Source organism: Mixophyes fleayi, chromosome 6 (genome assembly GCF_038048845.1).
Source record: "Mixophyes fleayi isolate aMixFle1 chromosome 6, aMixFle1.hap1, whole genome shotgun sequence".
NCBI lineage: Eukaryota > Metazoa > Chordata > Amphibia > Anura > Limnodynastidae > Mixophyes > Mixophyes fleayi.
In genome coordinates this window covers 47,238,187-47,382,365 of record NC_134407.1, presented here as the reverse complement: position 1 = coordinate 47,382,365, position 144,179 = coordinate 47,238,187, and the positions used below count along the sequence as shown (strand labels likewise).

The following is a 144,179-nucleotide window of genomic DNA, read 5'->3' as shown; positions in this document are numbered from 1 at the left end:
TGTCATAGTGTGTGGTAAGGTTGATCCCCAGATATTTAATCTGGTGAGGTTGCCAGTTAAATTTAAAAGTGTCTGTAGGGCACGGGGGAGGGAAATTAAGAGCGAGTTTCTTCCGGTTTCATCCCCGGCCTCGACTGCCGCACCTCTCCACCTTGTCTGGGTTCAGCCTTCGGCCTGCGCTGCTCCAGCTTCTTCTCAGCGCTCCTCCCGCAGACGACCGCCCTCCACTCCGCTCCAGTGTTTCCCCGGCTGTCTTCCTGGTTCTTCCTGCTGCTGGCCGCGTGGCCTACTTCCGGTTTCACCCCCGGCCTCAAGTGCCGCACCTCTCCACCTCGCTCCAGTGTTCCCCGGACCGACCCGCTCTGAGGCCTCCTCCTGATGGACTCCGTTGCCTCCGCCGGCCTCCTCGCCTCCGCTGCCTCTCCACTCTGCAGTTACCCTCCGGTTTTGACTTGAGCAGGATTCCATCAACTACTCACCCATCTAAGCCCTCACCAGCACCCTGAAGCTACAAGCAACTTCCCTTGGCGAGTAACTCAAGGTTATGTTACCTCCTTCCACGCCCGGGTCTGTCTCCATCGCTGCCTCCGCTGCCCACGGTCCCTCCATCCATGCCCTGGACTATCTCCGATGCCACCTCTGACGTCCACGGATGCTGCCCCTCCTTCGATGTCTCCTGGCTCTCCTCTAACTTTCACCCATGCTCTCCAGGTAACGTCTACGGACTACACTATTGTTTCTCTGGATCACACCTCTGACATTTTCCCTGACTGTTCCCTGGAATCTCGAACTCTTCCCCTGGCTTGGCTTGCCACTCTGAACAGCTCCTAGCCACATTTAGGCACCCATTGTTTACTGCCATTTATTGCCTGTTACCTATTGCCAATTGCTTCTATAGCCTGTTTTATTGCCTCTATTTTTATTTTCCTGTTACCATCTGTTATTCATTCTCTCCATTCTCACTGTTTTTGTCTCTATTATCTACTGTTACTCCATTATTTTGTCTCACTGGTTTTGTCTCTATTATCCACTGTTACGCCATTTTATTGTCTCCATTACTCACTGTTTTCACTCCATCACTCACTGTTTTCCTCCTGCCTTGTTTTCCACTTGCCACACCTTTTCTCCCTTCCACCTCTAGCCTCATTAACTGACTCCCTCTCTACCCTCATTCTCTTCGTGTCCTTTGTCTCCCCGTCACCTGCTACCTGTTCCTCTGCCCTCCTGGCATCCTCCCATAGCCCTCTCTCTGTCTCCCTTGCTCATCTCTGCATCCCCCCCTTTCCGCGCCTCTCTCTCCCCCCCACTATGCCGCCCTGTCCTAACGCCATTCCCATTCTCTCCCGCTGCCCCACCTCACCATCTTGCCCCCGCTCTCCCCAGCGCTCTGCCAACCTTGCCAACCTCATCCCTATCTCTCCTCTTTCCTCCTTCCCCCTCTCCTGTGCCCTCTGGAATGCTCGATCTGTCCGCAACAAACTCACCGCTATCCACGACCTCTTCTTGTCTAACTCTTTTAACCTTCTTGCCATTACGGAAACCTGGCTCTCTGACTCTGACACCGCCTCCCCCGCCGCCCTCTCCTATGGTGGCCTCTCCTTCACCCACTCCACCAGACCTGGCGCCCGCCCAGGCGGCGGTGTGGGCTTCCTCCTCTCCTCCGCCTGTACTTTCCGTGTCATCCCCCCTGAACCCTCCCTTACCTTCTCCTCTTTTGAATCCCACTCTATCCGTCTCTTCTACCCCATCCACCTCAGAGTCACCGTCATCTACCGCCCCCCTGGTCCCACCTCCCTCTTCATCGACAACTTTGCCGCCTGGCTTCCTCACCACCTCTCCTCTGACCTCCCCTCCATCATCCTCGGCGACTTTAACTTCCCCATCGACAACCCCTCTGACCCTGCGTCCATTAAGCTGCTCACCCTCTCCTCCTCTCTTGGCCTCACACAATGGACCTCTTCCTCTACCCACTGCCTTGGTCACTCCCTTGACCTAGTCTTCTCCTACCTCTGTAATCTCTCTGATTTCTCCATCTCTCCCTTTCCTCTATCCGACCACCACCTCCTCTCTTTCTCTCTCTCCTCCCCTCCCGCTCCCCACCCCACGCCCCCCACTCCTGCTCAGTCCAGGCGCAACCTTGACGCCCTCGATCCGGCCACCCTGTCTGCTACTCTCGATACTCTCCTTTCCCCCCTTTCCTCCCAGGCCTGCCCCAACCTGGCGGTCTCCCTCTACAACCACGCTCTCACCTCCGCTCTTGACGCCATCGCCCCGGCCCACTCTGTCAACCCCCGTCGCTCCAAACCCCAACCCTGGCACTCCAAATTCACCCGCTTCCTCCAAAAATGCTCCCGCACGGCTGAACGATACTGGAGAAAATCCCGCTCCCTGGCTGATTTTCTCCATTTTAAGTTCATCCTCTCTTCCTATAGCTCCGCCCTCTCTCTAGCCAAACAATCTTTCTTTAAATCCCTCATCTCCTCCCAGTCCTCCAACCCCCGCCGCCTCTTCGCCACCTTCAACACCCTCCTGTCCCCACCCGCCCCTTCTCTCCCCTCCTCCCTTACCGCCACCGACTTTGCCTCCTTCTTCTCCTCGAAAATTGAGGCCATCCGACTCGAAATCACCTCCTCCCATCTTCCGCCCCCCCCCACACTTCCTCCCTCCCCCACCCGCCACCGCCCCCTCTTCTCCTTTCGCCCCACTACGGGCGAAGAAGTACACTCTCTTATTTCATCCTCCCCTCCGTCCTCCTGTCCCCTGGACCCCATCCCCTCCCACCTACTCCGCTCCCTCTCCCCCGCCACCTGCTCCCACCTCGCCCACCTCTTTAATCTCTCCCTCTCCGCCGGCATCTTCCCCTCCTCCTTCAAACACGCCCTTGTATCCCCCATTCTTAAGAAACCTAACCTTGACCCCACCTCTTTCTCTAACTATCGCCCCATCTCTCTTCTCCCCTTTGCCTCCAAACTACTTGAGAGGCTCGTCTGCAGCCGCCTCTCCACCTACCTCTCTGACCACTCCCTCCTTGACCCCCTTCAATCTGGCTTCCGCCCCCTCCACTCCACTGAAACTGCCCTGGCCACAGTCACTAATGATCTCCTCTCCGCGAAAGCCAGGGGCCACTTCTCCCTTCTCATTCTCTTGGATCTCTCAGCGGCCTTCGACACCGTTGACCACCCGCTCCTGCTCCTCACCCTTCAATCCTTTGGCCTCTCCGGCCCGGTCCTGTCATGGTTCACCTCCTACCTTGCTGACCGTTCCTTCTCTGTCTCCACCTCTGGATCCCTCTCCCCCCCCCTCTTCCCTTCCAGTAGGGGTCCCCCAAGGCTCTGTTCTCGGACCCCTACTCTTCTCTCTTTACACCTCTTCCCTGGGGAAACTCATCAGCTCTTTTGGTCTCCAGTACCACCTTTATGCCGATGACACCCAACTCTACCTTTCCTCTCCCGATCTCTCTTCCTCCCTCCTCTCCAGGGTGTCTGCCTGCCTCTCTGCCATCTCCTCCTGGATGTCCTCCAGATTCCTTAAACTTAATCTCGCTAAAACCGAACTTATTGTTTTTCCTCCTGCTCATTCCCCCTCCCCTTCCGATCTTTCTATCTCTGTCCTCAACTCCTCTATTTCCCCTGTTCCTCAACTTCGCTGCCTCGGTGTCATCCTTGACTCCTCTCTCTCCTTTGCTCCTCACATTCTCTCTCTCGCCAAATCCTGCCGCTTCCAGCTGCGGAATATCGCACGCATTCGGCCCTTCCTCTCCCAAGAGGCCACTAAGGCTCTTGTCCACGCTCTTATCATCTCCCGCTTGGACTACTGCAACCTCCTCCTTACCGGCCTCCCCCGCGCTCATCTCGCTCCCCTTCGCTCTGTACTGAATGCAGCCGCTCGGCTCATTTTCCTTTCTCGCCGCTCCTCTTCTGTCTCCCCCCTATACCAATCCCTTCACTGGCTCCCCTTCCCCTACAGAATAGTGTTCAAGCTCCTTACACTTACCTTCAAGGCTCTCTCCAACTCCACTGCTCCCTACATCTCCAACCTTATTTCCATCCACGCTCCATCCCGCCCTCTGCGTTCGGCTAATGACCGTCGCCTCACCTCCCCCCTGGTCACCTCCTCCCATGCTCGCATCCAAGACTTCTCCCGCGCTGCCCCCCTTCACTGGAACCAGCTCCCCCGCTCCATCAGAACATCCCCCAACTTGTCCAGCTTCAAACGGGCCTTAAAAACCCACCTCTTCCTCAAAGCCTTCCAGTCCCCCACCTAACCGACCTCCTTCCAGCCTCCCACCTACCGCCGTCCCTATCCTGCCCTCCTCCTGCCTCCCTCCTCTTAATTCTCCTCTCCCCCCTCTCCCTCTCTCCGTTCTCCCCCTTTCCTCCTCCCACCCTTGTGTCTCTGTCCGTCCTACCCTCCCCTTAGATTGTACGCTCCTTTGAGCAGGGCCTCCTCTCCTCCTGTTCTCCACCACCTTAACTCTGCTCTCCAGCTCCTTGTCTCTTCCGTGGGGTCCTCCTGCCCCTCTAGCTTCACCGCAGGGGGCTCTCACCTTTCATCTAGCTGTACTTTGAGCTTCTGAGTTACTGTGCTTTTTGTTAACTGTACCGTGCTGTCTCACCCTGTATCGCGTCTCTGTATGTCCCTGTACGGCGCCACGGATACCTAGTGGCGCCTTATAAATAAAAATTAATAATAATAATAATAAGCGAGGGCTTCAGTTTTGTCTGAGTTTATTTTATAATTTGAAAGCAAGCTATAGTCTCTAATTTCAGATAGTAGGGATGGAATCGAAATATAGGGGTTTGTTAGAGTGAGCAGGACATTGTTCGCGTAGAGAGTGATTTGGATGATTTTGTGCCAGAGGAAATACCTGCGATATTTTGGCTGTTTCTAGATCTAGCTGGTAGGAGTTCCACCAATAGAATGAAGAGGAGAGGAGATAGTGGACAGGACTGCCTTGTACCATTACGAATTGGGAACGGGGAGGAAGAACAACCATTGGCAAGGACCATAGCCGAGGGGTTGTAGTACAATGAAGCTATACCCTTGAGGAAGAGGCCGCAAATACCAGCAGAGTTAAGGACTTCATGCATAAAGGGCAAAGAAATTAGATCAAATGCTTTCTCAGCATCAAGGGCCACCACCAGAGCAGGGGTCTACAGCTTATTAAAAGCATAGATTAGGTCAATTGCTTTTCTGGTGTTATCTGCTGCCTGGCGATTTAGAATAAATCCCACTTGGTCTGGATGGACCAACGAGGGAATAACACGCGCCGGTTTATTAGCTAGTATTTTAGCAAACAGTTTGAGGTCCACATTTAATAAGGAAATGGGTCCGCACCTCGCACATTGACTGAGGTCTTTCCCTTCTTTTGGAATGACCACTATGCTCACTCTGGTGGTGGCCCCATCAAATTTCTTACCCAGAAGAACAGTATTATAGAGATCCAGAAGCATGGGAGACAGAGCAGTGCACTTTTTTTTTTTTATAATATATCGCGGTGAAGCCGTCCGGACCCAGGGCAGATGTATTTATAAGAAATTTAATAGTGCATTTTAATTTCTTGGAAGTTATTTCTGTATTTAGAAAAGTTAGTTGCGTGTCCGATAAAGAAGGTAACTGGAATGATTCTAGAAAACGTCTAATTCTATTAAGTAGGTCTTTAGGTGGGGGGATGTCGGTCCGAAGGCTATACAATTTAGAGTAAAATTCACTGAAGCAGTCAGCAATTTTTTGAGGGTCATATATCCTGTTAGAGGCTGCGTCATGTATTGAGACTATTCTGATGCGCGTACTTTTAGAGTGCAAACGGTGGGCTAGCAGGGAGTCCGCTTTATCACCCTTTTCATAGCACTTCTGGCAGAGCCATTATAGTGTATTAGCAGCTTTAGGAGACAGAATTTAATGTAACTCACCTTTAAGGGTTAAGATTTTCAGATAGGTCTTACGTTTTGGGAAACGATGATGTTTCTCTGTGAGACTAGTTAACGAGGGTTCCAGTTCACAAATTCAACTTAATTGTGGGTTTTTTGCGGCCGAGGACATACTAATAAGGAGCTTGCGGATAGTGGCCTTGTGGGCCTTCCAGACAAAAGAATACAAAACATCCGGGGAAGCATTTAATTCCCAGAACTCCGCGATTGCCTACATGATTTTTGGTTTGTCCTCTTTTTAGATAATAAATTGTCCTGCAGATGCCAAGAGTGGCGAGGGGGGGAGATAACACCAACATCCAAATGCAATGAGATCGCTAAGTGATCAGACCAGGGTATAGGTAAAATGTCAGAGGAGCATAATAGGAGGGTGGTCGGCCTATGGCAATACATGCGTGAGTATTTTGAGGGACAGAGAAATGAGTATAGGCACATGACAACGAGTTTAAGACCCGCCACGTGTCATAGAGTTCATGAGGCTTAAGTAAAGAGGCAAGCTGACGTGACTCTCTAGGTGGGCATGTGGAAGGAGGAGGAACTTATGAGCAATCTAATTTCACATCTAGTACAGTGTTAAAATCTCCACCAAGAATAATGGGACCCCTGGCAGACTGAAGAAGTTTAGTGAAAAAATCAGTGAAGAAGGGACCTTGACCCACATTTGGAGCATACATTAAAGCAATCGTGACAGGGGTTTGGGACAGTGATCCAATTATGATCATATACCTGCCCTGGTCATCAAGAACCGTGGAGTTTACATTGAAAGGAACCGAGTGGTGAATTAGAATTGCCGTATCACAGGTCTTTCAGGGGGACATAGAATAAAAGGCTTGAGGGAAGGTCCTGTTTAAACATGGGTAAAGTGAATTCTTGCAATAAGACTATATGAGCGTTCAGTCGCTTAAAATATTGAAGCACCATGGTATGCTTCTGCAGGACGTTGAGCCCATTCACATTCAGTGATACAACCTTAATAGTCATGTCGGCAGATGAGGTGGGAGGCGGAGCATGAAATGTAAGAGAACTCGGTGAGAGAAGAAGAAAATGTGAGGGGTTAGAAATGGAGATGTTAGTACTGGGGAGAAATTTAGGTGGGAAGGCGTCTGGGGGGCAGAAGGCCACCCTCCAGAACGCCAAAGTCAGTAGGACACATCCTGTGTGTCAGATGGGTTTGCGGGGGAAGTGGGTAACAACCAGTGTTGGTGTAGGATAAGTGTAAATACACTAGTTATAAAAGGAGAGGGGAAATGTTGAACCTCAGGGTGGGGGACACACCAGGGAACGAGCCAACAAAGGAGCGGCGCTGTACCCAGCAGGTGGGACCACGGTATGATACACTTACAGTGAATTTTGCAGTCGACCCAATCAGGAAAAGGAGACCATGGGACGTCCCCCAGGCACCAACGGGGCCCTCATTCACAATTGAAAACATCGAAAAATTGAACAATGCAAAATTTAAAGTTAGAGAATCTAAAACTCACAGCAAAATCAACCATTTGTGTAATAAAGATAAACAATTGGAGGGTAGACAATGGGACCCGAGTCAAGCAGAGAGCAGACGCTCACTCAGTGTCTTAAATAAGAATATTCTAACTGAAGGCTGTCACAGTGGGAACAGGCAAGCAAAATCTTTGGAAATTACTGTGACGGAGTCTCTCGGCGTAGAATCTTCCAGAAGAACCAGGGAAAGGAATGCTTCAATAATTGTAATGGATGGATATTTCAGCAGGGCCTGCAACGGAAGAAGTAGAACACACAACAAAACAGACTGAAAAAAGTCTCTGAGACTTAATCTGCCCGACAAGGGGCCCATTCCTGAGTTCAGGCCTTAGATCATGCAGGAGCGGGAGCTCTCTACGTAAGGCGTTAGGGGTTGATGTAGCAGGAGGAACCAGGGGAACTCCCAGACTCTCCAGTGCAGAAAGGCCTTCATCGTAGGTCTTTATTCTGTACGTGATGTCATAATGGGTGACTTGCAAGTAGAATAGAAACCCCATCGATACCAAATGCGTAATATATTAACCCCGTTTCTTAGCTTCCGCAGGGTGGAATAAGCTAGGTCTTGGAAAACTTGAAGATTGTGGCCCGAGTAAGGGATCACTGGGGTGTTGCGCGTTGAAGAGATGAATTGTTCCATGACTTTATAATAATGGAATCTCACAATAACATCTTGAGGGGGTTGATCCGCAGTTGGTTTAGTACGGAGGTCTCTATGAGCATGGTCCAGTTGGAAGTCTGAAATAGGAGAGTCCAGAAGGCACTGACGGAATAGGCCCTTGAGATACTTAGGTAGGGCATCAGCATCAATCAGCTCGGGAATGTTCTTAAAATGGACATTGCTGCGTCTTGAATGGTTTTCAATGTCCTCAATGTGATCATATACATCAGTCAGGGACTGATGCATCTCTGTTAATTGCTTTTCAACGGACTGTGGGTAGCTGCAGACCTCGTCAACCTGCGACTTCAGCTTTGATATCCTGGGTGACCGCTCTCATCTCTCTCTGTATGGTGGTCTGAATTAAACTCAGTAACTCCAGAGTGGAGCAGACCACCCCAATGGATTGAGAGTCTTCCAGATGTAATTCTGGGGAGGTAGAGACTCCAGAAGCTGAAGAATCTGCGTTGGGCTTCCCTCTGCGAGAAAACATTGTAGGTTGAACAGGTTTTTTCTGTCTGTGAAACATGATGAGAATGTGTAGCAGTCTATAGTAGGAAGAGTAAAATTTATGTCAAGGAGAATTAGGAGCAGCAGGCTGGTGCGATGCCCCAGAGGCACAAACAACGTTACAATTTTATGCTATCAGGAGAGGCTTGTGTGGTATGCAGAGGAACGGGTATCAATGTCTGGCGTTTTGAAAGTCAGACGATTGGATGTTAAAAGTTTTCTGCAGTTGGGTTAGTATCTGATATGAAAAACCAAAGTTCAGAGTGACACTCAGTCGTGAACCTATATCAATATGCAAGTGGTATTTGGAAAATGCAATATTACAAAAAGACACTAGATGGTGTCAGAGTACACAGAGAAAAAAGAGCCAAGGAAGCTTTAGTATAGTCAATGAGAGTACCAGGTATCTTGGAATAGAGGGGAAGCACTCGCATCTCTTACTGAGCCACCAAGTTACATTAGGAGATCAGCTCAGACTGTCAGCAGGTGAGATATAAAAAACCAGGCTAGACTTCAGATAGGGTAAAGGGTCTAAGTAAAATCCCTCACTGAGTGGATGTTGTTCTGTCTCAGACCGATGAGGAACTTTCCGGCTTGCCTAGACAGAGTATTGCAGACGGCAGCATTTACACAAATGAATACGGCCAGTGGCTGGATCCTCTGTCTGGCAGGCATACATATATTATGTAGTACAAAGACTATACCATGTCAGTCATCACTGTCACTTGGCACTTACACCTACCCTGTAACTGCTGCAAGTGATACGGCTAAAAGAGAAACACAGAACTTGAATCGGACGCATCTGTGTCTGCATGCACTCGGTGTGTGCTTACTGAACATTGTCTATATTAATTTGTTGCTTCCTTCCCCGTTCCGCCTCTCAAGTTGTAAGCAGTCGTAAGTGTAGTTTGTGTAAAAACATGAATTGCATGGATTGTAAGGTGTAGCCCCGGCACAAATGTATTTAATTAGTCAAAGCACAATTTACTAACAAAGCACAATTAACTATGTAATAATGAAATACAAAAATAAGTGATCACTCCAATAAAAACAATCAACTACTTCAAATGGATATGCAGGAGTATGTCACCCATAATGGTTAAAGTTGAAAAAGCAATGCTGCTAATTTGCAGCTAAAAGTGCATACCATAAATCAAATGTCTAAAACCCATGAGGTAATCCTAATTGACAAATTCACAATCCGATAGTAGAGATCAGGGCTGATATACAATAGTAGGACATGGAGAGCAAACAAAACCGATAAGAGGAGGATGGGTGGATGAAGCAATTAGTCATATAGGATATCGGCAGCTGGCGACAGTCTGGGAAGTAAACTTATCCCTGTTATTGAATGACTTTCCCGATTCCAAACCTCAATCCTTCCCTGTTCTGTAGGCTCCACGAGAATCTTCTCCTAACGTCTGAATGATGGCTCTATCCTGACATCAGGCTACTGGAGTTCCCGACCGAGTGGAATGACTGATGCGTCTGTTGCGCATGCGCATGCGATATCCGGAAATGTCCGTCAGCGATAATGTGAGTTTGAGATATAAATAAATTCAAAGATGAACATGAATAATTGTAATATTCAAAGCGTTTCGCCCTAATTGGGCTTCCTTAGGGATAGTATAGGTTGTAAAAGGTATAGGGGTCTTGCTGGTCCGTATCTAAATATATAGGTGTCCAATCCGCCTTTCCTTTTCTGTAATTGGTAGCTTCTTTTGATAGTTAATGATATAAGCTGAATGGTAAGACTGTTCTGTGATGGACGGGACAGGGGCCCGCCTCCCAATGTATAATTGGTCAAATAAACTGAATAATAAAGTTGTCTCTTAGTGTATAACTAAATAAATTATAAGTAAGCAGTTAATAAAACAGTGTAAATACAAACACATAATGAGAAAAAATACAGTGTGCTCCTTACAAGCACAGCTAGCAATGGTATTCCAAAAAGGAGGACAAAATACCAGTATGAGTCATTACATTTTCCAATCGTTTGATTATCAAAACAGTACTGTAAGCATCATAGAAAGGTATTCAAATCAAAATTTATGTTGAGACCACCTGGTGCAAGGGTTTTAAGGGTGTATATATACCTGGCTTCTTCTTGTGAGATTAGTCTAATTTAGTCACCCCCTCGCCATGGTCTCACCACTCTTTGGATGCCCATGAACTTCAACAGGGTGGGATCGTGATCATGATATTTTGAAAAATGTTCTGGGATGCTGTGTGCCTTAAACTGGTTCTTGATATTCCTTTTATGTTCTGCAATCCTAACTGACAATTTTCTAATAGTCCTCCCTATACTGTTTATCGCATGGGCATTCCAAAAGATAGATTATTCCCACAGTATTGCAGGTCATTCTTTCCTTGATTTCAAATCTTTCCCCAGTGACAGATTAAGATTAAATATCAACTTTAAATTTCAGTGTACAAATAAGCTATCAAGTATTTGTGTGCTACATGAAAAAACAGTCAGCATTTAACTTATGTGCAAAACAGAAAACTAGTTTGCACTCCTTGCATTGTAACATGGCTTTGTCCAGGAAACTGAAATAAAATACCTCTTCATTTAAGATCCTTAATGAATCAGGCCCCTATTTATCAAATGTGAGTACTATTATTTTAATGTTGGGGCTGGAGGAAGGCCTAATTATTAAACGTGGGTGCTATTGATTTAATGCCAGGGCTGGTTGGAGTTTTGTAAATTTCATATACCCATTTTTTTTTTCCAAATAGGGCCTCTAGCATTCCAGGATACAGACAAGCAGCAACTAAACACACCAGCAGCCACAGGTGGTGAAAGTGCAAGAACAAATATAAGAGAGCAGCACAGTCTGTCAACTGCCCTGAATCTGGTGGGGCAGTCCCGAATTTGGGTGACTGTTTCGCTTAGTCAGGATTTGGTCCGACTGCAAGGACAGTTGGCAGGTATGTCTTGCTTCACACGATACTGCACGTGAAGGCAGAGCTTCGTGCACCTAACAGTAGTGCACACAATATTGCCTGTGTATTTGTCTAAAATGATAACCATGTTACATCACAGCCCCCCTACCCTGTCTAAAGTACCCCTGTTCCCCCCCCCCCCGCCTTAATCCAGCTCTGGGCCAGGGTGTCAGATTGACACCCAGTGCTCTGCTCAAGCCCTTTTGCTGGCAAAAACATCAAAGGGCTTTTTGCACATTTATAAATCAGCCCCTGTGTTCAGTACTGTAATAGAACAATATTATATAATCTATTGCTATAATATGATATAAATATATACCCAATTATAATCAGCCAGGTATGTAAACAAAAAGGTGCTGTAGGGGGAAGGAACATATAAAATAAAATGCAATATAAAGTGAAGTTTGTTTTTTGTTGCATTATTTATTTTCATTATTTAAGATTTATCATTTGTAATAATAAAGTACTGCTTTAGCAACACAATTTTTTTTTCTTTTAAACATCATGGTTTTATGCATTTTCCCGGTGCTCCAGGCAGGGAAGTGGTGGCAAATTTTAGCCCGGGGGTCAAGACTTGATTCAGCAGCCTATTAGGAACACTTTAAAAGAAAAAAATGTAGTTGGCCCATGGACCCAACCCAAGGTAGCTCATTATTGGACCGGTCCAGAGGGCTGATGCCCCCCTGCCCCCCAGCCCAGCCTGCCCCTGGCTCCCGGTGCTTCGCAGAATAAGGGAAATAATCACAGAGTGGGCAGAAGACGAACCATGACGCATAGGTTTGTGCTGATGCTTCATGTTGCACTGCACCAGCAATGCCACATCAGTGTGCAACAATATCATGCATGGATCCCACAGCAGGTGAGCCTGTGTGCTTTAAATACCAGTGAAATAAATTTGGATCTGCGCTTCCTCACCTAGCTGTGTATTGCTGCCATAGGGAGCGTGACGGGGCTCGTCCCAATCCCCAATAGGAAAAAGTAATACAAAGAATAACTCCCAGGCGCAGGTGCAATTGTATGAAATGAAATGGGAAAGGAAGAGTATTTCTGTTAGACCAAAAAGTAGCTCAAAAAATATCAATATTTAATAATGCCACAAATAGTATTCAAGCATTGACAAGTATAACCAGTGCACTGGATAACGATAAATTCATAAATTGTTCAATAAGAAACTCAAATAAAAAAATAAATAAACCAGAAATCTTCTATAAACGGAGGTGTAAACAGGTGGCAATAAACACCACTCGCAATCATACAATGTATAAATCCAAATAGTATGAATAAATCGATGCTCCATGCATAGGGCTGACTTATAGTCCCAGTCTAGCCCTGGTTCTGGGCCACGTTTTTACCTCCTGCCCAGGCTCCTGGAAATTGAATTGTGCTCTGCTGGAACGGGAGGATGTGCTGGAGGAGCTGAGGAATGCCTACATGCAAAATCATAGGGAACAAAAAACGTGGTCTCTCCCCAATTTGAGTGGCGTTCAAATTGCATGTGTTGTTTTTTTAAACGCAATTTACGTTGAGATTGCCCTTCTTAATGAATCACGCCCATTATTTAGACAAACATGTTGCTTTGTTGCTACTGCAACACTGTATGTCTAATACAGATAACCTGGGCAAATCTATATTTAACAGTCATTGTTCTTTTATTGATTGTATTGATGATTATAGAAGAGCCACGCATTTTTACTTTGCCTCTGTGCTAATTTATGCCTGATTGCCTCATAGGAGTCATTGGCACTCCCAGGGAATTTGCTGCCTGGCTTTGTATTTGAATTTGGAGAGATGCATCACATACCGCCAGAACATTGATGCAATGGAAGTGTTTCCAATTCTGAGAAATGTATTAATTTCTTCTCAATGGTATCAGAGCTACATGAGTTCCATTTACTGCCCCTATGATGTGTGGAAAATAAAGATGTTCACTGACCCCCATGTTCTGGTTTTGGTTTTGGATCTGGATTAACTTTGTGTTTTGGTTTTGGTTTGGGCAAAACCGCACCTGTGTGTTTTGGTTTTGGTTTTGGATCTGTATTTTTTTTAAAAATTGCTAAAATATGCTAAAATCACATAATTTTGCTCTTTTTTTGTTTCTATATTATTATTAACCTCAATAACACTAATTTCCAGTCATTTGCAGTCAATTTTGACCACCTCACAGGTCACAAAATTATTTTCATACACGTTTGGATAAATACTACAGCGACCTGGCTGGATGCTAAGTGACAGAGCAATGACTCTAACACACGGCAGTTCCTAGCACATCTAGGAAACATTGCCACAAAACAGTGTCAGTATAGAAAAGTGGTGCAAGATGGAATTGTCCTTGGATCATGAAATCAGTTATGGTTCATTTGATCGCTTCACCCGTTCCTTGGATAACTGCGGTAATTCCACAGCTAATACATGGACAGAGTGAAGCAGGCGGTCATGTACAAGGAGACCCTGAAAGGTGGGAAAGGGATCCCGGATATCCCCACCATGCTGCAAGCCTTATTTGTCTGCAAATGCATCCACAGAACTCTTATTGAAAAGAACATTTGCTCTGCTGGGAAGTCCATGTCTCGCTTTTTCCTCCTGCCTCTTTGGAGAACCTTTGGTTTGGACAAGTGGGACAGCTCCTTCCCTTGCAACTGGACTACACCTTGGTTTACCTGGATGTTGGACAATTTGTGAGGGAGCACCATCTGGAGGGACTTACACCAGACTTGTGGAAGACAAAAACTGTCCACAAGCTCATCAGAGCTAAAGACATTATGGAGTCTGTTCCAGGGCTCCCTGCTGCAACAAAAAAACACGTGTGGGAGAATGTGGCCTCCAAGAGTGTCACACTCTGGCCCCGCAGACGTTGTTACCTTCCCCCTGTAAGCAGTGATCATGGTGTCCTGACTTCACTCTCGGATCAACATTCACCATCTAGTCTCTTGTTCTGCGCATGTGCAACCAATTACCCTCTCTTATGACCTCCTACCTGTTCCCATTGGTCCTAGCATTTTGGAGCACTATTTAAACCTCCCATTTCCTTCTGTCTGATGCCTGTTCTTCGAGTTACTCACTCTCAGTAAGGATCTGGTTTCCTTCGGTCTGACTCACCGACTGTTGCTCTGTACGAACATCCTCGGATCAGCTGAGTTCCTCTCCACTGCTGCCTCTAATAGAACTGCTTGCTGCGCCTGTATTCACCAGCCGTGCTCTGAGTTACCATCTACAGACCAGCTAAATTCTACTCTACCGCTGCTTCTATTTGAACTACCGCTGTACCAGTAACTCACCCCCTGTTGCTCTGAATCACCATCTACGGATCAGCTAAGTTCTACTCCACTACTGCTTCTATTTTGAACTTCCGCTTTACCAGTAGTTCACCTGCTGTTGCACTGAGTTACCATCTACGGATCAGCTAAGTTCTACTCCATTACTGCCTCTGTTTGTACTGCCGCTGTATCAGTGATTCACCTGCTGTTGCTCTGAGTTACCATCTACGTCTGAGCTATTCTATTCAGCTATTGCTTCCATTCGCACTATCCCTGAACCAGTGACTCTCCTGCTGTTGCTGTAAGTTATCACTTACAGATTAGCTACTCCGTTGATATTTTCTCCGCTATACTACCATTGCCTTGGATTCCTATGAGACTGGCTCCCTCGCCACTACTTTCAGTGCCTCTCTGACTTGTTGCCACCGCTCCGCTGTATCAAGCTCCACCAGTTACTCTGCCAACACTCATTCAGGGAACCGCGACCTGCAGGATAGGAGCAAAGAAATCCATACCCTCTTGCGAGGGTCACTGGCAAAAACCACCTACCCGTTAGACTCCGTGCCCCTGAATGAGCTCTATCATCTGGCAGGTACAAGGGATCCACTAAATATCCAATGGATTTGTGACAAAGAGGCTGACTAATAGACACAAAGACATTGCATGGATGGATGGCTATCCAGGGGGTCTGCCTCTCAGGACAATCATGCACTCCCGGAAACTGTGCTGATATGCCCACTGCCCCTTCTGCATCACCAGAAGGGAAACAGCACAACGTATCTTTTGGGACTGCCCCACTGCACAGGCACTGTTGGATGCCTTGGAACATGAACTTAAGGACAATGTGCTGAGAACTTGCCTTTCATACCATTCGGTATTTTATGGATTATATCCTGGGATCCACATCATTGGGGCAATCCAGGTGGCCTGGCGCCTTATGAACTGCTTTAAGGACGCTATTTGGCTTGCCAGGAATCGCCTCATCTTGAAAAGGGAGATGACATCCAGGACTGTCGCAGGCTGATCCACAGCCTACTAAGAGACTAAAACATCATTGACAGTCCTGAGAAAGAGGAAGATGATTCATTTTCTGTCTCCCTCTTCTCCTTCTCCCCCTATGTGTCTGTTTATTCAATAAAATTTTGGGATTGTGTCTTCCCCTCCCTTACCCCATCCAACCCATTCCCCCATCACTGTTTGAAGTTTTGTTGAATGTCTTGCCTTAATTTATGCACCATTTCCTATATTTGTGTCTGTCTCAATAAAGCTTCGGCTTCTGTGTACTGCTGTGAATCCATTTTGATAACACAGTACAATGTGACTGCAGATTTAGACCAAGACTGCCAGCCCTATTATTTCTATTTCAGCAATGACAATTAGCAAATTAGCAATGGAGCTCTCCTCCTTGTGTGTTACCTATATAACACAGTACAATGTGACTGCAGATTTACACCAAGCCTGCCAGCCCTAGTATTTGTATTTCAGCAATGACAATTAGCAATGAGCTCTCCTCTTTGTGTGTTACCTATATAACACTGTACATTATGGGGCTGCAGATTTAGAAGACCAAGCCTGCCAAACCTATTATTAATTATATTTCAACAATGACAATTAGCAATGGAGCAATAGAGCTCTCCTGAATGTCACTGTAGACTTTGAAGAACACTGCTACCCCCTCCTCTTTCTATTCTACCAATGACGCTGCCCAACTGCTCTACAGACTGTGCTACCCCTTCTGTGTACCTCTGTGAAATGGTGCTGGATCGTCGTGAAGGGCGGTACTTATAGAATCTAAAACTAGTGAGATCCGACCATGTAACAATGACGTTTGACTCGTTTTCAATTCCGAAAGTGCTCGATAGTACCGAGCTGGGATCTGCTAAGTTCGGGTGTGTTCTGTTCTCAGGGAACCGAGCCTGAGCATCTCTAGTGAAAAATCAGCAAGTTGTTGAAACTGCTGCTTTATGGGCACAAGGGATTCCTCATCTAATGGGAAATTAATAAACTGTGCTGTGCAACAGGAATGCCTGCAGTACCCGTTTGAGTACCTGACTGAAATCAGTCTGGGACATTTCTGCAAAGACGCACAATTTAGTCAGTGTTGGTATTACTATGCGGATGCCAATCATAGGCTCTAGGTCAGCATGCACAATGTGCAGAGTGTCCATGATGACATGAGGTGGTAGGCAAATGTAACGTATCACCTCTGCATCTGGCATCTCATAGAGGGTTACACGTGACCTGTAGACACACACCCTGGATGACTTTGCTTGCCATTGTTTTTATATGAATGTTAATGAACTTCCACAAAAATGATTAGTAGGCAATAAATGAAGATGGGTAACACCATTTGAAAGACGGGACTTCCTACCCACTGCTTTCTAAATGTCATTGATAGGGTGATAGAGGTCCTAAAAGAGCCTCCCTCTATCCCTCGCATTTACCATAGGCTTTAATAGAATGTGTACATGCTAGCACACGTTGTGATGTCAGCTCAACCACTCAAGAGGTTAAAATAAATCAGTATAATCTTTTTATAGCAATGCAGATACAGACCACAGTTTCTAGTTTAACTGTGTTATACTGATAAACAACATGAGAACATTGTTACCAGGGCAACTTGCACTATGTAATGTATCACAGAATGTTACACAATATTTAGGCCTCTGCACCATCTTGGCCTTGTTTTCTAGGCCTATGCATCAACTTGGCTTACACATCATCTATTACCATTGCTATCTAGGCTAAGCTGCAACCTCTCACTGAAAGCCTCCTCCAACCCCAATACTCTTAAACCCTCCTGATTCAGCAACTCATCCAGAATCTACTCTTCGATCAACTACTATCTTCTACCCAAGGATTAAACTAAAAGGAATGAGAGTGTCTTAGTGCCCCATTAGTACATACCTTTATTTCACTGACTGTTTCCCCTTTCTAGCCACACTGGTCCATACTGCAAGGTAAGCGGCTATGTCTTTCACCATACACTTACGTTTCTGCAGCTGTATTCTGAGTTGCACATATCTTAATGCGCAGCTTACAATCTAACATATAGATGTATGCAATGCAAACATGTGCCATCAACTCAAAAAACATGTGCAAACTGTACCCACGCACACTGTGACAAATTTTGGCAAGTCACCTTTTTACATTGCACAACTGGCCTTACATCCAACCCTAAGGTTTATATTTACTAAACAGCGGGTTTGAAAAAGTGGAGATGTTGCCTACAGCAACCAATAAGAATCTAGCAGTCATTTTGTAGAATGCACTAAATTCATGATAACTAGAATCTGCTTGGTTACTATAGGCAAAATCTCAACTTTTTCAAACCCGCTGTTTAGGAAATATACCCCTAAATGACACCTATTGTGCGCAATTGTGTGTTAAAATCGGGACTACTCAGAGAAAGGCATGAAATACCTAAACAAATCTCCCAAATGTACTCAATATAAACAGCAAACATAGTAACAAAATATTTTATTTTATCGATCATGCCAAAACCGTAAAGACAGTGTATGAAAATAAATAGTTGAACAATATAAGTTAAAATCATTAACTGATTGATTACCTTCATTATATAATGAACATATAGAAAGGAATAACATTTTATAACAGTGCTAGTGCCAAATTAATAAAAATAATAAATGTCCACACGCATATAATAGATATATCATTGTAACTGAGTATTATTGCTTCCACAGGAAAAGGTAATCTCTGATGTGAAAAAGAATGGAATAACAAGATGATGTCAACTATGTAAACGTTTATATAAGGTTAAACTTTGAGAATGCTGCAAAACGTGTTTGATGTAAGTAGAAGAAACGTTTTCATTGCAAATAGCTTAATTTGGTTAACAAAATGTTTAAAGTGCTTACAAATAGTAACATATTTATATTGCTACAATTTTGAATATACTAATGTTTCTGGATATATTTAACATTTTGCCAATATGTATTTATTCTGCCTTGCTTATGGAGGTACAATCATTTCTGTAGCACAGTCAATTGTAGATGTAATAACTGACTATGAATTATGCATTGCATAGCCATAATAGGGGAAAGTTTGTGAAGAATCAACACTCAATAGAAAAAGAAGGATATCTTGATCTAGATTAAATAAAGTTTTAACTTATAGGCTCAGCAGAATCAGGGGCGGACCCAGACATTTGCCCTACCCGGGGCGATTTTAGGGGGGGGGGGGATTTAGGCCCCGCCCCCTTTCTGTGTTCTAAGGCTGCCGGCGGCTGCACACTGTGCAGGTCCGTTCAGCAGTGAAAGTGTGCTGTCCCGCTGCTCTGATACTGTCACTGCTGAACGGACCTGCACAGTGTGCAGCTGTCGGCAGCAAGCCCCTGGTAGGGGGGGGGGGGGGGCGATCGGGGCGATCGCCCCCCCCTGGATCCACCACTGAGCAGAATGTATTAATTATTCCTCATTATCCGGCTCAAGTTGAAGAGCTTGGTAATAGTTGTCAGTTTCTGCTATGTTCTTTTCATCATGTTGATGAATAAAGTCCAGCAAATCATTCCCAGTATTATCTGATGGATTTTTGGAGATCATTTCTTCAGCAAGAATCTTACATTGTTTTATGGCATATCCTCTGAATACTGTTGGGCATTTTATTTTTATAACTGCTTTGCAATGCCTTATTGCTTCAGGTTCCCAATTCCTTCTATATAGTTCATGGTTTGCCCAATTCAAGTGAAGCTCCTGTTTCTGTTCCTGTGTAACATTGTCCATGTGGAGAACTTTGTGATATATTTCCTCTGCCTTTTCATATTGGTTTGCTCTCCCGTACATGCTGGCTAGTGCAATGTATGCAATCACAAATGTTTTTTTATACTCCACAGCCTTTTCCAAATGAACCGTGGCACAGGAAACTGCTTCAATAATTTCCTGCGTGTAGGTCCTCGTGGACTGAAACTGTAACTTTGCTTTTCGTGCACTATCCTTTAGGGCCAGAATCTTTTTTTTGTAACATAGGGCAAGCTGGTGATTAAGATGACTAGAAGTAGGGTTTAAACGTACTGCTTCATTGAGGACAATAATTGCTTCATCAGTCATTCCTGCTCTCCTGTAAAATTTGGCAACATAGCGAAGTAAATATGGAAATTCTGGTGTTGCTCGTAGAGCTTCCTCTATAAGTAGTAATCCTTCCTTGGAATTATTAAAATCTTGATATTTCAAACCAAGGAGAACCTTGATCACTGTATCTTGTGGGTTTAATTCTGCAGCACGTTTCAAAAGCAGAAAAGATTCGTCAAGTGGTTTCTTTAAGCAGTTGTAGCCTTCGAGTCGAAACACAGCAATGGCATAGCTTGAATTCAGCTCTGGGTTTTCTGGATCTAGTCCTAAAGCTCTTTGAAAACAATCTTTAGCTCTTTCACTGTGTCTTCCATTGAATGCTAACAGCGAAAATCCCTGCTCACTATATATCTCAAACAGCAGAATATTCTGTCTCTGGGAAGACTCAAGATTTTTACAGGTTTCTTGTGCCTTTTTAACATAAGTATAACCTTTTATAAAATGGTTCATGTGGTAGAACATCCAGGCATAATTACCATATATTATGGCCCTTCTAGCATCTGTGGTGTCTGACTGAATTTCTTGGATCTGTTCTTCAGCTTTTTGTAAATAGGCAATGGCTTCCTCATAGTCACCTCTCAGATGATTCGTGTAAGCCAGGAGATTGTACAACCTGTATTTACGCTCAGGATTTAAAAATTGAATCTGGTCATACAGCTTAATTTCCATTATGCCAATGTCCACTTCCTCCTCAAGCAGATTCCATGTAAAATGGCACTGTATCTTCAACAAACGACTCTTTAACGAATTCTTTAATATGTCACTAAGGAAAAAAATAAGAAAACAAGATGTTACCATATACCTAGCTTGAATGATTTTCTCTTTTTTTGAAAGCAGTGTATAAATACAGCTAAATATGCCAATAGGACATTTCCAAGATTCAGACCTTCTCACCCTGAAAGTGTTTCCCCAATTGAAAGTGTTTCCCCAATTTTATGTGTTATTGTCTTGTGCTACCTAGGTTCCCTTTTATGGGTCTCACTGGTTCCTGTAGAGCGGGTGAGCGATACCTGGGATTCCAGTCCGGGTCATTGTCCTTGCCTAACTGACTGGGAAAAACTTGAGAAGAGAAATTCAAAGAGGAAAGGGAGGTGATACTTGAGTGAAATAAGTGTTGTCAGGTGTCTCCTTTTCAAGTGCAATTGTGCAGTACAGAATTTTAGGGCAGTCTAGATTGTCTTTCCAATGGAAAAATTCTAGTGACATTGGGGTGTGTGTTTAAAGAGGCAGAAGCAGGTTGAGTGGCCTGAATTAGAGTGTGGTCTACAGTAATGTAAATGCGGAAAGTTTGGAGGTACGCGCATTGCTATGCTGTCTGCCTGCTTTTTATAAATAATAGAGTGTGAGAGGCTAGATTTTATGTAAAGTAATAATCTATGTCTAAAAATAAAAATGGACTATTTGCTAATATGATAAAAAAATAAAAAATCATGAAATACCCACATTGCCCATAGATTGTGGGCTTGCTGGCAGGGTCCTCGTATCTCTCTGTCTGTCTGTATTACCCAGTATTGTTTTTTACTGTGTTTGTTCTCAATTGAAAAGTGCTACAGAATTTTCTGGCGCTATATATATAAATGATGATGATGACTGCCCACACTGGGAGCTTGATTCATCAAGGCATGTATCTGCCAATTTTGAGTGTTGCATACACAAAATCACTCTGCGCATGCCCAGAACTGGGACAAAATGTCTATGAACACAGCCCTGTCTGGCGTGTCTTCATACGCAAAGGACACTTACTACAGCCTATGAGTCTGAAGAGTAAACAGGGCAGGGAAGGGGCATTTTGCTCTAGCCGCTATACATGTGACTACAGCCATGTCTATATCAAGCTGTACGCACATCAAAGTTACTTACGTTTATGCTATATCTCTTGCACCATCTATAGAGCTAGTCTAAGTCCTGAGTCATTTTTAAATTTTATATAAATGTAAAGTTTTAAGTAAATGAACAAAAGCACTAGAGACTTGAGTTTTGAATTTCAGAAAAAAGTGTATAAATAAATTCACACAAAACACATGTGAAGCAAACGGAACATAGCTTATTTTTCTATTCTGGTGTTTCTTGCCCCCTTGTTTCACATTGGGCTAGATGTTGAACTTGGCTTCTGGTTACCCATGATGTGGTAGGCAACAGTGTGGAAGAAGTCAAGGTCATTGGGGCACCAGAGAGTGATGCTGTGACAGACAACATAGGGGCACAAGTGGATGGGGGGTGTTGTAGATGTGGCTGGAGGGTGTGCAGGAGGGGCTTGAGAGAAAGAGGTGGCTAGGGGTGGGCAGACATGATTTGAAAATAAGAGGCTGGTAGTAATAAATTATGTTGTTGCAAAAATGGGTTTGGGCCAAAAGAATGCATTTGAGTTGGAGAGGGTAGTGGGGCAGCATTGCAAAAGTGGGGGAAATGGAGCTTGATGATGTAGTAGAGGGTCTTGTGTGGACAATGGACAGGAGTGAGGTATTGTACTAATGGAGAAGGAGCCACGGCATTGACTTGTGTTATGTCATCCCAAGCATGAGATTTCACGAGGGGGGGGGGGGAGCTGTCGGGTGGTGAAGTGCAGCCTTTCCACCACCAGCTGGACCAATACCTCCACCTGCTGTTATGTAAAATTGGCCTGCCCCTGCTTCAAGCCTGAAACAGAGGAGTCTGAGTCCTGACTCAGCCCTGGTTGTCTGAGTTCAGACATGGTTCTAAAGAAAAGTAAATAAACAGACATTAGTAACAGTACTTTAATTCCCTACAGAGTGACTCACATAGGGCCTGCTAATCACCAATAGAACAGAATCAAGGGCAGACTGTAGAACAACAGATGTCCAGATGTCTCAAAAACTTCCAAAGATATTACAGCAATGCAGAAGCTCAGATCTCCGCTGAGACCCTAAATCACAAAATGGCAGGGATGAATAATTTCCTCTCCAGCTGTTATATAGAGCATGCAGGTGTGTTCTACTGTGATATCCTGTGTATGAATGGCTAGGCCTTGTCACACCCCTAATTGCCTGGATACGGTTGATGACAGAGAATAATGTCACCTGAGTCAGACATCTTGCATATAGTATTGAAGGGATCCACAAGTGATGTGCCTACGTTCATATGAGCACTGAGAACCTATCAGTACATAGCATGTTGAAAAGTTTTATTCACTTGCAAACATAAAGGTTGCCACGTTTGCTCGTGCTGAGCTGCAGGTACTAACCACAGCTATGGATAAACTATACCAACTTGGTCGGTACATTATAAAGGAGGATAAATTGAGGACATACATGGCCGTTCGTTGGCGCCTATGGTTGCAGGTTAACTGCAGGCGTACTGTTGTACAACTGCGGTGGAGGTGGAGCGACCTGCGGAGGAGACATCCCGAATTCCTTGCAGACTTGAGAGCAGAGATTCGTAGACATAAGTTCTCTATTAATCGCAATTGTTTTTATTTTACAAACACTAGCATAACTGTTAGGAATATTACAATGCAATGTGGCTGATAATAACCTTCTCTGGAAAAAGTACAAGGCCTGCTATATAATAGTGATATTTCTGATTCACTATGTGAATAACAGGTCAAGTCCATCTGTAAGTGGTGTAGTGGTGTGTTTCTTTGGCCACCTATTGACTATGCATGATATTGGATATTTAACAACGCAACCTAACATTATCTGGTTGTCTCTATGTAAGTGTGAGACAGAGAAAACCTTTAGAAATCAGCTAATGTGTTCTACTTAATCCAACAGAACGCTTCACCGTGCTACGGAAGTTACATCTATGGTGGCGAAGTAGTGGAGTGAGGGCGGAGCCTGTCTAAGAGGCCGAGGAGGAGCAGGAAGTCTGGAGGAGCAGGAGGCCAAGGAGGCCATTGATTTGGAGGAGGGTCTGTTAAAGAATGCAAGTATCTTGATGTGATAATGTTGGATATTTTTTGGGGTTGGGGGGACAGCATTAAAGTGTATTCATCAGACAGCCTTGATTTCACACATGATTTACCCTAGACCAAGGCAACATTGCCATTCCACAGGTGTCTGACATGATGGTCCTAATAAGTGTTTGTTGTCAATCAACTCCCCCCCACCACCACAACAAATATATTTCTGCATGTGCCTCCAAAAAGTATTACTCCTCTGGCTATTACTGTGTTTAGCATAACATGAAGCTGAGCAATGTATCGCTTCAGAACTCTGCTGAGCCCAGCAAAACAAAGTACACCCATACAAGTAATATATGTTGTCATATTGACCTAAGCTTGCAAATCTACTTTAAAAAAAAAAAAAATAACAGCTCAAGAAGACAGCCACATTTTGGCTCCCCTACACCAGTTTCCAGCCCCATGAACCTGCTTTGCAGTCCCCTCATCCGGTTTCCAGCCACCCTGACCCACTTTCAAGCTCCCTTCACCCGGTTTCCAGCCCACCTGACCCAGTTGGCAAACCACCATCCCTACTTTCCATCCCCCCTGCACATTTGTCCCATTTCACTGAATTTTAACTCACAGACATTTTTAAACATAAAGAAGTTGAGGGTAGCAGGGCAAAAAAAATTATGACATCATCCCTATTTCTGTAATGAGCGAGGTACAGTTTGTGGGGGATAATCATTTACTTATCACACACTACTATGGGATCAAAGCCATTAAGCCATTATCAATATATGGGATACATTGCAGGAATCAATTAAAACCAAAATCCAGGTAGATGATGCAAAATCAGCTCCTAAGAGCTCCACTGCAAAGCATCAATGGGCCTATTTATAACAAGCAGGCAATCCAAATGCCTAGCATACTCAAACGTTCGTGTTCATTGTAGTCGGTAGCGGAACACAGACTTCCACAGTCAGACGCAGTGGTGCGCCACGCCAACCTTTACGTTGCGTAAACGGCTTTACTACCAAATTCACCTAGCAACATACCTTGAGATCTGTGCCTTGATAAATTCAGAAGTGCGCAAAGCCTAAATATGTGCGTACAATATTGAACGCAGGTTGCGCTCAGAATGCGTGCCTTGATGAATCAGGCCCTGTGTGTGGTTTCGAAAATAAATATTCTACCATTGCTTGCAATTGATAGTGCAGCATTTAAACAGAATACGCAAGTTACCAAATTAGAATACAAACATGGCGCTGGTAGTTAGGGTCGATGTAAACTTCAACTACTGCAACTTGTTTAAAAATAATAAAATATACATTTAGTTTGTTAGGCGCTTTGAAAATAATCACACAGTAATCTATTGATTTTTAAAGAAGGAAATATCTGTTCCATGTTTATCTCAAAAGCAGATTTAAATTTGCCTTCTTTGCACAATTTTAGCGTAAGTGAAAATTCTCATGAACTACATTCTGTGGTAACTGAGATACAATTACCACGTCATCATTACCTTGTGCAAGAATGTCTGACAGCGCATATTGTTTCAGAATACATACAGTGCCACCCTACCCTTACCATGGATCATATTATCCATGTATATATAGTATTTATATACTCCTGGAACTATAAATTACATGATGACTCCAACTGGTTAAAAAAATAATTAATTTAAAAATCTGATCTGTAATTCTCTGCTGCAGACAGGAATAAAAGAGAGGAGAAAGAGGATTATTGAAGGAAGGACAGGATATAGATACTGTATTAATTTTTATGTAGTATTTAAAACGCTGATGAAAAGACTATTTAATTCTATTTGCAAACCGTTTATTGAATACATCCCTTTTATATTTAGCAATCTTTATGTACATTTTGACAGCTTAAAATAAAATAACACTTAATTTTAGGAGCTCTGCAATAAATTAATAAAAAATATGTTTCTGCAAATGCGTAATGGTCAATAAAATTAGCAATCATTTGTATATTTCATCTTTAGATTCTCGTCTATAAGCTATTTCTTGTACAAATTGGATATAGGTCTTTATAAGTGAAGCAATAACTGAGCTAGGAGCATTTACAGTATATGATATAAAAACTAGCACAAGATATGCCAAAATAGATCAGGAGGACACATTTATTTACCTCATGCTGTTTGCTGCTCTGTGACTACTCTCTGTGAATGCCTCTAAGAGTCTGCTATGGCAGCATTGTTGGAACCATTATTAATATCGAGAGGTCATGTGACATTGTTTGTGTTAAGTCAGAAGAGGGAATGGGGAAACGAAACTGAGAAAACTGAGCAAATTCATTTCAGAAATGAAAGGGAATCAGTATTAGTTTTCAAGGTCAATTGTTTCCTTTAATGTTCAGAATGCAATATTAGAATTGTGATTCTGTTGTTACCCAAGGTGATATTATAAATAAGCATTATTAGAATTAGATAAATTGCAATGCTAATGTCATTATTTAGATTTTTTTCATTACTGAGATCATACTTGCCAACTCTCCCTGAATGTCAGGGAGACTCCCTGAAATAGTGGTGATCTCCCTCACTCCCTGAAGAGTCTGGCATTCTCCCTGATGCTGAGCCAGTACAAGACGTGGTTGGCTTCGCCATCTGTGGCATGATGACACAGTTCAGGAATTGTGTCCTATGTCCATGTATTGATGCCTGTGGAGGTGGCCATTTTCATGGAGACCAAGATTTAATCAAAGACTGACAGGTAAGACAACAGGAGTTCAGTAATGGAGACAGAAATGTACAAGACACTTCAGTCTCTAGAGATTCATTAGCTGCTTTTCTTTAACGCATAGTTGCCTACTCTCCCGGAATTTCCGGGAAACTCCCGAATTTCTGGGAGACCTCCCGACCTGCCGGGAGAGCAGGGCAACCTCCCAGTTCTCGCCCCCACAATTAGTAAGTGGCGGGGCTTAATGATGAAAATATCGCGTTATCTTAGCCAAATGATGCGACTTATCAAGCCCCACCCCCACACGCCCACCTCCCCCGGGATCTCCCTGAAGCCAACGAGGAAAAGTTGGCAAGTATGACTGAGATGTGTTTTAATAAAATAAGCTCTACAAGAGATATGATTACTTATGTTTTCAAGGTTAGCTGATGCAAGGTGATTTTCCGCAGATCTCTTAGGGAACTTTCATAAAATTCTTAGCACAAAACCTCTAGGGGACACTTTGTAAAAGGGGAACTGAGATTTTGGAGGGTGCAATAAATCTACTTTCATCATTGAGACTGCAACTGTCACAATGCTCCAAGATAATAAAAGAGTACAATACAGATATTGGGACATTTATGACAGAGTACGATTTCATGGGCAGAACGGGGAGGGGAATGGGCCCAGCCATAGACAATGTTTGGTATGGGTGTACCAAGCTCGAGGACACGCAGCAACGTCCGATTCAAGCTTTGGGCATCTCTAAGGTGCGTGTTTCTCTGTAGTATCACTTGCACCAGCTGCAGGTCAGGTGTAAGTGCTGATTGATAGCGATGACGGTCGTGTATGCATGGTAGAACATGTGTTTGCAAACAAGAGCAATTGTAATAATGCATTTTATGTACAGTAGACATTAATAATATCATGGTAAATGTATTTTATGGGGGGGAAAAAATGAAAAAAAAGCCCTTTAATTTTTTCCCAATAATTACTATATTAGTAACAGATGACAATAACTGAATACTTTTTTTTCTGTGCATTCTTCTGGGACTATATTGCACATATATATTGTATGTAACCTTCCTCAAAACAGCAGGTGTTATATAAGCAGAGCGTACCTAGACCCGTATGTAATAACAGACGTTTCTTCCCACTCTTAGTATAGTATAGTATAGGTAGCCCCCCAATAGTATAGTATAGGTAGCCCCCCTTAGTATAGTATAGTATAGGTTGCCCCCCTTAGTATAGTATAGTATAGGTTGCCCCCCTTAGTATAGTATAGTATAGGTAGCCCCCCTTAGTATAGTATAGTATAGGTAGCTCCCCTTAGTATAGTATAGGTAGCCCCCCTTAGTATAGTATAGTATAGTAGAGGTTGCCCCTCTTAGTATAGTATAGTATAGGTTGCCCCCCTTAGTATAGTATAGTATAGGTTGCCCCCCTTAGTATAGTATAGTATAGGTAGCCCCCCTTAGTATAGTATAGTATAGGTAGCTCCCCTTAGTATAGTATAGGTAGCCCCCCTTAGTATAGTATAGTATAGGTTGCCCCCCTTAGTATAGCATAGTATAGGTAGTCCCCCTTAGTATAGTATAGGACCCCCCCTTAGTATAGTATACTAAGCCCCACTCACTTACCTTCAGTTGCTCTGAGCAGCGTCTCTTCTCACATCAGGCAGACAGGAAGTGAAGTCAGACTTCCTGTCTGCTGAACAGCACCGTGGGAGCCTAGCAATTGGCTGCCTGATGCTGCCCACTGAACACCAATATTTTAGATTGCTTTCCTGTACGTGCCTCCCCCCGCCGCATCTAAACGCGCCCCCCGGGAAAATCTGAGGTGGCCTCCAGGTGGCCTTGTTAGGCCATCGGCCTACCGGGAAACTTCCCTGTAAGGTCTATTGCCAATCCGCCCCTGGTTCTAAACTGTTCCCAGATGTTAAAGTATTTAAAGCTCAAATCTTCTTAAAACGCATTTCTCTACCTTTAATGCCCAAGCACGTCTACTTTCTCATGAAGTGCACCCAGTTCTCTGTAAGGCCCATCCTCTTCAAAGTCCAAAAATCTGGGCTGTCTGCTGAAATCTAGACTGTTTATGCGGATGGGTATAATGAATGTGAATGTGAATGTTGAGAGCACAAAATGCATTAAACTCTTAATGAGGCTTTAAATGTATTGCGTACATTTTCTTTTCAAATAGATTAGAATGTTCTACACATCTTCTTTCGTTTCTTTTCTTTTTTTTTATTAAATATTTTGATGGTTCTGCTTTTTTTTTTTTAAAGTTTTATTTTGTCAGGTCAAAGTAACAACAAGAGACGATTGACAAGGTGAATACAGTTATAACAAATAAGCAAGAAGTAAACAAATCAGTGATCAACATCGAACTTACAAAACACTAAGTCAAAACAAACCTTAAAATGTAGTATTAACGAATGACCCGAAGTTTTTGTTGAAAGAGGAAGGAAAGAAAGAGAGGGTATAGAGAAAGAAAGGAGCGAAAAAGAAGGTAGAAAAGGAAGAAAAGTAAGAGGTGACTAGATCCATTGTGGAAATGGAGAAGTCCAAAAAAGAAGTGAGGTATTAGAACTGGGTTAAGTAAAGGGTGGGCACGCCTGAAAGAAGGCTAGCCATGGATGTTCCGAATGATGCTGGTCATATACTCCATCCGTTGAGTCTGCCAGACTCTACCAATTATAGACTGCATGGAGGGAGGGGATTGCATACGCCAATCTGCCGCTAATTGGCAAGTAGCTGCCGACACAATGTGCCTAATCAGTTGGTTCTGATGTCGGGATGCCGAGGGAGCCCCCAGAGGGAGTAGAAAGAATTTGGGCTCTAGGGGAATGTCCACCTGAAGAATTGCATTAATCAGGCTTCTAATCTCAACCCAGAAGCCGGATAATTTTGGACACGACCACCATATGTGGAGGAATGTGCCTTCTTGGGAGCACCCTCGCCAACATCGATCAGATGAATCATGGAAAATTTTGCTAAGACGCGAAGGGACATAGTACCATCGGTATAACACTTTGTAGACGTTCTCCTTGATTCTAACGCAGATGGAACTAGAGCATTTTCATATATCTCAGACCATTCCTCCTCTGAGAGCTCCTCACCAAGGTCCCGCTCCCAAGCCAGTTCATGAGAGGCCCTAGAAGTTGAAGAGGAGGGAGCAAGTTCGTAGTAGAGCGTTGAAATTAGCCCTTTGGTTGAGGATTGGCGTAAACAGAGGGCTTCAAATGTGGAGAGAGGTCGGGATAGAAGACGATCTTTAACATTGATGGTTCTGCTTTAATTGAACATTCAAACATGAATTAAAGATCAAAATAAACAGAACTAATAAACATATATTAAATTAATATAAATATTTTTTCCCCAATATATCTGGTCTGTTTACATGGTACAGCTCTAGAGATGCCGACAAATTGTAAATGTTTTCAATGGATGCTGCAATGTACACCCTTTCTAAACACATCTCTGTCAACCTTTTAAGGGTAAAGCCTCTTTTATCACTACTATTCCTTGTTCTTATTCATTCTAAGTTGTTCCTGTTTTGGGGCGAATATGTAAATTAACTGGGCAAGTAAATCCACAAATGATTAAGCGAGACATTATTTCCCACTAAGTTAAAATTACTAATACTGAATGTAATGTACACATTTACTGTTATGGTGCAATTTGATATAATGTCCTACCAGATTAATTTAATTTAATTTAAATGTGTACAGTTCCCTAGGTGCATCCTGATAAGTGTTATTTGCACACATATCGAACTGATATTCAATCATGAGATGCAGAATTTTTAAAAACAGAAAGTTGTGTGAGCTTCAAAATGTAAGTTGCACTTTCATTTGTTATTTACACGTCCTACCTATATTACAGGAATTAGGTGTGGTTAGCAAGCTGCAGGAACTGCTCGCAGCTCGGTAGGGTATTACGAGTGGAACGCAACTGGGGTTGCTTGCCACTCGTAATACCCTACCAAGCTGCGGCACACTCCTACTCCTACACTTCTTAAACAGACTTTGCGTCCGACTCTAAATGAGGTCCTCAGTGTTCAGTGTCTCTGGGTGAGGGCAATTTATTTCCCCAAGAATTTTCTTTTTATAGATTATAAAAAATATTATATAATCATTGCTACAATGTAAAACCATATTTACATATATCGATTTAGGAGCTAATCCAGCTAAAGGGTGGTAATACCCACCTGGAAAACTTTTTCCTGCTGCAGAGAGAAAAATGTAAAATGCACAACCTAATGTAGAGTTGTGATGGGCTGCGGCTGTGAAGATACATGTGTAGGTCTGCTCTGCTCTACTATACAAGACACTGCAGGATATGTCTAATACATATGTGGAATATAAAATCACAAAAGAACACAAAGTAAAAAATAAACTAATTAAATAATGTCACATGTTAATAATATAGGCATTAATGATAAAACATTAAAAAATAAAAAAAGGTTTATTTTGTTTTTTCCTCCACATAAAATATATTTATTAGTATGTCATAAATGTCTATTGTACATAAAATAAATTTTTACAGCTGCTCCTGATTGCAAAACACATCATAATAGCATGCATACACCCCACATCACTAATAATTAGTACTTTTCAGATGCAAAAGCTTGAATCTGATGCTACTGTGTGCATTCGAGATTGCCATTCCCTTACTGTACACTGACTACGGGCAAACACCCTTTCCCAGTCCTGTTTCCTTCCTTAAATCATAGGCTGTAGTAAGTGTCCTTTGCGCTTGAAGATGATTTTCTTTGGTGTATGGTCCGGTTCTGGGCAATTTTAGAGTGATTTTGCAGATTGTACGAACAAAATCGCAGTTTATGAATCAGGCCCAATATGTGTACAACATGCAAGAGCATGTGGTATTTACCATGTTTTCCAAACATTTACATGTGTACCCCTTGCAGTGCAACATGGATTCTAAACTGCAAATTATGAATCCAGACAAAATGTGCACCTACCTCCAATTCAAGCCCATAACGTGATTTCCACATACAGGGACTCATTTAGATTTAGTAGTAAATCCAGATAGAAGGTGCTATTTTGCAATTTGGCAACACCATATTGCACTGTAGTGGGCGGTGTGGTTGCACTGCAGTAGGGGAAAATTAAATAGCACAGATTTAGAGATAGAAAGCAGTTTCGGCCTAACTCAGCTCTAAATTGCAGTGTAAAAATAAAGCTGCACAGTATTTGTGTGCTACATTGCAAAAGCAGGCAGCACGGTGGCTTAGTGGTTAGCACTTCTGCCTCACAACACTGGGTTCATGAGTTCAATTCCCTACCATAGCCTTATCTGTGAGGAGTTTGTATGTTCTCCCTGTGTTTACGTGGGTTTCCTCTGGGTGCTCCGGTTTCCTCCCACACTCCAAAAACATACTGATAGGTCAATTGACTGCTAACAAATTGACCCTAGTCTGTGTGCGTTAGGGAATTTAGACTGTAAGATCCAATGGGGCAGGGACTGTTGTGAATGAGTTCTCTGTAGAGCGCTGCTGATTTAGTGGCGCTATATATATAAATGGTGATGATGATATAAAAATATTGCATTTTCAACCCTTGTGTTGTTTGTGTAGATGCAAAATTGCATCATTTAGCTTGATTAGCTCCAAGCATTAAATGAGTCCCATTATATTATTTTATAATCTTTTAATATTTTATAACATAAATTTCAGATCACAGAGATCATTCAGATATTCCTCATTGTGAAGATCATATATTAAGGCTTTTTCATAAGATTCAATTGCTTCTGAGGTTTTCCCATTTTTCTTATAGATAAATCCAAGCAAACCATATCCCAGGGCATCACTAGGGTCACTCTGAATCTTCCTTTCTGCTAGGCTTTTTAATGCATTCTCACAGCTTTTTCTGTATTGGCTAGGTTTAGCTATCTGGAAACCTTTTTTATACTGTTTTATAGCTTCACTTTCGGATTTCTTGATATGTTCTTGAAAATGCCCATAATCTAAGTGAATCTGCTGTAGCTCTACATCTGTAATATTGGTGAATGTCAAAATCATTTTAAACGTATCTTCTGCTTTTTGGTATTCCGCTGCTTTACTGTACATATTTGCTAAGTTTTGTCCATACATAAAGCATTTCTCGTATTCTAGCGCTTTTTCAAAGTGAAATATGACTTTTTCAATTACTTCCTTTCTTATATTCTTCTTATTCATCTTTTGTTTGTAGCATAGTCCTATTTGGTGATGTAGAAATGCAGAAGTTGGCATAAGGTCTACTGCAGTTTTCAGGACACGCAGAGCTTCATCCACCAGCTTAGCCTTTCTATAAAACTTGGCAACATAGCGAAGAACGTAAGGAAGGTTTGGAGCTTGTTCTAGAGCTTCTTCAACATATTTTCTGCCCTCATCAGCTCTTTTTAGGTCCTGTAGCTTCAATGCAAGAAGTGCCTTCAGCACGGCATCATTTGGATCTAGCTCTATAGCACGTTTCAACAACGGTAATGACCTACATTGTGCAGCAGGCCACTTTTTGCCTTTGAATGTTTCCAATCGATAAACTGCTGTTGCGTAACCAGTGTTCCACTCAGGATCTTCTGGGTCTAGCTCAAGAGCCTTCTCAAAACATTCTTTAGCTTTTTTGTAATATGGCCTACAAAATGTTAACAATGACCACCCTTGTTCCCCATAAATATCAGCTATGTCTTGTCTGTCATCTAACAACAGTTGTAATCCACTATTAATTTGTTCTATTTTGTCTATGTAGTTCTGAGAATCTTCATATCGTTTTAAGTGATAGTGCACCCAGGCGTAGTTACCAAATGTCACAAGAAACGAGACAGGTATCCCATTTGGATTATTCTCTTTAATCTTTTCTTCAGCATCCTCTAAGTTGGAAACAGCTTTTGCATAGTCCCCTTTAAGGTGCATTACATAGGCCAGTAGATTGTACACCATGTATTTGTTTTTGGTGGCCAGAAATGTCAGCTGGTTGTACAATCTTTCTTCTAGTCCATCAATATCAGCGTCTTTTTCCAGAAGCCCCCAGGTGAAATGACATTTTAGCTGTAACAGGCGTGATTTCAAGGCAATCTCTGGTTGCTCACTATAATAAGAAAACAAGAGAAGTGGTTTGTATTAGTAAATTGCTAAACTCAACCATGCCAGCAAATATAAATTACTTATCTAATATTGCTCGATAATAATAATAATAATAATAATAATAATAATAATAATAATTAATCCTTAATTTTCAAAATTTTTGCTATGCAACATTTTAGGAGAATAAATTATGTTGTGTGTTCAGCACTCTACTTATATCGAGGATGCAGTTGAAAAGAGTTGAAAGAATATCCAAAACCTTCTGTTTGGAAGTTCCTAAGTGAAGCGCTTTTAGCTTAAAAAATACTGTCCAAAAGAAGATCAGGTGGAGAAGCAGCAAAATGACATCTGGATACAAACACAAATAGTAACAGAACACCTATTAATGCAGATGTGTATTCCAGCCTGTCAAAGCTTCAAAAAAGGAACTTAGTGATAATTTGACCAGGTTAGAAATCAGAGGTACAAGGGCTAGGAAGGTTTCTGTGTTGCTTACCATAGAGATGTGTACTTCATTGGAGGACTTTGTCAAATCATGTGACAAACGTGGTGTATCAAAATACAACCCCTATGTTGTTGCAAGACCTGGAGCAACAATCTCTATCAGAGAGTCTGACTGTCATCTTACCCTAACTAAACTGAAGAAGCATGTAGCCACACTGTGCAAAACAATGAACTTAACAGCATGGCAAGATCAATTTGCCAAGTTTATGAGACATGAGATTAAAGTACAGAGAGAACACTACATACTGTATGAAAACACTTTACAGCTAGCCAAAATCAGCCAATTGCTACAATCCATGGAAAGGGGAACTGATGAATACAAGGAAAAACTTCTCGAAGAGTTGGATCTTTCTACAGAACATAATTTAATTTCCTAGTGTTCAACCAGACTTCTCCTGCAGATAGATTGGAATGCAATTAAATATAGATATTATGGCCTGATTATCTTCAGAAATCTCTGCCTGTATCTTGTATGAAATTGCTCTGCGCATATTTAGAAACTGACTGTACACCAAAGAACACAATTGTATGCAATTCATGTCTGAATGCAAATGACAGATAATACTGCCTATAACTTGAAGGTCGAAATGGGGGAGGGAAGGGGCGGATGAACGTAGGGTTTACCGAGGGCATGCCCCCGCAAATGCGGCTGGTTCAAGCTTTGCGCATCTTGTACGTACGTGTTTTTTAGCTGTATGACTTGCATCAGCTACAGGGCAGGTGTAAGTGCCGACAGAAAGTGATGACACGTATGTGTGCCACCAGGGCTGGCTGGCAGAGTTTAGCCCGGGGGGCAAGCACATAACACTGGCCCATAAGTAGCAGCCCATCCTTAAAGGGTAGTTTATTTACTAAACTGCGGGTTTGAAAAAGTGGATATGTTGCCTATAGCAACCAATCAGATTCTAGCTCTCATTTTGTAGAATGTACTAAACAAATGATAACAAGAATCTAATTGGTTGCTATAGGCAACATCACCACTTTTTCAAACCCGCAGTTTAGTAAATATAGCCCCTGCTCTCTCCTACCTGTTCTTGTCACTTTCACCACCTGTGGCTGCTGGTGTTTTTAGATCAGTTGCTGCTTGTCTGGATCCTGGAATGTTGAGGGTCCAATTTGGTAAAAAAAAAAATGGGTACATGAAATTTAGAAAACTCCAACCAGCCCCGGTGTTAAATCAAAATAGCACCCATGTTTTATAATTAGGTCTCCCTCCAGCCAAAATATTAAAATAATAGTATTCCCTTTTGATGAATAAATCTATTTCCCTCCAACTAGCCCCGACATTAAATAGCATAAACATTTAATAAATAAACCTATTTCCCTCCCTCTAAACAACCCATCAATAAATTAAATAGCATTTACGTTTAATAAATATAAAAATTTCCCACAACAATCCCAGGCATTAAATAATTCATAATCACATTTAATAAAATAGACCTAATTTTCCCCAAACAGCCCCACAATCAATTAATAGCTCCCAAACCACCCCAGCATTAAAGTAAAGGTCCAATCACTCCATCTTAAATTCATAGGCCCCAGTATTAAATTAAATTAATTTGCCCCACCATCACCCCACACATAAAACAGCACAATAATTACCCCCCACCTGCATTCCACAGCTAAATTAAGACCCCCTCCCTCACACACACACACTATATTCATTTACTGGCTCCCTCACACACACATTAATTTAGTATACTGGCCCCCTCTCACACACTACATTCATTTAGTGCCCCCCCCCCACACACACTACATTCATTTAGTGACCCTCACACACACTACATTCATTTAGTGACCCTCACACACACACTACATTCATATACTGACACACGCGCACATTTAGTATACTGACACACACATTAATTTAGTATACTTATACTATACTACTTACCTAGCTCCATCCGCCCGCACGCTGTGTAGTCTCTTTACACATTTTTTTAAATCACATATTTTTAATGATTATAGTATTATGAGTTGATAAATTCTTTCATAAACTTTTTTGTTGTTGCATGCGCTCCGATGGGACTTGATATTGCACATAGGTAAGAGTGTATCCCGGAGGGGAGATCTCCAAAGTTGGCAAGTGTGTTTTTAACCCTCTCCTCACTTCCCTTCCCTGTCCTCCCCATTGGCATTGCTGCATAAAGGGTTTAACATTGCTGCATAAAGGGGTTATCTTTGCTGATATTGAGGAACATTGCTGATATGGGTACATATATATGAGGACTATATGGAGGTTATATATTTAGACTGTGATGTATTAGGTTATATATGGAGCATATAGTTTGCAAGGGTTGCATATGTGGAGGAATATAGAAGAATATTGTTACATATGTGGAGTAATATAGGCGTTTGTGCTTTGTGAAATAGCATATGGAGTAATGATAGTGGTTTGTGGTATGGAGTTTGTTAGATAGCATATGGAATTATAATAATGTACTGATTGTAATTAGAGTAATTATAGTGGTACTGTGAGTTTGTGTTTGGAGCATATAGACTATGGAGTTTGTGAGATAGCATATAGAGTTTGTGGCTGTGCAGAATGAGAGTTGTATTTGGAATTGTAATTGAATATGGGATACATACACATATATGCACATACATGGTTAAAGTACTTATACACATATACAAAACAAATAAAGGAAACATGATGATTTATTGTACCATCTGTGACACTTTTTTTTATATTTTATATAAGATTGTTATTTAAGAATATGTTAAAAAGAATATATATAACATCTCAAACGTAAATACACCCATGTGTAATCTTTCCTGATATTATATATAGTCTATCTTTATATAATTCCTGTGATATATAGTGTCAGAGCCGTAACTTAGAATTCTAGCGCCTGGGGCGAAAAAGACAAATGCCGCCCCCCTAGCCCTCAATTTTAACCAAATGAACCTAAAATATTCCTAAATTGCGCCCCCCTTCAGCGTTGCGCCCTGGGCGGTCGCCCCTGTCGCACAGCCCTAATTACGGCCCTGTATATTGTATATGGCTATATATTGATACTGTATGAATGCATAGAAGTGTCTGGAAGTAGATTATATGTATTGTGTGTAAGATTGTAAGTCCCACATCTAGGATACTTGCTATAATTTGTATGTGAAAAGTATATAGTGATACATACAACTAACACAAATAGTTAATTCAATGAATAGTATTTCTTGGGTACACTGGAAATTATTTTTGCGAGTGGTTAGTTAATGAGATAAGGTATTAACTGGTCATTAATATATTTGCCTGGCTATTAGCCTCTCTGTGACATTAGCATGTCCTTTTACACTGAATAACTTGCATCTGTAGTGCTAGACAGTCAATCACTAGAAGTGCCTGTTTTCAATGTAATTCTTTATTGCTTCCAGACAAATGACATATGTGCATTTAAAAGTAGCTAAATAAAAAAAATTCTAAAATATTATTAATACTCATAATCTGGGAAATTGTGAACACGATTGTTTATATTTAGCATACCTCATTCTGTCAAGTTCTCTGTCACCCCAATCTCAGCTCTGTAGTTTGATAGCGTGCAGCTTCTATTCGTTATGAAACTGAACTGCTTTCTATTGCATTGCTTTTATAGTTTTTTTATGGATAGCATTAAAGTAAGGATTACAGGAAGAATCGAAACTCAGGGAACATGACCAGTGAAACAAACACTATAAAGGTGGAGTAAAGAATGAAAGAGAAACAATAGGGGAGGAGTAAAGACAGAAACGAAATTCAGGGAACATGACCAGTGAAACAGAAACAATAAAGGAGGAGTAAAGAATGAAACAAAACTCAGGGATCATGACAAGCAAAAACAGACACAATAGGGGAGGAGTAAAGACAGAAACAAAATCCAGGGAATATGACCAGAGAAACAGGAACAGTGTGAGAGTTCTTTAAAACTAAGTGGTCTGTTTTCTCTGGTGTATGGCCATTGCATCAATCTACACAATGTATCGATTGGTTACATGGTGGTTCCCAAACTGTGCAGCTGCTCCCTGTAGTGCTGTGTCAATCTCACAGGGGTGCCCCGACCAGGGCTGATGATAAGCATGGCGGGAGGACTACTTGGTAATTATTTTGGCTTAGGGGTGCCTTGAAAAAATTACGGAGACTCTAAGGGTGCATTGAATTGAGAAAATTTGGGAACCACTGGGTTAACACATAAAAAATCTGAGATTTCTCCTGCCTTAACCTACTTTGTGCTGTTTAACGAAGTCTCCATAAACATCTATGATGTCTGCGAATCAACTCAATTTAACAAGCAATGGAAAAGTTAACTTTTAGTCGCTTGTCTTTAAAAGCTAACTAGCAATACAAAATTATAGCTTTCAGCGCCGATGTAGGAAAACATGCTGTCGACAGTCCGATTGTTCAGTATGTCGACATCATTAAAATGGTGACATTGTGAGTGTCAACAGTTGCTAAAGTCGACATTCGAACGGCAATGGCACAGACAGCCAGCGGCTCGCTGGCACACCACAGCACACTACACATAATAATAAAATGTTAATACATTAAAACAAAAAAAGCAAAATCGGTGGGACAAAAAGTGTGGAATCCCCCCGATATTGTAAATACTAGCTCTAGCTTCACTAGCTGGGGCTGCTGGTACTATAGCAGGGGAACCTGCAGCGTGGGGGCCCCCTGCTATGATGACATCCATCCTCAGGCTGGTCTGCATGGGGCTGTATTTCCTAGGGAGATGGGATCAGCAGAAAAAAACAGACTGCCCCCTAGGGGTATCCAGCACCGTGCTGAAAGCACTAGGGCTTTTCCCACACCCCTGGGCGGTGGATGTGGCGTAATAAAAATGTATTTGTTAGTGAAAGACACCATTTTTGCTTGATGAACTACAGGTCCCAGCAAGTCCAGGCTGCCATTAACAGTTTAGGCATGCTGGTGCTTGTAATAACCTCTAACCCCTCGAATAACTAGACCTTGAAGATATACATTTTGTTGAATACTAAGTGGTTATAGGTATACATTGTTATGTCTGCTTCCCACTCTGTACTCCTCTTAGTTTTCCCTTATTTATTTCTGTACCCTCCCACTCCTAAATATTCAAATTCTAATAAAAACTATTGATGTTAAAAGAATAGAGCTAGTGACAAGGATAGGACTAGGACAGGGCTAGGGTTAGGGATATTATTGTCATCCTAATAAATAATACTGTCTACATTTCAATTGTCTAACTCGGCGGTTCCCAAACTGTGCGCCGCGGCTCCCAGGGATGCCGCGGCGCTGTCACTGGGGTGCCGCCGGCCAGACATAGAAAAAAGAAAGAAAACAGGAACTTACCAATCCGCCGGGCGCCGGGACCTAGCAGACTCCCCTCTCCCGCAGCTGTCACTGAATATCGACGTCAGTGACAAGCTGCGGGAGAGAGGAGGCTGCTGGGTCCCGGCGCCCGACGGATTGGTAAGTTCCTGTTTTCTTTCTTTTTTCTATGGCTGGCGCCTTGCACAGGGCAGAGTGAGGGGGACAGATGGCAGAGGAGGGGGACAGATGGCAGAGTGAGGGGGACATATGGCAGAGTGAGGGGGACAGATGGCAGAGGAGGGGGACAGAGGGCAGAGGAGGGGGACAGAGAGCAGAGGAGGGGGACAGAGGGCAGAGGAGGGGGGCAGAGGGCAGAGGAGGGGGACAGAGGGCAGAGGAGGGGGACAGAGGAGGGGACAGCGTGACAGAGGGCAGAGGAGGGGACAGCGTGAGAGAGGGCAGAGGGGGCAACGTGAGAGAGGGCAGTGTGCCTGGATGCAGAGGGGGCAGTGTGCCTGGATGCAGAGGGGGCAGTGTGCCTGGATGCAGAGGGGGCAGAGTGTCTGAATGCAGAGGGGCATTTTTGCATACAACTAAATAAGTATTTCTGTCGTGACCTAAATACTTATTACAATTTTTTGACCCAACTACTTCTAAAACAGAACTGCTCAGTAATTATTTTGGAGGGGTGCCTTGAAAAAATTTGGAGACTCTAAGGGTGCTGCGAACTGAAAAAGTTTGGGAACCACTGGTCTAACTAATACATACTGTTGATGTCATTAATGTTGATTGTTTTCAAACCCTGACTTTAGGGTGCCTACCATATTATGTTGATCATGTAACTGTCGAACATATGTACGAACGTCTATCATCATCTGTTAAATGTCTACTGACGCTGCTGCTGTTCGTAAAATGATATTGCCACTGCTGTCCCTCTCTAATGTGTCACACATGCTGCCTAACAGTCACCTACATGATGTATCTTCTTTTTTAAAATTAAAATGTAATTGATGAGGACATCTATGATGAGAATGATGATGAGGGTGATGATATTGTCATTTGTCACCATTGCAAAAGATGACCACTGTTATCCAAATGCCCATACATTAGTAAATTGTTAAAATCCTTATCTCTTCTTATCTTGAAATCTCCGTTACTGGACACTGGTTTTACTGTATATTGTGTTCCTGATTTCAGATCCTGGGTTTAAGTGATTTTGCTTCCAGTGTGCATTAAGTCCCTGCTCTGTTCCTGGCATACACTGCAATCTCCACTGGCACATGCAGAGTTGTCTTGCGTTCCTGACTTATTCTGTATTAAGTCCAACATGCGCATTCTCCAGCTTCCAGTAAGCACCCTTACCTGTGGCCTGCATCACTTTCAGTTGCCCGCCTGCATCAACTGCAATTGTTTATGGTAATTTCATTCTCTGTCTCTACTATGACTTTTCGCCCCTGGTCCTCACTTTTCTGGGCCTTTCGACCATCCCTGATTTCTCATTTCTAAGATCCATGTATATGGGAACGCTTTTCCTTGTCCGTGGCACACTGTTAAAAGACAGTTCTGTTTCTATAGCACACTCCAATCCTGAGATTCCGCTCTGGCCTGAGGACATCCCAACCACTGCAATATTAATTCCTGTAGGTCTAGCTATTAGGACCCCCTGTACTTCTACATACAGGAGCAACATGATTACAATAAAAGCTAACTGTATAAAAACAGTTGCAATATGAAATAAAGCATCCACAATAATACATATATTATGGGACACATATATTGCTCCAAACATACGCAGCAAATGACATGCATGAGCGAGTGCATCTCAAGATGCATCCAGCAGTACATCACTAGTGTATTCATCAGATTTATGCCAGGAGTAAATTTATGCATCACAATAATGATAGCATAGAGATGTACCTTGACCGTGTTAGTAGTAAAGTTGCATTACTCACCATATACACACCGGAGAATAGTGTCCAGACAGTTATTAATAAATCAAAAGCAGCTATCTAATGCTGCTAATCATTATCATATTCATTGCATCTCTTTGAATCAGCACCCGCAAAGATGTGCCTCGTGTTATGAGTATATGCGTCTGTGTGCAGGTCTACCTCAGTCGCAAATACGTGAGCACACCATTACTGTATTTGATCTAGACTGATCCGCCCCCTCCTTTTCCTGTTCTGCTTTTCCAGTATTCCTGAAGAAATACAGCACCTTTGCAGGAAAAATGCTCAGGATAAAGTTCATAGATGACAGACATTTTGCATTCACTAAAAACCATAGCCCTCCCAACCCTTACCTCATAATATGTTTCTTTTGTCAAAAATTTAAATAACTTATATATACATCAAAAGAAAAACACATAGCCCTGTGTCTGCAGGGACTGAGAACATACACTGACTACAGTGTTAATTCAGAAGATGATCAAGTGTAGCTCTAAAACGGAATAGCCTCAGGAAATAAAATATAGGTACTTATGTACACAATAAGTAAGTCACTACAACAAGTGGTGGTCAAGACACAGGTGGTAACAAAACAACTGGAAGTGATATCCAGGACACAGTAAAACTAAGCTAAGACTAACACTACAGAGCTAATAACATATTTTGGCATTTACCAATTGTAATAGCGTAAATTGGGCATTAAGATGATTGAATTGATTAATGTTGCAGCTGAGTTATTGTATGCTAACCAACAATTAACAAGTAAAACCATTGACCTTGATTATCATTTTGCTTAATGATCACACTAAGGTGACCAAATATAATTAGCTTGATGTAGCTCACAGTAACTATGTGTCCTAAAATGGGATAAACTCTGAAAAGGAGAGACTAAATTACTCTGCTGTGTTTTGGTTGTTTCTAAATTCTTGTGCTCTACCTATGATATTTTTATGTATAGATAGATTCAGTTGTATGTTCTCAGCTGCAGAAGAGAGTGCCCATTATCAATTTATGGCACAGGTTGTAAATGTGAAATTTCTTAGAATCTCTTTTTAAGCTTTTATCAATATCCATCAATAATATCCAACAACAGACCTCTCGCATTCATTGTGGTTCTGTGATATCACAGGATATCTCAACCGTGAGACAGGAGACTGAGCAGCTTGGATACGTATGAGTGAAGGGAAAAATATCATATTTTGTCAAATATCATACTTTCATTCATGTCTTACATGTCTTATATGTAAATGAAATTAAACTTATGATCTGATATGGAGGTAATATCATCTTTGTAGGACATTCTGGTAAGTAGTTAGGCAATGATAAAGAATCCATGACTAGAAATGTGTTTTGAAAATTCATAAATGTTCCTTTGCAGTTACACAGGGTTTTTGGTACTGACTGCATAGGTGGCATAGGTGCTGGACAGTGACACACATATAGAGCTACATTTGTAAATCATACATTGTTTACTATTTATACACATAGTATATATATATATATATATATATATATATATATATATATATATATATATATATATATATATATATATATATATATATATATATATTCTGCCTTGGGACAAAGTTAATTTTTTTTGCATAGCTACCATATCCACAGAATGGAAATTCTTCTTTTTATGTTCCCAGCAAGTAGCATCTATTCACAAAATGCTGTGTAGATAAAAACAATTTGTATTGTGTGAGAGTTGTAAATGTAAGATTAAAAAAAATGTGGATATATGTATACATTTAGTTGTTGAAATGTGGAAATCTACAGTATATCTATAAAAAACACAGACATAGTTCCAAATCTGTATATTTATATATCAATAATGTTTGTGAGGGAATAAAACCAATATGTTCATATACTCTTCAACCTCAACAATCCCTTGCACAATGTTGAGTGTATATTTTGTTTGTAGTTTCAGCTTCAAGAATTTGAAAGACTTTGAAATGTATATCACAGTAGGTGTGGTTCAAATGTTTGTAATGTAGTTCATAGATATTGCCTTGAAAATGGGTACTAGGTACTTAAAGCAGAAATCACACATAGAAGTACAGTGCCATTAGAAAAGCACCATATGCTGTCCAAAGCATTACCTTTTTCACATTACACCATGGAAATTGAAATAAATGAAATGCATCCTTTACCAGCTGTATTTACACATTATAACACTCAGTTGTATTTACACATTATAACACTCTATATCAGAGTGAAAAAAACACTTACAAAAATTCTTAAAAATTAATATAATTCATTACTAAAATACCTGGTTTAGATAAGTGATCACACCCTTAGAGTAACCATTATGAACTTGCTCAGGTACAACCAATGATCTTCCAGATTACACAACAGGCTAATTGGCCACCACTTGACATCCATTGTGGTGGTTTTTATTTCTTCAGAACAAAAGTGACTGTTCCTTGAGGATTCCACTGCTAGTAGTACATGGTAATGCAAAGAAATCACCATGGCAGCAAAGATGCTTTTAAAAGTTGTGTAAAGGCACAAGTTAGGAGAAGGATACAAAAGGATTTCAAAGGCTTTTACTTTATCTCTTTCAAAGCATTATTGGAAAGTTAAAAGCATAATGCACCACCAACACCTTGCTTCGATCCGATCCTTCAATCCGGATGACAGAACCAGGAGGATATTGATCAGAGAAGCTACCAAGAGGCCAATGGCAACTTTGAAGGTCTTACACTTACAAGTCTTTATGGCTGAGATTGGCTGATGTCATGTGACAGCTATTTTACAAGTTTTACACAAAGCTGCCCTATATGACAGGATGACAAGAAAGAAGCCTCTTCTGAAAAAGTCTTGTTCACGCATTGCAAAAAAACAGTTGTAAGATTCTGATGCTATTATGCAATTGTATGTTCAGATGAGACCAAGATAGAAAGTTTTGGACTGAACTCTGATCACTATGTTTGGCGCAGACCAAACACAGCACACTACCTAAAACACACCATACCTACTATGAAGCATGGTGGTGGCAACATTATGTTGTAGGGGTGTTTTTCTTCATCTGGGTTTATATATACCAACATAAAAACAATGCAGTGGCTTAAGGATAGGAAGGTGACTGTCCTTGACTGGCCAAGTCAGATCCCTGACCTAAATCTAATCCGAAAATCTGTAGATGGACTTGAAGAGACCAGTCCATCAACGTTCACCATGAAATTGACTGAATTTGAACAATTCTGCAAAGGAAGAATGGGCAAATGTTCCCCAAACTAGGTGCACAAAGCTGGTAGAGACATATCCAAACAGACTGATGGCTGTAATTACAGCAAAAGGTGGCTCTACAAAGTAAACAAAAAATCAAAACAAGCACAAATAGATCCTATCTAATAAATACCACCATAGATTTAAAATATATAATAAAATTTATTTGTACAACCATTAATACATATATAAAGCAAAAAACATTTTTAAAAAAGAAAATATCAAAACATACTCCACCAAACCATTAATCCGGACTAATTTTGGTCATTAATTTTGTTTCCCTATAGTGCACATATAGGGGAAAAAAGACTATGGAATTTAATGGATACAATTGTGTCTTGTACTGTGGGCTAATCCAGTGATCTCTTATTATCAAAAATTCCGGATTATGCAATGAATTATTGTCTGTGAGACCTTTATACTTTTTTTCCCTATATGTGCACTATAGGTGACCTCAGCGAAATTTTAGATCAATTATTAGTCTGGATTAATGGTTTGGTATTTTCTTTCTAATTTTTTGCTTTATAAATATATTAATGGTTGTACAAATTAATTTTATTATATATTTTATATCTATGGTGGTATTTACTAGATAGGATCTATTTGCGCTTGCTTTTGTTTTTTTTATTTTCTTTCATTATAATTTAAGTTGATGCAAAACAACTTGTATAAATAAGCAGCAATTTTTTCCTAAGTATATTAATTGTTATTTGAATCAGTTTTGTATCTATACTATAAAAGTTATAGACTGCTATAGTCAGCGCCAGGTTTTTCTGCCCATTTGGGTTTAGAATTGTAGGGCTCTACAACATATTAAATCAGTGGACTGATCAAATTTCCAACTCTCTTATTCTAGTTTGTCATTTGTTATTAATTTTCAAAACTGTTGCCTTTGTTTATTAGTTGAGTGTTTTAAGGTGAAATGTGAAAAAAAGCTGTAAAAAGTTTGATTTCAATTATATAAATTTCCATGGTGTAATGAGGCAAAAGGTAATGATATCAAAACAGTATGATGAATTTCTATATGCATTGTACCTTTTAAGCATGCAAATCATTATCTTCCTTTTCAAAATCCCTCTGCAGGACAGACAAGTGTGGCTGCCATTCAAATGAACAGAACTGGATGCAGAGTTGTATGGAACTTCTCTGTAAATTATTGCTCAAAAATTTGCAACAAAAATATAATACTTTCAGTCCATATGCTAAATCGCGTGCATCTCAAGACATGTCCAGCTCTGCTTCTGTTGCATATAGTTTTATGGAAGGCATAACTTATATCCACATACCCATACACAATAGCAGGTAGTAAATGCAATAAAACTTTGTATATATTTGTTTTCATGGCGAAACACGCATTAGCTTTTAGGCTTCATATAATACAGTAGCTATAACCTACAGTGGATATAACCATCCTTCCATGAAATTTTTTTTTTTTTTTTTTTAAGTATGCACACAAAATCCTATATGCACAAGCACTGAACAAAGCACCCAGCAGCTTCAGAGAGGAATTCATAATCAGCCAATTACAAGCTGTTAGTTAGTGGTGGTGATAGTCATCAATGTGTATTTACTACCATCAAGTCTCTTCATGCACAAGCAGGTGCAAAAGGTAATTCGCGCAACTCTGCATAGATGTAGGTACATCCAGGTTTGTTTGTGGTGTGTGCAGAATGAAGAAATAAGCCAATGAATATGGTAAGTATTACCAAGTTTCTTTCTTTAGCCTGCCACAGTCATTTATGTTAAAAAATAAACACACCTATTTTTTTTTTGTTATGGAATTGTTGCTTTAACGAATAAAGATATTAAGTGATGAGTAAAAACAAAATATGTGCAAATTCAAACAGCAAAATATGAAAAACAATGCTGTCCCTAGCTACAATTAGGGATGAGCGCACTCGGATTTTTGAAATCCGAGCCCACCCGAACGTTGCGGATCCGAGTCGGATCTGAGACAGATCCGGGTATTGGCGCCAAATTCAAAAGTGAAACTGAGGCTCTGACTCATAATCCCGTTGTCGGATCTCGCGATACTCGGATCCTATAAATTCCCCGCTAGTCGCCGCCATCTTCACTCGGGCATTGATCAGGGTAGAGGGAGGGTGTGTTAGGTGGTCCTCTGTGCTGTTTAGTTCTGTGCTGTTTAGTTCTGTGCTGTTTAGTTCTGTGCTGTTTAGTTCTGTGCTGTTTAGTTCTGTGCTGTTTAGTGCTGTGCTGTTTAGTGCTGTGCTGTGCTGTGCTGTGCTGTGCTGTGCTGTGCTGTGCTGTGTTCTGCAGTATCAGTCCAGTGGTGCTGTGTGCTGTGCTCTGTCCTTCTGAGGTCAGTGGTGCTGCTGGGTCCTGTGCTGTGTCCTGTTCAGTCCAGTGGTGCTGTGTCCTGTGCTCTGTGCTTCTAAGGGCATAGTTATTTCCCCAATATTCCCCTGTGTTTAAAAAAATAAAAAAAAGTTTTTTTAAAAAATACCAAAAACTACTTTAATATTTTTTAATTACCACAAAATTTTCACAACCAATCCTGCAGTATAAGCCCATTGGTACTGCAATATTACCAAGTTCACACATTCAGCAGTAAAAGTCCAGTGGTACTGCAATATTACAAAGTTTACACATTCTGCAGTATCAGTCCAGTGGTGCTGTGTCCTGTGCTCTGTCCTGCTGAGTTCCGTAGCGCTGCTGGATCCTGTGCCGTGTCCTGTTCAGTCCAGTGGTGCTGTGTCCTGTGCTCTGTGCTTCTAAGGGCATAGTTTTTTCCCCATTATTCCCAAGTTTTTAAAAAATAAAAAAAAAGTAAAAAATAATAAAAAAATTTTAAAAAAAAAAATATATAATAATTATAACCAAATTTGCAAAACCAATCCAGCATTATAAGTCCATTGGTACTGCAATATTACCAAGTTCACACATTCTGCAGTATCAGTCCAGTGGTGCTGTGTCCTGTGCTCTGTCCTGCTGAGTTCCGTAGTGCTGCTGGGTCCTGTGCCGTGTCCTGTTCAGTCCAGTGGTGCTGTGTCCTGTGCTCTGTGCTTCTAAGGGCATAGTTATTTCCCCACTATTCCCAAGTTTTTTAAAAATAAAAAAAAAGTAAAAAAAAATAAAAAATTAAAAAAAATAAATAAATATAATAATTATAACCAAATTTGCAAAACCAATCCAGCATTATAAGTCCATTGGTACTGCAATATTACCAAGTTCACACATTCTGCAGTATCAGTCCAGTGGTGCTGTGTCCTGTGCTCTGTCCTGCTGAGTTCCGTAGTGCTGCTGGGTCCTGTGCCGTGTCCTGTTCAGTCCAGTGGTGCTGTGTCCTGTGCTCTGTGCTTCTAAGGGCATAGTTATTTCCCCACTATTCCCAAGTTTTTTAAAAATAAGAAAAAAGTAAAAAAAAAAAAAAAATAAAAAAAAAAAAAAATATATAATAATTATAACCAAATTTGCAAAACCAATCCAGCAGTATAAGTCCATTGGTACTGCAATATTACCAAGTTCACACATTCTGCAGTATCTTGTGCTACATATAATGGAGACCAAAAATTTGGAGGATAAAGTAGGGAAAGATCAAGACCCACTTCCTCCTAATGCTGAAGCTGCTGCCACTAGTCATGACATAGACGATGAAATGCCATCAACGTCGTCTTCCAAGCCCGATGCCCAATCTCGTAGTACCGGGCATGTAAAATCCAAAAAGCCCAAGTTAAGAAAAAGTAGCAAAAAGAGAAACTTAAAATCATCTGAGGAGAAACGTAAAGTTGCCAATATGCCATTTACGACACGGAGTGGCAAGGAACGGCTTAGGCCCTGGCCCGTGTTCATGACTAGTGGTTCAGCTTCACCCACGGATCTTAGCCCTCCTCCTCCTCCCCCCCCCTACAAAAAATTGAAGAGAGTTATGCTGTCAGCAACAAAACAGCAAACAACTCTGCCTTCTAAAGAGAAATTATCACAAATCCCCAAGGCGAGTCCAAGGGTGTTGGTGGTTGTCAAGCCTGACCTTCCCATCACTGTACGGGAAGAGGTGGCTCGGGAGGAGGCTATTGATGATGTAGCTGGCGCTGTGGAGGAACTTGATGATGAGGATGGTGATGTGGTTATTGTAAATGAGGCACCAGGGGGGGAAACAGCTGATGTCCATGGGATGAAAAAGCCCATCGTCATGCCTGGTCAGAAGACCAAAAAATGCACCTCTTCGGTCTGGAGTTATTTTTATCCAAATCCAGACAACCAATGTATGGCAATATGTAGCTTATGTAAAGCTCAAATAAGCAGGGGTAAGGATCTTGCCCACCTAGGAACATCCTCCCTTATACGTCACCTGAATAACCTTCATAGTTCAGTGGTTAGTTCAGGAACTGGGGCTAGGACCCTCATCGGTACAGGGACACCTAAATCCCGTGGTCCAGTTGGATACACACCAGCAACACCCTCCTCGTCAACTTCCTCCACAATCTCCATCAGATTCAGTCCTGCAGCCCAAGTCAGCAGCCAGACTGAGTCCTCCTCAATACGGGATTCATCCGAGGAATCCTGCAGCGGTACGCCTACTACTGCCACTGCTGCTGTTGCTGCTGTTAGTCGGTCATCTTCCCAGAGGGGAAGTCGTAAGACCGCTAAGTCTTTCACCAAACAATTGACCGTCCAACAGTCGTTTGCCATGACCACCAAATACGATAGTAGTCACCCTATTGCAAAGCGTATAACTGCGGCTGTAACTGCAATGTTGGTGTTAGACGTGCGCCCGGTGTCCGCCATCAGTGGAGTGGGATTTAGAGGGTTGATGGAGGTATTGTGTCCCCGGTACCAAATCCCCTCGAGATTCCACTTCACTAGGCAGGCGATACCAAAAATGTACAGAGAAGTACGATCAAGTGTCCTCAGTGCTCTTAAAAATGCGGTTGTACCCACTGTCCACTTAACCACGGACATGTGGACAAGTGGTTCTGGGCAAACGAAGGACTATATGACTGTGACAGCCCACTGGGTTGATGCATCCCCTTCCGCAGCAACAGCAACAGCTGCATCAGTAGCAGCATCTACAAAATGGCTGCTCATGCAAAGGCAGGCAACATTGTGCATTACAGGCTTTAATAAGAGGCACAACGCTGACAACATATTAGAGAAAATGAGGGAAATTATCTCCCAGTGGCTTACCCCACTTAGACTCTCATGGGGATTTGTGGTGTCAGACAATGTCAGTAACATTGTGCGGGCATTAAATATGGGCAATTTCCAGCACGTCCCATGTTTTGCCCACACCATTAATTTGGTGGTGCAGCATTACCTCAAGAGTGACAGGGGTGTGCAGGAGATGCTTGCGGTGGCCCGCAAAATTGCTGGACACTTTCGGCATTCAGCCAGTGCCTACCGCAGACTAGAGGCACATCAAAAAAGCTTGAACCTGCCCTGCCATCACCTCAAACAAGAGGTTGTGACGCGCTGGAACTCCACCCTCTATATGCTGCAGAGGATGGAGGAGCAGCAAAAGGCCATTCAGGCCTACACAGCCACCTACGACATAGGCAAAGGAGTGGGGATGCGCCTGAGTCAAGCGCAGTGGAGACTGATTTCCGTGTTGTGCAAGGTTCTGCAGCCATTTGAACTTGCCACACGAGAAGTCAGTTCCGACACTGCCAGCTTGAGTCAGGTCATTCCCCTGATCAGGCTGTTGCAGAAGCAGCTGGAGAAAGTGAGGGAGGAGCTGGTAAGCCATTGCGATTACAGCAAGCATGTAGCTCTTGTGGATGTAGCCCTTCGTACGCTTTGCCAGGATCCGAGGGTGGTCACTCTTTTAAAGTCAGAGGAATACATTCTGGCCACCGTGCTCGATCCTCGGTTTAAAGCGTATGTTGTGTCTCTGTTTCCGGCGGACACAAGTCTACAGCGGTGCAAAGACCTGCTGGTCAGGAGATTGTCCTCTGAAGAGGACCGTGACATGCCAACAGCTCCACCCTCATTTTCTTCCACATCTATGGCTGCGAGGAAAAAGCTCAGTTTTCCCAAAAGAGGCACTGGCGGGGATGCTGATAACATCTGGTCCGGACTGAAGGACCTGCCAACCATTGCAGACATGTCTACTCTCGCTGCATTGGATGCTGTGACAATAGAAAAAATTGTGGATGATTACTTTGCTGACACCATCCAAGTAGACATGTCAGACAGTCCATATTGTTACTGGCAGGAAAAAAAGGCAGTTTGGAAGCCCCTGTACAAACTGGCTCTATTTTACCTGAGTTGTCCCCCCTCCAGTGTGTACTCGGAAAGAGTTTTTAGTGCAGCGGGGAACCTGGTCAGTGAGCGGCGAAGGAGGTTGCTTCCTCACAACGTTGAAAAAATGATGTTTATAAAAATGAATAATCAATTCCTCAATGAAGTACAGCACTGCCCTCCAGATACTACAGAGGGACCTGTGGTTGTGGAGTCCAGCGGGGACGAATTGATAATGTGTGATGAGGAGGAAGTACACACTGTAGGGGGAGAGGAATCAGAGGTTGAGGATGAGGACGACATCTTGCCTCAGTAGAGCCTGTTTAGTCTGTACAGGGAGAGATGAATAGCTTTTTTGGTGTGGGGGCCCAAACAAACCAATCATTTCAGTCAAAGTTGTTTGGTAGGCCCTGTCGCTGAAATGATTTGTGTGTTAAAGTGTGCATGTCCTATTTCAACAGCAGACCTCTCAACTGCAGCTCATCCCTCCTCTGCGGGGATAATGTCTCCTGTGCTCTGACACGTCACTCTGTGTACTCTCAGCCTCAGGATCTGACACTACAGCTACCATGCCTCTTGTAGCAGCCCTCACTCCAGGGCCTCTTCCATGTGCAGTGTCCCCCTCTCTCTTGGGTTCACTATAGTGGCATGGAGTTCTCCCCCTCATCCAGGGCACACATTCCTTGCCCTGGCTCAGTCACCACGCTCAGACTTCCAGGCAATGCTGGGGGAGCCTGGGAGCTTCCACCCCAGGTCCCCAGCTACAACTCTCCTCTCCTGTGTCTTCTCTCTCTTTCTGACACTTTAAAGATCGTGCCTTTAAATGAAAAAGTCAGTCTTCATTGCACGACTATGTGCAAGTGCAACAGGGACATTTTTTTGGGTTTACAAAGTCAAACAATAACACTACGACCCTGTCTGTCTGGGGTCTGTCAATGACGAATTGTCTGGAGCATGTTTGGAGGAGGTATTGTGGCCCCGGTATCAAATTGGGTACCGGGGCCACCCCACTATGCAGTCCAGATACTTGTTTGGTGGAATTCCGACACGTGGAGGGTTTTTAAATTATATTGTGGCCTCGGTACCAAATTGTGTACCGGGGCCACCACACTACGCAGTCAAGATAGATAGATGCGTATTGCGTATCATAGATAAAGTACATTCAGTGGTGTGGGGCAAATTGAAAAATATTCCAAATGCACTGACATTATCAAAAACAAGAGGTTGTCACACGCTAAAACTCCAACATGTATATGATGGAGAGGATGGAGGAGCAGCCGTATGTGTAGTGTAATGCAGATCTGTTGAAGGTTTTTTATATATTTTATTGTGGTGCCCAGTGCCCACTCCTCTACGCAGTCCAGATACATTTATTGGTGCGAATCATAAAAGTTCAGGGTTTTTAATATATATTGTGGTGACCCACTCCTCTACGCAGTCCAGGTACATTTATTGGTGCGAATCATAAAAGTTCAGGGTTTTTAATATATATTGTGGTGACCCACTCCTCTACGCAGTCCAGGTACATTTATTGGTGCGAATCATAAAAGTTCAGGGTTTTTAATAGATATTGTGGTGACCCACTCCTCTACGCAGTCCAGGTACATTTATTGGTGCGAATCATAAAAGTTCAGGGTTTTTAATATATATTGTGGTGACCCACTCCTCTATGCAGTCCAGGTACAATTATTGGTGCGAATCATAAAAGTTCAGGGTTTTTAATAGATATTGTGGTGACCCACTCCTCTACGCAGTCCAGGTACATTTATTGGTGCGAATCATAAAAGTTCAGGGTTTTTAATATATATTGTGGTGACCCACTCCTCTACGCAGTCCAGGTACAATTATTGGTGCGAATCATAAAAGTTCAGGGTTTTTAAGATATTGTGGTGAGCCACTCCTCTACGCAGTCCAGGTACATTTATTGGTGCGAATCATAAAAGTTCAGGGTTTTTAATAGATATTGTGGTGACCCACTCCTCTACGCAGTCCAGGTACATTTATTGGTGCGAATCATAAAAGTTCAGGGTTTTTAATATATATTGTGGTGACCCACTCCTCTACGCAGTCCAGGTACAATTATTGGTGCGAATCATAAAAGTTCAGGGTTTTTAATAGATATTGTGGTGACCCACTCCTCTACGCAGTCCAGGTACATTTATTGGTGCGAATCATAAAAGTTCAGGGTTTTTAATAGATATTGTGGTGACCCACTCCTCTACGCAGTCCAGGTACATTTATTGGTGCGAATCATAAAAGTTCAGGGTTTTTAATATATATTGTGGTGACCCACTCCTCTACGCAGTCCAGGTACATTTATTGGTGCGAATCATAAAAGTTCAGGGTTTTTAATATATATTGTGGTGACCCACTCCTCTACGCAGTCCAGGTACATTTATTGGTGCGAATCATAAAAGTTCAGGGTTTTTAATATATATTGTGGTGACCCACTCCTCTACGCAGTCCAGGTACATTTATTGGTGCGAATCATAAAAGTTCAGGGTTTTTAATAGATATTGTGGTGACCCACTCCTCTACGCAGTCCAGGTACATTTATTGGTGCGAATCATAAAAGTTCAGGGTTTTTAATATATATTGTGGTGACCCACTCCTCTACGCAGTCCAGGTACAATTATTGGTGCGAATCATAAAAGTTCAGGGTTTTTAATAGATATTGTGGTGACCCACTCCTCTACGCAGTCCAGGTACATTTATTGGTGCGAATCATAAAAGTTCAGGGTTTTTAATATATATTGTGGTGACCCACTCCTCTACGCAGTCCAGGTACAATTATTGGTGCGAATCATAAAAGTTCAGGGTTTTTAAGATATTGTGGTGAGCCACTCCTCTACGCAGTCCAGGTACATTTATTGGTGCGAATCATAAAAGTTCAGGGTTTTTAATAGATATTGTGGTGACCCACTCCTCTACGCAGTCCAGGTACATTTATTGGTGCGAATCATAAAAGTTCAGGGTTTTTAATATATATTGTGGTGACCCACTCCTCTACGCAGTCCAGGTACAATTATTGGTGCGAATCATAAAAGTTCAGGGTTTTTAATAGATATTGTGGTGACCCACTCCTCTACGCAGTCCAGGTACATTTATTGGTGCGAATCATAAAAGTTCAGGGTTTTTAATAGATATTGTGGTGACCCACTCCTCTACGCAGTCCAGGTACATTTATTGGTGCGAATCATAAAAGTTCAGGGTTTTTAATATATATTGTGGTGACCCACTCCTCTACGCAGTCCAGGTACAATTATTGGTGCGAATCATAAAAGTTCAGGGTTTTTAAGATATTGTGGTGAGCCACTCCTCTACGCAGTCCAGGTACATTTATTGGTGCGAATCATAAAAGTTCAGGGTTTTTAATAGATATTGTGGTGACCCACTCCTCTACGCAGTCCAGGTACAATTATTGGTGCGAATCATAAAAGTTCAGGGTTTTTAATAGATATTGTGGTGACCCACTCCTCTACGCAGTCCAGAAAGATACCTTGTTGCAACGTTTTGGACTAATAACTATATTGTGAGGTGTTCAGAATACACTGTAAATTAGTGGAAATGCTTGTTATTGAATGTTATTGAGGTTAATAATAGCCTAGGAGTGAAAATAAGCCCAAAAACTTGATTTTTAAACTTTTTATGTTTTTTTCAAAACAAATCCGAATCCAATACCTTAAATCCGAACCGAGAGCTTTCGTCAAGTGTTTTGCGAGACAAATCCGAACCTCAAAAATAACGAAAATCCGGATCCAAAACACAAAACACGAGACCTCAAAAGTCGCCGGTGCACATCCCTAGCTACAATCACACTGTCCCCTTTGCCTGTGCTTTCCCCTCATTGACACACCGAGCATAAGCACATTTTAAAGCATCAAAGGTTCTCCTACACCAATAGCTAGTTTGTATTATATGTTAGGCAATGTGGCCTAAGGCACAAGACAGAGGGCGGCAAGGTTTTGCTCCTGATTTCCCCATAGAATGGTTTGGGTTAGGTCTTCTCTACTCTGCATCATATCTGAACCTCCTTCCCCAACCATGTTCTGTTTTTATGTGTGATTTGTATTTATTTATTTCAACTGTCTGGCACAGCGCAAATAATCAGTGATGAAGATAATGATGTGTTCAGATATGGAAATATTTTAAATATTTTATCTAAAATGCATGGGGAATGCATGTGTTTTAAACACAATCAGAGCAGCCAGGCAGCACACTGTCACTGCCGAGCGGACCTGCACATACTGTGCAGCCGCCGGCAGCCTTAGATATCGGAAAGGGGGCGGGGCCTAAATCGCCCCCCCCTATATCGCCCGGGGTATAGAAAATTCCTAGATCCGCCCCTGACATAGTTTCACTAGCAAGGATTTTGTGCTGTGCCCCCACTGTCTGACACTTTGTAGCAGTCACAGTTGGTGATCATGTTTAATATCCTCACCAAATATCAGCAATCATTTTCTGTTATATTTTTTTTTCAGAACTCTAAAGAACGAGTTTCCAGGTAATAGATCTCATCATATACCTTATGTCAGGTAAACTTTAATTCTGATTTTTTGGTGTATTAGGTTGCAAGTATTAGAGTTATGAAATGTACTGAGGACTGTTTGCACTGCAAAGTCTCAGGTAACTAGAAAAATCAATGTTGCTGCTCATAAAAAAATAAAGTTTGGGGATATGGCACAAAATACACTTCCTGCAAAGTTACATTTAGTAATAGTGAATATAATGATTCACTAAGGAATATAAGCCCTGTTGCATGCATTATTTTGCAAGTAGTATTTTGCGTGAAATTGCCCTGCGCATGCTCAGAAACGGACTTTACGCCAGTGCATGCAAGTACATTCAATTCATCTTCAAACGCAAATGACATTTATGTCAGCCGGCGATTTGAAGGGTGGATTGGTGGAGGGAAGGGGCGTGTGCACGTAAGCAATGTACAGTAGGGGAGAGCCAAGGTCAAGTATAAGCGCAGATTAATAGTGGTGATGGTCATGTATGTATGCTAGAACATGTGTTTGCAATTAAGAGCAACTGTAAAAATTCATTTTATGTACAGTAGACATTAATAACATAATAAATAATAACAATAAAAAAAATACAAAAAAATAACAGGTGTTAATGTACTCATTTGTTTCTGTGCATTCCGATATTACACATATGCATTGTGTGTATCCTGCAGTGTGTTGTATTTATCTGCATACTACAAGTGCCATATAGGCAGAATATACTTAAATCCGTATACAAAAAAAAGTTTATTCAGATCCGCTTTTACTTGAATACGGATGTGTCAGGTACTTGAGGCCTAGCCCTGGTAACAAGACCTGAGAATCTCTGCTCCTGTTTTCAGCTGGCTGGAGAGGAAAGTAGACACACACACAGTTGGTGATGAATTCAGCTCTAAGGGACAGCCCCTAGACCGGCTTTATTTATACATAACATACTGTGTCCGTGATCATACAATTGCTAAAAGAGCCGTAATTTAATCATGCATGTTACATGGATTGAATACATGATGGAAAAATACAGTTACCTCAGAGTTTGAAGTAAAACATTTTAGCCAGGCATTGTCTCATGTCTCATCCTGTTGTTCGGCTTTGAGGCGCTGGGCAATTCTTCTGTTACTTCTGCTGACATTAAGTTTTTCACATAGCTGTAATCTGAGCTTACTAATGTAAGGAAAACTTTCTTTACCTTTGTATAGCAGTATTTTATTTTTAATAACCAATATCATGGATTTCCCAACCTCACAGATGTACGAGCGTACCTTTTCCATCCGTTCACTTTACATTCCTTGTTGAATCAGGACCGATATTAGTATGGTGTAATTTGATGAATATCTACATTTCCTTAAATAGTACACGTTTAAACTCATAACATATCTTTTTAAAGTGGTAGGACATTATGTGCATTAAATATGTCAGTATATATTACATTGGAATACTAGTGTGTCCCACTGATGTCCAGTTCCCTAATTGCATCCTGATAAATGTTGCTATGGTGATGGATTTCCAACCCTTTTAAGATGAAACTCAGAGTACATACAAGATCATAGATTTTAAATATAGATGGCCTTAGGCATGGTGATTTGTGGATCTAGAAAATGTTATTTCCAGCAATCTTAATCATATTGAATACTTTATTGATGTATAGTAAAATAATACATTATATCAGTACAATAACTGTATTAATGGCACAACTATGATCAAAACATATGTAATTAATAATGTCAATATACAATAATAATGTATCATCTATGTGATAAAATTTTATAAAACTTAACAACATAGTAAAGCATATATTGAATGTCTGAGCCTTGTTGTTTCAAGTTTGTGCAAATGTCAAACTAATATTCAAACATGAGGGCCAGAATTTACAATAAACAATGTTGTGTGAGTTTGAAAAATGTTAGTTGCCCTTTCATTTATTTACAGGTCCTACCTATATTACCATTGTAGTATATGAGCTTTCAGTGTCCTGTGTCGCTGGGTGAAGGCTATTTATTTCCCCAAGAATGTCTTTCATAAATAATGTAAATAATATAAGTTATATACTGCAGTATTATAAGACTACATTTACATATTAACATTAGAAACTAATCCAGCTTCTGTGTGCGTATGTAAAACAACCTTTGACTTTCTAGATGTTGTAAAACTACAAAACCCAGAGTGCTTTGCCAGCCAATAGCTGGCAGGGTATGCTGGGAGTTGTATGCAAAAGCACACAGTAGTTACCGTTTTTAAATATTTATATTTGTACCCTTTGCAGAGAAACATGGTTTGCTCAACTGCAAATTATGAACCTAGGTAAAAGTTTGGACCCAGGGCCGGCGCCACCATTAATCAGCCTTAGGTTGGCAAGGGGGTATGTGAGAGGAAAGCAGTTTGGCAGGGGGGCATTTTAAAGAAATGATGGGCAAAAAACTGGCTAGGGTGCTTAGGGCAGCTGTGTGTGTTTTGGAGATAAGTTGGTGGGCAGGGGGTCATGTGAGTAAAGCTGGTGTTATGCGGCTAACATATGTGGCACAAGCTGATGGGCAAGGGGTGACATATGTGAAAATAGCTAGTGGGCAGATGGGCATGTGTGAGAGAAGTTGGTGGGCAGCGGGGTACATGTCAGTCTTTAACAGGTGCATGACGTGAAGTTTTCTTTTTTTGTTTGTTTTGTTCTGAAGTCTAACATTTAGAGCCTCCCCTCTAGATATCCTGTGTTTGCTCCTGGGCAGCAGTGAAGCCTGGACAGCATTCTGCATCAGACATCAGTGCTGCGTCAGACATCTGGACTGCATCCTAGCCAGCCAAGAGGAGGTAAGAGTTAATATTTTTATTTTAGAAATGTCATGTGTGTTAGGGAGGGGGGGGAATTAGATTTTTTTTTTGGGGGGGGGGGGGGCTTCAAGCTTAAGCTTTGCCTAGGGCGCCGAGCAACCTTGCATCGGCCCTGTGTGGACCTAACTCTGTATCAGCACATGCTGTAATTTACACATACAGGGCCTCATTTAGAGTCAAGAGTAAATTCAGAATAAGAATTGGAAGTGGGCTACATCCTCGCTCAGCTCTAAATTGTAGTGTGTACTCGAGGAAAAGCTGGCAGTATTTTCCCTGCATGTGCAAAACTTGCATTTCACCCCTTGCGTTGCAACATGATTTGTCCAGGTGCAAATTTGCACCATTAAGCTGGATGTGCTTCTAACTTTACACAAGGGCCATATTATCCTTCTTATAAGTGTTTCATATCATCAACTTCAGATCACAGAGATCACTCAGATATTCCTCATTATAAGGATCATATTTTAAGGCTTGTTCATAATACTCAATTGCCTCTGAGGTGTTACCATTATTTTTAAAGATAAATCCAAGCAAACCGAACCCCAGAGCATCCCTGTGGTCACTCCTAATCTTATTCTCCGCTAGTCTTTTTAAAGCTTTCTCACAGTCTTTTCTGTGTAGATTTGGTTCAGTTATCTGGAAACCTTTTTTATAATGTTTTATAGCTTCACTTTCAGATTTCTTGTTATATTCTTCAAAACGTCCATAATTCAATAAGATCTGCTGTTTCTCTTCATCTATAAGATTGGTGAATGTCAAAACCTTTTTAAATGTATCTTCTGCTTTTTGGTATTCCTTTGCTTCGCTGTACATATTTGCTAAGTCTATGTGTGCATATACAAATGTTTCCTCATATTCCAGTGCTTTTTCAAAGTGAAAAATGGCTTTTTTGGTGAGTTCATCAACTTTTTTGGTGTGCATTTGTCTATTTTGAAAGTTCACCTTTTTGAATTCCTTCTTGTTATTAATCATCTCTTGTCTGAAACATAGTCCTATTTGGTGGTGTAGAAATGAAGAAGTTGGCATAAGGTCTACTGCAGTTTTCAGGACACGCAGAGCTTCACCCACCAGCCCAGCTCTTCTGTAATACTTTGCAACATAGCGAAGTAGATATGGAAGGTTTGGAGCTTGTTCTAGAGCTTCTTCAACATATTTTCTTCCCTCATCAGCTCTTTTTAGGTCTTGTAGTTTCAATGCAAGAAGTGCCTTCACCACGGCATCTTTTGGATTTAGCTGTACTGCACGTTTCAACAGTGGTAATGATTTGCATTCTGAAGCAGGACATCTTCTTCCATTGAACCCTTCCAGTCGATAAACTGCTGTTGCATAGCCAGAGTTCCACTCAGGATCTTCTGGGTCTAGCTCAAGAGACTTCTCAAAACATTCTTTAGCTTTCTCGTAATATTGTCCACAAAACTTTAACAATGACCACCCTTGTTCTCCATAAATCTCAGCTATGTCTTGACTGTCATTTGGTGAAAGTGTTAATTCTTTATTAATGTTGTCTATCTTGTCTATGTAGTTCTGAGAATCGTCAAACCGTTTTAAGTGGTAGTAGACCCAGGCATAGTTTCCGTATGTCACCAGATACCTTCTGTATGTCACATCTGGATTATTCTCTTTAATCTTTTCCTCTGCTTCCTCTAAGTTGGCAATGGCTTTTGTGTAGATGCCTTTCAGGTGCATTACATAGGCCAGTAGATTGTACACCATGTATTTGTTTTTGGTTACCAGAAATGTCATCTGGTTGTATAATCTTTCTTCTATTACATCAATATCAGTATCTTCTTCCAGAAGACCCCAAGTGAAATGGCATTTTAGCTGTAGCAGGCGTGATTTCAAGGTATTCTTGGACAACTCACTATAATAAGAAAAGGAGAGAAGTGAGTCATATTCATATTAGTGTATTACTAAACCAGCCCATGCCAGCAAATATCAGTTAGGTATACAAGATTACTGATCAGCAGTTCACTTATATCACTGACACACTTGAAGTTGATACAACTACTCAAAACTATAACTGTAAATGCAAGTGCTTAATGATCTTGTTAAGTTTAGGACTTTAGTTAGGGTATAGAGTGTAGAGTGTAGCCATGATGGGAAACTCTTGTAAATGTGGTTTAACTAAATAAAACACAATAATTTTTTTTAAAAAATATATACATATATATATATATATATATATATATATATATATATATATATATATATACATACAGTGGTGGGATTCAAATAAATTAACGAGCGGATCTCTGCCCTAATGACCGTTTTAAGTACACCAAAAGATATAAAGTAGTTTAATATTTTATGCAATTAATACGCAAATTAATATGCATTAATGCATATTAATATTCAAATAATAAATAAAGTTAATACATAAATAATATTTTATGTTGCAAACATCAAGATAATAATAGTAATCAGTCATGTTATGCCACACAGTAGTGCCCCCATTTCAAATTATGCCACAGTAATGCCCCTCTTCATCACACTCTGCCATGCTGCTTTTGCCCCTCAAAACACTCTGCTATTCTGCTTTTGCCGCTCAAAACACTCTGCCATGCTGCCTGTGCTCCCCATTCACACTCTGCCATGCTGCCTGTGCTCCCCCTTCACTCTCTGCCATGCTGCCTGTGCTCCCCCTTCACACTCTGCTAAGCTGCCTTTGCTCCCCCTTCTCACTCTGCCATGCTGCCTGTGCTCCCCCTTTCACACTCTGCCATGCTGCCTGTGCTCCCCCTTCACACTCTGCTAAGCTGCCTTTGCTCCCCTTCACACTCTGCCAAGCTGCCTTTGCTCCCCCTTCACTCTGCCAAGCTGCCTTTGCTCCCCCTTCACTCTGCCATGCTGCCTTTGCTCACCCTTGCTTCCGTTCCTTCACTTACCTTTTCTATCGGCTTCTTTCTTCTCTTTGCTTCTTGATTGCAGACTTCTAACTGAACGTCGGGTGTGACGATGTCATGCCCAACATTCAGTGCAAATGGAGCAGAGAGGAGGAATGCCGACGCAGACAGGTGAGTATTCCACCACTGTATATATATATATATTATAAGGGCACTGTCGTGCTCTTATATTAAGGTTGCATCTAATAAACAACATTCTGCTATTAGAAATCTGTGACAGGGGGGCATGGTGTTTGAGTGTCTACATTTTAAAAAATATTAAAGCTATTAAGCTGAAATTTGGCATGTGAATGTCCACTGGTGTCGTATGCCAAATTTAATAAAAAAAATAAAAAAATGTCAAATTAGTAATAATCTAAAGTTCAAAATCTTGACTTTTTTTCCACTTCCTGTTTTACAAAAGTCACCGTTTTTCAGGTTTTTTTGGGAAAGCGTAACTCAGTGTACAGGAGGTTTAAAGACATGGGGGTAAATGTATTAATCTCCGGATTCGTGAACTCCCGCGAGTTCGGCGTCTTCAGTGCATAAATTTAAAGCGGCGCTGCCTTGTAAATAAGGATGAGCAGGCTCGGATTACCGAAATCCGAGTCCAGCCGAACAGTGCGGATCCGAGCACTGTTCGGGTACTTCCAGGCCGCCAAACGAATCCAAAACGAGGTTATGACATCCGAGTCTCGCATCGGATCTCGCGAGACTCGGATGTCATAAATGCCCCGCTCGCGGCCGCCATCTTCATTCTCCCTGCAATCACTGTCGAGGGAGGTTGATATCCTGTGCTCTGTTATTATACCTTTGTCCTGTCCTGCTGAGTCCAGTAGTACTTTGTCCTGTGCTCTGTCCTGTTAATTCCAGTGGTGCTTTGGCCAGTGTCTGTCCTGCTGAGTCCAGTGGTGCTTTTCTCCTGAGTTATTTTGGGCTAAGTCCATAGTAATTTTATAATTATAATAAAATCTTCTAAAAATGAAAAAAAAAATAAAAAACAAATAATAAAAAAATAATTAAAAAAAAATATTAAAAAATAATTTAAAAAGTCTAAAAAATATTCTAGAGCAATATATTCCAGCAGTCCCAAAAAATAGGAACTGCAATCTATATTACTACGTTTACTCTTTCAGCAGTCCAAAAAATAGGAACTGCAATCTATATTTCTACGTTCACTGTTTCTGCAGTCCAAAAAATAGGAACTGCAATCTATATTTCTACGTTCACTGTTTCTGCAGTCCAAAAAATAGGAACTGCAATCTATCTTTATACGTTCACTGTTTCTGCAGTCCAAAAAATAGGAACTGCAATCTATATTACTACGTTCACTGTTTCTGCAGTCCAAAAAATAGGAACTGCAATCTATATTTATATGTTCACTGTTTCTGCAGTCCAAAAAATAGGAACTGCAATCTATATTACTACGTTTGCTCTTTCAGCAGTCCAAAAAATAGGAACTGCAATCTATATTTCTATGTTCACTGTTTCTGCAGTCCAAAAAATAGGAACTGCAATCTATATTTATACGTTCACTGTTTCTGCAGTCCAAAAAATAGGAACTGCAATCTATATTACTACGTTCACTGTTTCTGCAGTCCAAAAAAATAGGAACTGCAATCTATATTTATATGTTCACTGTTTCTGCAGTCCAAAAAATAGGAACTGCAATCTATATTACTACGTTTACTCTTTCAGCAGTCCAAAAAATAGGAACTGCAATCTATATTTCTACGTTCACTGTTTCTGCAGTCCAAAAAATAGGAACTGCAATCTATATTTATACGTTCACTGTTTCTGCAGTCCAAAAAATAGGAACTGCAATCAATATTACTACGTTCACTGTTTCTGCAGTCCAAAAAAATAGGAACTGCAATCTCTATTACTACGTTCACTGTTTCAGCAGTCCCAAAGTGTGTGTGGTTTAGGGGTACGCTCTCTTGTGCTGCATATAATGGAGTACAAAAATTTGGAGGATAAAGTAGGGAAAGATCAAGACCCACTTCCTCCTAATGCTGAAGCTGCTGCCACTAGTCATGACATAGACGATGAAATGCCATCAACGTCGTCTGCCAAGGGCGATGCCCAATCTTCAACACCTGTGAAAAAAGCTCAGTTTTCCTAAAAGACCCGCTGGCGGGGATGCTGAGACCCAGTGCCGTAACTAGACATTTTAGTGCCCTAGGCGAGACAGGGCACCGGCGCCCCCCATCTAAGTGGGAGTGGCATATGACAAGTGGGTGTGGCCAACCTAATGTGTGGGTGTGGCTAGAAATGTACTGAAAGAATTCTGATATGTATGCAAAAAATATATAGCGATAGGTATTGTAATATTTTATGCACTTAATACTCAAATAATTACAAATTATTAGATACATTTTATAAATCACCCCGAATTATACAGCTTTGCACCCTGAAGCAGAACCCTTCCCAAATATAAATATTGCACCCAAAAACAGAACACACCTTAATGCAGTGATCAGCAGCCAAAGCAACACCCAGAGGCAGACACTCCCTCACTTTTCAATCCCACTACAGAACATAGCAGCAAAATATAAAGCATCCTTCCAGCACAGTCGGCACTCAAAATCAAATGCAGCTTTTCACGCCCAGGATTTAAATCTAGCAGGATGGCTAGCATAGATGGAGAAACTGAAGCCATTAGAGGGATAGCAGGACCATGGTGCCCCTTTTGCTGCTAGCAGCAGCTTACAATGGGGCATTGTGACTTTTTTCAGGATCTGTGAAACAGCACACAGTAGACACTTCTTAAGTGAACAGGAGAGAACCATAAACCATTCCACCCAAAAGTACAAGCTCTTTTTTGTACTTTACAATGCTTAACCACACACTACAAATACATAGCTTGCCCACACACACTACAAATACATAGCCTGTCCACACACATAATATAAACCCGCCCAAACTTTGCCTATCCGAGTACCGAGCCGAGCAGGCTCAGTACTCTCCCGCCCACTCGGATTCCAAATCGAGGCCGAACGTCATTGTGACGTCGTCGGATCTCAGGGCTTGGTTCTCGCGCTATATTTGAAAATTATAAATACCTGCCTCCACAGCAATCCATCGCCATTTGACAGAGGGAGAGAGCAGGGTGTAGTCACAGGCTGATTAGAACAGGGACAGGCAACGGGACGCTGCATGAAGATAGCGCTACGGCGCTAAAGAATGACAGCGCTACGGCGCTGGAGTATGACAGCACTACTAGTGCTGAGGGCATTGGCTAGCAGCACTATTTAAGCCTCTCTGACCCCACCTCCTGTGCCAGAGTTTCAGGTCCTTTCCTGTCCTCCAGCGTTCCAGTGTTCCTGTGATTATCTGTTTCCTGACCTTTTCCTTCCTCCAGTTTATTGCCGTTTGCCTGTGACCATTGTGACCCGGATTGCCTTAACTACCCTTTTGGATCTCCCTTTTGTAGCTCGCTGTCAGAACGTTATCGACCCGGCTTGACTCACTACCCCTTCAGATTCTCCTTGTGTACCTGCATTGCCCACCCCGTTGCCGAATCGGCCTGTCTGACATTCCTCTCGTACTTCGCTATCTGACTCGTGGAAGGACCGCGACCTGCGTGTTTCCTGCAGCTAAGCCCATACCTCCTTGCGGGGGTCCCTGGTGAACACCAGGGGCACGTTAGACTCCGCACCTTCCTCCGAGTAGTGCCAACGATAGCAGGTACGCTACACTAGTCGTGACACCTGTGAGGGAGGGGGGTATGATAGTGTAACCTGTAAGGGGAGGGGTATGATAGTGTAACCTGTGAGGGAGGGGGGTATGATAGTGTAATGTGTGAGGGAGGGGGCTATGATAGTGTAACCTGTGAGGGAGGGGGGTATGATAGTGTAACCTGTGAGGGAGGGAGGTATGATAGTGTAACGTGTGAGGGAGGGGGGTATGATAGTGTAACCTGTGAGGGAGGGGGGTATGATAGTGTAACCTGTGAGGGAGGGGGGTATGATGTGTAACTTGTGAGGGAGGGGGGTATGATAGTGTAACCTGTGAGGGAGGGGGGTATGATGTGTAACTTGTGAGGGGAGGGGGGTATGATAGTGTAACCTGTGAGGGAGGGGGTATGATAGTGTAACCTGTGAGGGAGGGGGGTATGATAGTGTAACCTGTGAGGGAGGGGGGTATGATAGTGTAACCTGTGAGGGAGGGGGGTATGATGTGTAACCTGTGAGGGAGGGGGGTATGATAGTGTAACCTGTGAGGGAGGGGGGTATGATAGTGTAACCTGTGAGGGAGGGGGGTATGATGTGTAACCTGTGAGGGAGGGGGGTATGATAGTGTAACCTGTGAGGGAGGGGTGTATGATAGTGTAACCTGTGAGGGAGGGGGGTATGATGTGTAATTTGTGAGGGGAGGGGGGTATGATAGTGTAACCTGTGAGGGAGGGGGTATGATAGTGTAACCTGTGAGGGAGGGGGGTATGATAGTGTAACCTGTGAGGGAGGGGGGTATGATAGCGTAACCTGTGAGGGAGGGGGGTATGATAGTGTAACCTGTGAGGGAGGGGTGTATGATAGTGTAACCTGTGAGTGAGGGGGGTATGATAGTGTAACCTGTGAGGGAGGGGGGTATGATGTGTAACTTGTGAGGGGAGGGGGGTATGATAGTGTAACCTGTGAGGGAGGGGGGTATGATAGTGTAACCTGTGAGGGAGGGGGGTATGATTGTGTAACCTGTGAGGGAGGGGGGTATGATAGTGTAACCTGTGAGGGAGGGGGGGTATGATTGTGTAACCTGTGAGGGAGGGGGGTATGATAGTGTAACCTGTGAGGGAGGGGGGTATGATAGTGTAACCTGTGAGGGAGGGGGGTATGATAGTGTAACCTGTGAGGGAGGGGGGGTATGATGTGTAACCTGTGAGGGGAGGGGGGTATGATAGTGTAACCTGTGAGGGAGGGGGTATGATAGTGTAACCTGTGAGGGAGGGGGGTATGATAGTGTAACCTGTGAGGGAGGGGGGTATGATAGTGTAACCTGTGAGGGAGGGGTGTATGATAGTGTAACCTGTGAGGGAGGGGGGTATGATAGTGTAACCTGTGAGGGAGGGGGGTATGATGTGTAACTTGTGAGGAGAGGGGGTTATGATAGTGTAACCTGTGAGGGAGGGGGTATGATAGTGTAACCTGTGAGGGAGGGGGGTATGATAGTGTAACCTGTGAGGGAGGGGGGTATGATTGTGTAACCTGTGAGGGAGGGGGGTATGATAGCGTAACCTGTGAGGGAGGGGGGTATGATGTGTAACCTGTGAGGGGAGGGGGGTATGATAGTGTAACCTGTGAGGGAGGGGGGTATGATAGTGTAACCTGTGAGGGGAGGGGGGTATGATAGTGTAACCTGTGAGGGAGGGGGGTATGATGTGTAACCTGTGAGGGAGGGGGGTATGATAGTGTAACCTGTGAGGGAGGGGGGTATGATAGTGTAACCTGTGAGGGGAGGGGTATGATAGGGTAACCTGTGAGGGAGGGATGTATGATGTGTAACCTGTGAGGGGAGGGGGGTATGATGTGTAACCTGTGAGGGGATGGGGGTATGATATTGTAACCTGTGAGGGAGGGGGGTATGATAGTGTAACCTGTGAGGGAGGGGGGGTATGATGTGTAACCTGTGAGGGGAGGGGGGTATGATAGTGTAACCTGTGAGGGAGGGGGGTATGATAGTGTAACCTGTGAGGGGAGGGGTATGATAGTGTAACCTGTGAGGGAGGGGGGTATGATGTGTAACCTGTGAGGGGAGGGGGGTATGATAGTGTAACCTGTGAGGGGAGGGGTATGGTATTGTAACCTGTGAGGGAGGGGGGGTATGATGTGTAACCTGTGAGTTAGGGGGGCATATGATAGTGTAACCTGTGAGGGAGGAGGGTATGATATTGTAACCTGTGAGGGAGGGGGGGTTGGTATTTAATTTAATGCTGGGGTGGGTTGGGGCTATTAATTGAACGTGGGACAGAGTTTGTGGAGGAGGGCCAATTACTGTATGTAAATATGAATTTTTAATGCCGGGGATAGTTGTGGGAAATGGTTATATTTATGAAATGTAAATGCTATGATTTATTGCTGGGGCTGTTTGGAGAGAGGGAATAGGTTTATTTATTAAATGGGAATTCTTTTAATTTAATGTCAGGGCTGGCTGGAGGGAAATAGGTCTATTTAACAAATGTGAGTACAATTATTTTAAGGTTGGGGTTGGAGGGAGGCCTGATTATTAAACGTAGGTGCTATAGATTTAACCCCGGGGAGGTTGGAGTTTTCTAACTTTCATGCACCCATTTTTTTTATAAAAGGGGCATCCAACATTCCAGGATTCAGACCCGCAGCAACTGAGTTATATACAGGAAGGGGAGGACATGATCCCCTCACTAGCCAGATGATTGTAGCCATCAAGTGGCAGAACATGAAGCCTTTGACCCTCATCATCTGCACATTCACCTGTCTGCTGGTCAGGACCACTGTCTTTGATGCCCTGCAGTTGGACTCCATGATGTAAGAGAAAGAGAAGCTTAAAGCAGAGAAGATCTGCCTCAAAGTAGAACATCTCCAACGAGGACTACAGGCAGATTGAGCTAGTCATAATGCAGTCTGAGCCTCATCGGGCTGGGGTCCTGTGGAAATTTTCCGGCTCCTATTACTTTGCCATCACAGTTATTACCACTATAGGTAAGTGCCATTCGGAGTGGGATATACATACTGCATGTCTCCGCTGCCTGCCAGAACATACATACATACATACATACATACATACATACATGTTGCACACCGTCACTGCCTGTCACATCATAAGTACATACATAATGTACCCCATCATTTCCTGCCAGAACATACATACATATAACCATGCTGCACCCCACCACTGCCTTCCAGAACATACATACATGCTGCACCCCACCACTGCCTGCCAAAACATACATACATGCTGCACCCCACCACTGCCTGCCAGAACACACATGCATACATGCTGCACCCCACCACTGCCTGCCAGAACATACAAACATACATGCTGCACCCCACCACTGCCTGCCAGAACACACATGCATACATGCTGCACCCCACCACTGCCTGCCAGAACATATATACTGTGCGCCACCACTGTCTGTCAAAACATACATCCATACATGCTGCACCCCACCACTGCCTGCCAGAACATACATACATACATGCTGCACCCCACCACTGCCTGCCAGAACACACATGCATACATGCTGCACCCCACCACTGCCTGCCAGAACATATATACTGTGCGCCACCACTGTCTGTCAAAACATACATCTATACATGCTGCACCCCACCACTGCCTGCCAGAACATACATACATACATGTTGCACCCAACTACTGCCTGCCAGAACACACATGCATACATGCTGCACCCCACCACTGCCTGCCAGAACATATATACTGTGCGCCACCACTGTCTGTCAAAACATACATCCATACATGCTGCACCCCACCACTGCCTGCCAGAACATACATACATACATGCTGCACCCCACCACTGCCTGCCAGAACACACATGCATACATGCTGCACCCCACCACTGCCTGCCAGAACATATATACTGTGCGCCACCACTGTCTGTCAAAACATACATCTATACATGCTGCACCCCACCACTGCCTGCCAGAACATACATACATACATGTTGCACCCAACTACTGCCTGCCAGAATGTAAATACTTACAAACTGTACCCCAACAATGTCTCCCAGAACATGCAAACTGCCCGCCACCTCTGCCTGCCAGAGCAAACATGCTACACCCCACCACTGCATACCAGAACATAGATACATACACGCTGTACCCCACCACTGCCTTCCTGAACATACATACAGACATACATGCTACATCTCACCACTACCTGCCTGAACATACAAAAATACATGCTGCACCCCACCACTGCCTGACATGTAAAGAAAAGCTGGTAAGAATGGGGTGCCATGTGTGAGACACTGGTACACAGCAGGTGAGGTGAGAAAAAGCTGGTGCAGTTGGCGGTGGAGTGTGTGTATGTGATCACAAAGCTGGTGTACAGTCGGGTATGTGTGAGAGAAAGACATGCACTGGAAATGGAGGGTGCTAGGCTTAGAGAAAATCAGAGGAAGTATTACAAAACGGTAGTTGATAGGTGGGATAGACATCCAATAGAGGTGGCAGAGATTAATATAGTAATTTAAACACTCTTGTTTATTAGGGGTTAAAAAAAATAGTGGACACTAGATGGGTCAAGTGATTTGTATCTGCCGTCAAATTTATGGGTTCATGTTTCTAAATTTGATATCATACATATTTTAGCTTTACAAAAGCTATGAAATTCCATACACAAAAGACCTTACGAATTAACATGTCCAATTAAGGTTCTTTACACTTACACACCATCTAAAATGTAAGAATTCCAGTGAACACACAAATCTGTGAATTAGCAGTTCCACCATTTTGTGAGTGACAGAAATCTCACTCCATGATAGTGCTGAATCTGCAGCTAACCACAGGATGTGATAGCATACCATGTCTGTATTGCGCAAGGAACACGTCCATTAAGGCTTCTGCCTTAATCGTCATAATTTCATTGCTTTTTAGAGTTTAAGTGGAACAGTTTCAAAAGCTTTCTTACATTTTAGATGGTGTGTAAGTGTAAGGAACCTTAATCGGGCATGTTAAACCGTAAGGTTTTTTTTGTCTATGGAATATATATATATATATATATATATATATGTGTATATATATATAAATATATATATATATATGTATATATAAATATATATATATATATTATGTACACACACATACAATCATGCAGATGCAGGTGCACATTTTATGACTAAGAATTTATTTATATGCAATTGTACAGAAAGTTAGAATATCCTTGCATTTTAGAAATGACTCCTTTGTGTCTTAAATTTGAAATGTATTTGAAACACAAACATAAGAAAACAGCATTCTTACATAGTTACAAACTAGCTCAATTATTTTTGCTGTCAATGAGTTAAACCCAGCATTGAGTATCTGAAATATCCTTTTCACCAAGATAGATTATCTTTGGTTTCAAGGATGCAATAAAACTTTTTGGTTTTGATGCATCCAGTAATAAATACAGAAGTCATCTTTTTATTTAAAGCATTTAATTAATTTTAGATAGTATTGTTTATGAATGTGTACTAGCACTTATTACGGTATACATACTTATTTGATTGCATCAATATTGATGCCAGGAATTGAAGTAGAAATAAAAGGGGAATAATAATTCTGTTTTTCTTTGTTTATGAAAACTTATATTTAGTAAATATATTCTTAGATTAAATTAACATTTGTATTTACCAATTAAAATTTAAAAAGAGAGATCAAAGATTTATGTAAGAGTGGGGGATTATATACCTCTTTAATAAATATTTGAGGTTTTCTTAAGTTTTTAAAAAGGCAAAATTATGAATTAATTGAATACAAATATTTTTAATATATCACTCTGTTAGATTTTCTTTCTTCACAATTCTTTATTTTATTTAGCTGCTTTTTAATAACTGATCTATGCAGGATAAAAATGAATATAGACATCAATAAAATGTTATATTTTCATGTATTATTAAAGGTCAGAGTGCACCCCATAAATAACTCTTTTTTCTCCCTATGAAATAAAAAAGTGTGAGGGGTAGCACCTCCTAGGTCTATAATTTAACACAAAGGGCTAGATTTACTAAGCTGCGGGTTTGAAAAAGTGGGGATGTTACCTATAGCAACCAATCAGATTCTAGCTGTCATTTTGTAGAAAGTACTAAATAGATGAAAGCTAGAATCTGATTGGTTGCTATAGGCAACATCCCCACTTTTTCAAACCCGCAGCTTAGTAAATATACCCCAAAGAGTTAATCCAGAAAAGATGACAAATAGTATTTCTTGGGTAAATTGGTAACTACATTTGCTCGTGGTTAGTTAATGAGATTAATTATTTCATTGTCATTAATATATTTGCCTCACTATTATATTTGCCTCGGTGACATTAGCACAAACCTTTTCTACTGAATAAGATGATGTTGAACAGAAATTACATTACACTGAATTGCATTACAATTACATTGAATCAATACAACTGTCTTTTAATTATAATTAAACGTTTCTTTATTGCTTCTAGACCACTATCACATGTGCATTTCAAAGTAGCAAAATTCATAAAATATTATTATATAAGACAACTACTCAGAATGCTGGAAAATTGTGAAAACAATTGTTTATATTTATGTACCTCATTCTGTCACGTTCTGTGTCCCAGTTCTGTGAAATGAACTGCTCCCTACTGCACTGCTTTTATAGTCTTTAGATGGATGGTGTTAGAGGGAGGATTAAGGAAGAAACGAAACTCAGGTAACATGACAAGAGAAACAGACGCAATAGGGGAGGAGTAGGGGAAGAAACGAAACTCAGGTAACATGACCAGAAAACAGAAATGTCAGAGTTCTGTAAAACTTGTACTGAAAGAATGTGGTCTTAAACATACCTATATGAAGCAAAGCAACTTATTTAAATGGAAAGACAAAGCCTTTTATAGTATCTAGTACATACTTGTATATTTACTGTGATGAAACGGAAAAAAGAGATACTAGATGACTGGCTCCCGGGAGAGAAGACAAGCCTCCCACCTGCTGCCCATCGACTACCAAAATCAGGTGATTCTCGGGGAATTGCGTCATGTTGGACCCACCCTTGCGGACAAAAATGATGATTTTCTTGTGGAGGTGGGGCCAAAATGATGTGCATTGCCCCACCCTGCCCCCTTTATCCCTGTCATGGATGCTCTTGAAGCCAACCTAGACAGAAGAGCAACAGTGTGTTGTTGTATCGGTCCAGAGATGAATAAGAGCCCAGTGGCGGTAAGGAAGGCAGTCACAGAAAGATTGAATAATAAAGAATTGTCCAACGTAGCCAAGTTCGGTACACAGTAAGTCTATAAGTAAAGGATTCAAGAAGAAGAGTAGTCGAAGGCAAGCTGAGGTTGGTTCACGAGTGGTAATAGTTCACAACAGGATGGAGCAACAGGAACACTAGATCACTGGCAGGAGCACAACAATCTGGCAAGGGAAACAGGAAGAACCAAGGCTTTTATAGATAGAATAGCTCAGTCAGCAGTGCAGCAAACCACAAAAGCAGAGGCCCTGGGTTTAAATCCTGACAGTAGTAGTGTAGCAGGCAAATTTTCATTTCTGGTGATCCTGTAAGCAACCAAGGAACAGATTCACAATGGCGTTGAGATGTTGATGCAAGTGTATCCAAAGGCTGTTGAGCTTAGTGTAGTCGAGGAACTCTTGCACCTCCACCTCTACGTCAAACAACCTCCCCCTGAAAAAGACAATTTCAGGCACCAATATACAGTATGTATCCAAAATAATCCAGGAGAAAATTCAGTCAGCTTTTCCAAATGTGGAAACAATTTTCAGATTGTTCCTGTGTTTAATGGTTACTAACTATACTGGTGAAAGATCATTTTCTATACTAAAAAGGATAAAGAATGATCTACGGTCAACAATGTCCAGAGATCTGTTGTCTAATCTAAGCATTCTCTTCATAGAAAATGATAAACTGCGACTTACTTCTTTTAATGATATAATTAATAAGTTGGCATGCAAAAAAGATTTAAATAGAGTATTCTGGCTGTATATAGTGTAATGTTGTAACATAGCATTGATTCCCATATAAATGTTCGGTGTGAACATCTTCATTAATTCCATACTTTGTAAACGTATTAAAGGTTACAAATGTGAATACAATGCTTTTATCAATGCTAAAATGTCAGCAATGTTCTACTGTCATTGAGTAGATAAAGAGGAGAATGAGATTTGTTCCCATTACCAGATGCTATTAAGTTTGGTCCTCCCAAGCTCTCCTAGCCCAGGGCCTCCAGCTGCTTTAATCCACCACTACTTCTAATCGGTCCGTTTGCTCACATCCCCTTTCTGCAACTATTTGGTAAATGAAAATGTTCATTTTAGGTGGTAGCGCAGCTTTAACAAATATGTCATGTAATATATAATAAAACCGAACATCATTGCACTGACTAATTGCATCTAAAGAACCAACAAATTATTAGAAATAATGACAAATGAATCTGTCAAAATAAATTCAGAGATACATGCAGAAAACATTTCAAATTAGATGTTCATTAAACCCAAATGAGGATTATATGTTTTAAACAATTAGCTATAAAATTATTTATAAAAAAAAATATAGTTTTAGTCACATGCTCTCATATTATATATATCACTGACACTTGCACATATGATTTAAACCTGATGTATAAGATTATATAGTCTCCCCAGTGTGGTGACCAAATGACATCTGTCAATGTCCAGAATATGTTTATAGATGCATTTTTGTTCTCTTTGTTTTGCCTAAATATTTTACATCCCAAAAACATGTGATCATATAGACCACATCTGTTGTCTCCATAAGCAAAATGCTGCACTTCACATTTCTTTACTTCAAAAATACATTGTAGCATATTTTTACAATTGCTGCAATTACCACATTCATATATACCCACAAATTAGCAAGCCTTCTATTTCTGAAAAATCAACCAATGTAGCATAACATTAGGCTGCATGTAGAACAGTTATGAAAAAAAGGTTTTGAGGATTGCTTGCAAAATCTCAGGTAACTAGAAAAAACATGTAACAAATAGGTCTAGCATATTCTCTTGAATGGTCCCTTTTAAACTCAAAATGACTTTAAAGTGTTAGGACATCCCCGGCCAAATCACAACAGCAGTTGGACTTACCTGGTCAAAGAGGGTACTCCAGGATTAGATGTGAGCAGGGCTGCCATCAGAAATTGTGGGGCCCAGTACAAATGAAACAGACAGGTCCCCCCATCCCCACTGCTGCCCCCTTCACCGACCGCCCCCCACCGCCTACCGTCCTGGTGGTTAGCTTATATTTTTGAAGGCACATGTAAAAGTGCCCAAACTCCTGTCAACTCACACTATAGCAAACCCAATGTCCCTCATAGGATAAAAGAGAAAAAGGTTTAAGATTCTTTTACAGATTAGTTGACCATCTACTCACTTTACTGGATGCAAAATCTTGTATTAGGTTTTTAAAATGATTTTCAGTTTATACCTCTCCCTGTTACAATTTTCCACCCTAAAATTTTTTGGGACCCCCCTAAAGCTCAGTGGCTGCAGCCTAGTCAGCCTATTGGATAATCAGGCTCTGATAGTAGCTGCACAGTGACAATGTAGAAATGCAATCAATATAGTGGATCTGCTGTTTCTCTTCATCTATATAATCAGTAAGTGTCAAAATTGTTTTAAGTGTATAATCTGCTCTGCTTCACTGTACACATTTGCTTAGTCTATATGTGCAATACAAATGTTTTATCATGTTCCAGCACTTTTTCAAAGTGAAAAATGACTTTTTTGGTGACTTCATCAATTTTGTCTGTGTGCATTTGTTTATTTTGAAAGTTCATCTTTCTTTAATTTGATTCTTGTTATTAGTCATCTGGTATTTGTAACATAGTCCTATTTGATGAAATAAAAATGCAGAAGTTGGCATAAGGTCTACTGCAGGTGTCAAGACACCGAGAGCTTCATCCACCAACCCAGCTCTTCTGTAATAATTTACAACATAGCAAAGTAGCTATGGAAGGTTTGGAGCTTCTTCAATATATTTTTTCCCTCTTCAACTCTTTTTTAGGTCTTGTAGCTTCAATGCAAGAAGTGCCTTCACCACTACATCCTTTGGACTTAACTTTACGTTTCAACAGCTGTAATGAATTGCATTGTGAAGCAGGGCCTTTTCTGTCATTGAATCCTTCCAATCGATAAACTGGTATTGCGTAACTAGTGTTCCAGTCAGGATCTTCTGGGTTTAGCTCAAGAGCCCTCTCAAAATATTCTTTAGCTTTTTCATGATATTGCCCACAAAGCATTATCAATGGCCACCCTTGTTCCCCATAAATTTCAGCTATGTCTTGACTGTCATTTAGTGAAAGATTTAATTATATATAAATTTCGTCTAATTTGCCTATGTAGTTCTGAGAATATTCAGTCCGGTTTAATTGGTAGTACACCCAGGCGTAGTCCCCATATGTCACCAGTTATATTCTATCGTTTCCATCTGGATTGTTTTCTTGAATCTTTTCCTCTGCTTCTGCTCTGCTTGGCAATAGCTTTTCTCTAGTCCCCTTTAACGTACATTACATAGACCAGTAGATTGTACACCATGTATTTGCTCTTGGTGACCAGAAATGTCATCTGGTTGTATAATCTTTCTTCTACTGCATCAATATCAGCATTCTTTTTCAGAAGCTCCCAAGTCAAATAACATTTAAGTTGAAGCAGGTGTGATTTCAAGGCAATCTCTGGGAGCCCGCTATAATATTAAAATGAAAGAAGTGGTTCGTATTAGTAAATTGCTAAAGTTATCCATGCCAGCAAATATCAATTAATCATACAAAATTTGCTATTTATTTAATCCTTTGATGATCATTTTTAATGTTTTTGTTATAAGTAATTTTAAGAGAATAACTTCTGTTGCCTGGTTAAGACAAGTTTTTGTAACTAGCTAAAATAATGGAAAAGCAATTACCTAATTATTTTGCTGAATAAAGGCATTTCTTTACTTAGTACATAATAAAACTTGCATAGCAGTGGTACCACTACAATAAAAAAAGCAAAATATTTTGAGACCTTGAACTGCAAAGGATAATTTACATCTGCATAAAATACACTAACACTCTTCACTGTCCAGCTTCTGTGGCTATGAGCAGCATTCCGTGACTGGATCTCAAAGTTATCTCATGATAAAATGTAAATGTGGCTGGATCACTTATAAAAACTTATTGTATAAATATATTTAAATTATTAGCACAGGGTGCCAATTTATATCATTGCAAATGTACTGATTTTTGATACTTTTTATTAGAAATGTACTGATTTCTGAATGTTGGGAATTACCCCTCGATAAATCCCGGGTTGAAGACCCAGGTTTTTAGACCCAGGATTTTTCACTCGTACCATTCATACTGCACCAAGACCTGGGTCGAGCTAAAAACCTGGGATTTTGGTGCAGTATGAATGGGGTATAAGTATATGTGTGGGGGGCATGTGTTTTGCAACTCTGGAGACAGGCAATCTCATGTTAATTAGACCTTTTCATCGCTGAGTGACCAACATGTCTGCTGAGCCTGAAAACACAGGAGGGGTAATTAGAATTGCTGGTAGACTTCCAATGTGTGTAAGACTCAGGATGCCAGTGATCACAGATTTATGTGAATTTTGCAAGTTAAATTGCTTTCAAAGCAAGAATAGAGAAATGTTATATCTTGATGGTAGACATTCAATATAAAACCTCAGACGTTGTAGTGCCGCTAGCAGCAATGTAAAAAGGTGTTAAACCCACCAGGCTGATTTATGTAAAGGCTGCATAAAGTACCTTGATTGGTTAGAGGGGCAGGAGGCTGGATTACCTCCTGCCAGGGTATAGTGTAAATCTGTATAAAAAAACAGACTGTTTGGCCATGTAATGTAGTATTATTAATGGTGGGTTTTCAGAGAACGCTTGAAGTTTTGAAGACTAGAGGAAAGTTTTATTGTGCGAGGGAGTGATATCCATAAAGTGGGTGCAGCCCAAAAAAAGTCCTGTAACCGAAAATAAGAGGATGTGATGAGAGTGGAAGAGAGATGTAGATCTTTTTCAGAACTGAGATTTTGAGTTGAGAGATATTTTGAGACAAGTGAGGAGATGTATATTGGTGGAATTTTGTGGATGGCCTTGTGTATTAGTAGGAGAATATTATATTGGATTTGTTGAAAAACAGGCAACCAATGTAGAGACTGACAAAGTGGCTCAGCAGAGGAAATATGATTTGCAAGGAGCATCAATCTAGCCGCTGCATTCCAAATAGATTGTAGGGAAGACTAGTAAGGAGGGAATTACAATAGTTGATGTGGGAGATGAGGAGTGCATGAATTGAAGTTTTTGCAGTGTCTTGTGTGAGATATATACATATCCTGGAAATGTTTTTTAGATGTATGCAGCATGATGTAAATATAGAGTTGATGTGGTGAACAAAGGATATTTATGAGTCAAGGATTAAACCTAGGCAGCGAGAATGCGGGGTAGGATTTATGGTCATGTTGTCAACAGAAATAAAAATATCAAGCAGGAAGCAGAAAGGGTTTAAAATTGGCACCTAATATGGAACCAAACCTTTTTGACCACTATATAGAGTTAAACCACTACATTAGAGATCTATGTAGACAAAGATTTTTGCATCTAAAAAACTCAAAAAGATAGGTATGGAGGACCATACACCAGTGCTGCTTGATGTCAAAGTCCTAGAGATACTGACCACTCTAGAACAACTGTGGGTAGAGAACAACAAATTGGGAGATGAAGTAAATCCCTCTATTCCCCTATTTGTTATTAATACGTATACAAAGGAATATAGTGGAGTAAATGATAAGGCCATAAAAGAGATGAGTTTAAGTTAAAATCCAATTTTTACCCTGTACAACATAAAAATACAGCCATTCAGTGCTTCTATAAGGCAACCATGGCTGATTTCTACAAATTATGTCATAAATAAGAATCTAAAAATAAAAATAGATATGGAAATAAGAAAAATAGAAATCTGTCAAAAGATTGATTTCTATTTGATTTCTAAGAGTGATTTGCTCTTAAGAAACTTCAAGCTGACACAAATATTATTATTAAACCTGCAGATAAGTAGGGAGGGGTGTTGGTATTTTGGACACACAAGATTATGTAAAAGAAGTATATAGATAACTGGAAGATATTATTTTTTTATACTCAAATGGTCAGTGATCTAACAAGCAAATATCAAGAGGAATTAAAATTTCTATTAGATAGGGCCCTGGCTGAGGGGGTCATCTCCAAGGACTGCTGGCACTATTTATTTATTACACATCCAGTCACACCTACTTTTTATTATTTGCCCACAATTCACAAATCCCTCACATCTCCACCTGGGCACCCTACTGTTTCTGGTATAGGATTTTTGAGCACGAATTTGTCACATTATGTTGATTATTATTTACAGTACCACACACATATTGCAGATTGGCAGAGATGTAATATGGAGACCCACCTACTAATTCGGTATGATTGATGAGTCAACATTGTATACAAATATTCCACATGATAAAGGAGTGAAAGTGGTTTGAGAAGCACTCCAAGAGTTCCCTCATGGAGGGACAGCAGGGTATTATTATTGATTCGATTATTTATATCTTAAATCTCAATTATTTTCTTTTTAACTCTAAACATTATTTGCAGGTCGACAGGATGGCCATGGGCACCAAGTTTGCCACTTCTTATGCTAACATCTATATGGGTCATTTTGAGCAGAAGTATATCTGGGATGGCCCATCTGGGGTGAACTTGGTGTACTATGGCCATTACATTGATGACCGGTCTATTATTTGGGATGACACTGTGGATTTAATTTAGAATTTTGTCACTTATCTCAATAGCAATGATTATAATTTATCTTTCACATGCACTTGGAGTCCACAAACAGTAAATTTCTTGGATTTGACCCTCTCGGGGCAGGGTTCCTGCATTACCAGAAAAATGTAGATTCAAATAATTATATAGATTTCAATAGTAATCATCATAAACCTTGGTTAAGAAACATACCCAACAGCCAACTAAATAGAATAAAAAGGAATTGCTCTTTGCAAGTCTCTTTTGAGGAACAAGCAAAGGGGATGCTTAAAGTCTTTGGAGAGAAAGGAAATCCCAACAGGATCCTGAATGGAGCCTTTAATTACACAAAGAAATTAGATTGAGACCCCCTTTTAGAGAAAAAAGAAAGGCAGTTTCAAAATAGAAAGGAAGATATAAAGATCTAAGCTTTGTTTCAAAATATAATGCTAAATCATTGAGTGTTAAAGGTATCATTTGGAAAATGTATCATTTATTAAAACAAGACTATATCTTAAATACCTTTATTCCCGAACAACCGACTAGTGTATTTAATAAGAATACAAATTAAAAAAATATGGTAGCTCCGAGTTTTGCTATATACTATTAAAGTTATTTAATTGTTTTCTAATAAGCATTGTCTAAGCGATTTCTTGTGGGTCCAAAGCACAATCGATTTATTTAGCAAAAGCAAAAGTTTAGCAGTTCAATACATAAATATAATACTGTACAGCCGATACCAAATACATACATACCGCTGCGCCCGCTGCGCTCCGCTGGTACCAGCTGCAGTACTTCAGCCCAGAAGACTGTGGTCAGAGATGACTGAAGCTGGTCCCAGCAAAGCTGTATTATATACACTCAGTGTTACAGAGAAAACAATACAGATGATGTGGCTTGCTTCTATGGGTCCAGGCTTCAGGAGGGTCCAGTGTAATGCAGGTCATAGGCCAGTTCAAACCAAAATATCCAAAGGTAGGGGTCAGCTCTCCAGGGGAGGCACTCCGATTTTCCCGCCAAGAATCCAGTTTCAACTAGTCTATTTGCATTATACAGTCAGTATCACTTTAAACTTTTATTCCCTAACATCGCTATCTAGAGTATGCAATGTGCGATCTCTTCGGCAAATGGACCGGACAACTGCTGATGAATAGAGGATTAAAATGATACTAGACATGCCATAGATCATGCAACCTGAACCTTAAATATCACTAAATTGTACATATAACCTTATAATATATATAACTATAACCCAAATATCATTTATTTATTCCCTAACATCGCTATCTAGAGTATGCAATGTGCGATCTCTTCGGCAAATGGACCGGACAACTGCTGATGAATAGAGGATTAAAATGATACTAGACATGACATAGATCCTGCAACCTGAACCTTAAATATCACTAAATTGTACATATAACCTTATAATATATATATAACTATAAACCAAATATCATCTGCTCATAAACAACTGCGGAATGGAACCATTATAAATATGAAATATATAAATAAATGAATGTGGGAGTTCGAGTGTATGTGTGCGTATTTTATCGTGCGATCGCGCCGTGTCACGTGTTACGTGGGGTACTGATCGCAATCGCATGGCAAAACAATATTAACCAATATACTTTCGTTCATCCAATTATACGACTTCAACAATACGTACTGCAGTGCCTGTGTGAACTGCAGTATGTAGGGAGGACAACCAGATGTGTCTTCACTAGATTTATGGAGCGTGGACGAAATATTATTAATGTTTTGGAAACTCACAGCGTGTCTAGACATTTAAAACATATACATAAAGCTAACTCATTGGGTTTGCGTGTGGTAATTATAGAATCCGTTAACCCCACAGCAAGAGGTGGGGACAACTTTAGGATCCTCTGTGAAAGGGAGATGTTTTGGGTATTCAAGCTACGTACATTAATACCAGAAGGGTTGAATGAAACTATGGAATTTAATTTTAGATAGATTAATCAATTAATATATATATTTAAAAAAAAAAAAAAAGTGTAAAATTGATCTTAATTGATTTGTATATAGAATGAATAGGTATTTATAAATACTATTTAAAATAAGTGGAAGAAAAGAAAATGTGTATACATGGAGCGCTCATCATCATCATCATTTATTTATATAGCGCCACTAATTCCGCAGCGCTGTACAGAGAACTCATTCACATCAGTCCCTACCCCATTGGAGCTTACAGTATAAATTCCCTAATATAGACACACACTCACACACAGACACAGACAGACAGGGAGAGACTAGAGTCAAGTTTGAGAGCTGCCAATTAACCTACTAGTATGTTTTTTTAGAGTGGAAGGAAACCGGAGCACCCGGAGGAAACCCACGCAAACACAGGGAGAACATACAAACTCCACACAGCACTCATAGACTAATGTATTTACTACAATGATTAAAACATGCATAATGCTTTATTGATATATATTAAAATAGAGAGGTAGATCACCTCCTATCACAAGCGAACTAGCAAAATATCTAAAATGAGTAAGGAAATGGGTATTGAATTGGAATAATGCTGTTAAAAGGTAGTATGACTACCAAGCCACCTTGCTGCTTACTGATGAAAGTGAGTGAAAAAAATAATTAAGAGCCCATTATTTTTATTATTTTTTCACTAATTTTTTTCACTCACTTTCACCCAATCACTATTAATGATAAAAAATATGCCCTCATACATAATCACGTTATTTCCTTTTGCACTATGAACCATTTGGTTCCTGACATCTATAATTTTATTTTATGTTGTAATAAAGACATTTTTGTCTTTATTATAACATAATAATGTTGTAATAAAGACGACTGTACAGGCAGGGGCAGTGTAACAGTGATGTGTTTACTAATCACGTAGGAAACACAGGAGAGTTAGCTAAAGATGGGTGTTTGACATCGCAGCAAATCGCCAGAGATAACCAGTGATTTTTAAAATCAGAGTAAAAATCGCAGTTTAATACATCTTGCAACTTTGGGACTAAAATAGTGGGTTATGACCGATAACGATTTTAAAACGCTAAGAAAATCGGACCTTGATACATTTACCCCCATATCTTAAAAGAAGAGCCACTTTGCCGGATATTGAAAAAGGGGTTGAAAGTTTCTATATGAAATGGGATCCATATATTGAATCTCTTCAATCCAATGTACAAGAAGAAATTGTAAAAATGTTTGAAAACACAATTTGGTTTCTCTACCGCTCACTAGAGGGAAATTGAATACCTCTTTCCCTCATCGCTTTATGTTATAACATATGGAATGGAATTTGCAGAGGCTAAGAACAACACATTACATAAAATTGGGAAATATATGATTAATCTTGAATAATCTATTGTAACTTCAAAACCCCCTAACGGTCATTTGCTCATTTATTTGCTCATTTATTTGCTTGTTTATTTCTTTAATTGTTAATTACTTTAAAGTGTTTAAAACTCACTGTTAATTCTAGTACATTTTATATTCAGCAATATATAGTACTATATTTTAATGTCATAGCAATGCATTCACCTGATTTATATCATACAACCATTCTCTACTGTTTCATGGAATGAAATGTATTGAACATCTATTTGTAACTCAATTTTGTCATATTAATCTTTCCTTCTGGATGACTTTTGTTCACCGTACTTATATTTGAGAAATTACGAATAAAACCGTTTTAAAAAAAAAAAACAAATGTAAGCATTGCTATTAAACTTGTTCTTCATGTGACAGCTTGTCATCACAGGTATAGTTTAATTCTGACTATAGGGCAGACCCTGGCTTCTGTGACATGAGGTTGCATGTAGGACAGTTATGAGAGAAGTTCTGAGGGCTGCTTGCAAAATCTCAGATAACTAGAAGAAACAATGCTGCTGTTTATACAAAAATAATTTGAACATATGTCACAAAAAACTTTTCTCACAACAGGTGTAACAAATGTTTTTGAATGGTACCATTTTAAATACTAAATTACTTTAAAGTGTTAGGACATGACCAGTCACATCCCAACAGTTATCTTGGTGGTACCGATGGGCTGGACAGCAGCCTGATTTACTTGGCCAAAAAGAGTTTTCAAGGATTGCATGTGAGCATCACATGATCAGCTCACATCCTATCCTGGGACAGCCTGTACTGCCACTGCTGACCAGCTTCTCGATAAATGTTGTGGGCTTCCCATCTCTGTAACATGAAATTCTGAATATCTATAACATGCTAGATTATAAATTCAGAGCACCATAGGCATGGTATCTTGGGGATCTAGAATATTATTTCCAGAGACTAATGCTAATCATATTGAATACTTTATTGATGTATAATACATGAATGCAATAATTGTACAAATAATGCAATTATTATCAAAATATATGCAAATAATAGTGTCAGTATACATTTATACTATGAAATATTGTAAAACTTAACAATACAGTAAATCACATATAGAATGTCTGGGCATTTTTCTAGAGTGTATTCTACATTATTTATTTCAGTTCTTTTCAGGTGCCAAAGCATACCTTCCAACATTCGGGTAAGCAGCATCGGGATGGGGCATGGTCATGTCATGATGGGGCATGACCACACCCAGGGGGCATGACTAGTGCTTTTGAAGTGCTAGGCTGCCCTGTTCTTCCCTCCCCTCCAAACACCTTAATTGCTGTGCACACTCTTCTGCCATGCAGAGCAGCAGTGAACAGAATACTTCTCAACTTTCCCACCCGCGGTACGAAGCTGTCCCACCTAAATCGGGATGGTTGGGATGTATGGCCAATGTCAAACTAATATTCAAGCTTGAAATGCAGAATTGTCAATAAACAGCAATAAGTGTGAACTTCAAAATGTTAGTACATTTGTTATTCACAGGTCCGACCAATATGCCATTAGAGTATATAGGCTTTCAGTGTTCTATGTCTCTCGGTAAGGGTTATTTATTTTCCCCAAGAATGTCCTTAATATCTACATATAGCTACATTGTTAGACCACAGTTACATATATACAATAGCCGATAGTTAGGAGCTAATCCAGCTAATGTGTGCAAATGTGCATAATTTTGTCCTGCAGGGAAGAAAATGTAAACTTCACAACTTGATTTAAAGTTGTGAGGGGGATCGACATAGAAATACTCTAAAATGCAGTATAAAAATTGAGCTAGCAATTATGTGTGTATACCATACAAATTGACATATTTGGCCTGTTGGCAAATTTTTGCAGTGCAACCTGGTTTATTTATCTGCAAATTATGCACCCTGGTAAATTTGCAACTAACTCTAAATCAGGCCCATAATGTCATTGACACACATAGGGCATAATTTAGAGTTAGTAGTAAATCTATTTAGAAGGTGCAATTTTTCACCTTGGCAAAGCCATGTGTGGACAGATTTAGGAACTCTCCCCAGCATTGCAGCAGTATCCTCCTGGGCCTCTGTCTCTGCTTGGAAAAGAACAAAGAGGGGACCCCTTCTGATCCCACTGCCGAGCAAAAAAAGTGGACTCATCTCTGCTTTTTTCAGAGCAGAGTAGTAGCACCGGGAGAGCAGGGGGTCTACCGTAAGGTTCTCAGAGGGGCAGCACCAGCATTGCCCGGTGCACCTCATCTCCAGGTCTGGTAGCGGCTGCATCCTCTGCACCAACTGGAGTTCCACCACTGGCTACATGCAAAAAAAGGCCGTAGTTTCCCTGCATGCAAAAGAAACTTGTATTTGCATCCCTTGCATGACAACATGGTTTCTCCAGGTGCAAATTTGTACCCTTTAACTGGATTTGCTTCTAACTAAGACCCATAATATCTTTCTTATAGATTAATAGTGTTTCATATCATCAACTTCAGGTCACAGAGATCGCTCAGATAGTCCTCATTATAAGGGTCATATTTTAAGGCTTTTTCATAACACTCGATTGCCTGTGAGGTGTTACCATTATTCTTATAGACAAATCCAAGCAAACCAAACCCCAGAGCATCCCTGTGATCTCTCTGAATCATCCTTTCCGCTAGTCTTTTTAAACCTTTCTCACAGCCTTCTCTGTCTTGGTTTGGTTCAGTTATCTGGAAACCTTTTTTATAATGTTTTATAGCTTCACTTTCAGATTTGTTGGTATATTCTTCAAAGCGTCCATAATTCAAGTGGATCTGCTGTTTTTCTTCATCTATAAGATTGGTCAATGTCAAAACCTTTTTAAATGTATCTTCTGCTTTTTGGTATTGCTTTGCTTCACTGTACATATTTGCTAAGTCTGTATATGCATATACAAATGTTTTCTTGTATTCCAGCACTTTTTCAAAGTGAAAAATGGCTTTTTTGGTGAGTTCATCAATTTTTTCTGCGTGCATTTGTCTATTCTGAAAGGTCACCTTTTTGCATTCCTTCTTGCTAATAATCATCTTTTGTTTGTAACATAGTCCTATTTGATGATGAAGAAATCCAGAAGTTGGCATAAGATCTACTGCAGTTTTCAGGACACGCAGAGCTTCATCCACCAGCCCAGCTCTTCTGTAAAACTTTGCAACATAGCGAAGTAGATATGGAAGGTTTGGAGCTTGTTCTAGAGCTTCTTCAACATATTTTCTTCCCTCATCAGCTCTTTTTAAGTCTTGTAGTTTCAATGCAAGAAGAGCCTTCACGACGGCATCTTTTGGATTTAGCTTTACAGCACGTTTCAACAGCGCTAATGATCTGCATTGTGAAGCAGGGTATCTTCTTCCATTGAATCCTTCCAGTCGATAAACTGCTGTTGCGTAGCCAGAGTTCCACTCAGGATCTTCTGGGTCTAGCTCAAGAACCTTCTCAAAACATACTTTAGCTTTTTCATAATATTGCCCACAAAACTTTAACAATGACCACCCTTGTTCCCCATAAATCTCAGCTATGTCTTGACTGTTATTTGTGGAAAGTGTTGATTGTTTATTAATGTTGTCTATCTTGTCTATGTAGCTCTGAGAATCTTCATACCGCTTTAAGTAGTAGTAGACCCAGGCGTAGTTGCCATATGTCACTAGATACTTTCTATCTAAACCATCTGGACTGTTCTCTTTAACCATTTCCTCTGCTTCCTCTAAGTTGGCAATGGCTTTTGTATAGTCCCTTTTAAGGTGCATTACATAGGCCAGTAGATTGTACACCATGTATTTGTTCTTGGTGACCAGAAATGTCAGCTGGTTGTTTAATCTTTCTTCTATTTCTTCAATGTCAGTGTCCTTTTCCAGAAGCCTCCAAGTGAAATGACATTTTAGCTGTAGCAGCCGTGGTTTCAAGGAAATTTCTGAGGGCCCGCTATAATAAAAAAACAGAAGTGCTTTTTATTAGTAGATTGCAAAACCTACCCATGGCAACAAGCATCAATATTAGTTCTCTATAATTTCTGCCATTAATACAATAATTAAATCAAAATATTTTCAGACTGTAAACATATATGTAGAGGATAATTTACAGCTGCATGATATACACTTGCACTGTCCTCTCTTCATTGTTCAGCTCCTGTGGCTATATGCAGAAATCCGTGAGCAGACCTGGTTCTCACAAGTCTTTGCTTTTAATAGCATAGTAGGTACTGAGTGATAACTTGACCAGGTTAGAAATCTTTTAATTAAGTTAAAAGGGCTACGGAGGTGTCTGTGTTTACCACAAAGATGTGTACTTTGGAGATCTGTAAAAAAACACACAGAAAAGCTGGTGCACCAAAAGACATCCCTTATGTTGTTGCAAGGCTGGAAACAACAACCGCTATGAGATGGACTGACTGTCTAAACAACTGTGCAGTTGTAAGTGGAGCGAACCAAAGAGTTAGACTAAGATGCCAAGTTTATGGAACATGAGATCACATTACACAGAGAGTACGACAGACTATTGAAACAAATTTTACCATTGTTCCAAAATCAATAAACTGCTACTTGCCATGGAAAATGGAATCAATGCATGCAAAGGGAAACCTTGAAGAGCTGTTCCTTGCTACATTAGGTAATTATCTTTACTACGGTCTAGTGAGCTCCAGACTTCTCATAAAATTACCTGGTAATGCCATTAAACAAGTACATTAAGGACATCATTTAGAGTTAGGAACAAAGCGAAAAGAGGAGCAAATTTGATCTGGACACACCATGTTGCAATTCAAGGGGTGCAAATACATTTGTTTTTTCATGCTGGGAAAAAATTGTCTGCTTTTGCATGTACCACACAAATACTGGACAGCTTTATTTTTGCACAGCAATTTATAGCTGAGCTAGAACATATCACCTCCCAACTCTGTCCGCACATTTTAAATTTGTCCTTTTTTTTTTTTTGCAAACATGTTTTATGTGAGCCCTAATAAGGGAGGGATAGACAAGTTATGTGGCTCAAAATTGTGTGGCTCTTAAGCAATAATACTAATATGCCTTTTTCAGGTTATGGTGAGGCTTGCCTAAGGAATAATGCTGTTGTTTTCTTTCTTCAAAGTTCATGTGTAAAAGCCAATGAAAAAGAGAATGTGGACAGAAGTAGACCAGGCAACTTTTAAAAGCCATTTAGAAAAGTTTATATCATTAATGAGACTAAGAGGTTTATTAAGAAAGGAAAAAATGCCCTTTCTCTGGTGAAGTCCAGGAAGGACTATATTATTATTATTATTATTACCATTTATTTATTTATATAGCGCCACTAATTCCGCAGCGCTGTACAGAGAACTCACTCTCATCAGTCCCTGCCCCATTGGGGCTTACAGTCTAAATTCCCTAACATACAGACACACAGACACAGACAGAGACGGACAGAGACACACACAGACACACAGACTAAGGTCAATTTTGTTAGCAGCCAATTAACCTACCAGTATGCTTTTGGACTATATGCTTTGAAGTCATCACATCAACAAGAAGAGACCCAGAGATTGACAGAGCAGTGGTACATATGGCTCCCCCCCTAATGTTGTACTGATAGAGCAGAGCTCAGCAAATCATCTCTTTCTCTCTACATTCAGTTCCATCCCCTGCACCAATCAGCTGACTCCTACTTAAACCTACAACAGACTTAGAACATCTCCCCATTAAACCCTATACAGACATAGCATTAAATCTCCAAAAGAGTGATACTCTGCCTCTTTCATTTAATTCTATGTATATCTACCCATAACCCTTCCCCATATCCAAACATTCTCTCATTCCAACCTCACATCTTTGACACGTCAGCCTTATCGCCCCTTTCCTTATCTCTCTTATCTCAAGTGAATTAGGGACTGAGATCCCTACCAACCCACCAACCCACTGGCACCAATATAAACATAACCTTGCAAACCTAAATGCTCTTCTAAAAGCACAGGGTCTCTTTTACAGCTACCAGCAAAAGAGAGCACTCCTGCTATTTTTACTTCAGCAAACATTCAGTTCTAGAGAATACAAAAAGAGCGATAACTAACACAAGAACTATAGAAGCAAAAGAGCCGTTAAAAGCAAAATACATTTAAAAGCTGTAAACGCAAAATTACTATATAAGCAAAGAGCTAGAATCAGCCAGAAACAAAAAAAGAACTATAACATCATCTATCCCGGGATCTAAAACAAGACCCCGGTACCTCTCTCAACTGTGAAGATATCCTTAACTTTGTCATCACCTATGGCATCACTAATCATCAAACATAATATCTTGCACTACCCTGGCCATGTTAGGATATTTCTCATCCATGCCAAAGAGAGATATACAGTATAATATACTTTAAAATATTTTATTCATAAGCTGTCTTTGAACAAAAATATACAGCTTATCTATTTTATTCTTTAAGTGTTTTTGATCATTTGCTATTTGGTAGTTTAATAATGTAAAGTTAATATGGTAAAAAGTATATATTGATCAAACTTATAAAATGAAAGTTGCTTTTCTTTATATAATACTGACACAAGCTTTTCTCTGTTTCTTTCTCATGTGAATATGCTGAGCTATATGTCAAACAATCCAGATATCAGAAAGGAATATCTGTTTTACAATACGCCCAGAGCCCATGGTGAAGACAAGGCAATGGACTATCCTTGAAGATAAGCAGTTACAGGCCTTGACATCTTGAGCAGTGACTAAACAAAAAGATGCATAGACTCTTTTCTGCTGATACTATGTCCAATTTCACTGAGAACATGCAATAATTTCTAGATAACGAATGTGCCTGCGAGCACACTTTTCATGTATAAATAAAGCATTCTGACTATAGGGCAGTCAGAATTGATTCTCATTCAGCCCTGCAAAAGACTGAGTGTGTCTCTTTCCTATCGATCGATAACCCATTTTTTGCACAGGTACCAGAGCTGATAAGTTACACTATTGGGGTGTAACTCTGACAGTTTCAGTGGGGGCTCGTCCGCGATCTTCAATATATCCAGACCCTCCGGCACACGGGACCACCTCATCCCCAAGGACAGAGGACAAAATCCATATGGTGAGTAAAAAGCTTTATTTTTACTCTTAGAGTTCTGTCCTTGTGGAAGTGGGGTAGGTAACAAGTCCGGGGGTAACTCGTCTGGATTGACAAAGATCCCAAGCTCTGGACCAGAATAACCCCTTTAGAGGTTATATAAAGTAGAAATTGTGTTGAAATTGCATGTTTAAAGTACTTGATAAGAAATGTAAAAGTCATGTCAAATGAAGAAGGTGCAGAGATAAGTTGCAGTGTAGTCCTAGCAAGAGAGAAAAACACGTGGATATTGTGTGACATAATACCTTGTGCTCTACACACACACAGACAGAAGTGCTAGGTTAACATTTACCGGATTGTATGGGCGGTTATATAAAATAATTAATAGCCGAAATAAACCAGATATATCCGATACAGGACAAGTGTGGGGCAAAGGCTATGAGAGAGCGGAATAGAGATGTGCAAAGACCACATTAGATGGATGCAAATTGAATGTACAGAAGGGATAATAGTACTCTGTTGTATACTTGCAATATTATTCATTGCCCTGTTGATTAAAATAGTTCTAAATATTAAGAGAGGACGTAGTGCCACTGACCTGTTATCTCCTTGGTAGATAAAGCAGTTTAAAAACATACAGTTGTAAGACTCAAAAGCAGACGGATCTGTAAAGAGACCATCCAGTCGCTCATTGTGGGCATAAAGGGTCTAGAACCGGGCATAAGGAAGAGTCTTACTGGGGTTACACTCCCCTGGAATATGCCAAAAGGAGAGGGGGTTCACCCCTCATAAGGGGCATAAAGTTTTTAAAGCAGCAGGTTTTCCAGAAACAGGCACGCTAAAGTTAGACAGGTGGCAAAAGTTGTTAAAACACCACAAACAACTAAAGGCAAAAGGTTATTTAGAACAATGTGTAAAGTGGATATTTCCAGAGGGCTTGGATAATAGCAATATTATTCTTTGTACTTTGCATAAAGATAGTCTGCAACATAAGAAGTGGATTAAACCCTACAGATTTGTTGTCCCCCTGGTAATCCTGCCTTTATATAAACAATAAAGATAAAGATATAATTATCTGACGGTCCGCTAAGAGTAAAGACATTAAGTGTACCCAGACGTGGGTAATAAAGAGTCTAGGACTGATAAGGATTCAGAAAATTATTGGGGGTATACACCCTGGGAATATGCTTATAAGCATGGGGGTAGCTCCCTCACTACAGGCATGGAAAAAGTTTTTAAGGCGGCAGGATTTCCTAAGCAAGGGACATTAAAAGCAGACAAATGGATAAAAATTAATTAAAGGACATCACAGGCTAAATGATAAAATGACTAAAACAATGAATCAAGTAGGTTGTGTACTAAAAATGTATGTTTGATGTTGCGCAGCTTAAAGAATGAGATGTGCCCCTCTCTTATTCTGTGTAAAATATTTCAGTGTTGAGATAAGAAGCACGCTGTTTTTTGTTATCTGAAAATGTATGTAACATTGCTTCAATATTTCAAGAGTGAAAAAAATGTCTGGAGTGCTGATTGATAGTAACATGTTGAAGCTAATGTGTATTTAGTCTAATGCTGGGACTTGTAGTTCCACAGCAGTAGGCTGGAAGATAGCAGTTAAGTTTTCTTTCTCTGTATGTGAGTTTTATCTCCGTCTTACTGTGTGTGAGGGAGATCCGTGTTTGTCTGTCTTGACCGTTTTAAGAGACATGTTTCAAGGTTGAAAAAGCTGTACAGTTGCAAATGTAATGCTTTTGAAGAGATGCAAAGAAGTTTTAAAATCTTTGGTCCGTCACAAGACTGTAAATAATGTACATTATCACTATTATTACTGGTTTCAGAACAAAGTTGGCTGGGGTCCAACAAGCCGTTTCTGTATTTGAACAAAGTAATTTTGTTTTGTTTTTTTGAGAAAAATAGCTTTCTCTTTAATGAAGTTGAGAATTGTGGGAGTGAGCTTTACATGGAGAGATATTACAAGCTGTTTTTATCTGTGTAAAATGGCACTGATAAATGTTCTCAGAAATCAGGAGGGTTTGTTATGCCCATAAAGAAATGTTACGAGATAAAATGATATATTTGTACTTTAAACGTGGAAATAACAGAATCTGGAAATATGTGTGAATATTTGGTTTACAAAGAGATGATGAGAAAGGAGTGGCTTTGAATGCCCAGGTCTCGTCACTTTGACATTCCCTGTTTGTGAGATTAGGGACTGCCCCTTTGAGGAAATCAGTTTTTCACTGCATGGAACGCATAGCGTCACAGTTAAGCTACAAAGAGAAACTTTTAAACAAGTGTTGTATTAGCAGCTGTTCAATGTGAATTAATAATAGTTACTGTTATTCCTAGTGAATAAATGTTAATCTCTATGCAAAAGTTTTTTCTTCACAGATCTCCAGCAAAAAAGACCATTTAGGCAATGCAGATTGCATTGATCCAACTTCCAATGAATAGAAGTTTGCAATATATTTTGGTCAACAGCCACAACAAACATAAGTATAAACTAATGAAGGATTTAAAGAACGTAGATTCTGCTGAGTAATGAGTAATGAGTACTTTGTTTTGGAAAGAGATATTAGAGTTTATGGGCTATTCGCATAGCAAATGCATGAACTAGGTGGTTTTTTCTGTATGTCGAAGAAGGTGAGAAGATGTTTTTTAAGGGAAAAGGAGAAATGGACTAACATTGAAGTTGAATATGAAATAGTGTTTAAGTTTATTTTTGTTTTTTTTTAACCAAATCTTATATCAGATGGTTTGAAAGACAGTAATGCAGCAATGGCAGCCACAGTACCCAGAGACAAGGTTGTTACAATATGTGGATGATTTGTTATTGTGTGCAACAAATGAACAACAAAGTAAAACAGAAACAATAAAACTACTTATGTTTTTACATAAGGTAGGATGCAAAGTAAGCAAGGATAAATTGCATGTGGCACAATCCCAAGTAATCTTTTTGGGACACTGTATAGGAAAAGGAACAAAACACCTTACAGCAGACAAAATAAATGCTATAAAAGATGTTCCTGTGCCCACTACAGTGCGAAAATTAAGAGCCTTTTTAGGCCTGGTGGGCTATTGCAGAGAATGGATACCCAACATCTCTGCATTATTAGACCCTCTGTATGAAACCACCAAGGGTAATAACAAGGGCCCATTGCAACTTACATATAAACAGGTTGATATTTTTCTCCAAATAAAGGCAATCATTTTGCAAGCACCAGCCCTGGGGTTACCAAATTATGATAAACCATTTGTATATTCTGTCATGAGCAGAAGGGCTTTGCACACTGTGTATTAACTCAAGAGCATGGTGGTAAACAACGACCTTTGGGGTATTACTCAGAAAATTAGATCCTGTGATCAGAGGATCAGCTTCATGCATAAGAGCAGTAGCTGCGGCTGCTCTGTAAAAAGACAAAGTGGGGGATATAGTGTTAGACCATTCCCTCACATTACAAGTACCGCATGCAGTAACAGAAATTTTAAATCAAGCTAAAACCAAACATCTGTCAACTGCCAGACTTACTAAATATGAGGTTGCATTATTAAGTCCGAGTAACCTAACCATTAAAAGGTGTACAGTTTTAAATCCAGCCACCCTGTTACCACAGGATGAGGAAGAGGATTTAAAAGAGGGGAGTAGTAGTCTGGAAAGTAGCCATAATGATGAGCATGATGACTTCAGTGAGGAGTTTAATGCGCAAGGCTCAAATCACACTACAAATTTTTCTCATGACTGTTTAGCTTTGATGGATTCTGAGCATCAAGGGCTCCCCAATGTGTTTGAAAAGCCACTAACAAATCCTGATATGATCTTATTTGTAGATGGTTCCAGATACTACCACGAGGGGCAGCCCAAAACAGGGTATGCTGTAACTACTGAACAGCAAATACTCGTCCAAGAGGCTCTAAGCCCAGGGCAATCAGCACAAGAAGCAGAACTTCATGCCTTGATAGATGCCTGTATTATGGCTGAAGGGCAGAGAGCTAATATATACACAGACTCCAGGTATGCTTTTGGGGTAGCACATGATTTTAGCCCCATATGGCGTAGCCGGAACTTCCTGGGGGCAAATGGTAAGCCAATAAAGTATGCAAGCCTCATAAAAGCATTATTTGAGTCCTTAGCAGCCCCTACAGAAGTGGCTATTTTAAAGGTAAAAGCACACACTAAGGAGCAAACGTTTGAAGTAAAAGGTAATAAATTAGCAGATAAAGCAGCCAAGGATGCAGCTTTAAAAGCAGTAGCCATATATGTTGAAACAATTACAGAAACAAGCAATTCCCACGGAAAAGGGAGAGTGGAAAAAAAAGGGGAGCAACAGCACAGAATGAATGGGACACTAAAATTAAAAATACAGAAAGCTATGAGAGAAACTGGTAAATCCTGGGTAGAATGTCTGCCCTTAGCTCTCTATTCTGTAAGAATAACCCCAAATAAAAAAACTAAGTTGAGTCCTTATGAAATATTGTTTGGTGGGCCACCCAAAACAGGGTGCTATTTTCCACAACAGATGGAACATAACTATGGCAATATGGTGACTTATATGGGAGAGTTACAAAGACAATTAACTAAAGTGCATGGTCTAGTGTTCTCTTCTATTCCAGATCCAGATAACTTGTCTGGTACCCATTGTTTGAAGCCAGGAGATTACGTCTTCATAAAAAGGCACGTCAGAAGGGCCTTGGAACCCAGATTTGAGGGTCCATATCAAGTGCTTCTAACTACACCTACTTCAGTGAAACTGGAAGGAAAAGGATCTTGGATACATGCTAGTCATTGTAAGAAGGCTACCACACCGGATCCCAATCCTGACCACTAATTGGGGTAATATACAGGAATGACACCTGATATGTGCAAAATGCAACACAAAGCCTACACATGTGTTTTGTTTTTCCATCACATGACTATAATACTGTCTGCTGCTCCAGGGCTATTGCAAGAAAATGTGACAGTTTGCACAGGTAGAGGTTACATACACCAAGAACTACCAGAAAACAATATGACTATATGCAAATAAAGTGATAGTTTGTGCCAATAATACACAGATGCAAGATTCCACATTAGGGTTAAGGCTTAAATTTTATATTTTGCAATTACAGCCTAAGGATGGTAACCTATGGACACCTGCATTCAAGGGACATTATATTGATAAGAAAAACAGGTCACATAATTTAGACCTCTGTGATGACACGGACATGGGACCAGTATGCCCACAACAGAATGTTATCTTTGAACCATGTTTACTACAGCATAATACCAGCATTTGTATATGGACATTGCATCCAAAAGAAAAAGAATATGAGACATTAATAGAGGTGGCTCCTCAGATGGTTTGCCTCATCACATATGATGAAGCAATAACACAAACTTATGGACTAGCTTACCCGTTCTCAGGGTGCTTAATAAATGTAACACACTTACAATGGCAAGGAAAGTTGCTAATGTTCTATAAAGATAAAATGACACAGGTGGACAAAATGTTCATGTATAGTGATTTAACATTACCTCAACTGACCTTAGATATAGGGATGATAGTGAGGGTAATTAATGAAACCAAGTTACTAAATGATCATCTTAAACAGGTAAATTATACCAATAATCATGCTAAAATGGTAACTATTATTAAAAGAAATGAGCTAAAAGGTATGGCTACCAAATTGAAGGAGGATTTGGAAAAGCATTGGTGGGATGTATTCACAGGTGCATCCCCCACAGTATCTGCAATGTTAAATGTACTGATACATCTAGTATTGATACTATGCATAATCATTTTACTACTCAGTTTATGGAACTGCTTTATTGCCTACAAAATGTTTTGCGCCCCCAGACCTTTTCAGCTATATTGATACCTTATCCTTACCTTCCTATTCAAACTATGTAGCACAAAAGGTGATCCCCCTTTTGTGAAATAAGTGACTAAGACACTTGCCGGGCGCACTGCATATTTTTATACCTAATCTACCCCATATTTATATTACAAGCCCCCCCGGATGCCTCCTTTCGTCATACCTTAATAAGATGAATGTATGTGGATTATAAGACTTTGACTGAATGTATCTTTACCAGCGTCTAGGGTCCAGAAGGGATTCCATTCATTGAAGTAGGCAAAGTGCAGGTGTAATCCACAGACATAAAAAGACAGATAGCATTTTAAAAGTATGATAAAAAGGAGGATCTGTGAAAGTTAATATGGTAAAAAGTATATATTGATCAAACTTATAAAATGAAAGTTGCTTTTCTTTGCTTTTCTGAATATAATACTGATACAAGATTTTCTCTGTTTCTTTCTCATGTGAATATGCTGAGCTATATGTCAAACAATCCAGATATCAGAAAGGAATATCTGTTTTACAATACGCCCAGAGCCCATGGTGAAGACAAGGCAATGGACTATCCTTGAAGATAAGCAGATACAGGCCTTGACATCTTAAGCAGTGACTAAACAAAAAGATGTATAGACTCTTTTCTGCTGATACTATGTCCAATTTCACTGAGAACATGCAATAATTTCTAGATAACGAATGTGCCTGCGAGCACACTTTTCATGTATAAATAAAGCATTCTGACTATAGGGCAGTCAGAATTGATTCTCATTCAGCCCTGCAAAAGACTGAGGGCTAGATTTACTAAGCTGCGGGTTTGAAAAAGTGGGGATGTTGCCTATAGCAACCAATCAGAGTCTAGCTGTCATTTTGTAGAAGGTACTAAATAAATGAAAGCTAGAATCTGATTAGTTGCTATAGGCAACATCCCCACTTTTTCAAACCCGCAGCTTAGTAAATCTAGCCCTGAGTGTGTCTCTTTCCTATCGATCGATAACCCATTTTTTGCACAGGTACCAGAGCTGATAAGTTACACTATTGGGGTGTAACTCTGACAATAACATTTCTAAAGTTCTGCTAAATGTTGCTCTGTTCCAGCTACATATTAATACAGGCAAAAGATGTAAAACAAAAAATAAAAAAACAGGAACAGCCTCAAAACTGAATATAAAGTGAACTTTTAATTTTTATTTTTATGAATTTGTAAAGTTGTTAAGGGAACCCTCTTACAACAATCAGGCTTTTTACAGTAACTCTGTTGCAGCATATTTCCCTACAGTATGCTGAAGACAGTGAACACACATTACATTTTATAGCACACAGCAGAATAACTGCATTAAACCTGACACTAAATCAAGACAAGTGTTTTTTTAGAGTAGAATGAAACAGCCCTACATTGCTTACAGATCAGTCGTACATCTAAATAAAAAAATGTATAAAACATTAAATAAGACAACTGCTCACAATGTGGGAAAATTAAGAAATACATTGTGTATATTTAGCATACCTCATTCTGTCACGTTCTGTATCACCCCTGTCTCAGCTCTGTAGTATGATAACGTGCAGCTTCTCAGTGCTGTGAAAATGAACCGCTTCCTACTGCACTGCTTTTATACGTTTTAATTGACAGTATTGGAGTGGAGATTGAAGGGAGAATCGAAACTCAGGGAACATGACCGAGAAACAAGAACAAAGGGGGAGGAGTAAAGGAAGAAATGAAACTCAGATGACATAACCAAAGGAATAGAAATAGAAACAGTGTGGGCTGTTTAAAACTGTGAATCAAATTCATACATCCAACCTATTTCAAAGGAAATGTCAAAGCCTTTTATAGTCCCTAGTATACACACCTTGCAAATCACCTTTTCAAAAACACACATTTTATTATTAGATGATAGGACCTGTTAAAAATGTAAAAATAACCTTAAATAAAGCAGGGATACCCCCATATTACACAACTAGTCACATATAAAATGTCACAGCCAAACCTGCTTGCTATATTGTAATGTTTTACATACATATATATATTATATGTAATACCCTGCAAATCACAGGTATATTACTGTATGCACTCATTCAGAAAACTACATGTAATTCCCTAGTGGCGAGTTAGGTGTTTGTGGAAAGAGCAGTGAATCAGACTGGTTGCTATAGGGGTCAGAGAAACAAAACCAAAGGGGAGGAGTAAAGGAAGAAACAAACCTCAGATGACATAACCAGAAGAACAAAAACAGTAACAGTGGGTTATTTAAAACTGTGAAACAAATTCATACATCCAACCTATTTAAAGGAAATGTGAAAGCATTTTATAGGGACTATAAAAGGCTTTTATAGTCCCTATAGAAGTGGTAAGCACTTCTGCCTCACAGCACTGTGGTCATGAGTTCAATTCCCGACCGTGGCCTTATCTGTGAGTAGTTTATATGTTCTCCCCGTGTTTGAGTGGGTTTCCTCTGGGTGCTCCAGTTTCCTCCCACACTCCAAAAACATACTGATAGATTAATTGGCTGCTAATAAATTGACCCTAGTCTGTGTGTGTGTTAGGGAATTTAGACTGTAAGCTCCAATGGGGCAGGGACTGATGTGAATGAGTGCTCTGCACAGTGCTGCGGAATTAATGGCGCTATATAAGTATGCTAGAGACAGAGTGAGAAGGAGAAGGGGCTGGAAAAAGGGGAGGGGGATAAGGAGAGAGACAGACAGAGAGATGAGAAGTGATGTGAGAAGCTGGGGACCTCCCAGGCTCCCCTGGCATTTCCTGGGAGCGCGAGCGCAGTTACTGCGCCAGGGCAAAGAATGTGTGCCCTGAATAGGGACAGAGTCCCCAGAGCAGAGACCCCTGGAGAGAAGGGGGGATTGCTGCAAGTGGCAGCATGCATACACTAAGGGAGGTAAGAGCAGAGATTCCTGGAGAGAGGGTTGAAGCAAAGAGAGGCAGTTGTGGAGTTGTGGGAAACCCAGAAAGGGGCAGAAGGAACAACAGAGAAGAGTGTTACAGCCCAAGGTATTTTCCCCCTGCTTGCAAAACTGAAAGCTACACTGTGATTCCTGCCTGTGTATACTGAAAACAGACAGAAGCTGAACTGTGAGTAGTTGTGGAACTACTGTGACCAGGAGAACCTGGTTTCTACTAGTGAGAGAAGTGATGTGTGTGACTGCTGGCTGAGCTAATGTAGGATCTTCCGACTGAGTGCTATGGCTGAAATGATGTCCTGAGTGATGTTTTCAGCCAGCCCAAATAGAAGCATCTTTGCAGTACAGAAAAAGACCTAACTAGCCACTGCCCATGAGATGTCGGCGGTTCTCATATGACGACAGATAAGTTTATTTTGCTTTGCTATGTTCAAGTTATTTAAGTGAGAAATAAAACTGTGTTATTAAAACCTCTGACTGAAACTGTAATATTGCTATTGAGAGGTATTATAGCACTGTCTAAAAGAAGAGTTTGTTCCAGCCAAATATGCTGTATTTAAAGTTATCTGCAAGCTTACTGGGACATAGAGAGCAATCATTTACCACAAGAGTTTGTCTATATTGCATCAGGAGTTGATTCGGTTGTGAAAATGCCTAAAATGGTTGCTGATGAGAGAATTGCAAGTTGTTTAATGCTACAGTTGTTTGGAGAGAACTGTTTATTTCATTAGATAGATTGCTAAGTGGGCACTGATACCTTTATACTGGAAACTGTTTATTGGGCAAAATTGCTGTTGTTTTACGAAGCTCTGGAGTAACGCATTATCATCATCATCACCATTTATTTATATAGCGCCACTGATTCCGCAGCGCTGTACAGAGAACTTACTCACATCAGTCCCTGCCCCATTGGAGCTTACAGTCTAAATTCCCTAACATACACACAAACAGACTAGGGTCAATTTGATAGTAGTCAAATAACCTACTTATATGGTTTTGGAATGTGGGAGGAAACCCACGCAAACACGGGGAGAACATACAAACTGAACACAGATAAGGCCATGATCGGGATTCGAACTCATGACCCCAGTGCTGTGAGGCAGAAGTGCTAGCCACTAAGCCACCGTGCTGCCCATAATGTGCACTTATTGCAAATGACATATAGAATATTTGACATTGTTCTAGAGTATATTCTACATTATTTATTTCAGCTCTTTTCAGGTGCCAGTGCATGCCTCCCAATATTTTAGGTAGGCAGCATCGGGTCGTGGAGTGGTCATGATGTGGGTGTGGCCACACTACAATGGGTTATGACCACACCCTTCATGAAGTGCTCTTGCTTTAAGCATTCAGCACCATCAGGGGCGGATCTAGACAATTGTTCTACCCGGGGCGATTTTAGGGGAGGCGATTTAAGCCCCGTCCCCTTTCTGATTTCTAAGGCTGCCGGCGGCTGCACACTATGTGCAGGTCCGCTCGGCAGTGGCAGTGTGCTGCCCCGCTGCTCTGATTGTGTTTAAAACACAATCAGAGCAGCCGGGCAGCACACTGTCACTGCTGAATGGACCTGCACAGTTTTGCAGCTGTCGGCAGCAAGCCCCTGCTAGGGCCCTCCCCCCCCTGGATCCGCCACTGAGCACCATCACTTGCACAACTCAGCTGGCTCTTAATTACACCTACGACAGACTTAGAACATCCCCCCATTATAACCTATACACACATAACATTTAATCATTGTTACTAACTTTATGTTGGTCACGTCCGGGAGCTCCTGGGGTGCAGGAGGAGTGTATGAGTAGAAGGGGCAGGGAATGCCTGTTTTGGGTCTTTTTACATCTGTAAAAAGACCCAAAACTGACATTACATCACTGAGGGCGGTGCCAAAATGATGCAATTCCCAGAGAATCGCGTCATTCCAGCTCTAATCTGCCGACTTCACTAGTGAAGTCGGCAGATGCAGGAGAACTGCCAGCGTTCCCGGGATTCCGGGAGACCTACCCGGAATTCTGGAGTCTCCCAGACATTCCAGGAGAGTTGGCATGCATGTATTTAATCTCCAAAAGTATGACATTCTGCCCCTCTCATTTAATTTTATGTAAATGGTACCCACAACCCTTCCCCATATCCAAACATTCCCCATTACCACCTTACATCTTTTTCACATCTGCTTTATCTCCCCTTTCCTTATCGCTCTTGTCTCAACTAAGATAGGGACTGAGATCCCTACCAACCCGCCAACCAACAGACACAAACATTAACATGCCCTTGCAAACGTTAATGCTCTTTTAAGAGCACAGGGTCTCTTTTACAGCTACCAGCAAAAAAGAGCACTCCTGCTATATTTACTCCAGCAGATGTCCAGTTCTAGAGAATACAAAAAGAGCGATAACTACCACAAGAACTATAGAACATACTTACCAACTTTATCAAAATGTTCTCCGGGAGCCTGACGGTGGAGGTGGGCGTGAGGGGGGCGGGGCGCCGTAAATCGCGTCATTTTGGGCCAGATGCCGCGATTCCAGGTGAATCGCGGCGTTTGAACCGAGTTCTGCCCACTTCACTTAGAAGTGGGCAAATCAGGGAGATTGCCACACTCTCCCGGGAGTCCGGGAGACTCTCGCGAAATGCGGGAGTCTCCCGGACATTCCGGGAGAGTTGGCAAGTATGCTATAGAAGCAAAACTAAGTATACTGTGAACTTTATTTTATGAATATGTAAAGTTATTAAGGGAACCCCGTTCCTGCAATCAGACTTTTTCCCTACAGTATGCTGAAAAAGAAGACAGTGAACACAAATTACATTTTAAAGCACACAGCTAAATAACTGCATTAAAACTGACACTAAATCAAGACAAGGGCTTTTTGAAAGTACTGTATAATAAAACATTTCTACATTGCTTCCAGATCACTGACATATGTGCATCTAATTAAAAAAAATCTATAAAATGTTAAATAAGACAACTTCTCATAACGTGGGAAAATTGAGAAAGATATTGTGTATATTTAGTATAACTCATACTGTCACGTTCTGTGTCACCCCAGTCTCAGCTCTGTAGTATGATAACGTGCAGCTCAGTGCTGTGAAAATGAACTGCTTCCTACTGCGCTGCTTTCATAGGCTTTTAGTTGGCAGTATTAGAGTGGAAATTAAAGGGAGAAACGAAACTCAGGGAACATGACCAGAGAAACAAAAACAAAGGGGGAGGTGTAAAGGAAGAAACAAAACTCAGATGACATAACCAGAGGAACAGAAACAGAAACAGTGTGGGTTATTTAAAACTTTAGATACTAAAAGATTGTGAAATAAATTCATACATCCAACCTTTTTCAATGAAAACGTTAAAGGCTTTTATAGTCCCTTATATACACACTTTGCAAACTACCTCTTCAAAAAGCGTCCCGACCGTTGCGCTTTCAGTCTGTAGCACCGCATCCCGGCAACCAGGGCAGCCGGGCGCGTGCGCCAATGAAGAAATACTAATAGCCTCAGGTGGCTGATTATTCCATCCTGTGCCCAAACATTTTCATTGGCCCACTCTGGTATTTAAGGCAGGAAGGGGCAATGCCTCCCTGCCGGTTATAGTCCCTGCTTCCTAACATACTTTTCCTGCTGTGTTGCTGTTCCTGATATTCCCTCTCTTCTGTTGCCGACCTTTGCCTGGATACTGACACTGATTGATTGCCTGTGACCTTGACCTCCTGCTTGGATTTAGACGCTGCTGTATTGCCTGTGACCTTTTGACCCCTGGCCTGGATCTAGACGCTACTGTATTGGCTGTGACCCTCTAACCTTTGACGGGATCTGCACTCCACCTCTGTGTAAACACCTGCGCTATGATCTCAGGATATCAGCCCCTACTACTAGAGAACAAGACCTGGGGGCATCTCAGTACCTGTGAGCGCATCTAGCTCTACGGGAAAGGCGGCTGCTATAAGCGAAGACCTCTGAAGCGGTTCTAGGAGTTGATACCTGGGACGTGAGCCCTAACAGTTTCCCGTCCGCTTTGGCTGCAGGACCCCCCTTCACCGAATGCAGCCGGCCATTTTACAGCTCCAATTTCGGACCAAAATGTTCCCGTTGCCCCCATCATCCCCCCCCTTCCGCCTCACTTACCTTTGGCTCATTTGCTGAGAGCGCTGGAGGAGTTGGTGTTTGCAGCATCTTAAGACATCATCAGCCCCATATTCGATTTGCCTAGATTCGGAGTGATTCCATAAGCAGTTTTCCTAAAGGATTCGTCTGTGCATTTTATTCACTTAAGAGGAGGTCTCTTATGATAACATGCACCTGGAATAAGGGTCTATCCCTATTTGGAACTCACATCTTCATTCATGTTGTGATTGTCTTGGTTAGACTTTATTACCCTATGTTTTTATGTTTGTAGTCATTTTTTAGTGCATTTATGTTGAAGATCATTATGTACCCATTATGAGGAATATTTTTTGACTGTAATTGGGAAGAGAGAGCGCCTAAAGGTACACTTTTTTTGTTTACCTATTGGAGATAATTCCCAACCGGTTAAGGTGTAATCTCCTCTAAACATGGCTGGGGGGAATGGCAACTGTGATTTTATGTTGAAGATCATTTTGTACCTGTGACTGGATCACTGATAAATAACTATAAATTTATTTAAAGGAAATAGCACAGGGCGCTTATTTATATCATTGCACATGCACTTATTTTTGATATTGTCTATATTTTGAGATAGGAAATCGTTGTTTCTGAGACCAGGGTAGAAAATTTGTATTTCTGTTTTAACCTTTCTAAAGAAAATGCCTTATTTCTGATGTATATATCTGATACAATGCGCCTTGTGGATGGAGGTATTTTGTGTATTGGGATGTGTTTTGTATGGAAGTGTCATTGTTTGGGGTTTGTAAGGTTGCTAGTGGAAACCTCCAATTAGGCCTATGGAGAGGGAGTATGATAGCAGAAAATGCCTGTTCTGGCCAAAGGCCCAGCAGGGGGTAGTTATTGTGTGGCCTTTTGTCGGCGTGTTCAAACCATTCTGAACATTGTGAACAGCATGTGATGCATGATATCGCAGGGTCTCTAGAATGTATTAAAGTAATTCTATCGTTTTCAAATAAGCATTGCCCAAGCGATTGTATTGTGTTTCTAACGCACAGTGATTTATTTTTAGCAGATGTAAATAGTCAACAATTCAATACATTATTATATTATGATACAGTACAGTACAGCCAATGGCAAAAGATAAATACATACCGATGCTATCGCATGCGCTCGCTGCGCACCCATGGGACCCGGTGGACAGTATATCTGTTAGAATACTGTGTCAGAGTTGACTGAGGGCCAGGGGAATGCAGCTATGATTATATACAGTACAGTGTTACACAGTGAACAATAGAGATGACATAGATTGTTTCTATAGGTCCAGACGTTGGGTGGGTCCAGGGTAAACAGGTCATAGGCTGATTCAATCTAAGGAATCCAAAGGTGGGGGTCGTCTCTCCAGGGGGTCTGCTCCTTTCATAGCCAGCATCATACAAAAGGTTTATTCCATAATATCAATAACTAAAGTATGCAATGTGCGATCTCTTCGCCGACTGCACGGGACAGCTGCTGATGAATAGGGCTTCAATATGACACTAGACATGATACCTTTCCTATAACCTGAACCTTGAATATCACTGAAGTGTACGTATAATCATTATATATATATATATATATATATATATACATATATATATATATGTATATATACTACTAATAAACCAAATATTATCTGCTCATAAATTACAGTGTAACGAAACCAATATGAATATGAATTATATAAATAACTAAATGTTGTAATGCGAGTGTGTGCGTGCGTATTTTACTGTGCGATCGCACCACGCCACGTGTTATGTGGCGTACGGATCGCGATTGCACGGCAAAACAATATTAAACCAATATACTTTCATTCATCCAATTATACAACTTTTACAGTCCACCCTTTGATAGTACAATAAACTATCACCTTAAAGATGTTATATGCAGGATCTCAGTACCACATTTCATTGCTATGTAATGAAAATCCCCCTTGGGGTATGACCACGCTGTTTGTAGATCTAAACTAGTTATCATAAGAGAGTCTTAATCCTCAAAACGATTTCTTCTTTTACTATAGACCGTACATTTCTGGAGCTTGGAGATAACCTTTTGTATGCCCTTCAAGGGTGCAATAAAACACTTAATACATTATTTGGAAAGGTACAAGGTACAATAGAACATGTATCAGCTATACAGAATTCTCTACTACAGTTCTTCAAGTTTAACAGGTTCTTCTGTCCAACGCATGTCTTTAAGCTCAGAATACATTTAAACACTTCATGTTCATCAATAGCATCATCCTATGTCTATCGATAATGTCATATACAATCTCCTTCAGCTTGCGTTAATATACACACTTCTAATAATGTCATCAGTTCTTTTCATCAACACTTGTGGGCGGGCTATTGTCTGTTCGTTCTTCCCAGTCTCCCAAAACTCAGATTTAACAGTGATCGGCTTGCAAAGCATTAGGAGACTTCAGACTAAGGGACCTAGGTGTTGTACTTTTTTTCCCTAGTGACCTCGCACCTATAGTTCGGGTACCTCAAGAATATTTAGTGGAAAGATAACTAATCCCACTTGATATAATCACTGAGGCACGTGTGAGCACACCCACACTTTGTTTGGTCTAAAACCTTACCCTCCCAAGAATGATAATCATTCTCAAGGATGCCTGCTCAAGTCCGAATATTACTGGACTGGCATCGCTGTGTGTACCCCCTTTTTTTTTTAACCATGGGGTCGCCGTACTTACGGACGTAATGCTACTCAGACAATAGCCCCTCGCACTTTCTCTAAGCTCCGAGGTTTCCAAATTTTCCTTTACCCCTGAATTGAATAGAGCAATTGGTTGGACCGATTATGCTACTAACTTCTCCTCCATCCCCAATACCTCCTTATCATTACCGGAACTAGTCTCTGTCACCTGCTAATAATCAAAAGAATTAACCGTCCTGAGAAGAGAATGAAATAAGAGAACACAAAACCGGAAAAACTACAACTTCATGCTGGACAACTGTCTTAGCCTTTGGCTCAGGTGCTGCTAACTGCATTCGAGGCCTTCCAGAACAGACTCATGAGTGCCCTTGGACCCTTCTCTGAGTGTTGGCCCCTCTGCAGTGGGTGGAATGGGCACCAGTGTGTCTCTGCTACCCTTGAAGCCGTGATGCTGGTAGCCTACACCTGGTACCTGTCTGTCAAATAACCTGAGCCTAAGAAATTTCTGCTCCACAACTTACTCTCCTGATCCAACATCCTGACATTTAGTGTGACTTTTCAGGAAACAGCTGTCTCACTATTTACCTTCTCTCAAGGTCTAACCTAGCCTCCCAGTTACAATCTCATCTCACGAGGGGTCAAGAACATTTCAAAAACTGACAGGTTAGGAGTCTGCCCAGGGGTGATCTCTTGGTAGCGGGAAAGGACTAGTGGCACTTCAATCAAGTTCCAACTCTTATTCTATTCAATTCATTCTACCGAGTACCACTACTTTATGTTCACACTGGTTTATGGCTAACTGAAAGTATGTGATTTGTTACCACTACTCATACATTATACATCTATTATCAATAACATGAATACCCCTATCATCTATTATAACTCTAGGACTATCACATTGAATAACAAAAGCTTTGAGTATGATACAGTAATACATTAGACACATTTCAATACACCTCTACCCAGACATTTTTCATTGGTACACCAGTGTATACTTGAGGATCCTGCATGGTGGTAATTGGATGACGTGTATTTGTTTTACATGGAGGAAAACCCATCAGCAGGAGGGATATGGGATGGCTCTATTAGTCTACCTTGTCCATCTCTCCAGAGTCCACCAGACTCCTCACCACATCTCTTCACCTTCCAGACAGTTTATCCCTCAGGCAACAGAAATCTTCCTATATTAACCAATATATGTATGCGTGCAGGTGTGTGTGTGTTCACCTTTTTAAAACTAAAACAATACAACGAAAAACAAACAAAACATAGATTTGTTAGCTGTCACATAAAACCCTGTTGTCTATTTGACAGCTATGTTCTCCCTGGTGTGACAGCCCTGTATGGTTGTGCGTGTAAGTGTGGACCTTACTAGCAGCTACTTCAGTTGGTAACTGTGTCACTGTATAAAGTCCTCTATGTAGTGTCCTAATCATGTGCTGGTATTGCTATAAAACGATTTCTTAGTCACCTCAACATCGCCCTCTAGACTAGAAAAATGCTAAAGACCAATGTATATCAATCGATTTTCCCTCTGCCAACTCACATGTCATTCTCAGTACCTCATATTCAGCTACTTGACTAAGTGGGAAAGGCAAAGGGGTCTCTTTTTATAACACTTTCTTCAAATATAACAGTATGCCTGTCTAACAGTGAAAATTATAAAACATGAAAATTCTACATTTTCTAGGGTTTCACATTATGTCGTATCTTGTGGTAAAAATCCTACTCCAATGTTCTACACAGAGATGCATATCTGTATGCCTATCCTCTAGCAATCTCCTGTCTCCACCCTTTGTGCATCCATAAAAAGGCACATTTTTGTACAGGAGGCACGAACCAAAACAAAAAAAACCAAAACAAAACAGATATGCAATCTATAAAACATGAATCGTATTTCCACAACAGAACCTTCTGCTTAAAAAAAAATCAGCAGTTTCTATACACATGAAAACAAAATCCCTGACTGTTTCTGTAACTTATGTCAATCTAGTGTGTGTATCTCTGAATTTGTCTTATGTAAAAACATAAAAATATGTTTTAGCCCCATTGTTGAGACTGTGTCTGATTTTATCTCTACCAGAGCAGAGAGAGAGAGGGAGAGAGAGAGAGGTAGAGAGAGAGAGAGAGAGAGAGGGAGAGAGAGAGAGACTAGCGTTTGTGTAAAGAATGAGAAATAGGAAAGCAATGAATGATGGGAATACAAAGGTTTGAATACAAACATACATGTAGAAAGGGAGATTTTTACAACAAAAAGACAGCTGGGTTGGACTCTGACTCTATGGGGAAATGGCTGTATTCATTCCACTGTTCCCCTTAGCTATTTGCTAACTATGACCCCTCCCCATACTTGACTAGGGGGTCTTAACAGTGCAATCCAGTGTCGTCCGTCATTTGTTCATTAAGAACTCGGTATCTCATTGACTACATACCTTTTCAACTGACTTTTCTAACTTATGATAGAGAAATGTAAAAATGTACTCTTAGTGACTCATATTTTCTCTGAAATACATAAAACGATATTTTGGAGCAAAGTATGTACACACTTCATTGTTGGATAATGATTCTCAGCCAAACAAATTATCATGAGACACTGCAGCCTAAAACAAAAGAGTGTTCCAATTGTCTATTGTTAATTAGTCTTTCAAGAGTAATTCTTCTATTTCTCTATCTCGCCCCTTTTAAACACTTGTCTATACTTCTTTTGTGTCCCCTTTATCTGTGAAAAGAAAAACAAGATAGTTATCTTAAAACAGCAAACAAAACAAACATTTCTATTCTTTGCCGTCGGCTAGCGATTTAGGAAAACAAACATGTGACAACATAAAACGAACAAACAAAATCAACAAAGATTACTTTTAAAAAAATAAGTTTCTTTCTACATTTTGCACCTTAATGCTCACCACAGATTAACTCTAGAGTCGGCTATATTTCTCCCCCAGAATATTAGTTGTTACAGAGTGTGCAATCAATTAAAGGGGAACCTCTGAGAGAAGTGTACGCCTCCTTTGTGGATGTCTATGTGATTTCCAACCCAGGTATTCATTCTTCTCTCTACACAGTTCCTACTCATGTGTCCCTTCTTATGGCAGTAGAAGCACGTCCCTGTCATGTCTGCACAATGTTTTGCTAGGTGTCCTATTTTATTGCCTTGAAAACACTTCCTCAACTCATGTTGTTTCTCTTCCTTTTTACAATCTTTCCTAATGTGTCCTTCTTCTCTGCAATTGTAACATCTCACTATTCTGGGTTTCCTGTTATGTGGGTTGTATTCTGGTGGTCGTGTGTGCAGTCCCTCTAGTGCTGGGATACTTATCATCATTACCCTATCACTTAGTGTCTCTTTCTGTTTGTTTATACTTTTATCATGTTCTATAGCTGACTTCCTGAGAGCACTTACAGTGGTTCCTTTCCAGTATGGTAATGAAGTTTGCACCCTTCTTTTCAAGTTTTCCCTGAGGCCATCCATTAGAACTTTAACAGCAACCTCTCTGTAATGTAGATTATCTTTTATGTCTGGTACCCCAGTATATTTGCCCATTGCTATCAAAGCTCTGCAAAAATAGTCTGCTGCATTTTCACTATCTTTTTGCTGGATACTAAAAATTTTACTCCAGTCCACTATCACTGGGAAATATGTGGCCAACTGTGTGATTATATGTCTAATATTGTCCTGATTATCATCCTCGGTTAAGGATTCATCCTCCTCCAACATACAATCCTTAATGAACTTTTGTATGTCAGTATTGAGAGGAAGACAGGTCTTCAATAATACTCGCCAATCGTTATTAGTTGGCTCATACACATTACCATAATATCTAATAAACTGCTGACATTTGGTCAAATCTTTCCTAGGATCAGGGAAATCAGACAAAATTGAAAATGTTTCAGACCTAGTGCATGGATCATGCTTTGCTACATGTTTTAAGGGAACATCACTATTCCTGTCTGCTTTCCCATTGGGAACTGCTGCTGTGCAGACAGGATGTAAAGTCTACCAAATCACTGAAACTAGTTGCTGAAATTGCTGCTGCAGTACAATGGATGTCTCCCCCTGTGTTAACCTTTTCATTATTCTCACCACTTTCAGCAGCTGCCCCTGCTGGTGGGACCGTTCCTCTTCTTTGTCCTGAAACATTACTTTTAACGTTACTTAAAACAACATACAACTTACTAGTTACAGTTTTTACATTTTTGGTATTGGCTGTACTTCCCGCCCCGACCGAATTTATCGGGGGCGTGTTTGCGCTCAGTTCGCCACGCTTTGCAATGCACACTTCCGGAATGCTTGTTTCCGGTACGCTTACTTCCGCTGAACACGTGTTTTTCCTTACACTCACTTCCGCTGTGCGTTCGCTGCTCTGCCACGTGTTACCTTCCATTTGCCACGATTTTAAACAATGATTATGTGCATTTCTCACTTTCGTTGACTTAATCAACCGTACTTTATCTTTTACGGTATTTAGTACCTCTGCATTAAAACTCCCTGTTGTTGGGAAAGGCCTATCACACTCTTTGGTCATTTCGACATGTCACAATACACAGTTGCGTATGCACCATATTTTGCACACATGAGAAATCTCGCTGACTCAATAAGACCTTCCTTAGGCAGTACAATGACCATCTCTAGCGTATGCCTAGCACCCATGTTGCACAATATACTTTCTACCCGGAACACAGACACACCGCAATGCTCTGTTCCTTCCGGCCAAATGTGAAATACAGACACACCGCAATGCTCTGTTCTTTCCACTAAATAATTTCAACTCTGTTGCTATACTCACCGCTAGAGATCTATAATGCTCGGTGAACGTATTTCCTTTAGCCGCGTTCACTCGCTTTTCTCGCCCCTGGCGAGGATCCCTAATACAGAAATATCACTGTGGGCCCCAAGGGCTATCAGCTCCTCGATACCCTGGCTCAACCACAAAAATCTGCTGAGTTTATTATCGCTGGGAGCGCAAGTTAATACAATCAACCTGCCTTTCCAGTATAATTCCTCCTAGCTGCTTCACCAATTCGCACTAACGGTGCGATCGGATCGCACTGCCTACCAATACTAATTATTAGCAAACCTTGCGATCTATTGGTAGCGCTTTGCGAAAACCCGGTTTTCGCATTCGGTATACCTGCCCTGTATACTGTCCTTCAGTTGGGCAATCTGCCTCGTCAGACAGCAACTGAGCACCTCAACAATAAACAGTGTATCTACGTTACAAAATCGCACACTATACACCTTTTCTGCGCAGAAAATTGAAAGTTCCCAACAACCGTAATAATGTCTCAGAGGCTTTCACAAGTAATTATACTATGCATATAATAACTATCAAAACAATTGTTCAACCACGTGGCAAATCTACCGGAAGTTTGCGTACGCACAGCAGGAAGTACACATACGCACAGCAATGCAATACACTTTAAACCATTAAAACGACAATAAAAAGAAACATTTTTTTCTTTCTTGTCCCTAGATTCTAATTAGCGTTCCTTCAGTCTATGCAACAACGGACATTCGGTTTCGCAACACACAGTGAACCACAGGTATTAGACGCATTACGTTCTTTCCTGCTTTATGCGACGCGTCCGTCAATCCACCCTTTGTTGAGGAACCGAATATCGTAAGCGTTGCATACCTGCCGGTAACGTAACTCCTAATTCACAAGCCCCCAAATTATTAAAGTAATTTTGTCGTTTTAAAATAAGCATTGCCCAATCAATTGAATGTGTGTCCAAAGCACAAAGTGATTTATTTTTAACAGGTGTAAATAGTCAACAATTCAATACATTATTATATCATGATAAAGTACAGTACAGCACAGCCAATACCAAAAGATAAGTACATACCAATGCAATCGCTTGCGCTCGCTTGCGCACCCACGGGACCCGGTGGACAATATTCTGTATAGAATATTGTGTCAGAGTTGACTGAGGCCCCAGTGAGATGCAGCTAATATATATACAATCAGTGTTTCATTGTGAACAATAGAGATGACGTAGATTGTTTCTATAGGTCCAGACGTTGGGTGGGTCCAGGCCAGACAGGTAATAGGTTGATTCAATCTAAGGAATCCAAAGGTGGGGGTCTTCTCCCCAGGGGGTCTGCTCCTTTTCATAGCCAGTATCATACAAAGGTTTACTCTCTAATATCAATAACTAAAGTATGCAATGTGCGATCTCTTCGCCGACTGCACCGGACAGCTGCTGATGATTAGGGCTTCAATATGATATCATGACACCTTTCCTATTACCTAAACCTTTAATAACACTACAATGTACATATAATCACTATATATATATATATATATATATATATATATATATATATACTAATAATAAACCGAATACTATCTGCTCCTGAATTACAGTGTAACAGAACCAATATGAAATGATATAAATAACTAACTGTTGTAATGCGAGTGTGTGCGTGCATATTTTACCGTGCAAACGCACCACGTCACGTAACACGTGGCGTACGCTTCGCAATACGCACGGCAAACCAATATTAAACCAATATACTTTCGTTCATCCAATTATACGACTTTGACACAACCCAACAACAAACAGACACCAACATTAACATACCCTTGCAAACGTTAATGCTCATTTAAGAGCACAGGGTCTCTTTTGCAGCTACCAGCAAAACAGAGCACTCCTGCTATATTTACTCCAGCAAATGTCCAGTTCTAGAGAATACAAAAAAGTGATAACTAACACAAGAACTATAGAAACAAAACTGAGTGTACTGTGAACTTTATTTTATGAATATGTAAAGTTATTAAGAGAACCCTGTTCCTGCAATCAGACTTTTTCCCTAAAGTATGCTGAATAAGAAGACAGTGAACACAAATTACATTTTAAACCACAAAGCTAAATAACTGCATTAATTTAAAACTGACACTAAATTAGAGATAGGCGGGCTCGATTTCCTGGAAACTGAACCCACCCGAACTTCAGGGTTCCGAGTACCGAGCTGAGTTGGCTCGGTACTCTTGCGCCTAATTGGATTCCAAAACGAGGCAAAACGTCATTGTGACGTTGTCGGATCTCAGATCTCGCGAGTTTTAGAATCAATAAATACTCGCCTCCACTGCGATCTAGCGCCATTTGAGAGAGGGACAGAGAAGGGTTAGGTCACAGTATAGAGCACAAATAGAGCATTATAGAGCAGGCATTTTTCTGTATTTGCACTACAAAGTGTTTGGGGTCTCATATACCCCCTTCTAAAAAAGCTGTATTTTGTGAGTGCTGAAATTCTAATATAGCACTGTATTTTTCTGAATTTGCACTACAAAGTGTTTGGGGTCTCATATACCTCCTTCTAAAAAGCTGAATTGTCTGAGTGCTAAAATTCTAATATAGCACTGTATTTTTCTGAATTTGCACTACAAAGTGTTTGGGGTCTCATATACCCCCTTATAAAAAAAGCTGTATTTTCTGCAAAGGATGGTGGAGGATTATTTTCAAGAGTTAATTGGAATCAAAATGTCAGACAGTCCCTATCCATACTGGGAGGAAAAACAAGCCATTTGGAAACCCATGTACAACTTGCTTGGCATTACCTAAGCTGCCCACCCTCCAGTGTGTACTCAGAAAAAGTTGTAAGCACAGCCGGAAAACTTGTCAGTGATCGACGTAGGAGGTTACTTCCTAAAAATGTGGGAAAAATGAACTACATCTTACACGAGGAAGGCCTGTACCGGCAAATACATCCAAGAACTAACACTTCTTTAATGGCGGATTCCAGCGGAGATGAATTAATAGTCTGTGATGATGAGGTACACATCGATGAGGGTGAGGATGCTGCTGAAGATGATGACGACAACATCTTGACAGTGTAGAATTCATTTCACAGCACTGTTGGTCTAACATGCCTTTAGGGCATTGATAGCTGGTTTAGTGGGGGCCCAAATAAACCAAGCACTTCAGCCACAAAAGTGGCAGCCCTTGTCGCTGAAGTGCTTGGTTTGTTAAAGAGTGCATGTCCTTTGTAAGATCCAACATAGGGGTGGGTGGGATTTTGCAAGGACAATTCCATCTTGCAACATTAATCTTTCCTGGCACTGATGTGTGTTTCTGCCATTACTCTAACAAGCCCTTTGTTAGCTTGCTTAGGGAGGGCCTAGCCGTGATTAAACTGTATTTTTCTGAATTTGCACTAACAAGTGTACAGTCTAATATACACCCAAAGACGAGTGCTTCATTTCTAACAGTCAATGATGAAGAGGAAGACGAGCAGGCTTGTCTGTAGAATTTGCAGGCAAATTCAACAGTGTTACATTGAATAAACAGACACATAGGGGGAGAAGGAGAAGAGGGTGACAGAAAATTAATGGTCTTCTCCCTTTTCAAGATGAGGTGATTCCTGACAAGCCAAATAGCGTCCTTAAAGCAGTGCATTAGGCTCCAGGCCCCCTGGATTGTCCCAATGATGTGGGTCCCAGGAAATAATCCACAAAATACTGAATGGTATGAAAGGCAAGTTCTGGGCACACTGTCCTTATGTTCATGTTCCAAGGCATCCAACAGTGCCTGTGCAGTGGGGCAGTCCCAAAAAAAACCGCTGTGCTGTTTCCCTTTTGGTGATGCAGAAGGGGCAGTGGACATATCGGTACAGGTTCCGGGAGTGCATGAATGTCCTGAGAGACAGACCCCCCTGGATAGCCATTCATGCAATGTCTTTGTGTCTATTAGTCAGCCTCTTAGAGGCCACATTCTCCCACACGTGTTTTGTTGTGTTTGTAATCAGCACTTTACATGAAAGTTACCTAACTAGATTATAATTTTGTGGGGAAAGGGGCTGATTCGAAGCTCCCTGATTAACTGGCTTTTGCTATGAATTTCAATAGCTCTTTTTAGTGCATTGTCTGGCACCCTAAGCCAAAACCAAAACACAAGGGTCAGTGAGTATCTCTATCTCTATACTAAATCAAGACAAGTGCTTTTTGAAAGTACTGTATAATAAAACATTTCTACATTCCTTCCAGATCAATGTCATATGTACATTTAATTAAAAAAAATCTCTAAAATATTAAATAAGACAACTTCTCAGAATGTGGGAAAATTGAGAAAGATATTGTGTATATTTAGTATAATTCATACTGTCACGTTCTGTGTCACCCCAGTCTCAGCTCTGTAGTATGATAATGTGCAGCTTCTCAGTGCTGTGAAAATAAACTGCTTCCTACTGCACTGCTTTCATAGACTTTTAGTTGACAGTATTAGAGTGGAAATTAAAGGGAGAAACGAAACTCAGGGAACGTGACAAGAGAAACAAAAACAAAGGGGGAGGAGTAAAGGAAGAAACAAAACTCAGATGACATAACCAGAGAACAGAAACAGATGATAAGGATATGTTAAAAATGTAAAAACAACCTTAAATAAAGTAGGGATACCGCCATATTACACAACTAGTCAAATATAAAATATCATAGGCAAATCTGCTTGTTATATTGAATTAATATAATATCACCATTCAATAACATGCATTCAGTACACTCTCCCAGATATTAAATCAATAGGGATGTCAAAGATGTAACACATTTGAGCTCCTGAGTTGGGCACATTTGCCTAAGGCGTAAATGGTTAGAGACCACCTAAAACACTGAATTATTGATGCAATGTCACTCATTCAGTGATTATAATGTCCCAGTATTGTCCATTATGGAGCACAATGGATGACATGAAGAAGAGGCAGCCAGCAGTTTCTTTACTAAAAGGCGAGTAAAGCAAAGGCGAATTTTGCCTTTAATAAAATTGCTGCTTTAAACATGGCCGCCACAATCGACGAATATCAGTGATTTGACAGATCCGCTGCTTAATACATTTACCCACTAATTTGTTATCTTCTGTACCCCATTTAAATTGAGACTTCTCTTACTTACTCATATTAAGTGTCCAAAAAAGTGATATGATAGTCTTATATTTTCACTGATCACCTCCTCTCACTCTCGTATTCAGGACTTTGCCCGGGCTGCTCCCCTGCTGTGGAACGATCTTCCGCGTTCCATCAGGTTAGTATCTATTCTCAAAGCCTTTAAGCGTTTCCTTAAGACTAATTTCTTTATTCAAGTCTATCAGTCCTCCTCATAACTTCCTTGCCCTGGCTCTCTCCCCCAGTTAGTACCACCCTATTTGTGTCTCCCCCTACCCTTTAGGATGTAAGCTCTCATGACCAGGGCCCTCTTTCCTTGTGTGCTCCTTCTACTGTTCCTTCACCCTCTGTACCTCTTGGCCTGCTTCCCTAGCCCTGTTTTCCCTGTTTTTTAAGCTTCGGCCTACTTATCACTGATTTCTACCATCCATTTAACTATCTGTCCCAGAAATAATCTGATTTGCTTTACCCTGTCACCTGTGTTTCTATATATTTTGTTCTTTCTGTATCATGTTGTGTCTTGGTTCTCTGTTTTCTGTATATGTAATGTACAGCGCTGCGGACCCTTTGTGGTGCCTTATAAGTCAAAGATAATAATAATAATTTTCTTTAAAATACAGGTAAAAATAGCAGATATATTTCTGTTTCAAGCAGGGCTATGTTGGAAAATAAAATATTCATTTAAAAAATGGTTGTTTCTTTCAGGATATCATTGGTGGGCATTGTGGGCCTAATTTATTAAGGAATGCAAAACGAAGGTAATTGTTTTTATAGCATCGGCAGACATGTCTGTCAGCACATGCGCAATAGTGTTCCCGGCTTCTGGCGAGATGACTACATCTCTTGACAGGCCAGGGAACTTGAAGAGGAGAGGAGAGCCCACACTCAGAACACTGATTGTTACGTCAGTTGGGGGCGGAGCTGAGCCAACTGAAGAAAGAGAGATGGGGCAAGAAAAAGCAGAGCTGACTAAAGCTGGGTACACACTACACTGCTTTCATCCAAATATCGGCTCAAACAGCCGACATACGACCGCCCGTTCAAAAGTCGGGTCAGTGTGTGCAGTGACACGGTGGTCGAAAGTCTGCCCAAATGGACGATTATCGCCTCATTTGGTTGGTCGTACCGTTTAATATTTTCGTTCAAATCTCGTTTCCGTTGTGTAGTGTGTATAAACTTCCGACCAATCCACAACAGTAAGTACGAAATTACAGTCATTGCTCACGACAACATGGCTGTAAAAAGTCGCTAAAGGGACGTCCATTCTTCCCTTTATCGTCCTAAACAAGGATAGTGTGTATGCAGTCCATTGACTGAGCGATCGGATCATCGATCGCATGTAAAATCGCTCGGCATAAAAAGTTGGTCGAAATTTCTGTAGTGTGTACCCAGCTTAAGAAGTGAGTATACCCCTGTAATATTGCTTGGTAGCCAAACAGAGGGAGTAGAGAGACAGCACAGAGACCCTGTGAAAGTTCCAGAGGTCTGAAAGAGGTCCAAAAGAGAAGTGGAGAGAAGTCTGAGAAGAGGAGGTAGCACTATCTATTATACATACTTGCCAACTGTCCCGGAATGTCAGGGAGACTCCTGGATTCCGGGTAGGTTTCCCGGACCCCCAGTAGATTATGGCAGCCTCCCGCATTCCGAAAGGCATTTGATCCTGCTCCTCACTGTAAAATCACGCATTTGCATCATTACATCATGGGGCGGGGCCAAAATGGCGCAATTGCTGAGCCCCACCCACCGCGTGATAAAAAAATTGGATGTTGCTGTGTTCTCTGGCGTATGGAGTGTTTCTGGGCACACGAGAGCAAAATACAGCATGTAGCGGCATTTACGTTCCTTAATTAATCGGGCCCACAATGTTGAGGCTAATAGTGATATTTCAATAAAAATAAAGCTGTAGAAGGGTGGTAATTGGAGGGCATGTTGGGCAGGTAAATGGAGGGGTTAATTGCTGGAGAGTTGCTTAAATTAGGTGGAGGGTAGGATGGGTAGTTTTCTTCTGTCCCAAACTGCCCAGAAATAGCAGTACCCATGCAGTAGTCAGAGAAAGTCAGGATATGCCACCAAACATGATTTCAAAGTAAAATACCGGTATCTTTCCCTCAGGGAATATGATGGGCATAGGCAAGGTGCTCTGGTAGTAAATATTTATAGTGCTCACCTTTAAAAATGTGGGCAAATGGCTATCAGGTCTTGAAGCAAGCAGTGTAACCGGGTAGGACCTGGAACAAAGCAGACCTCAATCTCTGGGTTAGGGGGGCTGCCTGCTTTAAAAGCCCCAGGACGTGATTTTGAGTTGCACAGCGGTGCCTCTGGTTGGGAGTCGCACAGGTTATTAACATCAGTAAAGCCATACCAACAAAACATTTCAGGACATTGTTGATATTCTAATGAACTATTTAAACCCCAAACCATTAGTAATTGTGAAATATTTTGTTTTCGTAAAATAATTCAATTTAAAGGTGAAAGTGTTTCTGCATAGGTAAAAGAGATGAGAAGGTTATCTGAATACTTTAATGTAGAATCTAAAATCATATTTTATATGTGTCTGTGTGTAAATTAATGACCAGTTGATTGAATGTAAAATTATATTTCTATGATGTATGGCAAAACAGATGTTTCATGTTTAAGAATTGCCAAAGAAGTCACAAATGCTGTTAGAAAACCAAATTAGCATTTACACAGGGCCATAACTAGGGCTGTGCGACAGGAGCGACCGCCCAGTGCGCAACGCTGAAAGGGTGTGCAATGAAGGAATTTTTTAGGTTAATTTGGTTAAATTTAAGGGCTAGGGGGGCGGCATTTGTCTTTCTCGCCCCAGGTGCTAGAATTTTAAGTTATGGCCCTCTTCCAGTGACCTCACAGGGGAGGAGGTCTGTGGACTGAAAGTGCACTTTTAAAAAATCAATGTATGTGGTCAAAATTGTTGCCCCAGAACAGAAATCAAGAACTTTTCTGTTGCTGCGATCATTTTAAGCAACTTGTTTGCGTAAAATTATTTTATATACCTTAATCATTCCTCCTTCATATTAAGCTCCATTTAATAGTATTTGTTGTGTTCTTATTGCACTTATATGCTAATTAAGCTTGGTTAACATAACGGTACATAACTGAAATATAGGTGATTGTTTGATTTACAAACTCTGGTTAATTTACATTGAATTGTAGTGGAATATTCTAATGAACTATTTTGAACTCAAGCAGGATTAGATCCCAGTTGCTGAAAACCTGTACCTTTGACACCAAGTAGCATTCTAACAAGACAACATAGGTTTAAAGTTCAATTTAAATAGCAGGTTATCTCCAATACACCTTTCATAATATAGAACAGGACTGCAACTAGGTCTGAAATATATGTCAAAAGTAAGATTATAAACAACAACATAAATCAAAGACTCCAGGACATTAAGGGCAGCAGGAGAAAATAATTACAACTATAGAAACGTATATATAAGTGAGCTAACTGATTTTGTTTTTATTCCTGTTTTTGTTTAAGAAACTTGTTTGCCTTTTAATACAGTATGATATACATGCTTGTTAAGCCTGACTATTCCGAACTGCTGAATCTACCATAATAAATAGATATACCCTGCTCATCTAGGCACACACCTCTCTGCCTGCTACCGCGTCCTGCCATCTTTACTGCCGATCCAGTCCGTGGTCTCTGGCTCAGACATTGGGCTTTTTGGACAGCACTGAGAAGACAATGGCTCACCTATCTACTTTGTCCTGGAGACTTACTGCGGCGCGTGTCTGATCTGGTGAGATCACCTAATGCACCTGGCCGACAGAGACCTCATTGCCACTTGTCTCAAGGACCCCTCTGAGTACCCTGTGCTTAGGTCTGCAGGCTAAACCGACAACAAGGGTCCCTGCACCCAATTTCCCACTGCATCTAATTCTCACAGCTGCATAAAAACGTACACTGCTTTGGAGTGTGGTGAGTCACTAGAGGCTTACCGGGGGAAGGGCTCCCTTCTGAGTTTGCTGCTCAACTTATCACCTGGGCGCCCCCAATCATTTGTAATACTACTTGACCTCCTAAATGCCAGCACTACCAACTGTATCCCTGTTTCTGACCTTCAACCAACAACTTATCGCTAACAATCCTCGAGTAAGACTTTAAACAACAGAATTTGTATTGTGTTGACAACCTCTGGTAGAGGCTGTTTCTTTCACTCAGCTACAAAAGTGAGTACTTTTAAATCTTGGTTGATTAGGGGAAGAGTGTGAACAATACTATAGTTAAAACACATAACAGCTATTTGAATTGATCGAAAAGTTGTAGACTATAGCACCACCTAGTGGACTATTACAAAATTTCCCCTCCAATATACAGAGCTATATGTCTCAGACATAACCAGCTTGCTGAATTATATAAACAAGAGCAGCTGTATTGTAACACTGGTGTATTACTGCTTTAGCACCACCTCTGCATATGGAAATTGCCAGCCCAGACACAGAGGAGGCTACCTTACAGCATACTTGCCAACTTGCTGAATTTTTTTTCCGGGAGCCTGCCAGGGAAGATGGGGTGATGGGGGCGGGGCTCCAAAATTTGCTTCATTTTGGCCCTGTCCCCATGACGTAATGATGCAACCGCGTCATTTCACAGCAGGGGCGGGGCCAAACGCTGCGCTTCCCAGTGAATCGCAGCGTCTTGGACCTTCCTAGTGAAGTGGGCAGAATTCTGTCAGATTGCAACACTCTCCCGGGAGTCCGTGAAACTCTCGCAAAATGCGGGAGAGTTGGCAAGTATGCCTTACAGAAGACCATAACACTTTGAGATCATTCTGACAAGCTACTGTCAACCTACCTATTAACATAATTGTTACTAACAGGAGGAAGCCACACTTGCCTACATCCTCCCACAAAGTACATATGCACCTTTCCACTGTCACCTCTGTGGCTCCATGGAGTCACCCGAATCTGAACATGATTAGCTACTAATCTCTAGCTATGCCAAGAGAGTCCATAAAGACAAAAGCACATAAACAACAGACATGTGTCCTTTCGTTAACTTACAGGTAAAGGTTAAATTATCCCTGTGTCCAGGCCAACCAATAAGTGTAAAGTGGGAGTGCCATGGCAGTTTATATAAGTCCCTACGACGGGGTAGTCTGTCCCAGTCTGCTTCACAAGATCCTGTGAGAACGACCAGAGACAAAGGCTTTGTATCAAAGCAATTGTCTTTCTCTGTACTCATCATTGTCTACGGTTTTAGCTCTGTGAGTCCTCTTAATTTCTGGTTTATCTTTCTCTTTTCTTTCTTTATCTTTGTTCCGTTTTTATATTTTTTTTCCTTCTTTTTTTCCTTTATATTCTTCCCTCCTTTTTTCTGTCAGTTTCAATTTCCCATTTCCTTATTCCTCACTTTTATTATTATGCCCCGTCCAAAGAGAAATGTTTCCCGTCCACTTAGGCTGCAGGACCCCCTTTCACCGAACGCAGGGTAGTAGTGAGCTGCCTCATCCTGCCCTGTATCAGTATATTCACGCACAACCTAACACGCCGACCCGCCAACACTCCCTTCTACTCAGCAAGGAGTAAGCAACTCAATTAGTTCTTCTGCAAAGGATACTAACCCATTTCAGTGTCACAGATTCAACTCAGCAGAACAGAAGACAGCCATTCTATTCAAGCTGCAGAAGATACCAGCATAGCGTCGTCCAACCTGGTACGGAAGTCAATAGTGCAAGCCCCAACGAAAAACCCCAGTGAAACAGACGGGAATGCCGTGGCTGGTGAGACCCTATTAAACGTATAAAGCACAACACAACAGTCCACCCATTGATACCACTAGCGATAAGTCCTCGGATACAGACCAAGGCCCGCGCAAACTGCTAAAATTGATTCACGCACAGCTGCTGGGTATGCTGCAATCAAAATCTAGTCGGGTATTAGGACCTCAGGTAGGAGTATGCGCAGGTGACATGGGGCAGTGTAAGAACTAAGCCATCACATTCTGTGTGAGGCCCCGCAATAGGAACAAGCTAAAAAGAGGAGTTTTTGTAGACATGTTTTCAATTACAGAAACAGGTAAAAAGATCCTAGAACAGGCATGCTGGAAGAATGGACTAGGTGAAGATGCGTACCGATCCTTTCAGAACTGGATGAAAAGGTATTGTATCTTCGCAGCCATCTACATTGAGTACAGGCCTGAGGAAATAACAGACGTGTGGCGCTACTTGTTTTTGATAAACAACATTTTATTTTAAAAATGAAGCCAACATTTGGCGATTATATGATGACATATTTAGGAGGAAGATGAGTGCCGTGCCAGCATCCCAATTGGTCATAAAGATGTTGACATGTGGATGGATTTGATGCAGCCCAGTAGTCAGGTCCCTCCTCAACAGGCCAAAAACTATTTCAATCAGGGAGAGGGCGACAGCTCCCCTCCCCCAAAGAAACAGATGTTACGTGTCCTGTTGTAGAGGATCGCATCCCGCCACCCAGTTTCTTAGACCCACCCAATCAGCAGGCCGAGAAAGAGGCAGCTGATATCACAGCATTAGATAGATGGCTTAGCCTTTCCCCGGACCAGGAGGCTGTCACATTCTTAAGAAATGGTTTTCGTTCAGGTTTTCATATCCCTGTTCAAGGGATTTTATGCCCTCCCATACCCCGGGACCTACAATCAGCCTACATGTTCCCAGCGGACAAGATTTCAATAGAAATTAAGTTTGGCCGAATGATAGGACCTTTTTTTGTATATCCACCTTTACACAACTTAGTTGTATCGCCCATAGGGGTAGTTCCCAAAAAGTAATCTGGCATATTCGGTCCGCTTCAACATCTATCGTACCCTGCCGGGGGCTGGGTAAACAATGCCATAGACCCCTCCCATAGTTCAGTAAACTACCAGCGGTTTGAAGCAGCTCTTTCACTAGTCCAGGAACAAGGGCACAGCATGCTTTTAACAAAACTGGACATCGAATCTGCTTTCCGTTTATTGCCACTTCATCCAGAGTCTTTCAGACTTATGGGCTTCAGATACCAAGGCCATTTTTATAAAGACCGCTACTTGCCCATGGGTTGTGCAATCTCCTGCGCATATTTTGAGAGGTTCAACTCGTTCCTCCATTGGTGCGTACAGGCAGGAACAGGACATCACAGAAAAGCACATTATCTGGATGATTTTCTGTTAATAGGACAAGCGGATTCTCCCCAGTGTAGTAACATTATGGCAGCGTCCTAGGCAGAGCCGGATTTAGACATCATGGGGCCCTAGGCAAGATACTGGTTTGGGGCCCCCTCCCTGCAGAAATCCATAGCACTATAGTTTTTTAGCATAACCTATACCCCTATTCAGGGGCTGGCTGGCAGACTTTAGCCCGGGGGGCAAGCATATAGCACTGGCCCATAAGTAGTGGCCCATTTTTAAAGGGTGGTTTCACCGCCGGGCTTGGTAGGGCCCTCTGGGGACCACTGGGCCCTAGGCAATTGCCTAGGTTGCATAGTGGTAAATCCGGTCCTGGTCCTAGGCGGTATTTTCGGTATTAGGCGTCCCCATAGCACACGACAAGACTGAGGGACCAACCACTCGGTTGTCATTTTTAGGGATTGAAATAGATACCTTGGCAGGTTGTTGTAGGCTCCCACAGGATAAAATCAAAAACATGTTAGAAGCCTTATCCAAGATCTAGTTCAATCCGTTAACTAAATTATGGAATGTGCATTTTTATTCCTCTTCAACTTTGCTTGTAGAGTCATCCCCATGGGCCGAGTTTTCTGCTGAAAACTTCAAAGGGTCACAGCAGGAATGTCAAGCCCCATGCGGTAATTCGACTTTCACAAGAAATAAAGGAAGAACTTCAGGTGCGGCTGAAGTTTCTTTAGGAGTTTAACGAAAAAAGAATATGGCCTACCCCTCCAATCTCTAGTAAGCAGCAAGTATTATACATTGACACGTCAGGAACGCTAGGTTTTCAAGCTTATGTTAATGGCAGATGGTGCACTTCGCACTGGCCAGAATCATGGCATCAATCGGGACTAACAACCAACTTGTTAGTGCTCAAACTCTTTCCGATTATTGTGTCTATTAAGCAGTTATCACACATTTTTCTGGTGCGACAATCTGGGTGTTGTTCAATCGATCAACAAACAAAGTGCATTTTCCCATCATGCCATTTCCCTTCAACGCCACCTTATATTGCGTTGTCTAGAATGTGACATTACGTTCAGTGCCCGACACGTGCCCGGGATTGGAAACGGCACAGCAGGCGCGCTATCACGCTTTCAATGGCGTAGGTTTAGTACATTAGCTCCACGTTCTAACCAAATAGGAACCAAATGTCCCTCTTTTGTCTAGCAGATTATCAAGCTGGCATAGCAGGACTGGCCGAACGCTCATTAGCCCTACCCACGAGACGAGCTTACCTAAGGTCACGGCAACAATGGTCACATTTTCTGGAATCTAAGAAGACTCCAGAGGCAAGTCAGGCCGATGCCATGACAGCATTCATGTGGGAACGATACAGCGAAGGTGCATCAAAGACAGCCATGTCCACCATTTTAGCAGGTATCTCATTCATGTGTCGGTTGCAGGGTACACAGATGTCACAAAGAGCTTTATAATATCTAAAACCTTAAAAGGTTGGGCTCGAGATAGAGCGGTAGCAGCAGACACCAGGAGACCAATAGATATTCACTTGTTAAGCAAGTTTGTCCAAGCCCTACAAACAAAATAAATAATCCTATAGCGCTCAATTTCAGGCCATTGCACAAACAAACAAAAGAAAAACATAAATATAAATATAAATGCAGGTAGATAAAAATAATGATACTAATAATAATAATAAATAAATAAATTATATGGAAATAAAAACAAAAACATCAAAATAAATAAACAAAATATCGGTAAACATAATAAGAGATGTACAATCGCAGCTAATATGGGTCAAATGACAACACTACATATATAGTTATATCCACGTATATATTGTGTCCAAGATTTTAATGTTGATCTTATAAATTCTATTGTTTGGTCCTAATGATCGACTCCAGCGTATCTCATAATAATCAAAACAAAAGAAAAAAAGGGGAAGAGATGCAGTCCAATATACACAATATAGATCACTTACAATATCTGTGGAAGTGACCGTTCGTGGGTTTATGTTCAATAGGACTCGGTTCCCTCTTGTAATATATGGCCCAAATGATATCCAATTGAAATAACCATACGTTTCAATATGCAATCAGCGGGACTCTGCTCCCTCTCACAACGATAATGATCCAGCTGAATGGCCAATTGAATAAACTTGCTCCTCATACCATAGGACTGTGTTTTGATACACCGTCCCGATCGAGATAATGTGTTCTCGCAGACCGATGTCCGACCAAATGGCAATTCCCCAAAAAGAGACCAGGGGGAGTAGTTAATACAAAGCAACTTTATTGACAACAAAGTCAAATATGTACTTACATATAAGAAGAAGACAGCAAACATCAATAGGTATACGGTGTAGTAGTCTCACTCAACGCGTTTCGTTCCAATAGGGAACTTTATCAAGAGTGACCAGATGCAAACATGAGTGTCTCTAAATACACATCAAGCAATGTCCCCATTGGACAAATTCCACTGGCACCAATTAATGCAAATAGACAGATTAACAACTTGTCTCATTGTTTCCAAGTGCAATTAAGCAGGAGTCAGAGCAGAGCTGGATTAAGGCTTTGGGTGGCCCGGGGCATTTAAGACAGGGGTCCCTTATGATGTAATATGGTTATCATTTTAGACAAATACACAGGCAATGTGTAATGTGTGCACTACTGTAAGGTGCAGGCAGCCCTGCCTTCATGAGCAGTATAGTGTGAAGTGGGACATACCTCCCAACTGTCCTTGTAGTCGGACAAAATCCTGAGTAAGCGAAACAGTCATCCAAATTCGGGACTGCCCCACAAGATTCAGCAGTGTTGGCAGACTGTCCTGCTCTCTCCTACCTGTTCTTGTCACTATGACTACCTGTGGCTGCTGGTTTCTTTAGTTCAGTTTCTGCTTGTCTGGATCCTGGCATGTTGGGGTACATGAAATTTAGAAACTCTCGGGATTTCCCACAACAATCCCTGTTTTAAATAATTCATATTCACATTTTAGACCCCTTTCACCGAACTAAGCCCCGCATTTAAATAATAGCCCCAAACCACCCCAGCATTAAATTAAAGATCCTGTCACCTCACCTTAAATTAATAGGCCCCACTATTAAATTAAATAGCCCCACCATCACCTCACAAATATATTAATAGCACACACCATTAAAAAATTAGCTCTGACCCATCGCCCACCATTAAATTAATAGCCTACCTCCCTCTGAAACTACAGTAGGGACCCCCTCACCCCGGCAATAAATTAATAGCATTTACGTTTAATAAATATACCTATTTCCCGCAACCATCACTGCCATTAAATAATTCATATTCACATTTAATAAATAGATCTCATTCTCCCCAAATAGTCTCATATTCAATTAATAGCTCCCAAACCACTCCAGCATTAAATTAAAGGTCCCATCACCCCATTTTAAATTGATAGGCCCCACTGCTAATTTAAATTACTAGACCAATAAATTAAATTGCCCCACCATTTAGCCTCCACCTACATTCCACCATTAAATTAGTAGCCTACCTCACATCTACATTATATTAAGACCTCCCACTCACTTCCATCTTAAATTCTATTAAGATCACATTAACCTTCTTCCTCCCCTAGCACATTATATTAGCATACTCCCCAACCCCCTCTCTCACACTTACCTTGTTCCAACCACGCTGTGCTGGAGTCACTCTGCACACATGGGACGGCACCTGTCACGTGTCATGTGGCATCTTCTCTTTTGGGGATAGGAGTAAGAGGAGGCTGCATATAGAGAGGGAGGGAGGGACGGGGAACAGATAAGGAAGGTGGCTGGTCCTGGAGGTTGGCCAGCCACCAAGTATGGCAGTGTCCCTGCGGAGTTTAGCTGTCCTGCCCAGCCCGCCCCTGGTTATAAGTGCCATTGAAGTACATATAATAAATAATTATTTAAAAAACAATAGCCCCTTCTCTGAAAGCTAACGAGCCTACCACATACTTGCCAACTTTTTGTATTTGGTGTCCGGGAGCCTCCCGGGAGGAGGTGGGAGTGCGGGGTGCGGGGCTCTGAAATTGTGTCACTTTGGACCGGCAAACGCGTCTTTTTACAGCGGGGGGTGGGGCCAAATGCCACAATTCCCGGAGAATTGCGGCATTTTGGCCCTAATTCTGCCCACTTCACTAGGAACTGGGAAGATGCGGGAGATTGCCATACACTCCCGGGAGTCTCCCGAAATGCGGGAGTCTCCCGGACATTCCAGGAGAGTTGGCAAGTATGGCCTACCACCCTATACTCTACTTCAGGGGCATTTTAAGGTAAAAATACAGCATGCAGGTCTACCATAGAAATCATTATAGCTATGCACCATGTCACTTTTTTATCTTGTCACACATCAAGCCTGTGCAGCACACACTATAAAAAAGGAAACACAAAGCATCACAGCATGTTACAGTTATGGCAGCATGATGCACCAGGTATCATGCTAATGCTGGCTCTACCAGAATCAGATTTTCCACTGATAATATAATAAAACATAATGTCACAGCAGATTACACATTTACACACTGTATTAAGTACAGTTGGAGAAACGTGAATATTTCAAAAAAGGTCACATGGTATTAGATCATCCAATCTCAGAATAATAAACAGCTTGTATGCAAATTTCACGGTATTATTAATAAAATAATGCCCCGGAAATTTGGTCAGTCAGCTTTAGGAGCTGCACCTGTTTAGTCTAAAATAACAAAAATGATCTCTGAAATGCCTACCACCCTATTCTGTGTTTGCTAGACTTGATAAATGTGGTATAACCGCAGGGTTTTACACATCTTTACCATTTCTGCTAGTCTGTGTAGTACTTCTTAAAAAGACTTCTATATAATATTAAAGTTTTTTAAAATGTTGAAATAAAAAGATAACATTTTTTGAAATATTGGATAGATTTTGTTTTTATTATCTGTTTATCAATTAATGCAAGTGTCTGTGCTCAAGAGATTTAATCTATATAGAAGAATATTTATTGTGACATTAAAACCATTTCCCATTACATTTGGAACATTTTGGAACGTGTCATCAAGTTAACATTTTTCCCTATTCTGTAGTCTGTGTCCGATTCGGACATCAGTAGAACGTTACATATCAGCCTATTGCATTTCATGTATGGTCCACTAGATGGCAGGAGAGTACCAAAACAGTTGATTAATCAACATGCAGTGTAACCTGATCATCAATGATTTTTGGGGCAGATTTTTTTTTTTAAAATTATCACTTCTCTTTTCATTAAACCGTCATTTAAAGACTGCTACCAAGTATAATACCTCCAAAAAAAGTTTTACTTTCAGTGTAAATTCTATATAAATAGGTCTAAAAGTACATTTTGTTAAATAGACCATGTAACTATGTAACTAGTACCATAGTCTGACCCGATGGGCCATTTTAAAAAATGACTTCAAAGCACCAGGAATCAGCTGGACTACGGAACCGCCGCATAGTTAATATGCCCCCTTGACAGGCACAGGTTGGCCAGGCCTGCATTAGAAACTGCAGTCTAGACAATGGTTAAAGTTCTGTTAAAGAGAATATCATTGCTAGAGTTTGAAGAAATCACAGTACGATGCATTTCTCTACATTCCTGTAGCTTTGCAGTAATCGCATTTGTGGGGAAGCTGTTTTTTAAAAATGTATTCGCCATCTCTTCTAGTTCTTGTTCTCTGACTGTTGGGTCATTAGTAATACGCATTACCTCCAAAAACAGTGACTTCAGTAAAAATCTGGTGGCATCTTGTGTAGTGGAACAATGCTTTTAATGATTTAAGACTATATTGTATTGTAAATTTAATCGGCGAGTCCCTGTATATGAGTTTCTTCAAAGGCTAGCAACTCTCGATGACTGTCGGACTACAAAAAGGAGGTATAGTCAGGGTAGTTTATTAACTTTGTAGTATATTTCAAAAATTGTAAATGGGAAACCAAATTGGCAGATGAATTTGCGCACATTGGCACTATGTGTAATCTTATTGTCTTTCCCCAACATCGTAAGTAAAAGTTTTTTTCTGAACTGAAATACTTTTTTTTAAAAAAACACTAAATTTAACAAAAATCTAAAATAAAATGACCTTAAGGACCACTATAGAACCCTGTGATCTTATTGGGTCCCCATTCATGGTGAATTATTATGTAGATTGGTGAACAAAGTGCTATCTAGAGGAATTTCAAGCAACTTAATTAGTTTGTTTCTGCTATTAGCATTTATTTATAATTTTTTTATTAAAATATACTGTATAATACATAGCATTATGCAGTATGCACAGAATGAAATTGCCATATACTTATACACACTGATAAAAAAAGAATAACAACAGAGCTACTACAAAGACGTTACAATCTAGACAAATCATTGTAGTCTACATGCAAATAATACTATATTTTAAATAGTTGCCCTGTTGAAATCTGATTAATCTGATTTGTTTAATTGCTGTCTTTATTCCTCAAGATCCAACATATAGCACATGGATACATTGTGGACTGTGAGTCTGATTCACCGTGAAGATATCACCATTTAAATATTTACTGTCAAATATTAATACAATTACTTTCTATAGGGTGTCTACACATTTTTGATGTGTACTTGTTAATTATACGGGAAGCCATAGTGGACTGAATGTTACTTGGAGTTGTGTCAAAACTTTCTGGGAACTTTGCCAATAGTAAGAGAGAAATGCTCTCATGATCTTATTACAAACACGTGGAGTGGAGCGAGACACAACTTGGTCTGTTCCCTATCCTTTATTGGCATTGTGACAACATAAGCTTCACAAGGGATGTTTATTCATTTGCGTCAGTCTGTGATGAAGTTGAAGTTACAGTATAATCTCTCTACCTCACATATGGTAGATTTCCTCAGAAGCCGATGGACCTGCCAGTGAGTTTTTCAGTGTGGGGAGAGGCCAGTGCGAACACAATATCTGCATGGATAGTGTCCTTGATGGAATGTTCTGAGGCAACAATGCTAAGCACTGTCCCACAGTGCTAAATATTAGAGCTGATATGTTGGTGTCTAGATATGTTTATTCTTATGATGTGGAACACTGGAAAATACCTTTAAGGTATCAAATATAAGTGCAGGATCGCAGGAGATCCAAAATAGGTTGAACTTGATGGACTGGTGTCTTTTTTCAACCTCATCAACTATGTTACTATGTTACTATGTAACAGTCAAAAATCTTTTATTTTCACGAACGCATTAAAATGGTTCCAAGAAAGTCCCTTTTCTGCCAAAGATATATATTATTCTGTATTTATACAATAAGTAAAATACGAAAATAGGTACCAAAAAAATGTGTCTTTTTAGACAAAATACTGATTGTATATAGCCACAAGTAAGTCTCCCAAAAAGTTCCGGCTGTGTAGTATAATGAAATATTGAGTCACTTATTTCAACAGTTTATTTTGGGCTTTTAAATCCTGCTCATCCAAGCCTAAAACCATATCAATAGTACAACTTTTCAAACGAGCCTTCTTCCTTGATGGAGTTCCATCCATAATAAACTAATTTGCACCCCTTGCATTGTAACATGGTTTTGTCCAGGAGAAAACACTAATTTTTGCTTTACTTTCCTTAATGAATCAGGCCCATATAGTGCAATACATTTATACCAAAGGTGCAGATATGGTCCCAGACTGAATGGCAAAGCCCAGGTGCCCACGTCCTTTAAAAAACCTTAATTTTGCCGATAGAAGCAGCAACACGATATTATAGGCAGCAAATGTGGTTGCCATTTCAGGATCTGGATTTACAGGATTTCCAGTTGCAGATTATATGTGTCATAACCTGCACTAAGCATGCATCATCCTTTCCAATACCCGTTGGGTACAAACACAACAAGCACTATGCCTCAGAAAGGGCTAGGTCTATTGGGAAATAGATAACTGATAAGAAGATTAATTTAGCACAGAATCCATCTGAACCCAGTATGTAGAAGAGAGGTGAATGTGATTGTAGGAGTCTGGATCTTAAAAGTATAGCCTTGAAAAAACAACATACATTTTGAGGCTTGCAAAAATAATTCAGAATGAGAACATCAGAGTGTAATTCTTATAAGATTAACTACCTGTGTTGTAATATCTGAAGCAACTGTAATTTGAAATATGAAGATGTTTGTACCCTTTGTAGGGAGATAGATATTTCTTATTAAACACATACAAGAAGGAGGACCCCTCAATCCGCAACTTTGCAAATGTTTCACATAACAGCATTAATGTAAACAAATAATAAGGATTCTTAGGAAATAAATGTTCCAAGTTAAATGGAAAATATACCACACAGATAAGCAAACGTTATTCCTTTCTATACACATAGCGGACTGTACTTACTAAAATAGGACTCTGCACAGTATTGTAACCAATGCAACCGATTAAACTCTGACTTACATTAGTCATTCTACTACAGACCAATCGCAGCTACTACAGACCAATCGTATGCCGGCTGTTTTCGTCCAATAATCGGCTCAAACAGCCGGCATACGACCGCTCGTTCAAAAGTCGGGTCAGTGTGTACAGTTACACGATGGTCGAAAGTCTGCCCAAATGGACGATTGTCGCCTCATTTGGTTGGTCGTATCGTTTAATATTTTCGTTCCAATCTCGTTTCCGCTGTGTAGTGTGTATAAACTTCCGACCGATCCACAACAGTGAGTACGAAATTACAGTCATTGCTCACGACAACATGGCTGTAAAAAGTCGCTAATGGGACATCCGCTCTTCCCTTTCTCGTCCTAAACAAGGCTAGTGTGTATGCAGTCCATGGACCGAGCGATCGGACCATCGATCGCATGTAAAATCGCTCGGCATAAAAAGTTGGTCGAAATTTCTGTAGTGTGTACCCAGCTTAATTGTTGCTTGTTTATGTTTGGTTACTGCACTGTTTGCTTTAGGTGACTGCATTGCAAGTTTGCAGCTATACTGTTAGATAAGTATGATGAGAATCTTATTTCTCATCATACGGAAGTAATGTATTATTACAAATGTGATCTGCAAAAATTAATGTCACCTGCTGACCATATTATCGTGCAAATATATAGCTATGTCTAGCATATATACACAATGAAAACTAGGACTGGAGAAAGTCATTTTCAAAGCCGAAAAACTTTTTTTGAAAAGACACGAAATTTAACAAAAGTATAAAATATAATGAACTTAAGAATCATTGTAGAAATAAGTATGGAAATAATCCTTTATGCTTAATAGTTGTCCTGGCTGCTGAAATCTGATCAATCTGATTTTTTAATTGCTACTTATATTTCTCATATTCCTTCTATTTAAAATGTGGATACATCTTGGACTGGGAGTCTGCTTCACCATGAATATATTACCGAATGGAGGGATTATTTAAGTGTCCTCCCATTTAAGTATTTTCTGTTAAATAGGAATATAATTGCTTTTGTATGGGGTGTCTACAATTTTTTTCATATGTACTTTTTTAGTTATACAGGAAGCAAATGTGGCGCGTATGTACTTTGGAGTCATGTTAATTCTTTCTGGGAATATTGCAAGTAAAAGAAAATTGCTAATGTAATCTTGCTACAACCATGTGGAGAAATGGGAGACACAGCTGGGAATGTTTAAATAAAAATCCTTTATTTGCATTGTGGCAATATATTATGCAGTGCTTCACAGGGGATGTATAAACATTTGCATCAGTCTGTGATGAGGTAGAAGTTACAGTATAATTTCTCTACCTTACATATGGTAGATTTCAGCAGCACAGTGGCCTAGTGGTTAGCACTTCTGCCTCACAGCACTGGGGTCATGAGTTTGATTCCCGACCATGGCCTTATCTGTGTGGAGTTTGTATGTTCTCCCTGTGTTTGCGTGGGTTTCCTCCGGGTGCTCCGGTTTCCTCCCAAATTCCAAAAAAAACCATACTGGTAGCTTAATTGGCTGCTATCAAAATTGACCCTAGTCTCTCCCTGTCTGTCTCCCTCTCTGTCTGTCTGTGTCTGTGTGTGAGCGTGTGTCTATATTAGGGAATTTAGACTGTATGCTCCAATGGGGCAGGGACTGTGAATGAGTTCTCTGTACAGCGCTGAGGAATTAGTGGCGCTATATAAATAAATGATGATGATGATGATTTCCTCAGAAGCCGATGGACCTGCCTATGTGTTTTTCAGCTGAGGGGAGAGGCCAGTGCGAACACAGGAAGAACACAAAATCTGTAGGGATTGTGTACTAGCCGGAATGCAAACCATGACCCCAATGCTCAAGAGGCATCAAGACCATTTAACGTCCCACAGTGCTAAATATTAGAGCAGATTTGTTGGTGTCTAGGTATGGTTATTCTTATGATGTGGAACACTGGAAAATACTTTTAAGATAACCAGTTCCACAATCTTTTTTTTCACAAATGCATTACAATAGTTCTAAGAAAGTCCCTTTTCTGGTCTGTCAAAGATATAGATTCTTTTGTATTTATACAATAGGTAAAATACAAAAATAGGTACCAACCTTTTGAAATCAAACATCATTATCTAGGTATTTAAGGCTAATTTAACACTTTACCATACTAATATCAGTAGGTGTTTATATTTAGTGGCATCTGTACACCATCTGTAGTACATTACCCATTGCTCTCATCTCCTTGTAGATCACTAGGAGGGTTACACTGTCAGCACACAGTAATATCCAACTCTGGGCATACCCTGGATGCAGCAGGGTGCATTTTTGGCCTGATTAGTTTTTTAAGATAATATGTGAGGGCTGACAGTAATACTCATAGTGAGTGATCATTATTTTGGCAGTGATCCATGCTGTGCAGTACAATGGATCTGAAGTACTTTGTTGGTTTCCCTAGTGAACGATCAACGCTACCTGTAAACCCCTTCACTACATCATCATCATCATCATCATCATCATTTATTTATATAGCGCCAACATATTCCGTAGCGCTTTACAATTGGGGACAAACGTAATAAACTAATAAACAAACTGGGTAAAACAGACAAAGAGGTGAGAAGGCCCTGCTCGCAAGTACTTATCCAATCCTGAGGGACAACTAATGGAAGAGCCGTACACTCCTCAAAAAGAACCCTGTAGTCCAACAGCCCAACCTTGGCGTAGGAACCCCTCTACACTTTAGCATAGGGAGGAAACCAGACATATGACTGAAGGGTAGGTAGGCATTAGAGACCTCATATACTCATATATACATATATTATACCCAGGTTGCCGACACCCCATTTTGTTCTGGGTGTTGGAGCGGGACTGCAGATTTTCAGGAGAGGGAAGAATCCCAACCGAATATAATGCTCACTGTGTTACGTGAGAGACAAAGCTGGTGGATGGTACTCACCAGGTAACTGAACCCGTTCTTTTGATAGGTGTCTGCAACTTCGCAGGTTGAACACCTGGGAACAGGAGTGACACCACACACAACCACCCATGAGCTATCTACCTGCTTAAATGTGCCTCCTACACTAGCGATACATACAACAATAGCAACAACAAAGTAGCACTCTCATCCTAACAACAACTTTATGATCAGATGCTAAGCAATTTTACCACTAGTATCCCACAATGTAGTGAACTACCCTCACTCACCCCACAGCTCAGGCTATCACTCACAATATGCAGACAGAAAATGGATACCAGGAGCCTACCGTTAATGGGACCCTTACACCAGGCTCCTGATAAAGAAAATTCCTAACCTAGGTACTAAGCCCCCTATATCCCAGGAGACTGGGTCCTAATCCCTGTAGCCTTACTGTAAAAGGTAATCCTTCACCGACTATGAGATGTGCACTTTCTTCTAGGACGGATTGATACTTGCAACCAGCAAGGGCCAGTCAAGAACAGCACAACACAGGGGGAAGAACCCCCTCCTGGAACTGTCAGAGGGTGCTGCCGGAACTCAGGTCAAGTACTTCCAACACCCTCTCATGGAACACAACGACCAGGTTGGAACCGCCGGACTACCTGCCAGAACTCAACAATAGGCACTAAAAATTGGAACCACAGGAATAGCCACTGGAACTCAACAAAGGGATTGAGCTGCACTGTCAACTGGGATTCCTGCCACCAATCGTGCGATTTCAGTGATCACCTCAAGGGACCAATAGGCCAAGGGCTTATCTGCGGCCTAAGGGGAGAAATGGGTGAGGAAGTTACAAAAGGATGGTGATCGAACTATCCACTTACTTGCGAACTGTCGCCGGTGCCGGGATCTGCAATAGAAGAAGAGGATAGCTTACCACCGATGGATCACACGACTGGTGAGTCTTCTTTGTTTTGGGTTTTCGTCCTCTTCAAAAGCTCCAAGGACCGCATTGCCACAATACAGCCGTGAATGTGTGTCTTAATGTTACCTAGATTAAAATTCAGGTCAAGAATGTACAAAAATATTAGCTATATAAAATATAAAACAAAATAAGTGGTACACAGTAACAGGTAGTATCTTTCACAGGTTAATGAGATTACAAAACAGCTGAAATAAACATATATAGTGCAATACATTTATACCAATGATGCAGATAAGGTCCCAGGCTGGACAGCAAAGCTTGGGTGCCCACATCCTTTGTGTTGTATGCAGCAAATGTGATTGTCATTTCTTTATTTGGATTTACAGGATAACCTGCACTAAGCATGCACCATCCTTTCCAATTTCCTTTGGGCACAAACACAACAAACAATATTCCTCGGAAAGGGCTAGGTTTATTGGCAAATAAAAAACAGATAAGAAGCCTAATTTGGCACAAAATACAGCAGAATCCAATATTTAGAAGAGAGATACATTTTATTGCAGGTGTCTGTGGGTGTTAGTCTGTTGCACAGGACCATAAAAATAGGAGAGAGAAAATAGGGTGTAGTTCCTAAAAGATAAATTACCTGTGATGCAATACCTTAAGCAAATGTTCCTTCTATTTGATATTTGAAGATGTTTGTACGCTCTGTAGGAAAATAGATATTTCTTATTAAACAAATACAAGAAGTAGGCCCCTCAATCTGCAACTTTGCAAATGTTTCACATAACAGCACATATAAACAGGAAATAAGAATTCTTAGGAAAATAATGTTCCAAGTTAAAGAGAAAGCAAACCATACCGATAGGTAGACATTTTCCCTTTTTATGCACAGAAGGGACTGTACTTACTAATATAGGACTCTGCACAGTACTGTAACCGAAAATAACTGATCATACACTGATTTACAGAAGTCTTTCTACTACAGACCAATCAAAGTAATTGCTGCTTGTTTGCATTTGGTTACTGCATTGCAGGTATGCAGCTATATTAATAAGTAAATCTCAGAGAATCTTTTCCTCATCATACTATAATGTATTATTATAAATGTGAAAAATAATTTCAACTGCTGATTATCATGTCAGATATGGCAATAGACACATAACAAAAAACAGAATAAATTTTAATTCTTTAAAAAATTAAACATTCTATGGGCCTGAGTCATTAAGGGACATATCTCTGTTTTTTGGGCGTATTGTATGCAATTCCCTTTTGCGCATGCCCAGAACGTGGACACTCGTCCGTCAACGAAAGCAAGCCCGCTGCGTCTGCCAGCGCAAATGACAGTTACGTCGGCCTACGATTTCGGGGAGTGAATGGGGCGGGGAAGGGTCGTGCGCCCGTACTCGATGCACAATGTGGGCGTGCAAAACTCAAGCGAATGCAGCCATGTGGAATGAAGCTCTGCATGTGTGAACGTTTCTTATTTTTCTGCTGTATCTCTTGCACCAGCTAAGGGTCTAGTCTAAGTCCTGGGTCAGTAGCGTATGCAGCTATAACATGTGTCTGCAATCAGGAGCAACTCTAACAATTTATTTTATGTACAGTACACATTAAGGACGGCCTAATAAATGTTTTTCAACGGGAAAAAAAATTATAATAAAAATGTTTTTTTTACACAATTTCCATTTCTAATCATAAATGACTATATTATTGACACGTAACATTAATTGATTAGTATTTTTTTTCTGTGCATTCTTTTGAGATTTCATATTTCACATACATATTTTATGCCTCCTACAGCGTCTGTTCTAGTGGAGCAGAGTGAACCAACACCCTTAGACAATACTGTATCTTGAGATCCGCTCCTTGCTGACTCCGGGAGTATGCAGAGCCGCTTGAGAACAACAGCACAATGTGCTCAGTATGCGTGCCTTAATGACTCAGGCTCCCTGCAGGGCCATCTTAACAACATTATGGGCCACCGGGCAAAGCAGTGCACCGGGGCCCATATATATATATATATATATATATATATATATATATATTATATATGAATATATATGTATAAAAAAAAGTGATTATATATATATATATATATATATATATATATATATATATATATAAATATTTATATATTGAAAGGTAAGTTAAGGGGGATTTGAAAAACAAAAGTGATATATATATATATATATATATATATATATATATATATATACACACTTTTTTTTTTCAAATCCCCCTTAACTTACCTTTCAATCGCCCTGTTCTTCGAGTCCGATCCTCTTCTCTTCTTCTGTGCTCGTCATCACGCCCGACATTCACTGCGAGTGCAGCACGGAAAAGGGGACCAGGGAGGGATGCGGATCGCCAGGTGACTGCAAAAGGTAAGTTTGTTTTTTGTTTTTTTATAGGAGTCCTGTCTTGGGCCCCCTTGTTCGCTGGGCCCTCGGGCACCTGCCCATTGTGCCAAGTCGGAAAGATGGCCCTGACTCTCTGTGAGAACCAGGGCAGGTAGGATCCTTCTGGTAGTGCTGAGTAAAGGAGGATGCGCACTTTACAACACACATGAGTTAAAGGGGATGGAAACCAAATTACAATGGTTATTGTTATTGGCCAATGGACTGTGTACAGTAACCTGGCCGATTAGGGACTCACATGGAGTCCCTAATGAGCATCACACAGTTAACTCATATTGTATCGTGGGATGCCAGGTATGTTCCTGGCCTATCGAACTGCAGCCTGGGGTTTTCATTCTCTTTAATCTCTAACTCAGATAGCCACTGGAACTGAAGCAGGCAGTGAATTAAACCTGCACTGTAAAAGCCACAACTATCAGGTCTATTTGCTATTATGTAGAAATAGCTTCAGAGCAGAGCAGTGGCTAAAGTACTGCGTTGGGGGCCTGGTGGGTACAGGGCCTCTCCCATGGGAGCCTTGGTGGGGGGGGGGACAGGCATTGCTGAGCCCTTCCCACCTCCAGGCCCAGCAGTGACTGCATCCCCAACACCCACGGTAGTTCTACCACTGTATGCATTCCAATGACACTGATATACAGGGCCCGATCAAGGGTACCAGCCGCCCTAGGCTATTACCGCCGCAGCGCCCCCCCCCCCCCTCCTCTCCCTCCCCCGCTGCTAGCTGCCTGTCAGGACGGCCACAGGCGCTTCTTACTGTGGTCACGTGAGATGCGGAAGTCCTGATCTCACGTGACCCCAGTAAGAAGCTCCCGCGGCCGTCCTGACAGGCAGCTAGCAGCGATCGCTGCCAGACTGCCTGTCATGTAGTAGTGACAGTCGGGCCGCCCCCTTTACACCAGGGGCGATCCCGATGATGCAGGCCCGGCGCTGCCTAAATTAAAAAAAAAAAAGGCAGTGAAAAAAAATTAATCTCCGTGACGCTGCGCCCCCCAGGCTCCAGCGCCCCAGGCTGCAGCCTGGTCAGCCTATTGGCTGATCAGGCCCTGCTGATATATTAGCTGGATGCCACAGTTCACATCTTAATTTTAGCTCTGTGATTTCTGTGACCTGTGAAAATTCTGTAATAGCTGAGTGCATGTGCAATGTTTTTAGGTGTAACCAGGAGGTAAAAATAACAGCTTGTTCCAACCCTACCAGTATCACACCTCCTCCGGAATTTTTGAACAGTTAAATCCAACCAAATTATTTAATTATTTTATACTATGGGCGGTGCACCCACACATTTATCCTTATACATATTTCTTAAAGAAGAGAAAAGGAGAGATGAGTTTTATTGGGGAACTGGAGGATTTTTAGTATAATAAAATATATTCAATCTTTATTCATTCTCATTAAAATATTCATAAATACTGATTTCTTGAATAGCAGCGAAATATATAAAAAAGTATTTTTGTGAACTGGTGATGTTAGTGTGCATTCATGTGCAATAAAGTAAAATAAAATTGCAGTTTAAAACTACTTCGCTTAATTGTCTGTTTCCATATTCTTTTAAGAAACACTTTTATTTGTATATCAATAATTGCTCCATATAAATTATATGCCAACGCCCATAAAGATTAAATATAGTTTATTATGCCTAACATCCTTGAGTGCCCCAATAAAACACATCTCTCTTTATTCTCTTCTGTAAGAGTCACCAGTAGGTGTCACTGTTCATTAGAGTGCGGTAGTGGTGTGAAGTACTGTCCCTTTTTTTTAGAATCATTTTTTAACAGTGCGAAGAGTATCCTGACCAGAAAAAGTGTCTGTTTTGCTAATGAACATAATCCATACAGAAAATCAAACTGCCCTGTTTAAAAGATAAAGTTTTCTAAATAGCAGTGTGGTTAAAAAGTCTGCTCTTTTCTACTGCTGGCTGGGGCCATTTTTGTTTTAAACTCATTAAATACTTAAATGCCTTGAGCTAATATCTCCTCAAGTTGTCCATCCTCTGCCCTACCCCCCTCCTACCTGAGCTACAAGCATTACCTCTCAGGAAATGGGATTTCACAATATAAAATTTGTAAGAACAGTGAGCAGTGACATCACGTGAATCATATGTGAAAGTGTAAGAAGGTGGGGGGATATCCAAGTGCCCGAACGCAAAAGGGGAAAAGGCCCCTTATCTTGTATGCCGGGTATTCGTTATGCTGTAAGGGAAAGGGGAAAATACATGAAGGGAAGTTTCGCAAGGTGAGTGCACCAGGGGAACATTCCTTACCGGGCAATACTCACAGAAGCAGGTCTACTATGGCGACTCCCTCTGTCCCTGCTACTCCAGGGAGTCCTCACTTGCGGGGGTCATCCAAAGCTCTTGTCTGACAACCAATACCTGTGAAAAGAGGGAGACCAATATCCTCCGCACGACATCTGTCCCCAAGGGTCGCTTACTGGCACCCCTGACCCCCATCCGTTGGATTCTCCTTGGCACCGCCCTCTCACAGAGGATCCACATCATCCTGGCCACTTCATCACTCAAAGCCGGGATCCAGGGGATCTCTTTCTCGGTGTCCGCCGGAACCTCCATTTGTCCGATACCTCCTCGGTGACTCAGAGCTCTTCTTTAGAGGGTGGCAACATCCACCACTCACCAGCTGCACTCTCCTGAGTATCATCTTCTCTGTACAGCATCCTTTCAGAAGCTCTCTCTTCCGGTGTACCAATGGCTTCCATCCTCTCGGGTCCCACCGGGCAGGCATCCTCACATACCTCCGGATACAGTATTTCCCAGTGGAGAGACTTCACAGGTCTACAATCTTCTTCAGAGAACAGCTCTTCCACAGCCCTCGACCAGTCGTCCGCTGCATACAACGTCTCCCATGTCCCGGTTTCTGCAATCTGCTGGCTCGGGTGTTCTCATCTGGACTCCTGCCTAGATGGAATGATCACCTGCGATCCAACATCCAGCAGGCTCTGCCAATCATTCCTTCCAGATTCCCAATCTTCTGGAGACAATCCTTCGAAGACTTCCTCGTCTTCCCAGTTGCCCTCGTCTTCCCTCTCGCTGAGGGCCCCCTCGTCTTCCGGGCAGTCACGTGCGAAGTGTCCTGATCTCTCACACTTCCAGCACCGCGTTTCGCTCACCTCTGTCCATTCGGCACCGGATTTCTTTTTCGGTTTCCCGGCAGAGTTCCCCTTGACGAATGATATGTCTTCATAGATTTCACTTATATATCATTCTACGTAGATGAGTTGCTCTCCATTTGGCCACTAGACTACAACTTCTTCCTCTTCTCCCATCCTTCAAAGTCTTCCTCATTCTCTGGCCAGTCTCTGGGGGCTTCTCCTCGCCTCTCCAAGTCTTGCTTCCAGGACATCTCCACATACTCCTGCGTGCGGATGATGCAGCATCCCTGGTGCATTGAATGGGTCCTCCGGTGATCCATAGCGTCCTTTCAGGATCCTGCCGACTACGCCAAGTGTAGAAATGGTGTTTGGGGGGGGGCCGAGTGCCTGAATACAACAGGGGAAAGAGCCCCTTATCTCGTTTGCCGGGCACTCGTTATGCTGCAAGGGAAAGGGGAAAATATGGGAAGGGCAGTTCCGCAAGGTGAGTGCACCACGAGAACAGTCCTCTCTGGGCTATACTCATGGAAGCGGGTCTACTACGGCGACTCCCTCTGTCCCTGATACTCCAGGGAGTTCTCACTCGCGAGGGTCTTCAAAAGCCCTTGTCCGACAACCAATGCCTGTAAAACAAAGGAGACAAAGCCACACAGAACAATCCCTTCTCCAACACCCCAGGTACTCATCCAATCATTTGGGACCACTAGGAGATGCACCGGCCCTCCAGCCGGAGGCGTCTCTTCTCCGGTTCAGCGCTCTGCTTCCCGCTGTCTTCTTGGCAGGGGAATTTTTAGCCCTTGCAAGGGCATCCTACCGATTTCCTCACCACCTCCTTCTCTTGCCACGTCGTCTTCATATGGCAGAGCAGCTCCCAGCCCTTATAAGGACTCCCTGCCACTTCTGCCAGCGTCTCCGGCTTCTCCGCTGCTGGACGTCCCACAACGTCCTATTCCTTCTCCTCTGCAGGTGAGCTGCGCTCAACATCATGGCGCCCAGCTACGTAATTAGCCCCCGGCCGCTGACGTCACTTGGCAGCGCCGCAAGCCTAGACTGGCTCGCCGCGGCGCCAACAGTTCAAACGGCCAGAGGTGAGCCAGGATTCGTTCACCTATCTGGCTGCCGATTGGCCAGCAGGGGGAGGTGCCCTGATTGGACCTGCCGGGGAAGAATGAAAGTACACACCACTGGAACGCAGGACCGTTGAGTAGTTTGTAGTCTCTTCTTTCTTCGCCCTCTTCCTGGGCACGGCAGCTGCAGGGACCCTCTTCACAAAAGCATTTTGCTTTTCTGATATTATGCACACAGTATTCAGTATTAACGTTGCTGCAATCTGCAATGCAACAGCATAGGACCCTCGCCGCGTCTGGGCTATGTTACATTTGAGAACTTATGAACAGTTGAACAACAGCTTCAGCAGTTTATATAACACATAATTTCCAACTTGACACTAAGCTCGATTTTTTTCAGGCACTTTCGCAGGCAGCACAAAACTTAATGATTTACAGCAGCACTCACCATTTAATATTAAAGGAAAACATAGCTGTGGATGAGATTTCCATTCACCTGCAAGATAATCTTGCTGAGCTATGGTGCTGTATGGCTGGCTGGAACAGTATTTGAAAATAAATAATACATCAATGGTTCTGCCAGCTGTTCAACTATTACTCCCACTATGCTCTGATGTATGGTTTGAAAGAGCAAGCAGAAAATCATAATTCTATTTCATAAAGGCTTACATTAAACTAGTCACCTTCACAGTGTCGGAAACTATATTATTTGCTGAACCAGTAATTGTAAGAATTTGGCCAATCAATTCACACGAGGTGCCCCGTGCCTCAGTGATGTCACTAGCTCCTAGTGAAATGATGAATACTGGTTTAACACAAACAATGGCTGCCACAAATTTGTGTAGGTGGCAGGTGAACGTTAAGGTAACTAAGCCATTGCATAACGGAAATATAAAAAGGAATGTTGCGCTATGTGCAATACCCAGGGCCGGATTAAGGGAATGGAGGCCCCTGGGCTAAGGGCGCCTCCATTCCCCCGTGAGGCCCCCAATGTGAGCCACCCGCTGCCCCCCCGTACCCGTGAGGGCTCCCCCCAAGCGCTTACCTGTCACTGTAGTCCTCCGTCCCTGGTGCGCTGTAAGCTCCTTACTGAGGAGATCTCGCGAGAGTTCACTCGCGAGATCTCCTCAGTAAACAGATTACTGAGCGCCGGGGACGGAGGACTACAGTGACAGTGCTCAGCATCACTGATCGGGCTGGGGACGCACCCGCCCCCGGACAGATCAATAATGCTGCTGAGGACTTTGAAGGGCCCCCTGGATGCCCGAGGCCCCTGGGCTATAGCCCAGTTAGACCTCGGGTTAATCCGGCCCTGGCAATCCCATATCTCCTTTCTCTAATTTAATTTCTCCATATGGATAAACTTACAGTTTGCTTATATGGGAATGACAATATGATCTCACCTAGTACACACATTTTTCTACTTTATAGATAATTTATTATGGATTTTGCCAGAAGGTTGCCCGAGCATAGCTCTTATAGTCCTTCAAATGGTGATCAACCTTTTTTTTAAAATGTAGCTGGGACTTGAAGAGCCAAATTGCTCTTGTTCTGAGACACCAAGATACCAGGTGTCAGTGTGCCATGGTTCAGTGACTCCAAACGAGGCAGTCCGTAATAGAACGTCTTGCATATTTGACAATCAGGACCCCAATAGGCAGGACTTGAATAAGGGTTCAGGCGACCCTAGTCTGATATGCTTGTAGCACCCCTTCATCGTCCACGCCAGGCTAATACGCAGTAGGTAAAATCGAACACCCTTCATTTAAAATCTGTCTTTCATCTCCCTGCTCCCCACCAATGTTTATGTTACTGTGTTTTCAAAACTCAGCTCTACTTGGCTTTTTACTAGGGTCATGACAATCTTTATCACTCATTTAGTTTTCATTAGAATTAGAACTGTATAGCAGATGGTGACATGTATGAACGCTACTGAGGGTGAAGATGTGAATGGAGAGGTGGCTGTCACACCTGCGCCAGTCACCATCCTTATCTCTCTCATAATCGCTTATTCACAAGAGCCCAACAAAGGATGACTTATTGTCTTCAGCCATTAAAATAGGAATAAAATTAAATCTTACTACATTGTTCATCATGTTTTCTTTTTACTTTGGAGAAAAACTATTCTCTTATATTTTAAAATGATTTTCAGTTTATACCTCTCCCTGTCACAATTTTGTAGTCAGAAAAAATTTGCACCTCCGAAAAAGCCTTGAGCATTAGGTTGCAGCTTGGTCACCCTTTTGAATAATTAGGCTCTGCCAAAAACAGATTTTTCCAAGCTACATTGTGTACGTGTGATCTAAAATATTTAACAATAAATTAACTTACAGAGACAGATCATGGGAGAAGCCCCTCTCAAAATTATTCTACTATACCTGGTCATATAGCGTAATTTTTAGACTACAGGGCAGTGCAAGAATCCCTAACCGTCCTTTCATTGTGTGACCCTCCGTCTCTGCCTTTTCTTCAAGAACACAGCATTTGTATCTGCCAAATGGGTGTCTGTAACAGGAAACCTCAATCAGGACGCCAGTCAAATGGCCTATGCAATGTACTTTACTAGTGTCTAGTATGTTCCTGAGCATCCTGGGGTCTCCCACCCAACTAGCAATAAGCCTTATCTGCAGCTGTACTAAGTAAGCCACAGAAGGCCACTGATGAATTTTTTAGTGTATTTACAGCTAATGTTAGGGGATTGGAGCAGTCCCATCATTTCCAATTTACTATAGATATTACTAGTGGTAAATGGTAGGAGACCAGTAATCCCCTACCAGCTGCTATAATTACTATGAAAAAAAATCTTTAAGTGCCAGAGAGGACTTGTTTTGTATGTGTGGGTGTGGGAAGGAGGAGGAGGTATAAAATATGTATACATTCCTATATGTCATATGCTAATGTTGGAGATAATGAGATAAAGGTATAAACATTATAAAATGAAGGCACAAAAGGAAGAATGATATAATTAGACAAGCATAGTGTCAGATTCAATGGAATGCTCCTCTAATGTGACATGAATTGGGAATGCTATTTCCCTGTTAAATGAGTGTAGTCTCCAATATAACCCCTTCGTCCTGGTACAAAATGATCTGCTCCCAAACTCCCCACTTAATTTACTATTACAGTTACCTTTGATGAATGAATTAAAGTAAAAATAAACACCTTTCCAATCAATAAATTGATTCAGCCCAGGTAACTATAATAGAAAATTAAATAAAGTTCATGAGCAGAGTATTTTGCATCGGGTGAAAAGGATGTGTGTTGGTGTGTCTATATGGCCCCTATTTATTAATGACTGCATTTTTAACCTGAACCCTTTCAATTCTTATTGCAAAGATAACGATTGAAAGATTGTGAGTATTTATTAAAAATCTTTAACAGGAACAGCAGTCACAAAAAGCTGCTGTTCCTGCGAAGACCCCTCTCCTATTGTTTCTATGGTCACTATCGCAAATTGAACCCCTTTGCGATATTGACCGGAGGGGAGAGCAGTAAGATGCTGGGAGGGATCTGAAGATAAGTACATTACCGTATGAGTAAATGGCTTTTCATTACTTATTAAATTGCTGTAAATAGCAGTCCCCATAGACATGTATGGGGACTGCTCCGTATTTCGAAAAAGAATTGTTAAGCAGCAGATATCTATAATAACTGCTGCCATGCACTGTTCATATATTTGAACAATTGTTAGATTTGCGGTGCATCCCCAAAAACTGCCGATTTCGATTAAAAAAAAGATTACTAAATAAGCCCCTATGAGTGTACTTCAGCTGTCACAGAGCTGTACTAATCATCACCATTTATTTATAGAGCGCCACTGATTCCGCAGCGCTGTACAGAGAACGCACTCACATCAGTCCCTGCCCCATTGGAGCTTACAGTCTAAATTCCCTAACATACAGAGAGAGAGAGAGAGAGAGACTAGGGTCAATTTTGATAGCAGCCAATTAACCTACTAGTATGTTTTTGGAGTGTGGGAGGAAACCGGAGCACCGGGAGGAAACCCACGCTAACACAAGGAGAACATACAAACTCCACACAGATAAGGCCATGGTCGGGAATTGAACTCATGACCCCAGCGCTGTGAGGCAGAAGTGCCACTTAGTCACTGTGCTGCCCATATAAAGTGTCATTAGTGCACCTGTGGTATAGCTGCAAGTAAAGACTGTAAGGTGTTTTTTTAATACTATTTGGCAAATTATACACATGTGCTGTAATCCACAACACCCATTATTAATAGCTTA

At 41.1% G+C, this 144,179-nt stretch overlaps 4 protein-coding genes, 2 long non-coding RNA genes and 1 pseudogene across 7 annotated transcripts; 2 read left to right on the top strand and 5 right to left on the bottom strand.

The window, feature by feature from the left end:
* The first annotated feature begins 9,829 nt into the window (after positions 1-9,829).
* Positions 9,830-23,760, top strand: LOC142161125 (uncharacterized). Its single transcript, XR_012693352.1, has 4 exons — positions 9,830-10,131; positions 11,335-11,526; positions 18,500-18,606; positions 23,614-23,760. It is a non-coding gene; the product is annotated as an uncharacterized LOC142161125 (long non-coding RNA).
* LOC142161124 (interferon-induced protein with tetratricopeptide repeats 5-like) lies at positions 19,176-25,924 on the bottom strand. Its single transcript, XM_075216411.1, has 2 exons — positions 25,875-25,924; positions 19,176-20,645 (listed from the first exon to the last, which is right to left on the bottom strand). Exons 1-2 carry the CDS (start codon positions 25,877-25,879, stop codon positions 19,223-19,225), a joined length of 1,428 nt encoding a protein of 475 aa, XP_075072512.1. The 5' UTR covers positions 25,880-25,924; the 3' UTR covers positions 19,176-19,222.
* A 4,924-nt stretch (positions 25,925-30,848) lies between these two features.
* On the bottom strand, positions 30,849-37,662 carry LOC142161123 (interferon-induced protein with tetratricopeptide repeats 5-like). Its single transcript, XM_075216410.1, has 2 exons — positions 37,470-37,662; positions 30,849-33,488 (listed from the first exon to the last, which is right to left on the bottom strand). Exons 1-2 carry the CDS (start codon positions 37,472-37,474, stop codon positions 32,081-32,083), a joined length of 1,413 nt encoding a protein of 470 aa, XP_075072511.1. The 5' UTR covers positions 37,475-37,662; the 3' UTR covers positions 30,849-32,080.
* An 18,357-nt stretch (positions 37,663-56,019) lies between these two features.
* Positions 56,020-71,103, bottom strand: LOC142160247 (interferon-induced protein with tetratricopeptide repeats 5-like). Its single transcript, XM_075215184.1, has 2 exons — positions 71,085-71,103; positions 56,020-59,815 (listed from the first exon to the last, which is right to left on the bottom strand). The coding sequence occupies exons 1-2, from the start codon at positions 71,087-71,089 to the stop codon at positions 58,357-58,359; spliced, it is 1,464 nt and encodes a 487-aa protein (XP_075071285.1). The 5' UTR covers positions 71,090-71,103; the 3' UTR covers positions 56,020-58,356.
* A 2,650-nt stretch (positions 71,104-73,753) lies between these two features.
* Positions 73,754-82,855, bottom strand: LOC142095323 (interferon-induced protein with tetratricopeptide repeats 5-like; annotated as a pseudogene).
* Positions 78,937-96,113, bottom strand: LOC142161120 (interferon-induced protein with tetratricopeptide repeats 5-like). Of its 2 annotated transcripts, none has more exons than XM_075216409.1 (2): positions 94,664-94,778; positions 78,937-85,547 (listed from the first exon to the last, which is right to left on the bottom strand). In XM_075216409.1, exon 2 carries the CDS (start codon positions 85,397-85,399, stop codon positions 84,089-84,091), a length of 1,311 nt encoding a protein of 436 aa, XP_075072510.1. In that variant the 5' UTR covers positions 85,400-85,547; positions 94,664-94,778; the 3' UTR covers positions 78,937-84,088. The 2 variants fall into 2 exon arrangements, with proteins under 2 accessions (XP_075072510.1, XP_075072509.1); XM_075216408.1 differs by lacking the exon at positions 94,664-94,778 and adding an exon at positions 95,984-96,113 and having other exon boundaries at positions 78,938-85,547.
* On the top strand, positions 91,934-95,225 carry LOC142161122 (uncharacterized). The gene is made up of 2 exons (XR_012693351.1): positions 91,934-92,186; positions 93,023-95,225. It is a non-coding gene; the product is annotated as an uncharacterized LOC142161122 (long non-coding RNA).
* Positions 96,114-144,179: the final 48,066 nt, after the last annotated feature.